This window comes from Lissotriton helveticus, chromosome 9 (assembly GCF_964261635.1).
Source record: "Lissotriton helveticus chromosome 9, aLisHel1.1, whole genome shotgun sequence".
NCBI lineage: Eukaryota > Metazoa > Chordata > Amphibia > Caudata > Salamandridae > Lissotriton > Lissotriton helveticus.
The window spans coordinates 789,496,380-789,640,558 of record NC_136070.1 but is presented as its reverse complement, the minus strand read 5'-3'; the positions used below and the strand labels follow the sequence as shown (position 1 = coordinate 789,640,558).

General features: G+C 45.5%; 1 long non-coding RNA gene across 2 annotated transcripts; it reads left to right on the top strand.

Annotated features, from left to right (window-relative positions):
• Positions 1 to 85,442: 85,442 nt before the first annotated feature.
• Positions 85,443 to 143,663, top strand: LOC144782976 (uncharacterized). Of its 2 annotated transcripts, XR_013601343.1 has the most exons (4): positions 85,443 to 85,657; positions 129,101 to 129,263; positions 142,264 to 142,643; positions 143,263 to 143,663. It is a non-coding gene; the product is annotated as an uncharacterized LOC144782976 (long non-coding RNA). The 2 variants fall into 2 exon arrangements; XR_013601342.1 differs by lacking the exon at positions 129,101 to 129,263.
• Positions 143,664 to 144,179: the final 516 nt, after the last annotated feature.

The window sequence follows — 144,179 nt, the reverse complement described above, 5'->3', positions numbered from 1 at the left end:
TGGAGTAATAGCTGCTTTAATCGTCCCCAATGAAGAACGTTTATTTTGGATTAGGGGAGACAAAGATAGTCTACTGAGCTGGGACTGTGACTCCAAGGGAATGTTGTCTCTAGTGGGGTAGCTAATGTGCGTGTTTGTGGTGTGGTGTGTGCCTGGAAGGGAGACAAAAGATGGAGCGAGAAATGAATCCTGTGAATTGATAGTGGTCGCAGATGTATTAAATGACGACAATGGGGGACGGGACCCAGCAGGAAGTGAAAGGCGTTTCTCTGTATGCTCAATGGCATTTACCACCACCCCACCACTCACTCCTGTGGCGCTTTTGGCGAGAGTCACTGTGGCTTAATGTGGTCTGGGACGCTTACTCTCAAGGTTAAGTGTTCCATTCTAAATAACTCGCTGTGCTTATACAGCTGTCATGCCGGGGTTGTGGGTTTGTGCCTCATCTGGGGCAGCTGTGTGGTTTTTTCATATTCTGTTCCGTTGCACGTAAAGTTCGGACTCGGTGAGGAGCTGTCCCTTGCATTTCTTTGCTATGCAGGTACGCGGCCTGCTTTAGTGGCCACTTCTCTGCTGACGGTTCCGTCTCGCCCTGCTTCGGCGGGCTCATGTCCTCTGTTGTTCCCCTGGGGCGCGGAGCATCCTGTTGGGTTTCCTGCCTCCCTTGGGGGGTTTTTGGGCGTCCGGGCTTATTTTGTGCTTATGCCTTTTTCCTGGTTGCAAGGGGCCTACGGCCAAACCAGCCTGTAAGCACCTGATTTTGTATGATTTCAGACATTAAGCAGGGTTAGGCCTGGTTGGTAGCTGGAAGGGAGACCTCCTGGAAATACCAGGTGATGTGGGCTCTTTCTTAGTGCTTATGGCTCTGCCGCTCCTAGTTTGATTGAGCCTCTTTATGTTGGGGGTTGCTGCTGCTTTCTGGGCTCGGGAGGCGGCTGGCCCTCCTGCCTGAGTGCCTCGTGGGTCTCTTTTTCTGCATGTCCCTTTGGCTGTCGCTGTGGGGGTTGTCTGCATGGTATCTTTGTTTGGGGTGCTGAGCTCTCTGCCTTGCTTGACCATGTCCGTGATGATTTGGATTTCGCTCCTCCAGTGCCGGATGTCCTGGTGGATGCCTCTTTTGCTCGCTGTCCCCAGCCGGCTCCTAGGTCCTTCCAATGGCATGGCGCTGTGCGCACGGTGCTTCCTCATGCATGGTAGGGTGTAGATTTATCCATCTTCCCTCTGTTTTTTTGTCCACTGTGCAGTCGCTCAATGGCAAGTCTTGTGCCTTTGGGGGCAATGGCTCTCACAGGATTGAGGTTCATGTGATGCCCTTCCTTCTGCCACTGTTATTCGGCAGATGGTGGGGGCGGTGGGGTTTTCCTACGCCTCTTCCATACATTGGTGCCAGTGTGACGTCCTTCTCCTGCTGCTTGGTCCTGTCTGTGCTGCTGTATTTCAAGGCCCTGGCTCTTCTTTTACAGGGCAGGGAGGGTGCCTCCTTTCTCTTGGCCCTCTTGGGGCTGCAGGTGCGCCTTTTGTTGGACGTTTCTTTTGGAACTTTGTGTGTCACTGTGGATGCTTCTTGCCTGGTCCCAGGCCCGGGCCAGTGGTTCTGCCTCCGCTCCTTCTCCGGTGCGATGACTGTGTGTCTTTTCCAGTTGGGGGTCGCCTTCGCTTTTTTGTGCATCAATGGTTGCCTCTTCAGGATACCTGGGTGATGCTGACTGTGTCAGCCGGTTCTCGGTTCGGGTTTTTCTCTCTGATCCTCCTCTGCCTTGTCACCCTCTGCAGCAGCTGGCTTTGCCGACGGTAGCGCGCCTTCTGTTGGGATGTACAGCTGTCGTAGAAGTCCCTCCTCTGGTGCGGTCCGGGGTTGTTTTTCCTTCTCTTCCTGGTCTACAGGGTGGCTTCGGTGGTCCTGCTCCCTGTTTTGGTTTGGCAGGGGGTCTCTCTCTTTGTTCCCAGATGTGCTTTCAGACTGGTGACTTTGCTTTCTATCCTGCATCTGGTGTTGCCTGGGTTTTTCCTTACTTTACCGGACCTGCTTGGTGCCTCTCTGCACGTGCTGCAGATCAGCGGTGTCTCAGTTTTTGTGTCGACTCACGGATCTTTCGGTTCTGGGTGCCTCCTTTAGGCCTCTCTTCAGAGGTTTTTACTTCCTTCTCCGGCAGTCCTCCCTGCTGCCCTCCCGGACTCTGAAGTTCCTGGAGGCTCTCTTCAGTATAGCTTTGGGGATGATGTTTCTCTCCCTGGTGGGACTGTTGGATTTGTTTTGAGCCCTTTTGTGGCTTCTGTCCCAGTCCCAGGTTTCTGCCCGGCTCTGATTGAGGTGTCCGGGGGAGATGGCTTCCACTCTGCATCTCCTCCCTTTTGCCCGTCTGTATTTGTGTTCCCCCCTGCGTTGCATCCTGACCCGCTAGGCTCCTGCCTCTCGGGGTCCCGGCACTCTTCTTCCTGTCCTCTGAGTCTTCGGGTTGGGGTGCAGTCTTGGGTGAATCCACAGCTCAGGGTCGGTGGTCCCGATTCGTGTCTCTCCACTCCTTGGTCTGGAGGGGGCTTCGGACTAGTTGGTTGGCTCTGCTGTGGTTTGCTCCTTTCCTTCTGGTCTGTGCTGTCTCTGTTCTGCATGGCGTCCAGGTTGTTTGAGCTTATGTGACTCATTTGGGGTGCATGTGATGATCTCAGTTTCTCCTTTCCGGGGTATTCGGTCTTTGGGCCGAACGGACTCTCATCCCTCTGACGGCTGTCTGTCTTCCGGGGTCGGTGAATGAGCCTGCGGGCTCTCTGGGCCGGATGTTCCCATCCTCTGTGACTGTGTGTCCGTCCCCTCTTATGTTCGGTCAGGTTGTCCTCCGGTTCCGCCTTCCCTGGCTGGTTCTGTTTGCCTCGAAGGAGTCGGCCCTGCTTCCTCAGTTTTGCGGCCTCGTCCCCTCTCCGCTGGCCTGGGCGATTGACGCTTTCTCCATTCAGTGGTCTCTGGGCCTCCTGTTTGCCTTCCCGCCATTTGCTTTGATCACCCGGGTCTTCCGAGAGATTCGGTTGGTCCGGGCGGCGGTTCTTCTGGTGGTTCCAGATGGCCCCATCAGCCTTGGTTTCCCCTTCTTCTGTCTTTGACTGTGTGCCCCCATTGGCAGTTTCTCCGGTGTCCCTCCCCTCTGCGGGCTCCTCTTCTCCGCGTGTCCTCCCTGGGGGTCTGGCACTTGGTAAGGTTGAGTTTGTTGGGTCAGGGTTGTTCTGTTGCCCACTGCATCCGGTTGTCTAGGCGCCCTTCTGCTTTGGAGTCCTGCGGCCGTCTTTGGATGACCTTCTCCTCCTGGTGCCTTGGGAAAGGTATGTCTTCCTCCTCCTGTGGGGCTGTGCTAGTGCTGGACGTCTTGCGGATGGTTTTGTCCTGGGGCTCACTGTTTCCACGCTCTGGGCACAATGGGCTGCCATTCTGGCTTTTCGGGGTTCCTCTGTGTCTTCTGGCTCCCCTTTGCTGGTTCGCATCTTGTGGAGTTTTTTTGATTTGGCGGCCTGTCTCTCACTCTCCTGGGTCCTTCTTCTTGTTCTCTAAGCCTTGTCGGGCCCCCTTTTTTGAGCATCTGCTCTTGGTGGTCCTTCAGTTCAAATCAAATCAAATCAAATTAAGCTTTATTCGGTTGTACGTAGAACATCCATATAAGCACAGTGTATATTACATCTAAAAAGTACAGTTAAAAACAATTAAGTTAAAAAGTGGTACAGTATCAACAATGTGACAGTTTCCCAAGGTTCCATTCATCCCATAAATAAACACTTTTTACTCTTCATATGGAAGCTACGACCATAAGAGTATAAGCTGCTAATGGTTAAACATGGAAAGAACCGATACAATCGAGGTAAAAAGCTTATAAATTAAGAAAAGTGACAAACAGTGTGTCATAAATCGATGTATAAATACAATAGGATCTAAAAAAAAAAAAAAACTGGTCTATTTTACAGATACACAAGATACAAGTCACTGCTGCTCTAAATTCTGCCTATGCTTAATAGTCAATTTCAAGAAGTTTACTACTGATTTAGCATAGGGTTCAGCTTCTAGAAATTGAAGGGCAAGGAATGCCGGACGACACCTGCGTAAGCCCCTGATTTTTAAAATTGGAGTGAGCCACTGTTTCCTCAGATCCTGGAAAAACTTACAGAAAAGTAACGTGTGCATCGTAGTTTGGGGGGAGCAATCATCGCAGGGGCATAGTTGAGGGTCTTTTTCCCAGTTATTAATCTTAGGGAAGGTGACTAAATGGTGAAAAATATTAAGTCTTAACCTTGTTAGCAAAAGTCTTTCATATCCTGAAAACTCAAACGTAAGGTAAGGCTGGACCGTCATTGTTGTCTGAATCTGCAGTGAGTGTTTTACAGTGGATTTAGAGACCTCACTGGATAAACGTAACGATTCTAGATGAGTCAAACACGCCTTTTTAAACAGTTTTCTTGGTATTACTGCAATTGTAGCGGGCGAATTGAAATATTGTTGCATACCAAGATCGCCGAGGAATTTCCTGACATATTCTAACCAGGTAATATGGTGGCTTTTGTCTAGGGAAATACAGTCCTCGATAAGCTCCCTACAAAAAGAGGTTTCACTAGTGGCCCATATGCGGTGCCACAGAAGAAGGGGTTGGATCCTTATCAGATCTGTTATAAAAGTCAAACCCAACTCCATGTGGCAAGCATAGTTGGAAGTTCCCTTTGGGACAGCCAAGATACATTTTAAAAATTTATTTTCCAGCCTTTGGACCTCATCAAGCTTGGTAAAGCCCCAGATCCCAGCACCATATATTGCGCTCGAAATACATTTGGCCTTGTAAATTTCAAGAAGTTCAACCGGGGGGCGCCTGCCTAATTTATTAGCAAATTTAACCAAGGCTGCTGTTGTCCTTTTAAAAGTGAGCTTCCTTTATTCGATGGGGGGCTTCCAGGTGCATTTGTTATCAAATACTACTCCCAAATAGGGGTAGGTGACTGTAAAGTCCAGTTTTTGGTTTTCAATGTAAATGGGCTTGATGTTCTTCGACCTTGGGCTTGCGGACATAACAAACGTCTTTTTGATGTTTATCTTTAGGTCCAGGTTAGCCATAAAGTCATGGTACTTTACAAGGGCACGCTGGAACTCCAGGGGGGTACGCGCTAATATGACAGCGTCGTCCGCATAGAGTAGGATCGGTATGGGGCGCTTATTTATGGTGGGGAGGTCCTTAGAACCCGCAACCATGGCTTTTTCCAGGCCGTTGGTATAAAGATTAAATAAAAACGGGGCTAGGACACAGCCCTGCCTTACACCACGCTCTACTCTAAATGACTTTGTTAATTCACCCCCGACTCCAAACCTAACTCTAGCTGTGGCGTTCGAATACAGCTCTCGCAGAAATGTTAGGAGGGACTTATCCACTCCCATGTCAGCTAGGATAGTCCACAGCTTATTGTGAATGACGCAGTCAAAAACTGCCGAGAGATCCACGTATGCCATATAAAAGGCCCCCCCCCTTCGCCTTGACGTATTTGTCAATTAATAGAGATAAGTTAAGGGCTTGCTCTATTGTGCCCAGTCCCTCGCGGAACCCGAACTGGAGATCGGACAAAACCTTGTTATCTAAGGCCCACTGCTGTAAACGTTCTAGAATAATGCGACCAGTCACTTTCTCCAGTGAGTCCAGCAGCGAAATAGGCCGGTAGCAAGATGGTGATTGGCGATCCCCCTTCTTGAATATGGGCACAAGAATAGATTGGGACCATGAATCTATAAGGCCCACCTCACAGGTTGCCTGAAGGACCCTGGTTAAAATGGGCGACCAGAGTTCCATATTAGACTTAAAAAGATCAATGGGGACGCCCTCAGGGCCTGGAGCTTTGCCATTTTTGCTAGCCATCAGGTCTGTCTCCACCTCCTCGTAAGTTATGTTAATGGGCAACGGGAAGGAAGTTAAACTTAGCCCAAAAGGAAAAAATCGAGTTGCAGAAGGGGGTGAGCTGAATATCCGCTCAAAATAGTCAACCCACACCTGCTCCTCGATTGCAACATCAAGGCTGGGGTTCACCGTTGTAGTCGCTAGGAAGGGAGACTTCAAGATCTTCCAAAACACAGCACTATCTTTTATGGCACAGGAGGAATGTAGTTGGGTCCAAAGCTCTTTTTTCAGCATGTTCTTCCTGTTTCTAAGGGCCTGTTTATAACTTTTCCGGTAAACGACTATTTCCTTAGAGGATCTATCCTTTTTATGTAGCGCTGTTTTTAAGTCCTGGTAGGCTTTTGTACAAACACTGTCAAACCAGCCCTTATTGGTCGATTTCCCTGTGTTCTTTTTAACGAAAAGGGTTTCTCTAATTGTTGTTGTTAATGTTAAAAAGCTGGCCAAGATCTCCTCGCTGGTAGTGGCTAGAATAAACAATTTCTCAAGAACTGATCTTAGCTTAGAGACCAGTTTGGTGGTAATAGCCTGGGGATCTACCATATCCCACTTAAGGGAATATCCTTTGAGTCTATCTAGGGAGAGGTTATTTTGGGTAAGGGTCGACTTGATATTAAACCTTTCCATTTTCTTAGACAATTTCAGTGTAATACTATTTGAGAAATGGTCACTGAGAATTATATAGTGGGTTTTACAGTTAATCAGGTCCTTTGATGCGTTTGCTGAGATAAAGATAAAATCAATTGTACTTAAGCAGCCTCTACCGTTGAACGTAGGTAAAACGGGGGCAGGAGGATTCACTAGATCATTAACCAGGTTCAATTCTAAGCCACATAGAATTTCATTCAGACACTGGCCAACCGCAGTGTGTGGAAAATGAGTTACAGGATTCCCGCTTTCGTCCTCAATCCCGCATACTATACTCGTGCTTTGTTTACAAAGGGTCTGATTGAAATCCCCGCCCCAAATTATAGTCAGTTCTTTTCGAGCTTTAGCTAGTAGTTCATAGAGGTATACATTTATGTCCTTTAAAGTTTTTATTAAGTCGGCTGTGTGAAGGTTATTGTAGAAATTCACAATAACAAGGGCTTTGGAGTAGCTAAGGTGTAAGACAACAATTTGAAAGTTTGACTCCAGTTTTAGTGGGACAATGCTTTTAAGGTGGAGGAGGTTTGAAACAAAGATAATCAATCCACCCTTAGCTCTGCCAGAAGGAGAGGGTAATGCTGGGGAAAAGTATGTTCTGTATCCCTCCAGGTGTATCTCTGAGGGAGCCCAGGTTTCCTGAAAACACAAGATACTAAATCGAATAGTGAAGTCTAACCAAACATCGTTGCTAATCTTTGCACGGAGCCCTGCGACGTTACAAAATAGGATCCCCATATTCGGAACGTCTTTGTATTTATCCGGTTCCGTGACTATTCCCGTTTATTCCCCATGATGGGAGGGATTATTAATATTTAAAACTGGTTCAAAGATTGTATCATCGCTATACTCCGTAAAACCTTCGTTGTTCCCATTGATAGGTATGTTGGCCTTGTTATTTGAGGTAGGAACTACAGGGTCAGATGTTAGCTGGAAATAACCTCTATTTCCACCTGATTGCGCCTTTTCTTTTTGTGGAGAGGTAGATCCACCCTCGTTTGTTTTGAGATTAATTTTGTCTGCTAAATATAGTCCCTTGCTCTTTCCATTTTGACCTACTTTTAGACTGCCCATGCCCAGATTTTGTAGTAGGATATCAGTGTTTTCCATAGTTAACGGTTCTTTAAATATACGATGGTTACAGGCTGGAGGGTCCCCCAAAACCCGGCTACGGAGTCAGTCGACGCCTTCCAACCCCGCAAGCATGGAATAGCGGTTAAATGTTGGGATATTAAAGCCGGGATAATTGGTGTTATGACCACGTATGGGAAGTGGACGGAGTGGTCTCTCCAATAGGGACTGAGGATAAAAATAGGTTAAGCCCCGAGTTGTAATTCCTTCCCCACATCTGCCGTCGAACCATTCCCCAATGTGTTTGGTTACTCTGTGATCCTTGAAGTTTACGATGATCACGTCCCCCGTTAGATCCTTGGGTCTATGGCCCAGCCATCGTACTCTTCTAACGTGCAGTGTTTCCCCGTTTATGTTTGGAGGTAGCGGCCTGTTGTTTACCAACCAGTGGACCACCTTGTTTTTCAGGGTTCGAAAGTCTTCAGTTCTTCCTTCCTCTAATTCTGGTACCCCCGTCAGAATCACTACGTAGGGCGCAGCTTGTCGAGGAAGATCTACGTTCCTCCTGTGTACCCTGGGGGGATTAGGGTGGAGATGAGTCTTCCTTTCTTCCATCCGAGTTTTACTAATTTGGCCGTTTCCTGGTTTTTGGACCTGTCCTTCCCCTATTTTATCTTTGGGGTTTATTTGTCCCTTGGGTGTTTTACTATTATTCTTGCTATCCTTCACTGATGAATGCTGCACTTCCTTGATATGTTTTTTATCTGATGAAAGAGATGATGAGGATGGCTTACAAGTAGGGTTTTTATAGGTATTTGTTATTAGCTCCCTAGTCTGATCTGCATTCTTCTGTATCGTGGTTTCTAATTCCCCCATTTTTTCGGATATGATTTTTATCCTATGTAGTAGGGGGAGTATCAGTGACCTAACTAAATGTTCCATGTTCCCCATTAATTCCTTTGTGGAGGGAGAATGCGGGGGCTGATAGTCCGACCCGCTTTTCCTAACTAGAGGGCAGGGTTTCGTTTGTACTCCTTCCATCCTCGGAGGATTATGTACTGTTTATAAAGGCTTAGCACTTCTGCCTTGGTGTTTACCCCCCCTACGTTTTCTCTTTTTTTGCTGGCTGATCTGGGCCTGTTTCACATTTAGTCGGTTAGATGTTGGTGAGTCAGCAGAGGATTTCTCCTCAGATGAGATTGCCAGTGGTGTTTCTACATACAATACATCTTTATTAGATTTGAAGGATTTATCCTGGTCCCTTAGCTGGAGTGGGATGCTAATGTCGCCCTCTTGATTGCCCCCCCTACTCTGATTTGGTGGAGTAATAGCTGCTTTAATCGTCCCCAATGAAGAACGTTTATTTTGGATTAGGGGAGACAAAGATAGTCTACTGAGCTGGGACTGTGACTCCAAGGGAATGTTGTCTCTAGTGGGGTAGCTAATGTGCGTGTTTGTGGTGTGGTGTGTGCCTGGAAGGGAGACAAAAGATGGAGCGAGAAATGAATCCTGTGAATTGATAGTGGTCGCAGATGTATTAAATGACGACAATGGGGGACGGGACCCAGCAGGAAGTGAAAGGCGTTTCTCCGTATGCTCAATGGCATTTACCACCACCCCACCACTCACTCCTGTGGCGCTTTTGGCGAGAGTCACTGTGGCTTAATGTGGTCTGGGACGCTTACTCTCAAGGTTAAGTGTTCCATTCTGAATAACTCGCTGTGCTTATACAGCTGTCATGCCGGGGTTGTGGGTTTGTGCCTCATTTGGGGCAGCTGTGTGGTTTTTTCATATTCTGTTCCGTTGCACGTAAAGTTCGGACTCGGCGAGGAGCTGTCCCTTGCATTTCTTTGCTATGCAGGTACGCGGCCTGCTTTAGTGGCCACTTCTCTGCTGACGGTTCCGTCTCGCCCTGCTTCGGCGGGCTCATGTCCTCTGTTGTTCCCCTGGGGCGCGGAGCATCCTGTTGGGTTTCCTGCCTCCCTTGGGGGGTTTTTGGGCGTCCGGGCTTATTTTGTGCTTATGCCTTTTTCCTGGTTGCAAGGGGCCTACGGCCAAACCAGCCTGTAAGCACCTGATTTTGTATGATTTCAGACATTAAGCAGGGTTAGGCCTGGTTGGTAGCTGGAAGGGAGACCTCCTGGAAATACCAGGTGATTTGGGCTCTTTCTTAGTGCTTATGGCTCTGCCGCTCCTAGTTTGATTGAGCCTCTTTATGTTGGGGGTTGCTGCTGCTTTCTGGGCTCGGGAGGCGGCTGGCCCTCCTGCCTGAGTGCCTCGTGGGTCTCTTTTTCTGCATGTCCCTTTGGCTGTCGCTGTGGGGGTTGTCTGCATGGTATCTTTGTTTGGGGTGCTGAGCTCTCTGCCTTGCTTGACCATGTCCGTGATGATTTGGATTTCGCTCCTCCAGTGCCGGATGTCCTGGTGGATGCCTCTTTTGCTCGCTGTCCCCAGCCGGCTCCTAGGTCCTTCCAATGGCATGGCGCTGTGCGCACGGTGCTTCCTCATGCATGGTAGGGTGTAGATTTATCCATCTTCCCTCTGTTTTTTTGTCCACTGTGCAGTCGCTCAATGGCAAGTCTTGTGCCTTTGGGGGCAATGGCTCTCACAGGATTGAGGTTCATGTGATGCCCTTCCTTCTGCCACTGTTATTCGGCAGATGGTGGGGGCGGTGGGGTTTTCCTACGCCTCTTCCATACATTGGTGCCAGTGTGACGTCCTTCTCCTGCTGCTTGGTCCTGTCTGTGCTGCTGTATTTCAAGGCCCTGGCTCTTCTTTTACAGGGCAGGGAGGGTGCCTCCTTTCTCTTGGCCCTCTTGGGGCTGCAGGTGCGCCTTTTGTTGGACGTTTCTTTTGGAACTTTGTGTGTCACTGTGGATGCTTCTTGCCTGGTCCCAGGCCCGGGCCAGTGGTTCTGCCTCCGCTCCTTCTCCGGTGCGATGACTGTGTGTCTTTTCCAGTTGGGGGTCGCCTTCGCTTTTTTGTGCATCAATGGTTGCCTCTTCCGGATACCTGGGTGATGCTGACTGTGTCAGCCGGTTCTCGGTTCGGGTTTTTCTCTCTGATCCTCCTCTGCCTTGTCACCCTCTGCGGCAGCTGGCTTTGCCGACGGTAGCGCGCCTTCTGTTGGGATGTACAGCTGTCGTAGAAGTCCCTCCTCTGGTGCGGTCCGGGGTTGTTTTTCCTTCTCTTCCTGGTCTACAGGGTGGCTTCGGTGGTCCTGCTCCCTGTTTTGGTTTGGCAGGGGGTCTCTCTCTTTGTTCCCAGATGTGCTTTCAGACTGGTGACTTTGCTTTCTATCCTGCATCTGGTGTTGCCTGGGTTTTTCCTTACTTTACCGGACCTGCTTGGTGCCTCTCTGCACGTGCTGCAGATCAGCGGTGTCTCAGTTTTTGTGTCGACTCACGGATCTTTCGGTTCTGGGTGCCTCCTTTAGGCCTCTCTTCAGAGGTTTTTACTTCCTTCTCCGGCAGTCCTCCCTGCTGCCCTCCCGGACTCTGAAGTTCCTGGAGGCTCTCTTCAGTATAGCTTTGGGGATGATGTTTCTCTCCCTGGTGGGACTGTTGGATTTGTTTTGAGCCCTTTTGTGGCTTCTGTCCCAGTCCCAGGTTTCTGCCCGGCTCTGATTGAGGTGTCCGGGGGAGATGGCTTCCACTCTGCATCTCCTCCCTTTTGCCCGTCTGTATTTGTGTTCCCCCCTGCGTTGCATCCTGACCCGCTAGGCTCCTGCCTCTCGGGGTCCCGGCACTCTTCTTCCTGTCCTCTGAGTCTTCGGGTTGGGGTGCAGTCTTGGGTGAATCCACAGCTCAGGGTCGGTGGTCCCGATTCGTGTCTCTCCACTCCTTGGTCTGGAGGGGGCTTCGGACTAGTTGGTTGGCTCTGCTGTGGTTTGCTCCTTTCCTTCTGGTCTGTGCTGTCTCTGTTCTGCATGGCGTCCAGGTTGTTTGAGCTTATGTGACTCATTTGGGGTGCATGTGATGATCTCAGTTTCTCCTTTCCGGGGTATTCGGTCTTTGGGCCGAACGGACTCTCATCCCTCTGACGGCTGTCTGTCTTCCGGGGTCGGTGAATGAGCCTGCGGGCTCTCTGGGCCGGATGTTCCCATCCTCTGTGACTGTGTGTCCGTCCCCTCTTGTTCGGTCAGGTTGTCCTCCGGTTCCGCCTTCCCTGGCTGGTTCTGTTTGCCTCGAAGGAGTCGGCCCTGCTTCCTCAGTTTTGCGGCCTCGTCCCCTCTCCGCTGGCCTGGGCGATTGACGCTTTCTCCATTCAGTGGTCTCTGGGCCTCCTGTTTGCCTTCCCGCCATTTGCTTTGATCACCCGGGTCTTCCGAGAGATTCGGTTGGTCCGGGCGGCGGTTCTTCTGGTGGTTCCAGATGGCCCCATCAGCCTTGGTTTCCCCTTCTTCTGTCTTTGACTGTGTGCCCCCATTGGCAGTTTCTCCGGTGTCCCTCCCCTCTGCGGGCTCCTCTTCTCCGCGTGTCCTCCCTGGGGGTCTGGCACTTGGTAAGGTTGAGTTTGTTGGGTCAGGGTTGTTCTGTTGCCCACTGCATCCGGTTGTCTAGGCGCCCTTCTGCTTTGGAGTCCTGCGGCCGTCTTTGGATGACCTTCTCCTCCTGGTGCCTTGGGAAAGGTATGTCTTCCTCCTCCTGTGGGGCTGTGCTAGTGCTGGACGTCTTGCGGATGGTTTTGTCCTGGGGCTCACTGTTTCCACGCTCTGGGCACAATGGGCTGCCATTCTGGCTTTTCGGGGTTCCTCTGTGTCTTCTGGCTCCCCTTTGCTGGTTCGCATCTTGTGGAGTTTTTTTGATTTGGCGGCCTGTCTCTCACTCTCCTGGGTCCTTCTTCTTGTTCTCTAAGCCTTGTCGGGCCCCCTTTTTTGAGCATCTGCTCTTGGTGGTCCTTCAGTTCAAATCAAATCAAATCAAATTAAGCTTTATTCGGTTGTACGTAGAACATCCATATAAGCACAGTGTATATTACATCTAAAAAGTACAGTTAAAAACAATTAAGTTAAAAAGTGGTACAGTATCAACAATGTGACAGTTTCCCAAGGTTCCATTCATCCCATAAATAAACACTTTTTACTCTTCCTATGGAAGCTACGACCATAAGAGTATAAGCTGCTAATGCGTAAACATGGAAAGAACCGATACAATCGAGGTAAAAAGCTTATAAATTAAGAAAAGTGACAAACAGTGTGTCATAAATCGATGTATAAATACAATAGGATCTAAAAAAAAAAAAACTGGTCTATTTTACAGATACACAAGATACAAGTCACTGCTGCTCTAAATTCTGCCTATGCTTAATAGTCAATTTCAAGAAGTTTACTACTGATTTAGCATAGGGTTCAGCTTCTAGAAATTGAAGGGCAAGGAATGCCGGACGACACCTGCGTAAGCCCCTGATTTTTAAAATTGGAGTGAGCCACTGTTTCCTCAGATCCTGGTAAAACTTACAGAAAAGTAACGTGTGCATCGTAGTTTGGGGGGAGCAATCATCGCAGGGGCATAGTTGAGGGTCTTTTTCCCAGTTATTAATCTTAGGGAAGGTGACTAAATGGTGAAAAATATTAAGTCTTAACCTTGTTAGCAAAAGTCTTTCATATCCTGAAAACTCAAACGTAAGGTAAGGCTGGACCGTCATTGTTGTCTGAATCTGCAGTGAGTGTTTTACAGTGGATTTAGAGACCTCACTGGATAAACGTAACGATTCTAGATGAGTCAAACACGCCTTTTTAAACAGTTTTCTTGGTATTACTGCAATTGTAGCGGGCGAATTGAAATATTGTTGCATACCAAGATCGCAGAGGAATTTCCTGACATATTCTAACCAGGTAATATGGTGGCTTTTGTCTAGGGAAATACAGTCCTCGATAAGCTCCCTACAAAAAGAGGTTTCACTAGTGGACCATATGCGGTGCCACAGAAGAAGGGGTTGGATCCTTATCAGATCTGTTATAAAAGTCAAACCCAACTCCATGTGGCAAGCATAGTTGGAAGTTCCCTTTGGGACAGCCAAGATACATTTTAAAAATTTATTTTCCAGCCTTTGGACCTCATCAAGCTTGGTAAAGCCCCAGATCCCAGCACCATATATTGCGCTCGAAATACATTTGGCCTTGTAAATTTCAAGAAGTTCAACCGGGGGGCGCCTGCCTAATTTATTAGCAAATTTAACCAAGGCTGCTGTTGTCCTTTTAAAAGTGAGCTTCCTTTATTCGATGGGGGGCTTCCAGGTGCATTTGTTATCAAATACTACTCCCAAATAGGGGTAGGTGACTGTAAAGTCCAGTTTTTGGTTTTCAATGTAAATGGGCTTGATGTTCTTCGACCTTGGGCTTGCGGACATAACAAACGTCTTTTTGATGTTTATCTTTAGGTCCAGGTTAGCCATAAAGTCATGGTACTTTACAAGGGCACGCTGGAGCTCCAGGGGGGTACGCGCTAATATGACAGCGTCGTCCGCATAGAGTAGGATCGGTATGGGGCGCTTATTTATGGTGGGGAGGTCCTTAGAACCCGCAACCATGGCTTTTTCCAGGCCGTTGGTATAAAGATTAAATAAAAACGGGGCTAGGACACAGCCCTGCCTTACACCACGCTCTACTCTAAATGACTTTGTTAATTCACCCCCGACTCCAAACCTAACTCTAGCTGTGGCGTTCGAATACAGCTCTCGCAGAAATGTTAGGAGGGACTTATCCACTCCCATGTCAGCTAGGATAGTCCACAGCTTATTGTGAATGACGCAGTCAAAAACTGCCGAGAGATCCACGTATGCCATATAAAAGGCCCCCCCCCTTCGCCTTGACGTATTTGTCAATTAATAGAGATAAGTTAAGGGCTTGCTCTATTGTGCCCAGTCCCTCGCGGAACCCGAACTGGAGATCGGACAAAACCTTGTTATCTAAGGCCCACTGCTGTAAACGTTCTAGAATAATGCGACCAGTCACTTTCTCCAGTGAGTCCAGCAGCGAAATAGGCCGGTAGCAAGATGGTGATTGGCGATCCCCCTTCTTGAATATGGGCACAAGAATAGATTGGGACCATGAATCTATAAGGCCCACCTCACAGGTTGCCTGAAGGACCCTGGTTAAAATGGGCGACCAGAGTTCCATATTAGACTTAAAAAGATCAATGGGGACGCCCTCAGGGCCTGGAGCTTTGCCATTTTTGCTAGCCATCAGGTCTGTCTCCACCTCCTCGTAAGTTATGTTAATGGGCAACGGGAAGGAAGTTAAACTTAGCCCAAAAGGAAAAAATCGAGTTGCAGAAGGGGGTGAGCTGAATATCCGCTCAAAATAGTCAACCCACACCTGCTCCTCGATTGCAACATCAAGGCTGGGGTTCACCGTTGTAGTCGCTAGGAAGGGAGACTTCAAGATCTTCCAAAACACAGCACTATCTTTTATGGCACAGGAGGAATGTAGTTGGGTCCAAAGCTCTTTTTTCAGCATGTTCTTCCTGTTTCTAAGGGCCTGTTTATAACTTTTCCGGTAAACGACTATTTCCTTAGAGGATCTATCCTTTTTATGTAGCGCTGTTTTTAAGTCCTGGTAGGCTTTTGTACAAACACTGTCAAACCAGCCCTTATTGGTCGATTTCCCTGTGTTCTTTTTAACGAAAAGGGTTTCTCTAATTGTTGTTGTTAATGTTAAAAAGCTGGCCAAGATCTCCTCGCTGGTAGTGGCTAGAATAAACAATTTCTCAAGAACTGATCTTAGCTTAGAAACCAGTTTGGTGGTAATAGCCTGGGGATCTACCATATCCCACTTAAGGGAATATCCTTTGAGTTTATCTAGGGAGAGGTTATTTTGGGTAAGGGTCGACTTGATATTAAACCTTTCCATTTTCTTAGACAATTTCAGTGTAATACTATTTGAGAAATGGTCACTGAGAATTATATAGTGGGTTTTACAGTTAATCAGGTCCTTTGATGCGTTTGCTGAGATAAAGATAAAATCAATTGTACTTAAGCAGCCTCTACCGTTGAACGTAGGTAAAACGGGGGCAGGAGGATTCACTAGATCATTAACCAGGTTCAATTCTAAGCCACATAGAATTTCATTCAGACACTGGCCAACCGCAGTGTGTGGAAAATGAGTTACAGGATTCCCGCTTTCGTCCTCAATCCCGCATACTATACTCGTGCTTTGTTTACAAAGGGTCTGATTGAAATCCCCGCCCCAAATTATAGTCAGTTCTTTTCGAGCTTTAGCTAGTAGTTCATAGAGGTATACATTTATGTCCTTTAAAGTTTTTATTAAGTCGGCTGTGTGAAGGTTATTGTAGAAATTCACAATAACAAGGGCTTTGGAGTAGCTAAGGTGTAAGACAACAATTTGAAAGTTTGACTCCAGTTTTAGTGGGACAATGCTTTTAAGGTGGAGGAGGTTTGAAACAAAGATAATCAATCCACCCTTAGCTCTGCCAGAAGGAGAGGGTAATGCTGGGGAAAAGTATGTTCTGTATCCCTCCAGGTGTATCTCTGAGGGAGCCCAGGTTTCCTGAAAACACAAGATACTAAATCGAATAGTGAAGTCTAACCAAACATCGTTGCTAATCTTTGCACGGAGCCCTGCGACGTTACAAAATAGGATCCCCATATTCGGAACGTCTTTGTATTTATCCGGTTCCGTGACTATTCCCGTTTATTCCCCATGATGGGAGGGATTATTAATATTTAAAACTGGTTCAAAGATTGTATCATCGCTATACTCCGTAAAACCTTCGTTGTTCCCATTGATAGGTATGTTGGCCTTGTTATTTGAGGTAGGAACTACAGGGTCAGATGTTAGCTGGAAATAACCTCTATTTCCACCTGATTGCGCCTTTTCTTTTTGTGGAGAGGTAGATCCACCCTCGTTTGTTTTGAGATTAATTTTGTCTGCTAAATATAGTCCCTTGCTCTTTCCATTTTGACCTACTTTTAGACTGCCCATGCCCAGATTTTGTAGTAGGATATCAGTGTTTTCCATAGTTAACGGTTCTTTAAATATACGATGGTTACAGGCTGGAGGGTCCCCCAAAACCCGGCTACGGAGTCAGTCGACGCCTTCCAACCCCGCAAGCATGGAATAGCGGTTAAATGTTGGGATATTAAAGCCGGGATCATTGGTGTTATGACCACGTATGGGAAGTGGACGGAGTGGTCTCTCCAATAGGGACTGAGGATAAAAATAGGTTAAGCCCCGAGTTGTAATTCCTTCCCCACATCTGCCGTCGAACCATTCCCCAATGTGTTTGGTTACTCTGTGATCCTTGAAGTTTACGATGATCACGTCCCCCGTTAGATCCTTGGGTCTATGGCCCAGCCATCGTACTCTTCTAACGTGCAGTGTTTCCCCGTTTATGTTTGGAGGTAGCGGCCTGTTGTTTACCAACCAGTGGACCACCTTGTTTTTCAGGGTTCGAAAGTCTTCAGTTCTTCCTTCCTCTAATTCTGGTACCCCCGTCAGAATCACTACGTAGGGCGCAGCTTGTCGAGGAAGATCTACGTTCCTCCTGTGTACCCTGGGGGGATTAGGGTGGAGATGAGTCTTCCTTTCTTCCATCCGAGTTTTACTAATTTGGCCGTTTCCTGGTTTTTGGACCTGTCCTTCCCCTATTTTATCTTTGGGGTTTATTTGTCCCTTGGGTGTTTTACTATTATTCTTGCTATCCTTCACTGATGAATGCTGCACTTCCTTGATATGTTTTTTATCTGATGAAAGAGATGATGAGGATGGCTTACAAGTAGGGTTTTTATAGGTATTTGTTATTAGCTCCCTAGTCTGATCTGCATTCTTCTGTATCGTGGTTTCTAATTCCCCCATTTTTTCGGATATGATTTTTATCCTATGTAGTAGGGGGAGTATCAGTGACCTAACTAAATGTTCCATGTTCCCCATTAATTCCTTTGTGGAGGGAGAATGCGGGGGCTGATAGTCCGACCCGCTTTTCCTAACTAGAGGGCATGGTTTCGTTTGTACTCCTTCCATCCTCGGAGGATTATGTACTGTTTATAAAGGCTTAGCACTTCTGCCTTGGTGTTTACCCCCCCTACGTTTTCTCTTTTTTTGCTGGCTGATCTGGGCCTGTTTCACATTTAGTCAGTTAGATGTTGGTGAGTCAGCAGAGGATTTCTCCTCAGATGAGATTGCCAGTGGTGTTTCTACATACAATACATCTTTATTAGATTTGAAGGATTTATCCTGGTCCCTTAGCTGGAGTGGGATGCTAATGTCGCCCTCTTGATTGCCCCCCCTACTCTGATTTGGTGGAGTAATAGCTGCTTTAATCGTCCCCAATGAAGAACGTTTATTTTGGATTAGGGGAGACAAAGATAGTCTACTGAGCTGGGACTGTGACTCCAAGGGAATGTTGTCTCTAGTGGGGTAGCTAATGTGCGTGTTTGTGGTGTGGTGTGTGCCTGGAAGGGAGACAAAAGATGGAGCGAGAAATGAATCCTGTGAATTGATAGTGGTCGCAGATGTATTAAATGACGACAATGGGGGACGGGACCCAGCAGGAAGTGAAAGGCGTTTCTCTGTATGCTCAATGGCATTTACCACCACCCCACCACTCACTCCTGTGGCGCTTTTGGCGAGAGTCACTGTGGCTTAATGTGGTCTGGGACGCTTACTCTCAAGGTTAAGTGTTCCATTCTGAATAACTCGCTGTGCTTATACAGCTGTCATGCCGGGGTTGTGGGTTTGTGCCTCATCTGGGGCAGCTGTGTGGTTTTTTCATATTCTGTTCCGTTGCACGTAAAGTTCGGACTCGGTGAGGAGCTGTCCCTTGCATTTCTTTGCTATGCAGGTACGCGGCCTGCTTTAGTGGCCACTTCTCTGCTGACGGTTCCGTATCGCCCTGCTTCGGCGGGCTCATGTCCTCTGTTGTTCCCCTGGGGCGCGGAGCATCCTGTTGGGTTTCCTGCCTCCCTTGGGGGGTTTTTGGGCGTCCGGGCTTATTTTGTGCTTATGCCTTTTTCCTGGTTGCAAGGGGCCTACGGCCAAACCAGCCTGTAAGCACCTGATTTTGTATGATTTCAGACATTAAGCAGGGTTAGGCCTGGTTGGTAGCTGGAAGGGAGACCTCCTGGAAATACCAGGTGATGTGGGCTCTTTCTTAGTGCTTATGGCTCTGCCGCTCCTAGTTTGATTGAGCCTCTTTATGTTGGGGGTTGCTGCTGCTTTCTGGGCTCGGGAGGCGGCTGGCCCTCCTGCCTGAGTGCCTCGTGGGTCTCTTTTTCTGCATGTCCCTTTGGCTGTCGCTGTGGGGGTTGTCTGCATGGTATCTTTGTTTGGGGTGCTGAGCTCTCTGCCTTGCTTGACCATGTCCGTGATGATTTGGATTTCGCTCCTCCAGTGCCGGATGTCCTGGTGGATGCCTCTTTTGCTCGCTGTCCCCAGCCGGCTCCTAGGTCCTTCCAATGGCATGGCGCTGTGCGCACGGTGCTTCCTCATGCATGGTAGGGTGTAGATTTATCCATCTTCCCTCTGTTTTTTTGTCCACTGTGCAGTCGCTCAATGGCAAGTCTTGTGCCTTTGGGGGCAATGGCTCTCACAGGATTGAGGTTCATGTGATGCCCTTCCTTCTGCCACTGTTATTCGGCAGATGGTGGGGGCGGTGGGGTTTTCCTACGCCTCTTCCATACATTGGTGCCAGTGTGACGTCCTTCTCCTGCTGCTTGGTCCTGTCTGTGCTGCTGTATTTCAAGGCCCTGGCTCTTCTTTTACAGGGCAGGGAGGGTGCCTCCTTTCTCTTGGCCCTCTTGGGGCTGCAGGTGCGCCTTTTGTTGGACGTTTCTTTTGGAACTTTGTGTGTCACTGTGGATGCTTCTTGCCTGGTCCCAGGCCCGGGCCAGTGGTTCTGCCTCCGCTCCTTCTCCGGTGCGATGACTGTGTGTCTTTTCCAGTTGGGGGCGCCTTCGCTTTTTTGTGCATCAATGGTTGCCTCTTCCGGATACCTGGGTGATGCTGACTGTGTCAGCCGGTTCTCGGTTCGGGTTTTTCTCTCTGATCCTCCTCTGCCTTGTCACCCTCTGCGGCAGCTGGCTTTGCCGACGGTAGCGCGCCTTCTGTTGGGATGTACAGCTGTCGTAGAAGTCCCTCCTCTGGTGCGGTCCGGGGTTGTTTTTCCTTCTCTTCCTGGTCTACAGGGTGGCTTCGGTGGTCCTGCTCCCTGTTTTGGTTTGGCAGGGGGTCTCTCTCTTTGTTCCCAGATGTGCTTTCAGACTGGTGACTTTGCTTTCTATCCTGCATCTGGTGTTGCCTGGGTTTTTCCTTACTTTACCGGACCTGCTTGGTGCCTCTCTGCACGTGCTGCAGATCAGCGGTGTCTCAGTTTTTGTGTCGACTCACGGATCTTTCGGTTCTGGATGCCTCCTTTAGGCCTCTCTTCAGAGGTTTTTACTTCCTTCTCCGGCAGTCCTCCCTGCTGCCCTCCCGGACTCTGAAGTTCCTGGAGGCTCTCTTCAGTATAGCTTTGGGGATGATGTTTCTCTCCCTGGTGGGACTGTTGGATTTGTTTTGAGCCCTTTTGTGGCTTCTGTCCCAGTCCCAGGTTTCTGCCCGGCTCTGATTGAGGTGTCCGGGGGAGATGGCTTCCACTCTGCATCTCCTCCCTTTTGCCCGTCTGTATTTGTGTTCCCCCCTGCGTTGCATCCTGACCCGCTAGGCTCCTGCCTCTCGGGGTCCCGGCACTCTTCTTCCTGTCCTCTGAGTCTTCGGGTTGGGGTGCAGTCTTGGGTGAATCCACAGCTCAGGGTCGGTGGTCCCGATTCGTGTCTCTCCACTCCTTGGTCTGGAGGGGGCTTCGGACTAGTTGGTTGGCTCTGCTGTGGTTTGCTCCTTTCCTTCTGGTCTGTGCTGTCTCTGTTCTGCATGGCGTCCAGGTTGTTTGAGCTTATGTGACTCATTTGGGGTGCATGTGATGATCTCAGTTTCTCCTTTCCGGGGTATTCGGTCTTTGGGCCGAACGGACTCTCATCCCTCTGACGGCTGTCTGTCTTCCGGGGTCGGTGAATGAGCCTGCGGGCTCTCTGGGCCGGATGTTCCCATCCTCTGTGACTGTGTGTCCGTCCCCTCTTATGTTCGGTCAGGTTGTCCTCCGGTTCCGCCTTCCCTGGCTGGTTCTGTTTGCCTCGAAGGAGTCGGCCCTGCTTCCTCAGTTTTGCGGCCTCGTCCCCTCTCCGCTGGCCTGGGCGATTGACGCTTTCTCCATTCAGTGGTCTCTGGGCCTCCTGTTTGCCTTCCCGCCATTTGCTTTGATCACCCGGGTCTTCCGAGAGATTCGGTTGGTCCGGGCGGCGGTTCTTCTGGTGGTTCCAGATGGCCCCATCAGCCTTGGTTTCCCCTTCTTCTGTCTTTGACTGTGTGCCCCCATTGGCAGTTTCTCCGGTGTCCCTCCCCTCTGCGGGCTCCTCTTCTCCGCGTGTCCTCCCTGGGGGTCTGGCACTTGGTAAGGTTGAGTTTGTTGGGTCAGGGTTGTTCTGTTGCCCACTGCATCCGGTTGTCTAGGCGCCCTTCTGCTTTGGAGTCCTGCGGCCGTCTTTGGATGACCTTCTCCTCCTGGTGCCTTGGGAAAGGTATGTCTTCCTCCTCCTGTGGGGCTGTGCTAGTGCTGGACGTCTTGCGGATGGTTTTGTCCTGGGGCTCACTGTTTCCACGCTCTGGGCACAATGGGCTGCCATTCTGGCTTTTCGGGGTTCCTCTGTGTCTTCTGGCTCCCCTTTGCTGGTTCGCATCTTGTGGAGTTTTTTTGATTTGGCGGCCTGTCTCTCACTCTCCTGGGTCCTTCTTCTTGTTCTCTAAGCCTTGTCGGGCCCCCTTTTTTGAGCATCTGCTCTTGGTGGTCCTTCAGTTCAAATCAAATCAAATCAAATTAAGCTTTATTCGGTTGTACGTAGAACATCCATATAAGCACAGTGTATATTACATCTAAAAAGTACAGTTAAAAACAATTAAGTTAAAAAGTGGTACAGTATCAACAATGTGACAGTTTCCCAAGGTTCCATTCATCCCATAAATAAACACTTTTTACTCTTCATATGGAAGCTACGACCATAAGAGTATAAGCTGCTAATGCGTAAACATGGAAAGAACCGATACAATCGGGTAAAAAGCTTATAAATTAAGAAAAGTGACAAACAGTGTGTCATAAATCGATGTATAAATACAATAGGATCTAAAAAAAAAAAAAACTGGTCTATTTTACAGATACACAAGATACAAGTCACTGCTGCTCTAAATTCTGCCTATGCTTAATAGTCAATTTCAAGAAGTTTACTACTGATTTAGCATAGGGTTCAGCTTCTAGAAATTGAAGGGCAAGGAATGCCGGACGACACCTGCGTAAGCCCCTGATTTTTAAAATTGGAGTTAGCCACTGTTTCCTCAGATCCTGGTAAAACTTACAGAAAAGTAACGTGTGCATCGTAGTTTGGGGGGAGCAATCATCGCAGGGGCATAGTTGAGGGTCTTTTTCCCAGTTATTAATCTTAGGGAAGGTGACTAAATGGTGAAAAATATTAAGTCTTAACCTTGTTAGCAAAAGTCTTTCATATCCTGAAAACTCAAACGTAAGGTAAGGCTGGACCGTCATTGTTGTCTGAATCTGCAGTGAGTGTTTTACAGTGGATTTAGAGACCTCACTTGATAAACGTAACGATTCTAGATGAGTCAAACACGCCTTTTTAAACAGTTTTCTTGGTATTACTGCAATTGTAGCGGGCGAATTGAAATATTGTTGCATACCAAGATCGCCGAGGAATTTCCTGACATATTCTAACCAGGTAATATGGTGGCTTTTGTCTAGGGAAATACAGTCCTCGATAAGCTCCCTACAAAAAGAGGTTTCACTAGTGGACCATATGCGGTGCCACAGAAGAAGGGGTTGGATCCTTATCAGATCTGTTATAAAAGTCAAACCCAACTCCATGTGGCAAGCATAGTTGGAAGTTCCCTTTGGGACAGCCAAGATACATTTTAAAAATTTATTTTCCAGCCTTTGGACCTCATCAAGCTTGGTAAAGCCCCAGATCCCAGCACCATATATTGCGCTCGAAATACATTTGGCCTTGTAAATTTCAAGAAGTTCAACCGGGGGGCGCCTGCCTAATTTATTAGCAAATTTAACCAAGGCTGCTGTTGTCCTTTTAAAAGTGAGCTTCCTTTATTCGATGGGGGGCTTCCAGGTGCATTTGTTATCAAATACTACTCCCAAATAGGGGTAGGTGACTGTAAAGTCCAGTTTTTGGTTTTCAATGTAAATGGGCTTGATGTTCTTCGACCTTGGGCTTGCGGACATAACAAACGTCTTTTTGATGTTTATCTTTAGGTCCAGGTTAGCCATAAAGTCATGGTACTTTACAAGGGCACGCTGGAGCTCCAGGGGGGTACGCGCTAATATGACAGCGTCGTCCGCATAGAGTAGGATCGGTATGGGCCGCTTATTTATGGTGGGGAGGTCCTTAGAACCCGCAACCATGGCTTTTTCCAGGCCGTTGGTATAAAGATTAAATAAAAACGGGGCTAGGACACAGCCCTGCCTTACACCACGCTCTACTCTAAATGACTTTGTTAATTCACCCCCGACTCCAAACCTAACTCTAGCTGTGGCGTTCGAATACAGCTCTCGCAGAAATGTTAGGAGGGACTTATCCACTCCCATGTCAGCTAGGATAGTCCACAGCTTATTGTGAATGACGCAGTCAAAAACTGCCGAGAGATCCACGTATGCCATATAAAAGGCCCCCCCCCCTTCGCCTTGACGTATTTGTCAATTAATAGAGATAAGTTAAGGGCTTGCTCTATTGTGCCCAGTCCCTCGCGGAACCCGAACTGGAGATCGGACAAAACCTTGTTATCTAAGGCCCACTGCTGTAAACGTTCTAGAATAATGCGACCAGTCACTTTCTCCAGTGAGTCCAGCAGCGAAATAGGCCGGTAGCAAGATGGTGATTGGCGATCCCCCTTCTTGAATATGGGCACAAGAATAGATTGGGACCATGAATCTATAAGGCCCACCTCACAGGTTGCCTGAAGGACCCTGGTTAAAATGGGCGACCAGAGTTCCATATTAGACTTAAAAAGATCAATGGGGACGCCCTCAGGGCCTGGAGCTTTGCCATTTTTGCTAGCCATCAGGTCTGTCTCCACCTCCTCGTAAGTTATGTTAATGGGCAACGGGAAGGAAGTTAAACTTAGCCCAAAAGGAAAAAATCGAGTTGCAGAAGGGGGTGAGCTGAATATCCGCTCAAAATAGTCAACCCACACCTGCTCCTCGATTGCAACATCAAGGCTGGGGTTCACCGTTGTAGTCGCTAGGAAGGGAGACTTCAAGATCTTCCAAAACACAGCACTATCTTTTATGGCACAGGAGGAATGTAGTTGGGTCCAAAGCTCTTTTTTCAGCATGTTCTTCCTGTTTCTAAGGGCCTGTTTATAACTTTTCCGGTAAACGACTATTTCCTTAGAGGATCTATCCTTTTTATGTAGCGCTGTTTTTAAGTCCTGGTAGGCTTTTGTACAAACACTGTCAAACCAGCCCTTATTGGTCGATTTCCCTGTGTTCTTTTTAACGAAAAGGGTTTCTCTAATTGTTGTTGTTAATGTTAAAAAGCTGGCCAAGATCTCCTCGCTGGTAGTGGCTAGAATAAACAATTTCTCAAGAACTGATCTTAGCTTAGAGACCAGTTTGGTGGTAATAGCCTGGGGATCTACCATATCCCACTTAAGGGAATATCCTTTGAGTTTATCTAGGGAGAGGTTATTTTGGGTAAGGGTCGACTTGATATTAAACCTTTCCATTTTCTTAGACAATTTCAGTGTAATACTATTTGAGAAATGGTCACTGAGAATTATATAGTGGGTTTTACAGTTAATCAGGTCCTTTGATGCGTTTGCTGAGATAAAGATAAAATCAATTGTACTTAAGCAGCCTCTACCGTTGAACGTAGGTAAAACGGGGGCAGGAGGATTCACTAGATCATTAACCAGGTTCAATTCTAAGCCACATAGAATTTCATTCAGACACTGGCCAACCGCAGTGTGTGGAAAATGAGTTACAGGATTCCCGCTTTCGTCCTCAATCCCGCATACTATACTCATGCTTTGTTTACAAAGGGTCTGCTTGAAATCCCCGCCCCAAATTATAGTCAGTTCTTTTCGAGCTTTAGCTAGTAGTTCATAGAGGTATACATTTATGTCCTTTAAAGTTTTTATTAAGTCGGCTGTGTGAAGGTTATTGTAGAAATTCACAATAACAAGGGCTTTGGAGTAGCTAAGGTGTAAGACAACAATTTGAAAGTTTGACTCCAGTTTTAGTGGGACAATGCTTTTAAGGTGGAGGAGGTTTGAAACAAAGATAATCAATCCACCCTTAGCTCTGCCAGAAGGAGAGGGTAATGCTGGGGAAAAGTATGTTCTGTATCCCTCCAGGTGTATCTCTGAGGGAGCCCAGGTTTCCTGAAAACACAAGATACTAAATCGAATAGTGAAGTCTAACCAAACATCGTTGCTAATCTTTGCACGGAGCCCTGCGACGTTACAAAATAGGATCCCCATATTCGGAACGTCTTTGTATTTATCCGGTTCCGTGACTATTCCCGTTTATTCCCCATGATGGGAGGGATTATTAATATTTAAAACTGGTTCAAAGATTGTATCATCGCTATACTCCGTAAAACCTTCGTTGTTCCCATTGATAGGTATGTTGGCCTTGTTATTTGAGGTAGGAACTACAGGGTCAGATGTTAGCTGGAAATAACCTCTATTTCCACCTGATTGCGCCTTTTCTTTTTGTGGAGAGGTAGATCCACCCTCGTTTGTTTTGAGATTAATTTTGTCTGCTAAATATAGTCCCTTGCTCTTTCCATTTTGACCTACTTTTAGACTGCCCATGCCCAGATTTTGTAGTAGGATATCAGTGTTTTCCATAGTTAACGGTTCTTTAAATATACGATGGTTACAGGCTGGAGGGTCCCCCAAAACCCGGCTACGGAGTCAGTCGACGCCTTCCAACCCCGCAAGCATGGAATAGCGGTTAAATGTTGGGATATTAAAGCCGGGATAATTGGTGTTATGACCACGTATGGGAAGTGGACGGAGTGGTCTCTCCAATAGGGACTGAGGATAAAAATAGGTTAAGCCCCGAGTTGTAATTCCTTCCCCACATCTGCCGTCGAACCATTCCCCAATGTGTTTGGTTACTCTGTGATCCTTGAAGTTTACGATGATCACGTCCCCCGTTAGATCCTTGGGTCTATGGCCCAGCCATCGTACTCTTCTAACGTGCAGTGTTTCCCCGTTTATGTTTGGAGGTAGCGGCCTGTTGTTTACCAACCAGTGGACCACCTTGTTTTTCAGGGTTCGAAAGTCTTCAGTTCTTCCTTCCTCTAATTCTGGTACCCCCGTCAGAATCACTACGTAGGGCGCAGCTTGTCGAGGAAGATCTACGTTCCTCCTGTGTACCCTGGGGGGATTAGGGTGGAGATGAGTCTTCCTTTCTTCCATCCGAGTTTTACTAATTTGGCCGTTTCCTGGTTTTTGGACCTGTCCTTCCCCTATTTTATCTTTGGGGTTTATTTGTCCCTTGGGTGTTTTACTATTATTCTTGCTATCCTTCACTGATGAATGCTGCACTTCCTTGATATGTTTTTTATCTGATGAAAGAGATGATGAGGATGGCTTACAAGTAGGGTTTTTATAGGTATTTGTTATTAGCTCCCTAGTCTGATCTGCATTCTTCTGTATCGTGGTTTCTAATTCCCCCATTTTTTCGGATATGATTTTTATCCTATGTAGTAGGGGGAGTATCAGTGACCTAACTAAATGTTCCATGTTCCCCATTAATTCCTTTGTGGAGGGAGAATGCGGGGGCTGATAGTCCGACCCGCTTTTCCTAACTAGAGGGCAGGGTTTCGTTTGTACTCCTTCCATCCTCGGAGGATTATGTACTGTTTATAAAGGCTTAGCACTTCTGCCTTGGTGTTTACCCCCCCTACGTTTTCTCTTTTTTTGCTGGCTGATCTGGGCCTGTTTCACATTTAGTCGGTTAGATGTTGGTGAGTCAGCAGAGGATTTCTCCTCAGATGAGATTGCCAGTGGTGTTTCTACATACAATACATCTTTATTAGATTTGAAGGATTTATCCTGGTCCCTTAGCTGGAGTGGGATGCTAATGTCGCCCTCTTGATTGCCCCCCCTACTCTGATTTGGTGGAGTAATAGCTGCTTTAATCGTCCCCAATCAAGAACGTTTATTTTGGATTAGGGGAGACAAAGATAGTCTACTGAGCTGGGACTGTGACTCCAAGGGAATGTTGTCTCTAGTGGGGTAGCTAATGTGCGTGTTTGTGGTGTGGTGTGTGCCTGGAAGGGAGACAAAAGATGGAGCGAGAAATGAATCCTGTGAATTGATAGTGGTCGCAGATGTATTAAATGACGACAATGGGGGACGGGACCCAGCAGGAAGTGAAAGGCGTTTCTCCGTATGCTCAATGGCATTTACCACCACCCCACCACTCACTCCTGTGGCGCTTTTGGCGAGAGTCACTGTGGCTTAATGTGGTCTGGGACGCTTACTCTCAAGGTTAAGTGTTCCATTCTGAATAACTCACTGTGCTTATACAGCTGTCATGCCGGGGTTGTGGGTTTGTGCCTCATCTGGGGCAGCTGTGTGGTTTTTTCATATTCTGTTCCGTTGCACGTAAAGTTCGGACTCGGCGAGGAGCTGTCCCTTGCATTTCTTTGCTATGCAGGTACGCGGCCTGCTTTAGTGGCCACTTCTCTGCTGACGGTTCCGTCTCGCCCTGCTTCGGCGGGCTCATGTCCTCTGTTGTTCCCCTGGGGCGCGGAGCATCCTGTTGGGTTTCCTGCCTCCCTTGGGGGGTTTTTGGGCGTCCGGGCTTATTTTGTGCTTATGCCTTTTTCCTGGTTGCAAGGGGCCTACGGCCAAACCAGCCTGTAAGCACCTGATTTTGTATGATTTCAGACATTAAGCAGGGTTAGGCCTGGTTGGTAGCTGGAAGGGAGACCTCCTGGAAATACCAGGTGATGTGGGCTCTTTCTTAGTGCTTATGGCTCTGCCGCTCCTAGTTTGATTGAGCCTCTTTATGTTGGGGGTTGCTGCTGCTTTCTGGGCTCGGGAGGCGGCTGGCCCTCCTGCCTGAGTGCCTCGTGGGTCTCTTTTTCTGCATGTCCCTTTGGCTGTCGCTGTGGGGGTTGTCTGCATGGTATCTTTGTTTGGGGTGCTGAGCTCTCTGCCTTGCTTGACCATGTCCGTGATGATTTGGATTTCGCTCCTCCAGTGCCGGATGTCCTGGTGGATGCCTCTTTTGCTCGCTGTCCCCAGCCGGCTCCTAGGTCCTTCCAATGGCATGGCGCTGTGCGCACGGTGCTTCCTCATGCATGGTAGGGTGTAGATTTATCCATCTTCCCTCTGTTTTTTTGTCCACTGTGCAGTCACTCAATGGCAAGTCTTGTGCCTTTGGGGGCAATGGCTCTCACAGGATTGAGGTTCATGTGATGCCCTTCCTTCTGCCACTGTTATTCGGCAGATGGTGGGGGCGGTGGGGTTTTCCTACGCCTCTTCCATACATTGGTGCCAGTGTGACGTCCTTCTCCTGCTGCTTGGTCCTGTCTGTGCTGCTGTATTTCAAGGCCCTGGCTCTTCTTTTACAGGGCAGGGAGGGTGCCTCCTTTCTCTTGGCCCTCTTGGGGCTGCAGGTGCGCCTTTTGTTGGACGTTTCTTTTGGAACTTTGTGTGTCACTGTGGATGCTTCTTGCCTGGTCCCAGGCCCGGGCCAGTGGTTCTGCCTCCGCTCCTTCTCCGGTGCGATGACTGTGTGTCTTTTCCAGTTGGGGGTCGCCTTCGCTTTTTTGTGCATCAATGGTTGCCTCTTCCGGATACCTGGGTGATGCTGACTGTGTCAGCCGGTTCTCGGTTCGGGTTTTTCTCTCTGATCCTCCTCTGCCTTGTCACCCTCTGCGGCAGCTGGCTTTGCCGACGGTAGCGCGCCTTCTGTTGGGATGTACAGCTGTCGTAGAAGTCCCTCCTCTGGTGCGGTCCGGGGTTGTTTTTCCTTCTCTTCCTGGTCTACAGGGTGGCTTCGGTGGTCCTGCTCCCTGTTTTGGTTTGGCAGGGGGTCTCTCTCTTTGTTCCCAGATGTGCTTTCAGACTGGTGACTTTGCTTTCTATCCTGCATCTGGTGTTGCCTCGGTTTTTCCTTACTTTACCGGACCTGCTTGGTGCCTCTCTGCACGTGCTGCAGATCAGCGGTGTCTCAGTTTTTGTGTCGACTCACGGATCTTTCGGTTCTGGGTGCCTCCTTTAGGCCTCTCTTCAGAGGTTTTTACTTCCTTCTCCGGCAGTCCTCCCTGCTGCCCTCCCGGACTCTGAAGTTCCTGGAGGCTCTCTTCAGTATAGCTTTGGGGATGATGTTTCTCTCCCTGGTGGGACTGTTGGATTTGTTTTGAGCCCTTTTGTGGCTTCTGTCCCAGTCCCAGGTTTCTGCCCAGCTCTGATTGAGGTGTCCGGGGGAGATGGCTTCCACTCTGCATCTCCTCCCTTTTGCCCGTCTGTATTTGTGTTCCCCCCTGCGTTGCATCCTGACCCGCTAGGCTCCTGCCTCTCGGGGTCCCGGCACTCTTCTTCCTGTCCTCTGAGTCTTCGGGTTGGGGTGCAGTCTTGGGTGCATCCACAGCTCAGGGTCGGTGGTCCCGATTCGTGTCTCTCCACTCCTTGGTCTGGAGGGGGCTTCGGACTAGTTGGTTGGCTCTGCTGTGGTTTGCTCCTTTCCTTCTGGTCTGTGCTGTCTCTGTTCTGCATGGCGTCCAGGTTGTTTGAGCTTATGTGACTCATTTGGGGTGCATGTGATGATCTCAGTTTCTCCTTTCCGGGGTATTCGGTCTTTGGGCCGAACGGACTCTCATCCCTCTGACGGCTGTCTGTCTTCCGGGGTCGGTGAATGAGCCTGCGGGCTCTCTGGGCCGGATGTTCCCATCCTCTGTGACTGTGTGTCCGTCCCCTCTTATGTTCGGTCAGGTTGTCCTCCGGTTCCGCCTTCCCTGGCTGGTTCTGTTTGCCTCGAAGGAGTCGGCCCTGCTTCCTCAGTTTTGCGGCCTCGTCTCCTCTCCGCTGGCCTGGGCGATTGACGCTTTCTCCATTCAGTGGTCTCTGGGCCTCCTGTTTGCCTTCCCGCCATTTGCTTTGATCACCCCGGTCTTCCGAGAGATTCGGTTGGTCCGGGCGGCGGTTCTTCTGGTGGTTCCAGATGGCCCCATCAGCCTTGGTTTCCCCTTCTTCTGTCTTTGACTGTGTGCCCCCATTGGCAGTTTCTCCGGTGTCCCTCCCCTCTGCGGGCTCCTCTTCTCCGCGTGTCCTCCCTGGGGGTCTGGCACTTGGTAAGGTTGAGTTTGTTGGGTCAGGGTTGTTCTGTTGCCCACTGCATCCGGTTGTCTAGGCGCCCTTCTGCTTTGGAGTCCTGCGGCCGTCTTTGGATGACCTTCTCCTCCTGGTGCCTTGGGAAAGGTATGTCTTCCTCCTCCTGTGGGGCTGTGCTAGTGCTGGACGTCTTGCGGATGGTTTTGTCCTGGGGCTCACTGTTTCCACGCTCTGGGCACAATGGGCTGCCATTCTGGCTTTTCGGGGTTCCTCTGTGTCTTCTGGCTCCCCTTTGCTGGTTCGCATCTTGTGGAGTTTTTTTGATTTGGCGGCCTGTCTCTCACTCTCCTGGGTCCTTCTTCTTGTTCTCTAAGCCTTGTCGGGCCCCCTTTTTTGAGCATCTGCTCTTGGTGGTCCTTCAGTTCAAATCAAATCAAATCAAATGAAGCTTTATTCGGTTGTACGTAGAACATCCATATAAGCACCGTGTATATTACATCTAAAAAGTACAGTTAAAAACAATTAAGTTAAAAAGTGGTACAGTATCAACAATGTGACAGTTTCCCAAGGTTCCATTCATCCCATAAATAAACACTTTTTACTCTTCATATGGAAGCTACGACCATAAGAGTATAAGCTGCTAATGCGTAAACATGGAAAGAACCGATACAATCGAGGTAAAAAGCTTATAAATTAAGAAAAGTGACAAACAGTGTGTCATAAATCGATGTATAAATACAATAGGATCTAAAAAAAAAAAAAAAACTGGTCTATTTTACAGATACACAAGATACAAGTCACTGCTGCTCTAAATTCTGCCTATGCTTAATAGTCAATTTCAAGAAGTTTACTACTGATTTAGCATAGGGTTCAGCTTCTAGAAATTGAAGGGCAAGGAATGCCGGACGACACCTGCGTAAGCCCCTGATTAGGTTTCGCTGGAGGGCGGAGCTTTTAGCTCCGCCTCCAGAGAAATCTCTAGTCTTCAGTAAGGGACTCTTGGAATACGCCCTCTGTTGCCCTCTGTTCCATTGGCTAGCTCCATAAATGGAGGCTAGCCATTGGAACAGAGATCTGTCCGTCAAGGCCGGACCAGATTCGTGGGCGTTCCTGCATTTTTTTCCCTCTCCACCCTTTTTGCATCGTCATTGGGTGGTGGGCGGAGTCTCGTTTTTTTTTGTGTGTGTTTTCCTCATTTAATGCCGACCACGGCCGTCGGAGGAAGTCCAGGTGAGTGCGTGCCTCTACCCCCCTCCTCCGCTGTCCGTGTCTTTGCCACCCCCCCCCGCTGTCCGTGTGCTTCCCCCCCCCTGCTGTCCGTGTGCTTCCCCCCCCCCTGCTGTCCGTGTGCTTCCCCCCCCCTGCTGTCCGTGTGCTTTCCCCCCCCTGCTGTCCGTGTCCTCGTAGGTGCTTGTTATCAGTTCCCTCCCCACGAGTCGGGGCTGTCCAGATCTGCAGATTTGTTAATTTCCCCACGGAGTTTGGCGACGTTTTCTCCACGCCTGAATTTCCAGGCGGAAAGAAATGCCGAAGCATGGTTGAGACAGAGGGGTGACTGGGCTGAAGGGGGAGGGATCGAGTGGAAGCTGTCCAGGTAGGCGGGAGCGCTTCCGGCGATGACGCAGTTCGAGTCGGCTGAGTGGCAGGCTGTGCTGAGCAACCGGCGGTGGCAAGGTAAGGCTTTTCACAAAAGCGAGCCGCGGCCCTGCGTCTGACTAGTGCCCGCTGACCCAGTCCTGTCACTGACAGGTGCCCCCTACAAACCGGAAGAGGGCAGCTGGGACCTTGAAAGGGCGCAGAGGCCCCTGTGGCGGGGCACATGGAGTCTAGTTTACTTGCCTCGTGTGATGTTAGACAAACCTTGAATTTGGGTGAAAAAGGTGCTTGAGGAAAGTTTGCCTGCGAAACTCGGCGATTCACATTTACCTTTCTTTCTAAACAATGGATTTTGAAAACAAACACTAGTGCATTTTGTAGTTCTCTTAAATATTTAGGCATTAAGTTAAGAACCAATACGATTGTTTTGTTTTACTTTTCATTACTACAGAATTCTATTTTCTCTACATATATTTTTCCTTGTGGATGTTTTGCTCAGATTGCAGTAAGTTGTGTTTCCTAGTGTTGCATTATTTAATTCACTGTCTTGTAGTCTAGTCTTTTTACTTGGTTTCAAAAGTCGTGATGGGAATCCTTGCATCTTTGCTTTGAATGCCTCCAGGCTTCGGTAACTTGTGTGTTTACACCTCTCGATGAAAGAGAGAAGTGTTACGGGATAGGACCAACTATGTTTCCTAAACTACATGTCCTGGCACATGGCGATATTCCTATAAAAGTTACGGATTTACAATGAATAAATGTCAGTTTTTGTACTCTTGTATGCGCAAGGACGAGACTCGTTGGCTACTAGTTTAGACCGTTTCCTCAAGGGTTCACTAGTCTCTGCCTCTCCCCCCCCCTCCCCACAGTTATATAGTGCTTTACGTATAGCCAAACCATGGGCAGCTTGCCATCGAGTTTGTTTTAAGTTCCTTTGCACCTGTCGTTCGCACCCCTATAGTGGCAGACACCGGAAGTTTGTCCACTCGCTAACCGACCCAGTTTATTTCTAGTCGAGGAGATTGTGGTCTGTTTTTAAATTGCATTTTTCTTTCCAGACTACATTACCAGTCAGGGGGCACACATGGGAGACAAGCGCCAGATGTGTATTTTTGTTTTGCCGTCTTGCACAAGTTTAGATGCCTTCGAAGGATCAACCGCTCTAGGATAAATCCTGCATGTCTAGCTGACCTTTGGCCTCTCACTAGGCTAACCCATTTAGCAATGATTTTTTATTTCCTCGCCTTTGTGTTCAACAAATATGGTTTGCCTCATTAGCCCTGTCTCTGGCCCGGAGAACAAGCTGTTCACTTGATTGCTCACCCACCAGGGATGGCTCTGCTAATAAAGTAAATCCCTCTTTGTCTTATGAAGAATGTGTTTTAGTAATTTTTGTCTTAGTTTTTAAACAGAAACAGCCTTGAAAAGCACATTGCAATAAGCTCCCCAACACGTGGCAGGTGTTTCCCTCCATTAGTTGCAGTGAAGACATTAAGTGGTAATATCTAACCGCCTAATACTGTCGTCTAGATCTTCCTGCATTTACTAGTGGTGATGCTCTCTGATAGCGCCTTACTCTTGTTTAAGCGTTTACTAAGCTCTTGACGTTGTTTTTATCCACTCTTCTTTGGCCGGGCTGTGCAAAAAAAAAACATATTTCACCTTCATGCCCTTGCAAGGGTGTTTTAACCAAAAATATAATTTTGCAGAAATAGCGTACTTGTGTACATCCTAAAATTGGAGTGGTTTCTTAGACCGGTAAAACGGGGGAGTGGTGGTACTAACTAACTTGTAGAGATGTCTGTTTATGTGTACGTTTTGATATTTGGATGGTCCACTGTGGATCGAGGGATGCTAAGTATGTGGTCACTGAGTTCAGCAGCATGGGCCAAAAGAAAGCTAAAACAAATAGGGAACACCAAACGCTTAAAATAACTACAATTAAAAAATATAGTAATCCTGGAAAAAATACTTTAGATGATTATTTAAAGAGCCACAATAGACTGGTTTCATAAAGAGTTTGAGATAAAAGTCGTACATTTCCTGCCTTAGAAATACTTCTCTATTTTGATCACATTTCCAATTTACGTAGGATTCACCAAACAATTCAGAAATACTTGTGTGTGCCACATTTATGTATGCAGAAGTGCTCTTTTGTATGTGTAATTGTCACACAAACATCCATTTGTATATTTACTTATTTCTTCACTCTCCAGTGAAGCAGCCGTTTCTACTGTCCCCTCAAAATTGAGGCAGAGAGGAAGTTCTCTTGCAATTCCCACCCTGGAAACCCACTTACCTCCTGCCTTTGACAAGAGCGAAATTGCCTGCAAGGGGTATGTGATTACCCACAAATGTACATTTCCTGGGTGCACTGGCTTACCTCTTCAAAGAACACTCACGTTTTTATCATATTTAAAATCCACCTTATTTGATGATTTTCAGTGCCTCTTGTTCCTTGAACACAATCCTGTTAATTGTGTGTACCCACTTAGATATGCCTCAGTCAGCTTGAAGCAGCATCTCAGAAAAACCTGATGAACTATACTTTGCCCCACTCGCGTTGTTCTCATGTCCTTGCCCCATCATTTGTGGAACTCCCCAACTCTACCCCAAAGGGGTATCTCCGCGCTTGATGGTCAGTACATGCTGAAAAGCCATTCCAAGCTGCTGCTCAGTTGTTGGCTCTGGGTATGGTGTGTTTTTGGAAAACCTAAAAACCCTACACATACTTGTGACCTCAAGGGCCTGACAGACATAGCTGTCTGTATATTGCTTTGTAAATCGGCCATTGTGGCAAAAAAATACAGGTAGAAACATTGTCCCGTCGCTATTTTTTTCCCATTTTTCTTTTTCAAAAGATCAGTGTGTTTGGGAAAAAGTTCAGGCATCAACACAAATAGCACCTTGCTGAATTCAGATTTTTGTCTGCTTTTCAGAAATGTATAGATCCGGGTTCACCAATGGGTGTTGCACTTGTTTCCACCACGAACAGCAAATAGATTGAAAACACAAACATTTGGAAAAATTGACTTCTTCTCAGAACAAGCATTTACAATGCAACGGTTTCGCCTTTGGAAAAGTTAGAGCTATTGGCAATGTAAATGACAATGCCATTTATTTATCTGTTTTCAGAACCAACACATAAATAAAATGTTGTCATTTACAATGCCAATAGCTCAAACTTTTCCAAAGGCGAAACCGTTGCATTGTAAATGCTTGTTTTTAAAATTGGAGTGAGCCACTGTTTCCTCAGATCCTGGTAAAACTTACAGAAAAGTAACGTGTGCATCGTAGTTTGGGGGGAGCAATCATCGCAGGGGCATAGTTGAGGGTCTTTTCCCCAGTTATTAATCTTAGGGAAGGTGACTAAATGGTGAAAAATATTAAGTCTTAACCTTGTTAGCAAAAGTCTTTCATATCCTGAAAACTCAAACGTAAGGTAAGGCTGGACCGTCATTGTTGTCTGAATCTGCAGTGAGTGTTTTACAGTGGATTTAGAGACCTCACTGGATAAACGTAACGATTCTAGATGAGTCAAACACGCCTTTTTAAACAGTTTTCTTGGTATTACTGCAATTGTAGCGGGCGAATTGAAATATTGTTGCATACCAAGATCGCCGAAGAATTTCCTGACATATTCTAACCAGGTAATATGGTGGCTTTTGTCTAGGGAAATACAGTCCTCGATAAGCTCCCTACAAAAAGAGGTTTCACTAGTGGACCATATGCGGTGCCACAGAAGAAGGGGTTGGATCCTTATCAGATCTGTTATAAAAGTCAAATCCAACTCCATGTGGCAAGCATAGTTGGAAGTTCCCTTTGGGACAGCCAAGATACATTTTAAAAATTTATTTTCCAGCCTTTGGACCTCATCAAGCTTGGTAAAGCCCCAGATCCCAGCACCATATATTGCGCTCGAAATACATTTGGCCTTGTAAATTTCAAGAAGTTCAACCGGGGGGCGCCTGCCTAATTTATTAGCAAATTTAACCAAGGCTGCTGTTGTCCTTTTAAAAGTGAGCTTCCTTTATTCGATGGGGGGCTTCCAGGTGCATTTGTTATCAAATACTACTCCCAAATAGGGGTAGGTGACTGTAAAGTCCAGTTTTTGGTTTTCAATGTAAATGGGCTTGATGTTCTTCGACCTTGGGCTTGCGGACATAACAAACGTCTTTTTGATGTTTATCTTTAGGTCCAGGTTAGCCATAAAGTCATGGTACTTTACAAGGGCACGCTGGAGCTCCAGGGGGGTACGTGCTAATATGACAGCGTCGTCCGCATAGAGTAGGATCGGTATGGGGCGCTTATTTATGGTGGGGAGGTCCTTAGAACCCGCAACCATGGCTTTTTCCAGGCCGTTGGTATAAAGATTAAATAAAAACGGGGCTAGGACACAGCCCTGCCTTACACCACGCTCTACTCTAAATGACTTTGTTAATTCACCCCCGACTCCAAACCTAACTCTAGCTGTGGCGTTCGAATACAGCTCTCGCAGAAATGTTAGGAGGGACTTATCCACTCCCATGTCAGCTAGGATAGTCCACAGCTTATTGTGAATGACGCAGTCAAAAACTGCCGAGAGATCCACGTATGCCATATAAAAGGCCCCCCCCCTTCGCCTTGACGTATTTGTCAATTAATAGAGATAAGTTAAGGGCTTGCTCTATTGTGCCCAGTCCCTCGCGGAACCCGAACTGGAGATCGGACAAAACCTTGTTATCTAAGGCCCACTGCTGTAAACGTTCTAGAATAATGCGACCAGTCACTTTCTTCAGTGAGTCCAGCAGCGAAATAGGCCGGTAGCAAGATGGTGATTGGCGATCCCCCTTCTTGAATATGGGTACAAGAATAGATTGGGACCATGAATCTATAAGGCCCACCTCACAGGTTGCCTGAAGGACCCTGGTTAAAATGGGCAACCAGAGTTCCATATTAGACTTAAAAAGATCAATGGGGACGCCCTCAGGGCCTGGAGCTTTGCCATTTTTGCTAGCCATCAGGTCTGTCTCCACCTCCTCGTAAGTTATGTTAATGGGCAACGGGAAGGAAGTTAAACTTAGCCCAAAAGGAAAAAATCGAGTTGCAGAAGGGGGTGAGCTGAATATCCGCTCAAAATAGTCAACCCACACCTGCTCCTCGATTGCAACATCAAGGCTGGGGTTCACCGTTGTAGTCGCTAGGAAGGGAGACTTCAAGATCTTCCAAAACACAGCACTATCTTTTATGGCACAGGAGGAATGTAGTTGGGTCCAAAGCTCTTTTTTCAGCATGTTCTTCCTGTTTCTAAGGGCCTGTTTATAACTTTTCCGGTAAACGACTATTTCCTTAGAGGATCTATCCTTTTTATGTAGCGCTGTTTTTAAGTCCTGGTAGGCTTTTGTACAAACACTGTCAAACCAGCCCTTATTGGTCGATTTCCCTGTGTTCTTTTTAACGAAAAGGGTTTCTCTAATTGTTGTTGTTAATGTTAAAAAGCTGGCCAAGATCTCCTCGCTGGTAGTGGCTAGAATAAACAATTTCTCAAGAACTGATCTTAGCTTAGAGACCAGTTTGGTGGTAATAGCCTGGGGATCTACCATATCCCACTTAAGGGAATATCCTTTGAGTCTATCTAGGGAGAGGTTATTTTGGGTAAGGGTCGACTTGATATTAAACCTTTCCATTTTCTTAGACAATTTCAGTGTAATACTATTTGAGAAATGGTCACTGAGAATTATATAGTGGGTTTTACAGTTAATCAGGTCCTTTGATGCGTTTGCTGAGATAAAGATAAAATCAATTGTACTTAAGCAGCCTCTACCGTTGAACGTAGGTAAAACGGGGGCAGGAGGATTCACTAGATCATTAACCAGGTTCAATTCTAAGCCACATAGAATTTCATTCAGACACTGGCCAACCGCAGTGTGTGGAAAATGAGTTACAGGATTCCCGCTTTCGTCCTCAATCCCGCATACTATACTCGTGCTTTGTTTACAAAGGGTCTGATTGAAATCCCCGCCCCAAATTATAGTCAGTTCTTTTCGAGCTTTAGCTAGTAGTTCATAGAGGTATACATTTATGTCCTTTAAAGTTTTTATTAAGTCGGCTGTGTGAAGGTTATTGTAGAAATTCACAATAACAAGGGCTTTGGAGTAGCTAAGGTGTAAGACAACAATTTGAAAGTTTGACTCCAGTTTTAGTGGGACAATGCTTTTAAGGTGGAGGAGGTTTGAAACAAAGATAATCAATCCACCCTTAGCTCTGCCAGAAGGAGAGGGTAATGCTGGGGAAAAAGTATGTTCTGTATCCCTCCAGGTGTATCTCTGAGGGAGCCCAGGTTTCCTGAAAACACAAGATACTAAATCGAATAGTGAAGTCTAACCAAACATCGTTGCTAATCTTTGCACGGAGCCCTGCGACGTTACAAAATAGGATCCCCATATTCGGAACGTCTTTGTATTTATCCGGTTCCGTGACTATTCCCGTTTATTCCCCATGATGGGAGGGATTATTAATATTTAAAACTGGTTCAAAGATTGTATCATCGCTATACTCCGTAAAACCTTCGTTGTTCCCATTGATAGGTATGTTGGCCTTGTTATTTGAGGTAGGAACTACAGGGTCAGATGTTAGCTGGAAATAACCTCTATTTCCACCTGATTGCGCCTTTTCTTTTTGTGGAGAGGTAGATCCACCCTCGTTTGTTTTGAGATTAATTTTGTCTGCTAAATATAGTCCCTTGCTCTTTCCATTTTGACCTACTTTTAGACTGCCCATGCCCAGATTTTGTAGTAGGATATCAGTGTTTTCCATAGTTAACGGTTCTTTAAATATACGATGGTTACAGGCTGGAGGGTCCCCCAAAACCCGGCTACGGAGTCAGTCGACGCCTTCCAACCCCGCAAGCATGGAATAGCGGTTAAATGTTGGGATATTAAAGCCGGGATAATTGGTGTTATGACCACGTATGGGAAGTGGACGGAGTGGTCTCTCCAATAGGGACTGAGGATAAAAATAGGTTAAGCCCCGAGTTGTAATTCCTTCCCCACATCTGCCGTCGAACCATTCCCCAATGTGTTTGGTTACTCTGTGATCCTTGAAGTTTACGATGATCACGTCCCCCGTTAGATCCTTGGGTCTATGGCCCAGCCATCGTACTCTTCTAACGTGCAGTGTTTCCCCGTTTATGTTTGGAGGTAGCGGCCTGTTGTTTACCAACCAGTGGACCACCTTGTTTTTCAGGGTTCGAAAGTCTTCAGTTCTTCCTTCCTCTAATTCTGGTACCCCCGTCAGAATCACTACGTAGGGCGCAGCTTGTCGAGGAAGATCTACGTTCCTCCTGTGTACCCTGGGGGGATTAGGGTGGAGATGAGTCTTCCTTTCTTCCATCCGAGTTTTACTAATTTGGCCGTTTCCTGGTTTTTGGACCTGTCCTTCCCCTATTTTATCTTTGGGGTTTATTTGTCCCTTGGGTGTTTTACTATTATTCTTGCTATCCTTCACTGATGAATGCTGCACTTCCTTGATATGTTTTTTATCTGATGAAAGAGATGATGAGGATGGCTTACAAGTAGGGTTTTTATAGGTATTTGTTATTAGCTCCCTAGTCTGATCTGCATTCTTCTGTATCGTGGTTTCTAATTCCCCCATTTTTTCGGATATGATTTTTATCCTATGTAGTAGGGGGAGTATCAGTGACCTAACTAAATGTTCCATGTTCCCCATTAATTCCTTTGTGGAGGGAGAATGCGGGGGCTGATAGTCCGACCCGCTTTTCCTAACTAGAGGGCAGGGTTTCGTTTGTACTCCTTCCATCCTCGGAGGATTATGTACTGTTTATAAAGGCTTAGCACTTCTGCCTTGGTGTTTACCCCCCCTACGTTTTCTCTTTTTTTGCTGGCTGATCTGGGCCTGTTTCACATTTAGTCGGTTAGATGTTGGTGAGTCAGCAGAGGATTTCTCCTCAGATGAGATTGCCAGTGGTGTTTCTACATACAATACATCTTTATTAGATTTGAAGGATTTATCCTGGTCCCTTAGCTGGAGTGGGATGCTAATGTCGCCCTCTTGATTGCCCCCCCTACTCTGATTTGGTGGAGTAATAGCTGCTTTAATCGTCCCCAATGAAGAACGTTTATTTTGGATTAGGGGAGACAAAGATAGTCTACTGAGCTGGGACTGTGACTCCAAGGGAATGTTGTCTCTAGTGGGGTAGCTAATGTGCGTGTTTGTGGTGTGGTGTGTGCCTGGAAGGGAGACAAAAGATGGAGCGAGAAATGAATCCTGTGAATTGATAGTGGTCGCAGATGTATTAAATGACGACAATGGGGGACGGGACCCAGCAGGAAGTGAAAGGCGTTTCTCCGTATGCTCAATGGCATTTACCACCACCCCGATGGTCTTCTGAAGCATGCGGTCTATCGCCGTCAAGGTAGGTAAGGTAGAGTTTGACTACTTCTTGTAACTGGGGCAGGCATTTTCAGTAAGCTGATTGTAAAGCAAATTATTCCCCTGACAAAAAAAACTAAGAAGGAGTCAGTACGAAATAGCTGGATGCAATAATCGCAGGTAAAGTAATTATAACAGTAAGTGTTAAACTATTACAAGGTACTCGTGTGCAAAATGTACCTTAAAATTACGTAGCAATATGTCCCAGGGATGTCCTTTTGCGGAGCCAAAATGGAGGGCCCAGCCCAGCTTCCTTCGGCCCCCGAACGGCCACAAAACGGCCCCGCCCTTGTCCCGGGCTTCTCCCGTGCTACTCCCGCGCGCTCCGGCGGGGCGGGGAAGGTATTAGAGTTATATAGGCGGAGTCGTGTGGGCGCAGCTTACTCAGGGCCCAGGTGGTATAGCAGAGAGGTTCCTGGGACTTGGAGTCCGCCTTGGTGTTCCTGCGGATCTCTACAAGCCCAGGAGCGCGACTCTGTGACCCCGACCAGTCCGCTAATGTTCTCTGCTTACAAGGGACGAAACCAGCAAGAAATGTCCGTGGAAAAGATTCAAGGTCTGCCCAGTGACCTCTACGCTGCGGCGAGGTCTTTTGAAGTTCCTCCTCGGGTGAGGGCGCGGCTTACTCAGGGCCCAGGTGGTATGGCAGAGAGCTTCCTGGGACTTGGAGAACGCCTTGGTGTTCTGGCGGATCTCTACAAGCCCAGGAGCGAGACTCTGTGACCCCGACCAGTCCGCCAATGTTCTCTGCTTACAAGGGACGAAACCAGTAAGAAATGTCCGTTGAAAAGATTCAAGGTCTGCCCAGTGACTTCTACGCTGCGGCACCCTTCAGTTCCTTTCTGCTAAGGTTCTTTTTCTAGTGGCCTTTGCTTCTGGGGGGCGGGTTGGTGAGCTTGGTGCTTTCATGGCTCCCCCATCCGTTTTTTGCGTTTCTGCTCTGGCACTGTCATTCTCCGTCCTGGTCAGTTTTTTTCTGACCAAGGTTTTGTCTTCTTTTCACTGTTAGGAGGATGTTGTCCACCCCGTCGTTTTTCTGGACCCTTCCTCCCCGGAGTAGGTGGTTCTCCATTCTTTGGGTGTGCTGAGGGCTCTCCGCATCCCTTTGGATGGGACCTGTGGTTTTCGGACAGTTGTTTCCTTGTTTGTCGCCTAAGGCCTCTCTGGGAAGGGTCTTCATCCTTCCTTTATTTTTTTTAAAACTTTGTTTATTGATTTTCTTCACATAAGGTACAAACCATTTAACACATGGACAATCATACATTGCAGTAAGGGTATACAGAATAGCAGTCGCTATCAAGTGCAGTAGGTGGAGGCCAACACAGGTACGCACCCATACCACATCATATTAGAAAGTCACCCGCGAGTGCCTTTCCACAACACATTTCCCTATGGCAGGTTACTGATATATATCTCAGTGTCAATATCACAATGAGCTGTTACAGCATATAACATCAATTTAGGAGGGCTATACAGTAAATGAACCAGAAGAAATGCTGGAGCAGCTAGTGAGGACATAGCTCGCAACTGGCGCGCAAGTCATAATAATAATAATAATCCACATTTGTAAAGCGCACAATCACCCGTAAGGGTCTCTAGGCGCTGGGGGCCGTCGGGAAGATTAAGCAAGCTATTGCCCAGAGTCACATAGTGCTGGGCTAACCTGCCGCCGGAGCCGGGGATCGAACCGTGGTCCCCAGATTCCAGCGTCAGTCGCCCTGGCCGCGGCGCCACATGTCTGGTGGGTATCAGTATGTTTATCAATGTATGCTCTGTGGCCAGATATACCTGTGCCATTCCCCTTGTCTAGCCTCCTAATTCAAGCAGGACTACCTACGGTGATCCCTGAGTAATCAAATAGCAAGAGTCTACGGAGTGCCTGCGTCAGTGCGTGTAATCAAATAGCACGTATGGGGTGCCCAGATATCTGTCGGTCTCGCGGCGGGTGGCGGCAGCACGGCATAAGTCACCAATTGTTTCTGACAATAGACAAGGTCATTTAACCAGTCCTTAAATTTGGGTGCTCTCCCTCTGCCCCATCGACACGCTACACGCCGTTTGGCCAGGAGCAATGCAATCGCTGTATATTTACGGTGCACCCCCTGGATGGGTTCCACGTATTCCAGGAGTGCTAGTATCGGTGAGTGGGCAATCTCTTCATTAATCATATCTGATAGCGCCGCAAAGACGTGCACCCAGTAGGTTTGTACCTCCTCACAGACCCATGCTAAATGTAGAAAATCAGCTCCTGGAGCATGACACAGATCGCAAGTGTCCGAGTCTCTTAGGCGATGCTTATGCATGCGTGCAGGAGTGAAGTACAGCCGGTGAAGGAACTTATAGTGGATAATTCTAAGCCTGCTGCTCGCTGAAATGCGCTCTGTTTGTTGTGTGCAAAGGTTCCATTGTCTGTCCGACAGTTCGATTCCCAGTTCTTGGTTCCAGCTGGCCCTGGCCCTTGGGGGTTCGAATTCCTGTACCCCTTGGACTGTTTTATAAATAATCGACACCAACTTCTTGGCTGTCCCACCCAGTAGAATCCTGTGTAGTGGCATAAAAATCGGAGGTTCATTGGGGAAGTCTGCCGTAAGGGCTCGGAGCCCTTGCCGTAATCGAATATATAAAAAGTAATCTAGCGGAGTATGTGGTGTACCCATGAACATTTGCTCACGGGATTTAAACACTCCGTCATGGTATAGGTCCCCCCAGGTCTTAATCTTGGTGTGCTCTAACAACCTGTGAAAGATCACCTCTTGCAGCAGAGGGATGGCAGGATGGTAGACCATTGGTAGGAGTGGCGAATATAAGGAGGTTGCCTCTAGCATGTCCCTCATATGTGACCAAGCGTTAGTTGTACTCATTACAGTGGACAATGTCTTATCTTTGGCCGGAAGTGGCATAAACAATGCACCCTCTATGGGGATTGGGTGCGCTAGCCAATGTTCTGCCGCTATTTGAGGCATATATCGGGTGGATATATCCAATAGAATGCGTAGTGGGCTTGCACGCTATAATAATAGAGCTCGAAGTCAGGGATTCCAAACCCTCCCTGCGCATATGGCCGCGCTAGTACCTCCCATTTCAGTCTCGGGTTTTTGCCACCCCACACTAGCCGAATCAATTCCAACTTTAAGCATTGAAAGAAGTACCTTCCAGGGAAGAAAGGAATGTTAAGAAATAGATATAGTAGCTTGTTAGCGGTACCATTTTTATTAATGCGGCCCTGCCCGCCATAGAAAGAGGCAAAGCGATCCAGCGCGTCACCGAGTCAGAGATGTGGACCATGGTCGTCCCATAATTTGCTCGCATTCATTCCTCCCTATCTTTGGTTATGCGGATCCCCAAGTATTTAAACTCGTCCGCTCTCCAGAGAATGGGGTAGTCCATGGGGAATTTAGCCGTTGCTGTTGTTAGGGGGAAGCAGCACAATTTGCTCCAATTTATTTGAACTCCAGATAGTCTGTCGAATGTTATGAATTCCCTAAGAATGGGATTCATATTTTGTTGGGGGTATCGAATATATAATGTAATATCGTCGGCATACATAGAGACTAGGATTTGTCGTAGATTGCACTGCAGTGCTTTGTCATTATGGCGCTGCCTTAGTTTTGCCGCCAGTGGCTCCACTGGTCTTCATCCTTCCTTGTCCGCCTTGGTGCATTGGTATGAGGGTGCTGTTGTTTCGGCCTATGGGTCCATGCACTGTCTTTTCCCTTCTTCGGTTCCGGCCGGTACGCCTGGGGTGTCTCCTCCTCCTGGGCCCTGTTCGGGTGTACCTCCTTGCGTGGCTTTCTGGTGCTGCCATGTGGGCTTCTCCCCATTCCTTTGTTTCCCGTTGTCGCCTTCAGTTGGGGATGGCGGCCTCGGCTGCCTTTGGTGCTCATGTTTTGACTGCGGTACGTGGTTTATGTTTGTACTGCTTTCATTTGTTGGAATGGCTTGTTTGACGCTTTGTCTGGTCTTTTTTCTTACACAATCACCGTATGCTTGGGTTTGGGCTCAGTGTTATGGAATGGGATGGGAAGACAGGACGAGGAGGTAATGCCTGGTTACTCACCTGTAATATTCATTACTCTGAGTCCTGGTCTTCCTGTCCCATTCCTGTGCCATTCCCTCCCTCCCTGGGGTTTTGTTTGCAGTGATTGTTTTTTGGTTTCTGGGTTTCTTTGGTATTCTCAAGATGTGATGTTGTGCACTTCCCCCTTTATCCTCACTGGATTGGTGGTGCCACATTGGGGGAAGTGCTGAAAAGCTCTGCTAGGTTTTAGGTTTCTGGGGAGCAGACTAGCTGCTCACTGTTAAGCAATGGGACGGGAAGACCAGGACTCGGAGTAATGAATATTACCGGTGAGTAACCGGGCATTGGACTGACACACAGCAGTGGTGTATCAAGCTTCTCATCTGTGGTGATAAAAATCGATTAGCAAGCTTAGGATCAAAGATCTCCGTGAGAACATTTTTATACAGTTGCTGTGACTGGGAAAGAAGTCTTGCAGGGAGTTTAAAAAATATGCGACAATTCCACTGAGAAGTGCCTGTGCCCAGCCACTGAGGAAAGCAGATCGCCAAGTTTCTAGGTTAATGCTTGACCTTTTGCTCCACATCAGTTTTTTTCCCTATGCATTCTAGGACTTGCGCACACAGTCTCTCACACATGCAAACCCATAAGCAATAGACACAAACAGGCAAAGACACAAAAAAACACACACACACGGAAACCTATAAGCATCAGACACAAACACGCACACATGGAAACCAATAAGCATCAGACACAAACACCCACACACAAATAAACACTATACAGAAATGCAACTAATTAAAAAAGTGTGATTAATTAACAACATGTGAACTAACAAAGTGCAGGTGGATTTATGCCATGGCGGAGGGGGGGAGACCTCTGGGAGTGGAGGGAAGAGGTCGGGCAGAGCAGTAAATGCTGCGGAGGTGGAGTGAGTATTGCAGAGGCGTTGCCACCTCATTAAGGGAAAGGCTGTATTTGTGCCAAATGGGAGTGGGGGAGGAGGCTCTTAATGCAAAGCAGGAGGGGGAAGAAAAGAGAACTTTAACAAGTGATTCAAAGTGAAAATGCCGTGGTGCGTGCCCATGCTGTGTTGGAGGTGGGTGGGTTGTGCTTAATGATGAAAGCGGGTGCCGTGGCGCCCATGCATATTAAACATATGCGCATAGCAGCCCATGAAGCGGGCAACATGGTGATAAAAAAAAGCAAAAGTAGTCCCTAAATGAAAATGACAAAACCCTACAGCGCCTGTAAAGCAGTAGTTCGTCGGTGCTGCTTCCGATAAATACGAAGTGATGAAACGGGCCAGCAAGGAAAAGAGGGCGCCCAGTGGGCAGGAGAAGTATATGTACCTCGCCCTCCCCCGCCCATTCCTGCCTGGAAGTGATGCGCACGGGGACCGTAGGGGGTTGCAAACACTGGGAGGCTATCTCGTGTGCCCTCATGTGGCACTAAGGGGGGCCGCCCCCTTATGAGGGTCCCCTTCATGGACCCGGGGCACCCCTCATTCTGCTCTCCAAGAGTGTTGTGCCAGCCGGTGTACCATCCTGTGCATCAGCCCCTGTTAGTCCTGCCTTTTAAACAACAGCACTTTCCAACCCGTGTCGTCTAGGCGCCCACTTGTAGGAAAATAAAAAACTACGCGCCTTCAGAATGCAAAGCGATGATGGCTAAAAAGTCGGTACAGTCACACATGACTTGGAGCTGCTGGGCAGTTTTGTAAGGGCCAGAATCTCAGTGACACTTAACAATTGGTTCTCAAGTTATCCTGCAATCTGCATAAGTAACTTTGGTTACTATGCATAACAGTTGAGGCATTGAATCGTTTTCCTGGTTCCTCATACGAGCTATTAGCAGTACTTACAGTACCTCCTCGTCCTGTCTTCCCATCCCATTCCTTAACAGTGAGCAGCTAGTCTGCTCCCCAGGAACCTAAAACCTAACAGAGCTTTTCAGCACTTCCCCCAATATGGCGCCACCAATCCAGTGAGGATAAAGGGGGAAATGCACAACATCACATCCTGTTCCTTTTTTTCTGACTTTGTCAGTTTCTTTTTGCCTAGCGGAGCTGTTGGTCAGGTGAGTACTGTTTCTCTGTGTTTTGTGCTTTTCGTTAGTGGCCTGCTGAAGCCGGCCACTTTTCTTTTTAATTTGCATGCTCATGGCGTTGTGTGCTCAGTTACAAGAGAAGGAAATGTACCTTTCTCTCCGCTGCTGGTTTGCTTAGCCTGCTCTAGCGGGCGCTTGTGCCGGTTCCTTTTGCTTCGGCGGAGTTTCGGTTTCCCTGTTAGGGATGCTGTGTGCTGTAATGGGTCACTCTGGGCTACTGGTTTAGGTCTTTGACTCTTACGCTGCAATTGGGGTGTTCATTCCCTGGTCTTCTCCTGTGGCGCTTTTGGCGAGAGTCACTGTGGCTTAATGTGGTCTGAGATGCTTACTCTCAAGGTTAAGTGTTCCATTCTGAATAACTAGCTGTGCTTATACAGCTGTCATGCCGGGGTTGAGGGTTTGTGCCTCACCTGGCGCAGCTGTGTGGTTTTTTCATACTCTGTTTCGTTGCACGTGAAGTTCAGACTCGGCGAGGAGCTGTCCCTTGCATTTCTTTGTTATGCATGTACGCGGCCTGCTTTAGCGGCCGCTTCTCTGCTAACGGACCTGTCTCGCCCTGCTTCAGCGGGCTCATGTCCTCTGTTGTTCCCCTGGGGCGCGGAGCATCCTGTTGGGTTTCCTGCATCCCTAAGTTGGGTTTTTGGGCATCCGGGTGTATTTTGTGCTTATGCGTTTTTCCTGGTTGCAAGGGGCCTACGGACAAACCAGCGGTAAGCACCTGATTTTGTATGATTTCAGACATTAAGCAGGGTTAGGCCTGGTTGGTAGCTGGAAGGGAAACCTCCTGGAAATTCCGGGTGATGTGGGCTCTTTCTTAGTGCTTATGGCTCTGCCGCTCCTAGTTTGATTGCGCCTCTTTATGTTGGGGGTTACTGCTGCTTTCTGGGCTTGGAAGGCGGCTGGCCCTCCTGCCTGAGTGCCTCGTGGGTCTCTTGTACTGCATGTCCCTTTGGCTGTCGCTGTGGGGGTTGTCTTCATGGTCACTTTGTTTGGGGTGCTGAGCTCTCTGCCTTGCTTTTTAAATTTTTTTTATTTTTATTTTTTTCTATTTTTTTTTTAAAACCTTTATTCAGCTTATGGACAGTACACAGCGTCTGCCTACAACCACTACGGGCCGGCCGCGATGACATACAGAAACAGTACAGGTCATCGCAAAAAGCGGAAAGCGAGAAACAATAGCGCCACAACATATCAACAGCAGACAGAAAAGGAATCATGCAGGTTTCATTTTATGAGATTAAAGAGAAATCGTACACTCAGCACAGGCCACCGACAAGGTGGGCCATAGTACAGAATATCCACCCAAGGCACCACAACAATGGGAGTCGCGCGCAAAGCATTGCAAACAGTATGCACAGACAACACACTACATTCCGCGCAAGACTGCGCCCATACCCATCCACAAAGCACTTCAGGATGTATGTGCAAACGTAGCCACTATCCAACAGGACTCGAAAGGGCAATTTCTACAGCAGGAAGAGAGGATACGGCGTCATACAATGAAGCGAAATGTATCGGGAACAAGCCACGAATAAGGAGAAACACCCATTGAAAACATGGTCGGGAGGAGAAACAGGATATACGAGCATTCAATGGGTACATACTGGTTATCAGCGCCACGCACACAAAATCCCAGAAACAGCGTAAACCCCATAGGCACAGAGCGCAGAACCCACCCAGAGAGGAACACCACCCGATCCCCGGCCCGATCTAAATATACGAGAAGAAACAAAAATACAATAAGGAAATAACAAAGGAAAAGGGGAATAACAACCAAAATCACGAAGAATAAAGAAGGCCATAGAAACATAAAACAATACAAAACATCAACCCCCCCACCCTGCACCACTGCATGTGACTACGGCCCCCCCCCTAGCAGCGTGCCTGTCACCCAGTAGGAACACGAAATATAGACAAGAGAGACCAGAAAAAAGGGGAAGAGAACACAGAAGAAAAATGCAAGAAAAGACAAAAAGAAGAAAGAAAGCAAAAAGAAACTAACAGCAGGGGAGGAGGAGAAACATACATGCCCTCGGCCCCACAACCCCCCAACCACAACCAACAGCCCCGGGCATCGAACCCACTGGTATGCAAACAAATCAAAGGACAATAGCACCCGGAGAGGACGCTGGACCCCGACCCACCACCCGACAGTCAAAAAGACGGATATCTAGCTCACCACACGGTCCAGGTGTCCCACATAGTCAACAAACTCACCCCTGACCCCTACGAACTAGCACATAAATGTCTGTAGCCTGCATCAGTACCCCCACAGGACAATAGAAAGTCCCATTACATCCATGAACCCACACAGCGAGTCCGGTCCGAACCGCCGGGTCTCCACAGCCAAGAGCCGCCATAGCACTCGCCTCCACCATAGAAAGGTTCAGAACCAACAAAGTCCCCAACGAGACAGTAGGCAGATAATCCAAGGATATCGAGCAAGACCGTTGGGTCCTCAAAGCAACAGTTCCAGACGAGGACAGGATTGCGAGCTCAACCAACAACAGCAAAGATGGCGGGCGGTGTTTCGAAACAATAGGGTCGGCTTCCCCAAGCGGTCGGAGTGACGGTGGCAAGGCTACCACATAAAAGGGACCCGGGTCACTTAGGTGCGGGCGTAGCGTAGAATAAGCCGCAATTCCGGGGGGATCAGACAAACCAGGGCCCTCACAGAATCGGCCCGTGGCGACGGTCTCCACGATCTGAGTGCAGAACAAAGAAGCCATGTAGGAGTGTAGTTCTCTAATGGCGGCCATCACGGCTCCCAAAGACAAACTATCCCCATCCCGCACCGCCTCCATAGGGGCAGCTCCAAGCATCTGCGTGTCCACCGCGGGGCCGGTCGCACCCGGGGATGCAAGCCAAGGCAGGGCGGGCGGGAACGGAGGTGAAGCGAAGAGCAACGTTGGGCCTCTCAGGCGGGGGGCCCGACCCGGCGGGGACGGGCAGTCGCCGGGAGGGGGACCCCCCACCTCGCAGCCGCTGCCAGGAGTAATGCACCTCCGCACACGTAGAGAGCCTCAGACGAACTGCCAATTCCGGGACCGGATCTCTTCCACAGCCACGGTCCAGACCGCGTCCGGATCCCCAAACCGCTGTCGCTACGCCACAACCCGAGAAGACCAGCACTCGCGGACCCGGCTCGTCACAGGCGTCAGGCCAGGGACATCAGCACGGCACAGCTTCGCCAATTTGAGTCGGAAAGTGACCGGGGACACACCGCCGCGATCAGCATCCAGTAAGACACCCGGGGATGGGGCAGGAGAACAGGATCATCGGCAGGATAGTTAGCAACGTGAGGGGGTCAGCGGAGCCGAGAGCCTACGCGGCCATCTTCGTTCGTCGCTAGGCTCCTCCTCTCTGCCTTGCTTGACTATGTCCGTGACGATTTGGATTTCGCTCCTCCAGTGCCGGATGTCCTGGTGAATGCCTCTTTTGCTCGCTGTCCCCAGCCGGCTCCTAGGTCCTTCCAATGGCATGGCGCTGTGCGCACGGTGCTTTCTCATGCATGGTAGGGTGTGGATTTATCCATCTTCCCTCTGTTTTTATGTCCACTGTGCTGTCGCTCAATGGCAAGTCTTGTGCCTTTGGTGGCAATGGCTCTCACAGGATTGGGGTTCATGTGATGCCCTTCCTTCTGCTGCTGTTGTTTGGGTGATGGTAGGGGCGGTGGGGTGTTCCTAGGCCTCTTCCATACATTGCTGCCAGGGTGACGTCCTTCTCCTGCTGCTTGGTCCTGTCCATGCTGCTGTATTTCCAGGCCCTGGCTCTTCTTTTACAGGGCAGGGAGGGTGCCTCCTCTCTCTTGGCCCTCTTGGGGCTGCAGGTGCGCCTTTTGTTGGACGTTTCTTTTGGAACTTTGTGTGTCACTGTGGCTGCTTCTTGCCTGGTCCCAGGTCCGGGCCAGTGGTTCTGCCTCCGCTCCTTCTCCGGTGCGATGACTATCTGTCTTTTCCAGTTGGGGGTCACCTTCGCTTTTTTTGTGCATCAATGGTTGCCTCTTCCAGATACCTGGGTGATGCTGACCGTGTCAGCCGGTTCTCTGGTCGGGTTTTTCTCTCTCTGATCCTCCGGGAGACTCCTCTGCCTTGTCACCCTCTGCGGCGGCTGGCTTTGCCGACGGTAGCGCACCTTCTGTTGGGATGTAAGGCTGTCGTAGAAGTCCCTCCTCTGGTGCGGGCCGGGGTTGTTTTTCCGTCTCTTCCTGGTCTAAGGGATGGCTTTAGTGGTCCTGCTCCCTGTTTTGGTTTGGCAGGGGGTCTCTCTCTTTGTTCCCAGATGTGCTTTCAGTCTGGTGACTTTGCTTTCAATCCTACATCTGGTGTTGACTGGGTTTTTCCTTACTTTACCGGCCCTGCTGGGTGCCTCTCTGCACGTCCTGCAGATCAGCGGTGTCTCAGTTTTTCTGTCGACTCACGGATCTTTCGGTTCTGGGTGCCTCCTTTAGGCCTCTCTTCAGGGGTTTTCACTTCCTTCTCCGGCAGTCCTCTCTGCTGCCCTCCCGGACTCTGGAGTTCCTGGAGGCTCTCTTCCGTATGGCTTTGGGGATGATGTTCCTCTCCTTGGTGGGACTGTTGGCTTTGTTTTGAGCCCTTTCGTGGCTTCTGTCCCAGTCCCAGGTTCCCGATTCGTGTCTCTCCACTCCTTGGTCTGGAGGGGGTTTGGGCTGGTTAGGTGGCTCTGCTGTGGTTTGCTCCTTTCCTTCTGGTCTGTGCTGTCTCTGTTCTGCACGGCGTCTAGGTTGTTTAGTCTTATGTGACTCATTTGGGGTGCATGTGATGATCTCAGTTTCTCCTTTCCGGGGTGTTCGGTCTTTGGGCCGAACGGACTCTCTTCCCTCTGACGGCTGTCTGTCTTCCGGGGTCGGTGACTGAGCCCGCGGGATCTCTGGGCCGGATGTTCCCATCCTCTGTGACTGTGTGTCCGTCCCTTCTTATGTTCAGTCAGGTTGTCCTCCGGTTCCGCCTTCCCTGGCTGGTTCTGTTTGCCTCGAAGGAGTCGGCTCTGCTTCCTCAGTTTTGCGGCCTCGTCCCCTCTCTGCTGGCCTTGGTGATTGACACTTTCTCCATTCAGTGGTCTCTGGGCCTCCTGTTTGCCTTCCCGCCATTTGCTTTGATCACCCGGGTCCTCCGGGAGATTCGGTTGGTCCGGGCGGCGGTTATTCTGGTGGTTCCGGTTGGCCCCATCAGCCTTGGTTTCCCTTTCTTCTGTCTTTGACTGTGTGCCCCCATTGGCAGTATCCCCGGTGTCCCTCCCCTCTTCGGGCTCCTCTCCTCCGCATGTCCTCCCTGGGGGTCTGGCACTTGGTAAGGTTGAGTTTGTTGGGTCAGGGTTGTTCTGTTGCCCACTGCATCCGGTTGTCTATGCGCCCTTCTGCTTTGGAGACCTGCAACCGTCTTTGGATGACCTTCTCCTCCTGGTGCCTTGGGAAAGGTCTGTCTACCTCCTCCTGTGGGGCTGTGCTGGACGTCTTGCAGGATGGTTTTGTCCTGGGGCTCACTGTTTCCATGCTCTGGGCACAATGGGCTGCCATTCTGGCTTTTCAGGGTTCCTCTGTGTCTTCTGGCTCCCCTTTGGTGGCTCGCATCTTGCAGAGTTTTTTTGATTCGGCGGCCTGTCTCTCACTCTCCTGGGTTCTTCCTCTGGTTCTCCAAGCCTTGTCGGGCCCCCTTTTTTGAGCATCTGCTCTTGGTGGTCCTTCAGTTCCTTTCTGCTAAGGTTCTTTTTCTAGTGGCCTTTGCTTCTGGGCGGCCGGTTGGTGAGCTTAGTGCTTTCATGGCTCCCCCATCCGTTTTTTGCGTTTCTGCTCTGGCACTGTCATTCTCCGTCCTGGTCAGTTTTTTTCTGACCAAGGTTTTGTCTTCTTTCCACTGTTAGGAGGATGTTGTCCACACCGTCGTTTTTCTGGACCCTTCCTCCCCGGAGTAGGTGGTTCTCCATTCTTTGGGTGTGTTGAGGGCTCTCAGCATCCCTTTGGATGGGACCTGTGGTTTTCGGACAGTTGTTTCCTTGTTTGTCGCCTAAGGCCTCTCTGGGAGTGGTCTTCATCCTTCCTTGTCCGCCTTGGTGCATTGGGTTGAGGGTGCTGTTGTTTCGGCCTACGGGTCCGCGCACTGTCCTTTCCCTTCTTCGGTCCGGGCTGGTACGCCTTAGGTGTCTCCTCCTCCTGGGCCCTGTTCGGGGGTACCTCCCTGCATGGCTTTCTGGTACTGCCATGTGGGCTTCTCCCCATTCCTTTGTTTACCGTTGTCGGCTTCAGTTGGGGATGGCGGCCTCGGCTGCGTTTGGCGCTCATGTTTTGACTGTGGTACGTGGTTTATGTTTGTACTGCTTTCATTTGTTGGATTGGCCTGTTTGACGCTTTGTCTGGTCTTTTTTCTTACACAATCACCGTATGGTTGGGTTTGGGTTGACTGTTATGGAATGGGATGGGAAGGCAGGACGAGGAGGTAATGCCCGGTTACTCACCTGTAATATTCATTACTCTGAGTCCTGGTCTTCCTGTCCCAATCCTGTGCCATTCCCTCCCTCCCTGGGGTTTTGTTTGCAGTGATTGTTTTTTGGTTTCTGGGTTTCTTTGGTATTCTCAGGATGTGATGTTGTGCACTTCCCCCTTCATCCTCACTGGATTGGTGGCGTCACATTGGGTGAAGTGCTGAAAAGCTCTGCTAGGTTTTAGGTTTTAGTTTTCTGGGGAGTAGACTAGCTGCTCACTGTTAAAGAATGGGACGGGAAGACCAGGACTCGGAGTAATGAATATTACCGGGGAGTAACCGGGCATTGGACTGACACTACAGCAGCGGTGTATCAAGCTTCTCACCTGTGGTAATCAAAATCGATTAGCAAGCTTAGGATCAAAGATCTTCGTGAGAATATTTTTATACAGTTGCTGTGACTGGCAAAGAAGTCTTGCAGGGAGTTTAAAAAATGTGCGACAATTTCACTGAGAAGTGCCTGTGCCCAGCCACTGAGGAAAGCAGATCGCCAAGTTTCTAGGTTAATGCTTGACCTGTTGCTCCACATCAGTTTTTTTCCCTATGCATTCTAGGACTTGTAGTCTTGTTTGCCACATTTAAACAAGAAACAAGAGTGAGGCTCACCCCAAACACAGACACATGCGTGCGCACACAGTCTCTCACACATGCAAACCAATAAGCAATAGACACAAACACGCAAAGACACAAAAAAAACCACACACACGGAAACCTATAGCATCAGACACAAACACGCACACATGGAAACCAATAAGCATCAGACACAAACACCCACACACAAAGACACACTATACAGAAATGCAAAAAAAAGTGTGATTAACTAACAACATGTGAACTAACAAAGTGCAGGCGGATTTATGCCATGGCGGAGCGGGGAGACCTCTGGGTGCGGAGGGAAGAGGTCAGGCAGAGCAGTAAATGCTGCGGAGAAGCAATGAGTATTGCAGAGGCGTTGCCACCTCATAAAGGGAAAGGTTGTGTTCGTGCCAAGTGGGAGTGGGGGGGAGGCTCTTAATGCGAAGCAGGAGGGGGAAAGCAAACAGAACTTTAACAAGTGATTCAAAGTGAAAACGCCGCTGTGCGTGCCCATGCTTTGTTGGAGGGTTGTGCTTAATGATGAAAGCGCTCCCCGTGGCGCCCATGCATATTAAACATATGCGCATAGCGGCCCATGAAGCGGGCAACTGGCGATAAAAAAAAAAGAAAAAATAGTCCCTAAACGAAAATGACAAAGCCCTACAGCGATATAAAGCAGTAGTTGGTTGGTGCTGCTTTCGATAAATACGGAAGTGATGAAACAGGTCAGTAACCAGTAGGGAGGCCGCAAATAACAGTAACGCTTGAATAAGCCAATTACAAGCAACAGGCGAGCAGCAGGGGCCTACGCAAGACCTAAAAACAATGTGATGGAAGGTATTAATAAGGTTGGAAACATGAAAGATGTTTGAAGGCAAGTGACATTTTTATGGTGTTCACATTCTGTATAAATGTTTATTGAGTATTGTTTGTATTATGTATTATGAGTTTTTGATCTGTATGTATTGTTGGTGATAAATGTGTGACATCTGTGACGCTTTCAAGGACATGATGGAAAGTTATGACACAAAATAATGTTTGAAAATTATAGATGATGCTAAATAAATTGTGCCCACTTAGGATTTGTTGGCTAGGTGGTGCTAAAGAATGGTTGAATGACCTATCAGGTCACTTTTCTTCATAATATGTGAGAAGGGCAGGGGTCCGAGGGGGAGCCAGTTTGACTTCGTCTAACATATCCTGCACTTGCTCTTGGAAGATGCCTGCAAACGTCTCCAGCAGTGCAGGGGAATTTAAAAGTGGGGAATTATAGTCAGGCGAATCAGCAGGTTCCACTAATGAGATGCATAAATTCTGATATATTTGAATGATTTTTTACTCAAAATGGTCAGCAAGTGAGTCACACAATTCTTGTGAAGCGGGAATAGCTTATATGCAGGCTAAAGGCTTGATAAATTCATTGACTACCTGTAATAGTGCTTTGGCATAGTTGTCAGCCTGTTTAAACCTGTTAATAGAAGGAAATCTGTGTGCTTCTCTGATCTTCCTATGATAAAAAGCAAGTGCTAATTTGTATGCCTTTTTATCAGAGGGGGATTTTGTCATACAGCATCTCCTTTCCGGTCGTCTACTGGTCGTTTTCTCGTTTCTCAACTCCTCTGACTAAATCTATGTCTAGTTGCTGAGAGTTGGTAAACACTAGATCCAGAATGTGGCCAGCTATATGTGTGGGGCAAATGACTTTCTACTGCAACCCTAGCATTCTAAGAACAGTAAACAGTTATATTACATCGGCTACTGGCCCTCATCGTTTACTTGTGCCAAAACCGCCCCAAAGCCATATTCAGAATCATCTGTTTGAACAATGATTTCCTTGTTACAATCAGGTACTTTTAGGACAGGTGCTAAGCAAAAAGCCTCTTTCAGTGTTAAAGGCCTTTTGACACTGTTCTGTCAAAATAACGTTTTTGGGCTGTTTCTGATATTGAGTTCTTTCAATCTGTTTCTGAAATGTAATTCTGTCAGTGATGCCACAATGGTATTATACCCCTTGTCAAATCTTCTATAGTGCCAAGAAAGGCTCTGACATGGTTCTGGATCTTGGGTTAGAGAGATTGTACATGGCCCACACCTTTTTGGTGGCCCAAGTACACCACAGAGCCTTGCCCTATATGGCACTTACTTGCCTTAATAGCCAGTCCTGTATGTTGCAAGGCCTGAAGCCCTTACTTAAGGTGAACCAGGTGCTCCTCCCCGGTGGAACTAAATACATCCATATCATCCAGAATGGCCTCACTGTAAGCTTCCAAACCTGAAAGGACTCTATTCACCAACCTTTGGAAGCTGGCAGGTACATTTTTCAAACCAAATTGCATCACTTTGAATTGAAAGTGGCCTTCTGGGGTTGACAATGCAGACTTCTTGTTGTGTGGGGGCCATCGGCCAGTAGCCTGAAGTTAAGTCAAAGGTGCTTGACAGCTCCCAGCTTGTCTATTAGCTCAGCATCACAGAGTATGGGGTGAGCATCAGTCTTAGAGAATGCATTTAGGCCTCTGTAGTCCACACAGAACCTCGTCTCAGGTATCCCACCTTTTGGGTCAAGTTTGGGCACTAGTACTACAGGGCTGGCAAAAGGATTGATAAGGGCTGAGTCCCCCAAATCTCTAGCATTTGGCAACCTCAGCCTTAATGCTAGCTTTAACCTTGTCTGACAGTCTGCACATTTTAATCCTGACTGGCAAGTTGTCACCTGTTTCTGCATCTTGGACACATCAATTTGTCAGACCTAGGGTCAAGGCAAACAGACCAGCAAACTGCCTCAACAAGTTATAGCAGTGATTCTGTATGCTAAACTGTCAAAGTGGAGAAGAGCACTACTCCATCCAATGAGCCATCTTTGGCATTATTTGACAATAGGTCAGGAAGTTGTTCTCTATTTCCTATCCCCCATTTGTCACCATGAGCATAATCATGTCACCACTGTCATGGTGTGGGATAATCTGTTGATATGTATCACCCCTAGAGGGTGTGGTGGGGAGCCCAGGACAACCAAATAGGTCACTTCCCCCTTCTCTAAGATTGGATCGGGCCCAGTCCTGTGGACAGTCTGGATAGGCTTCACTTTATTGATTCAGCTCTGCAAATGTAAGCCATCCTCAACAAACTAAACATATTACGATTTCAACCCTGCTGTTGGCTTGCTTTAGCAATTTACATTTTATATCAGCTAGCCAACAGCACCAACCAGTTAATTGAACTAGCACAAAAGTAACATAACAAACATTTAACAATCGAAGCAACTTGCATCTCTTTCCCGTGCAAATGTGAAGTTCTTCTGCCAATAGGTAAGACCAAAGTTGTGACGGAATTCAGTATTTACCCTCGACTAAAATTATGCAATTATGCTCCAGACTGAATGAACTGATGTAAAGTGCTCATGCTATAAAAAGCCTGTTGTGCAAATAAACTGATATAGCGGGTTTTTGTCAGACATTAAAAATACATTACTAATATTGTCCTCAAAAACTGGGTGCAATTTGGTTTCAGAAGCTGGTCCTACTCGCTCATTTTGCCTGTACTATTTGGAGAATCTGAGATGTGCAAAATATGCGAATATAAAGGGCTTCTATTGAACACTATGCAAAACAACCGTTAGAGGCCACTTGGGTTTAATTTCTCTTATCTCAACTTTTATTATAGAGGCATGAATGTGCAAATAAGCTAATATTAAGTGCATTTTGTCAAATACTAAAACACATAAATATTGACCCTTCTCAACTAGGTACAATAAGATATTCAATGCCTAGTCTATTCCTTCGATTCCCCCTGCAAGAGCTAGAGGATGACACGAGGGTGCAATATGAGGCTCCTGCGTATCATAATCAGAATTAATCAGCATGTTATATCACTCAATTACACCATACCTGAAGTATGACAGGAAGAGGTTGAGGGTGATTGGTCAGGCTAAAGTCATGGTACTAGTGTGTTAGCTGACTTATTTCTAGGCGACCACCTGAGTTTGAGGATGAACTCTAATTCCATGACTACTAGGTCTGAGCCACCATCCATAGAACTTTCTATCGGCAAACCGCTCTACTGGCAACAATTAAAATGAAAAATATAGCCAGGGGAAAATTATTGTATGTTGTTTTTAAATTGTCTGACTGACTAATGCAGTCCAACCGTTTTAGACACATTTTTTTGCCATATTAAAGTTGGACCAGTGTGCAGTGAAGAAGCCTCCCTCCATTCCCCTCAAGTACTTTGGAGAGACACAATTGTGCCTGCAGCCATCCCATGCTCATCTATCCTTTGTTTATTCCCCTAGCCAGACTGCCCCACATTATTTGATTTACAAGATTGACCAATGTGTGTTTCATTGAACAATGGATCGACAAAGTACCACTGTTCCCGAGTTTGAATTACAACAGGTAAATGGCACACAAACAACAAAGGTTGATGTATATTATGAGTGATTGTTGTTTGTGAGTGTGTTGAGATTATTTATGTTGTTGCAGGCAGTAAGACTGGGTGTTAATTGTTTAACTATAACTATTAAGCTTGATTGTGTTTATGACGAATTACAATGTTGGTGGCCTAACAATGTGTGATCATCTTTTTCCGTAAGATGATTTTTACCTTACCCTTTGAAACTTAGGAGGTGATTATAATGGCAGGCGGATCGCCACCGCCGGGCCTCCAGACGCCGCTTTTTCACCGGTCGTCAATCGTTACGATTTCAGGCCAGGCGGAGCTGGGACATAATATGGTGGCGGTGCCTGGAAGGCACCGCCATCCATATTATGATGCCTGGTTTCTGATGTGCATTGGGGGGGTGATGGGGTGCACTTGGGGGGGTACCCATGATACCCCCTGCATTCCCATTCACAAGGTGACAGGCACCGCAAGGTGCCTGCCACGTTGTGCATGGGAATGCATAACTTGTGAATTTGGCATTGCAGCAGGTGCTGCTGTAAGCAGCACCTGCCGCAATGTCAAATATGCGGACTGCGACTGCCAGGGTGGGGGTCGCATCCTAATCGGCCGTGCAGGACCGCTGCACATATGGCAGGCAGTCCCAGCACCGTGAGGATGGAGCGTGGACTGAAGTCCACCCGTCATCCTAATGGGCCCCTTTAGTGAGATATTTGTTTGCCCGGTCCACACTGCTTTGCTTTCTGCTTCACACTCCTCAAAGACCAGACCAGTCCCTATAGCTAACAAGCACAAATCTAGTCTACACAAAAAATGTCTCAATGTCTCTCTTGTTGTTCATCAACAACATTCCACTATAGGTCGATCTATCACATTTGAGTCAGGAGTACGGAGTTGGACATATTACTCGGAGTCAGGAGGATGATGGAAGGACTCAAGGCGTGATTACTTCAACAACTGCCAGGAGAAGGAAATTATCAACTTCACAGACGCCAACATGGTGAGGACTCTAAAAGGCCTACTCAACTCTGTGGACTGGTGATGAGAGATGGTTGATTTTACTTGATTTGGGAAATGCAATGTTGCTAAGTGTGTGTGCTAGTCGGCTCAAATTTGAAACTGTATGGTGGTTGGGTGGGTGGGCTGTTGTAGGTAACTAGAGACAGACATGTGGTGATCATCACATTATGCACACACTAGGCTACATATTATGATGATGATCATGACAGTTGTGAGTATGATTAGCACGATACATGCACCCACTTGTCGTGATTGTTAGCTGTTGTAATTGCTCTCTCCTAATTGATCGCACATCAGTCATAAAGTGAATGATTGCAAAAAGGACTGTTCTTCTCTGTTGCGCTGCCTCTGAGTCTTCTTGGTGCACTCCTTATGAAGCTTACCGTCTGTCCTTCTCCTTGATCCTACAATATAATTTTTGTTTTACAATCTGCAGGCCTTCTATTCTCCTGCACAAAAAAGCAAATGCCCCATAGCACTCACACTTACCTTATCAGACTGCATCAGCCAGGCACTCAAGATTGACGGACAATCCAAGAAGAATGCAGATTCTCCTCCCAAATTGCAATAGAAATACAGTATATTTTTTCTTATAATAATAATGTTTTAGAAGTGTGTGTGTTGTTTGCTTCCCTCCTACATAATTTGTATTGACTATTTTTCAAACCTAGGTGATAGAACATTTAGTTATGTAATAATGTAACTTGGGTCTCTCTAGGGCTGATGGACTGTTTGGTTTGCATTGCATTTAAGTTAACTGTGCATTGTCATTTCTTCATTTCCTTTTCCTCCCACAACAGATTCATGATGGTTGGCTGTTCATTGCCCAGATGAAAATTGTCTTCGTGTAGTGTTTGTCTTTGTCACACCTTTCCCCTAATCCCCTTTCCTATCCATTCATCAAACACCTATCCCTCTTCCCCAGGGCTGTGTGATTTCTTATGGTGTGACTTAATAATGTTCACTATTAATTGATCACACACTTGGAGGGGCGGATGTGGTGAAATTAACACCAACTCAGTGCAGATCTTCAGTTCTACTCCTATTACTGAAACAATAGTCCAAACTGGCCCCAATTACCCACCCACTCATAAAAGTGATCAATATTTTAGCTATAGAAGAACATTGTTCGTCAGCATCATCATTCAGGCTTTGTGTGTTGCTTTACGTAAACACTTAACCAAGCCCCCGACCAAGTCCCCATTGACATCTTAAAATCTGTACTGGACTTTTGGGGCCCATTAGAAACTAATGTTTTTAAAGCAGTTGTGAAGAGGGCCACAATTATCACATGGAGGGAATCCACTTTAATGCCTATATTTAAGAAAGGGAACAGGAATTGCCCTACCTGCTATTGCCCAATGTCTTTGTTAGATGCCACAGTAAAAACAATAGGGGTGGGCCATCTTAGTTGGAAGTTTGGGCAGAAAATAATTCTTTCTTCTCAAAGACTCAACATGGTTTCCGCCCAGGCCTCGGGGCCATCGAGCAGGTACTAAACTTATCCCTTATTTCAGGAAAGTGTGTCAATGCCAGGAGAGGTTCATTACACATGGCTTTTATGGACCTCTCTTGTGCTTCTCATTTGGTGAATAGGGGAAAGTTGAGATCTCTGATGGAGGCCGCCGGGATGGGCCCACCATTGCTGAGCCTTATAAGGCGGTTACACTGGGATACTACTACTAAGGTCTACTACACTCAACAAGGAGATTGTACACCCTGTTAGGCAGGGCTGTATAATGGCACTTTTTCTGTTTTTATTCTCTATTAATTCTATAGACAAAGCCCTGAGTTTATGTAGTGGTGATACCCGTAGAAATGCCTCTCGACCGGTCCCAGGCTTCTTATATGCGGATGACGCCATTTTAATCTCACAAATACTATTTGGCCTCCAGAAACGTTTAAATGGTTTTATAAGTTTTATGACAAACCTGGGTTTAAAAGTAAATCACAGGAAATAATTTACTTTAACCTGTGGTCCAAAAAACACCAAAACAAAATCTGTTTTTATTGGCGTGGCATTTATCGCTAAGGTTCCATATCTTAATTATCTAGGTATCCTGTTTGAAGCAAATTCGTAATGGGGTGGCATGACCGTCCAGGGAATACAGAAAATGGAGTAGTGTGCAAATCTATTTTTAGATTTGCAAGAAAACTGGGGCACAATACAATTAAAGAGAAGGTCCAGCTATATACATATGAATGCGTGGATGTGGAAAAACATATGGAGCAGGCGTGTGGGTCATGAAACACCACCTAGAATGCAGGCCATCGAAAATAAGTTCCTTTGCCAACTACTAGCAATTCCTAAGTTGGCCCCAAGTTTTATCTCCCACAGTGAACTGGGCATAGGCTATTTGAAAGACAAAGTTAAAATGCCCCCCCCCCCCTTTTTACTCTGGGTTAAAATCTGGTGTAGCCCACAAGCAGGTGTCTCGAGACATTTTGAGCAACTGCCTGAACTTGTACAATAGATGCTCTATCCCGTGGCTGGCATATATCAGGAAAAGCTTTAATGATATGGGCCTCACTAACTTTTTTGATTTTCCAGATACCATTGAGCCCTAAACTAAGCCACTTATTTAAGGAAAACATTATTATGATGCATGAAGAGATTAGAATTGCAAAGTCAAGTGATGTAACTACAGTCCTTATCTGTTTTCCAATTTCTACAATGCCTGAGATAGAGCAGTATTTATGCTGGGTGGGAAAACCAAAACATAGATTTTATTTCACGATGCTCAGGTTACATTCAATCCATTATTTGGTTGCTTTTGCTAACTGTGGTTTCTGGTTTGAATCTCTTCCAGGTTGCCCATGTGAAAAATCCTCACCTCAAACAACAGTGCATTTTATACTTTTTTGCTCTTTATATAAAAGGTTGAGTAAACACTCCTTACAGCCACTTTTAACGCACAAGCACTTTACATGGCAGCAAGAGGGGCTGATCTTTTTAAAATGTCTGAATTCTCCTACAATTTGTGTCTCTGTCCTTAATTATATCTTGTCTGCAATAAAATTAAGAAGGTATGCTTCATAAGAATATTTATTTTTACCCCTGCTGAGATTGTCAATAGTTTTAATGAATGCCAATCACCACGTGTGCTCATGCAGTAATTTTAAATATATTTTTTAATGCACACATAAATTATATTCATTGATGCTTTAAAGTCATTTTAATCGTTGTGTGAAGTTTTCTCAATAATCTTTGAATTCGAAAAATTATATGATATAAATGTACTCTTAAATCTGTGTTTTTATGGTCATTGTTATAATAATAAACTTTATTCGGATTTTACAAATCCATAAAAGCAGTACAGGTAAAAAATCTTCAGTGAAATATAATTACAGATTACTTAAAAACAACAAAAAAGGAGTTTTGGAAATGTATACAGTACTATTATAGTTAAAGGTTTTTCCTGTGTCCATATATACATTTCAGAAAGTTAAGGACATGGTAACATGTGACTTCGGTATCCAAAAGCTGCAAGCTCAACATGGCTACTCGGCATTGTCTGAGACCCCAAGATTTTAAAAGAGTTAGTAACCAGAGTTTGCGATGTTCCTGATAAAATTTGCAGAACAGAACAGTATGAAGGGTGGTGATAGGTTTCATTTCTCCATGCCCCGCCCACTGCATACATTATGCTTATGAGTTAGCAGAATGTGTCTAACTACTGATATATTCATTTATGCGTGTGACATTATTTCAGTCTTCTTAGCTTGGCCTGTGTGCCACCATTTTTGAAGCATTTCTCTTTCTGTGCGAGTTGCACTTGCTCATCCCCCTCCCGTAGGAATAGGAATATTCCACATGTCAGCAGTTTTGTCTCTCAGCGCACTGTGACTGAAACTACTAGCGAAACCCCTTATCACTCTGTTCTCATGTGCTGGAGATGCTAAGGCCTGGCTCCGTGTCCTTGGAGTCAGAAGAGAGAATGTTGCAATTCCAGGTGCAGATGCCTCTTGTATGAGGCCATTGTTTATCCTCTCCGGGGTCCAGTACTTTTCCAGTATGGGCGTGTTTTACTCTGCCTTTTTGTATTATAATGTGTTACTGTGATGATATGAGTCAGTCCTCTCACCACACTCTTAGAGAGTGAGGTCAGACAGGGCCCTCTCATATGGGAGTTTGTGGCCTAATAAAATGACTTGTTTATTCTTCTCCACTGCCTGGCTGGCTTATTATATGAGAATGCTAGATGAGTGAGGTAAGTCGCTCAGGTGGATTTGAGCCACGATTATCAGATGGCAGCCCGAATAGGGACTCCGCGATTAGGACCTTTCTCACCCGTAAGTGGGTAGCAGAAGGCCGGAGACCCCCTGGTCGGCACGGTGGGTCTGGGTACCCACTTTGATGCCGAGCTTGGTTCTCGCAGCGCTGCCCCACCCTGCTGATCGAGAGGTCCCGGTCCATGATCCTACGCCGGAGTCCAGAAGGCGGAACCTTGGAGCTGACCGTGTTGGTCCCAGCAGCCGGCAGTGGAGAACGGTGGAGGTCGGTTCTGCGAGCAGAAGGTGAGTGGTCCGACTGTTGATTGAGGGAGCTGGGATGCTCCATGAGACCGGTGTGTCTCTGAGACCGGTGTGTCTCTGGTGATTGGAGGAGCCGGTGTGCTCCTGGGGCTAGTGTGCTCCGGGGAACTCAGAGTGCTAGTGGCGCTCTGACAGACTGTTGGTGATGAGGGTTTTGGGTGGATGTCTGTTTTAGAGCATCCGACCGGGTAGTACTGAGACTGGAGTGAGGCTCACCACGGTTAAATACTGGGAAAGGACCCAAACCCCTAGTGTGAGTGGTTTGATGGAAGAGTCCCAGATCTTCCGGGGTAAAGTGCGCAATGGTCTGCAGTGCCACCCGGGTGGCGGATGTGTCCTCCAGCTTCAGAACAGTTAGTGTACTGTTCGGTCTGCGGTAGGGTCCAGGTTCCCCAGGACTTGGTCGACGGGCCTTGTCCCATTATGGTAACACGTGTTTGGCAGGGACTCAATGCATAGGAAGTACGTGTGCGTGTGTGGTTGTGTGTGGAGATAGTTGTTTGGTTCTTTTGTGCCAGGATCTGTGTGGGTTCTTTGGCGGTATCTGATTGAGTGAGTTTGGTGGTGTTTGATTGAGTGTGCAAGATACCGTGTTTCACTAGGTTGCAATGTTTTAGGTGTTGCTGCAGTTCAACTGATGTCAGATTGGCCAAGAGCCAACCCGCTCCTCTAGAAGACTCTTGATTTTGTTTAATATTTCTGATGCAGTTAAGATAGATCACTTGCAAGAGAGATTGTTTGCTAGGCACTGCTTGCTGTCAGATCATGTTTGATTCCTAAGGTTGTGGCAGAAAGAGGAAATTTTAGTTTTAAAAGAAGACAAAATGTGTACACTTAAAGTTGCTTTTAGTGGCTCAGTGAGCCAATGTGAGCAGTGATTAAGAGGATGGGGTATGTATTTCATGTAACATGTTTTATTTTGTTATAATTGGTTTGGGTTGAGAGCAGTCTGTGAGCCGGCTTTTGTTTGTGTAAATGTTTGTTTGCATGAAGTGAGTGCGTCTTGTTGCATAAGTTAGATTGTCTGGTCCTTGTGAGCTATCTGAGATGGGTGTGCCTGACTATCAGTGTGTTTTTCGTGTAGTTTAAAAGTGCATGCAGGGCTGTGCTCTATGGGAAAAGAATTTGGTTTCTTCCATTCCCTCAATTTGTGAACAGTAGAAGATGGAGTAAAAGGGATTTGATTACCAGTAATTATAATGTATATTAATAGCATGTGGGAAGAGTGTAAAGTGAAAAACAAAAAAAACAAAAAATAGAATGAGAAATGTATTTGCCAAAATAGTGTTAAATATTGAATGTTACAAAGAGTTAGGAAGGACTTATTGGCTTTGTCAGCGCCAGACCCGAGCGCGAGGCAGATTTGACCTTGGTGGTGAATGCCAGGGGAGGCGGAAGGCTGGCTAGCAGCCCAGAATTCTTAGCAGACGGTGAAAGTGAAATGCAGTTATTTAGTTAGTTTTAAACATGACTTGTCGAATGAATGTGTTTCAGCCCACACTTTAGAATAACAGTGTGTGCATTTTTATTCAGTTTTGGAAGATTATGGAGGATGGAAACATAGATGCTTGCCACCGTAGAGCAGGACAGGTGTGACCTTGGTGTTATCAGCACCATTCCAATGGGTTGGCAGAGCACCGAGGGCGAGAGCGAGAGAAGAGTGCAGGCAGAAGATTATGGGGGGGGGCTAGGAGACTCTGCTCCTGGCACAGAAAGCAGAGATACACAGCTGGAGCCAGCAACAGCGAGTCTGCATAATTATGAGGGTTTAGACTGAAGTATAATGCAGTTGTTCAGAACACATGTGATTTAGAATGAGGAACAAAATTATGAATAACTTTCAACAGGTCATTTCGTTTGGACATAGAACATTGCACTTTAACATGGCCCAGCCTGAGAAAATAAAGATTGTTTTGAGAAAAATTAATTTACTCAATATGTTAGTGAGTGTTACTGCTATTGTTTGGATGGTATTCAGTAAGTGATTAATTTGTGTGCAGTTTAATGGCAAACAGTAAAAAGAGATTTATTGGTTGTCTGTTGTGTCAATTTTTGGTGTTGATTTTTGTTTCAATGTTGGACAATGTCCTAGTATAACATTTTTTCTATTTCAATAATAATTGAGTTAGGGGGTCCCTGATTGGCATACTGATTAGTGTCTTTGCTAGTGGATACCAGTGGAGAGTACTGATGATGCGAGGGCAAGTAAAAATATTGATTGTGTTGCTCATAGGAGCGGCCTGGTGGGAAGGTATATATGTGTGTAATGTCTATATGTGTGTAACAGTATTTGTATGCAGTTTGCCCATGGGGCACCATTGCAGTGGGTCCAGTGCCCCACCCGCTGAGTGTGCAAATGTCTGCTAGTGTGCACTGGAGTATTTAGTATGTTCTGGAGGTGAGAATATGGCGCCCTTTTGTTTAAAGTTAAGAAATGGCATTGGTTATAAGAGGGCTCATTTACACAGCGAAAGATAACTGTGCAGAAATATTTGGTATTTTAATAACAAGAATGTAAAAAATTTTACGCAAATATGGAAATTCCTGGCTTATGACAAGTGAATGATGTGAATGTAAATTTATATATATTTTTCCCTTTTGATGCTGCATTAAATGCCATTACCAGATTGTCATGTGATTTTCAATGCTGCTAAATGTTTTATATTCATGGCTGATGGTTGAAGAGGTTAGAACAGGTTCTTATCTAAGACAGCAGACAGGGTTTTCAGAATGGAAAGTGAACAGTGAACTGGTGTGAATGTGCTCCAAGCATAGGTTTTACGGTAAGTATTTGTGAAAGGTATTTTTACTAAGTGGTTGCTTTTTGTCCAATATTCTCTGTGTTGTTGTTTCTTTTGTGTGTGTTTTGATTTGTTTCGTTTCAGCGCAATGGGAAATATTTTTTATCTGTGTGTTACGGTGAGTATTGATGCAGCTTTGTGCTAGACAGATTACGTGTGCACTGACACCGCATGATGCATGATATGCATGAGAAAAAAAATATAGTCCTTTCAGTAACTAATATTGTGTTTTCCTTTTGTGGCCTTTGTGCCATTGTGTGTTTTATGGTTTCTTTGGCTTATTGTGCATTGCTTGCTCTGTTCTGCGTGGATGGTATGCTGATCGATCTTAAGCTTGATAAATTAAGTAGGCCATCACGCTGGGTTTTGGGCCAGAGGCTCACTGTACATGAAATGCATGGCATCGTGTTGTGTGTCACAGCTCATTTGCATGCGTTACAGTGAATTTTCTATGCTATCTGTGCTTAACACAGCAAGTATACCTGCTGCCTTGGTATGCTTGTTTTTCTTTTTTTTGTATGTCTCTGTATTGTATTTTTTGATAATTCTATTATTGATACTAGAACAAGCTCCTCTATGGGGAATTTGTTCTGGTCCCTAAATTTCACAGACAACACTTCAGCAGTGTTTGTCTATTTGGTTAAAAGGGGTATGGAGGGAAAAATACGAGAGTTCTACGGTGTACTCATGGTGTTGTGTCACAAGCCTGACCATTACCTCAGTAATCTTTGTTCATTTATAGATTTTCCATTTGCCGCCATTTCCCTAATGAATGTCGCATAGTGCCTAGTTATGGGGGACTTCAGCTGTGCCCCAGTTCCAGTTCCATTTCCTTACTACTCTTCCTCAGATACGTTGATATTAATAGGCACACATATCATTTTATGGCAATGACATTTCTACATGTGCTAAAAGATGTTCTAGCCCTCTCAAAAGTGCTACGTATCCCCTAGAATTTTGTTTATGCTCAGGGCTACACCCAGTGGTTGATGGTATTGACCGAAGTGAAATATGTTTCAGATTTCCTTCTGTCAAAATGGGGTAGGAAGCTAGCTCCCCGCTAGCTCTCATATAAATTAGAACTAGGTAACATGTGTATTGCTCCCTCCTGTCCTGCTTTGATCTAAAAAAAAAAAAGAGGGAATTAGACGTGGGTAGTTTTGTTCTACAAGTGTTGGGTAAACTGAGAGTTTTAGAATTAGCGCGCTACTCACCCGGGAGGGTCCCAAGGCGCTTGGGGGGAAGGGGTCCGCTACTGCTCGAACAGCCAGGTCTTGAGTTGCCTCCTGACTAGTGTTTCCTTATTTGACCTTTGAAGGGAACAATAGGTCGGTACCTTTGTGTCTCATTCCTAGGTAACAACACCATTATTGTGCAGCACTAAGTAAAGGTGTACAAGTCTCTTATCAGTTAGCCGGTAAAGTTCAGCTGATATTCCCTATTAGAGCTGGTGAACAGGTTTTCCCCTAAATAAAATGTTACATGGTCTAAATAGTGAAAAAAGTGAAAAGATGATGTGTGATCCTCAGCACAAATATTTTTAGAAATGAAAGATTTGTAGAAATTAGTAATATGTGAGCATGGTCATGAGCAAAAATATAGTTGTTTTGAGTAAAGAAAAAGAATATTAGAAGTGTTTGAAGTTTTGCACAACAGTGAAGGTTCATGAAGTAGACGCTGTGTACTCGCTATAGGAAGAGCGGTTTGAACTTCCCTTTTTGCTGTTTCTCAAGTGCAAATGGGGGAATACAACATGTCTGTTTTGTTTTATTTTTTCTCTCTTCTCTTAGAATTCAATAAATGCAAACGTCCATCTACAGGTAATACAGCGAAAAGTCAGATATGTAATGTATTACCTAATGTCAGTGCACAAATGTATTGATAGGTACAATGTGTTCACCTTCAAATTGACATGGGTAAAGAAATATGAAAGCACAGAATAGACCTCATTTGGTTTCTTTGAATTTGAATTTTATTCATATGCCTTGTCTAAAGACCTTTGTTCTGTCCATCAATAGAAATGAGTCACACAGCCCGAGCCAGAGGGGACCCAAGCATCGGATTCAACTTCAAGTGCAAGTCAAGTCCCGTCGTCAGAAGATACCAATGGAAGTTTAGCTTGGAGCCAAGGTACCACTGAAGCTGCTGTAGGTGTGTGATTCCTGGGTAAGAAAAGGGCAGGCCTGACCGAGATGGAGGACTCACTCTTCGCTTTTGCGCCAGTTCCCCAGTGGTTCGTTTCTCAGAAATACTTGAGAGGGGCAGTTCTGTCTGTGCAAAAGGCTGCCGCCAGTTCTCCAGTGGTTATGCTTCAGGTTTCCCTGTTCCCCATCTGTTTTGGAATCTACAGTTTTGTCTGCTAAGGTACCTGCTCACACTTTATACAATGTATGGCCTCGACAGAAGAGCGGTGCACCAGGAGAAGAAAAGTAGGAGATAGGGAGAGACTTTAGTCTTAGGGTACAGATACAGTGCTCTTAGTATCTGTTAGATTCATATCTGGTGTACTGAGCGAGACACTGGACAGAATTTGTAGAGGGCACTACCTGGATTGGTGGTTGCTAAAATTCTGCAAGAAAGACTTTGCACCATTGGCCAAGATTGTTTTCCATTTGAGTTGCTAGCAAGTGCAGCTCCAACGCAGATGATTTTTGAATTTTTGATGGATAACACGAGCTTACCTGTGAGGCTCAGATGGACACAGGGAGAAGACCCCCCTCTGGCTGGCTGTGTTGCAGATTGTTTCCTTTAGTTTAATTTGGACATTTTAGCTAGGAAAATTTGTGTTTTGAATGTTCCTATTCCCATGGAGGAGCAGCCCCTGCGGCTCCTTGTCCAGATGTCCCTGATCATTTTGGTTCTTATGGTCTACAAATTTAATATTGAGTTTGTTTGTATCCTTACTGTTGCTTTCATATTTCTCTTTAGAGAATTAGTTTCTTGTTGCTTGACACATACCTTCATGAGTATTTCAACGCCACCTGATGATATCATTGGTACTCTAGATCCTCACGAAGAGGAGCACTGGGAAGTTCATTAATATGATGTAGTATTCAAATGTTGCACCTGACACATGTTATTCATAGAACAGCAAAACAATTATTGGGTGTGTGGGTCATTGCCTTCATACACACACACAGGGGTGGAAAATTGTTGCTTGTATTCTTGCCCTATGGAAGTAGCTGTGAGGGTTAGTATACTTTGAGTGGTTTAGTAAAACACATTTCTCAGCCTGATAAAATATTTACTCCAAGGATGTTAGATATAGGTCCTAGCTGATAATGCAAGTGAGCCCTCAGTATTGGATTCAATAGGGTGGTTTCCTTGGTGATGACAGTTTGATCTTATTTGCATTAATTCCTGCTCATGACTTAAAGTGTGATGTATTTAGATTAGTCAAAAAGGAGGGTGCCTCACACCCAGAGAATAATTATTGTCCTAGTAGGTATTGCAGGGGTTGTTCTTTTACTTGTTGCCTCTGCATTTCCTGCCCTATAGTATGCTGCACTACTTCTGTGACCATGACCATGCTGTGTAAGGTGACAGATTGCTGGGTTTGTGGGTTACTCCTTTCCGCTGCATATAAGAAGGACAGGTTACTGGCACTTCCCTTGACACCTGTGAATAGCTGCGTGGGCTGGTACACTTTGATTGGTAGGGTGAAATTCTTTCAACAGCCTGATTTCCTGACTCCCCGACTGGGTTGTAGGAAATATAGGTGTATTACTGACTTGCTGCCTCTGTGTTTATTGCCTTCCCCCTTGTTGCTCCATGTGTGCCAGCAATATACGAGTTTCCAGAAGGCCAACAAGACTACATCCTGTTTCCAATGCTGTTGAACTTCATGAAATTCACTGGCTAATGCTTATTGATGATGATATTTTTGATCAGTATAGTGTCCTGGCCCTTAGAATTTGATGTAAAGGCTCTCCTTTTAGTTAATAAAGTTAGCCACAGTCTGCTAAAAGGAGGGTCTGATAGGTTTCATTTCTCCATGCCCCGCCCACTGCATACATTATGCTTATGAGTTAGCAGAATGTGTCTAACTACTGATATATTCATTTATGCGTGTGACATTATTTCAGTCTTCTTAGCTTGGCCTGTGTGCCACCATTTTTGAAGCATTTCTCTTTCTGTGCGAGTTGCACTTGCTCATCCCCCTCCCGTAGGAATAGGAATATTCCACATGTCAGCAGTTTTGTCTCTCAGCTCACTGTGACTGAAACTACTAGCGAAACCCCTTATCACTCTGTTCTCATGTGCTGGAGATGCTAAGGCCTGGCTCCGTGTCCTTGGAGTCAGAAGAGAGAATGTTGCAATTCCAGGTGCAGATGCCTCTTGTATGAGGCCATTGTTTATCCTCTCCGGGGTCCAGTACTTTTCCAGTATGGGCGTGTTTTACTCTGCCTTTTTGTATTATAATGTGTTACTGTGATGATATGAGTCAGTCCTCTCACCACACTCTTAGAGAGTGAGGTCAGACAGGGCCCTCTCATATGGGAGTTTGTGGCCTAATAAAATGACTTGTTTATTCTTCTCCACTGCCTGGCTGGCTTATTATATGAGAATGATAGATGAGTGAGGTAAGTCGCTCAGGTGGATTTGAGCCACGCTTATCAGTGGTTTGGCCTGATATCCCATCGCATGGACATGGAAGTGGATTTGGGTCCCAAACGTTTGGCGTTGGGAAAGCTACCAGTTTATGAAATATGTTCAGTCTGAATCTTATCAGGAGAAATCGTTCGAAGGTACCAATGTCAAGGTTTAAATAGGGCTGCATTAAAAGGGTAGATTGAACCATTATTGCGTGCTGCACCGACTGTTTCCCAGCTTCTATTTGTAGTCTCAGATTGCCCAGATGGTCCAAGGCTCGTTTTTTTAAGTTATTTTTTGAGAGTTCTCCAATTTTTTCGGGGTTTAAATAATATTTTTCTATTCCAAGGTCAAAGAGAAAGGTCCGAATATAAGCCAGCCATTTAATTTTTAAGACATAGTCAAGAGACATTGCATCCGCCAGTATTGTTTTTGTGATGTCGTTTTTATCTGACGCCCAGATACGTCGCCAAAGGAGGAGTGGTTGAATTTTGGCAAGATCTTCGATGTATGGTGCCCCCAATTCTAAATGGCAGGCGTAAGTCGAGGAACTTTTGGGGGCGGATAAAAGGAATCTGAAAAACTTGTTTTCTGCAATTTGCAGAGAGGTGACATCCGTATGGCCCCATAGTCCTGCTCCATATAAAGCTGTAGATTGACACTTGGCTTTATATATGGTTATCAATTCCCTGGGCGGACGTTTTCCTAGTTTTTGTGTAAACGACACCAATGCGGCTAATGCTCTTTTAAAACAATGTTTTCTGGCTTCTACTGCTGGTTTCCAGGAGAGTTTATTATCTATCATGACTCCCAGATAGCAGTATTCATTTGTAGAATCTATTCTTTGGCTGTCAAGGTAGATGGAGTTTTGCTGTTTCCTCCCAACCCCAGCCTTCATTACGAAAGTCTTTTTTACGTTTATGTGAAGGTCAAGGGTTCTCATAAACTGCGAGTATCTATTAAGGGACCTTTGGAGTTCATGGGGGGTTTGTGCAAGGAGGACGGTGTCGTCCGCGTAGAGTAGGGCGGGGATCGGGCGATGTTTGGCCAGTGGAAGGTCACGGGCACCCTTCAGGAGCTCGACCTCCAAGTTGTTGGTGTAGAGGGAGAAAAGGAAGGGTGCCAGGACACATCCTTGTCTGACCCCACGCTCCACTCTAAAAGACGCCGTCAGTTCCCCCTTTGTCCCGTAGCGGACTCTTGCAGATGGATTGGAATAGAGTTCCCTTAAAAAGTTCAGGAGTGATGGATCTACCCCCATCTGTGCTAAAAGGGACCACAATTTTGTATGGGAGACGCAGTCAAAGGCCGCGGACAAATCTACGTAGGTCATATAAAGTTTTGCTTTCTTTGCATGCACATATTTTCCAAAGATTATTGATAAATTTAGGGCTTGTTCCACAGTACCTAGTCCTTTTCTAAATCCAAATTGAAGATCGGATAGGATGCCTCTCTCTTCCGCCCAGTCCTGAAGTCTTTCTAAAATCACTCTTCCTGCTATTTTTCCCAGTGAGTCCAGCAAAGAAATTGGGCGATAGCAGGCAGGGTCCATACGGTTACCTTTTTTAAATATCGGCACCATAATGGACCTTGTCCATGACTCCAGAATTCCTAATTTTGCCGTGGCAGTGCAGACCCTTGTTAAAATCGGTGCCCAAAGTTCTGTTTGATGTTTAAAAAAGTCTGCCGGGACTCCGTCCGGCCCTGGAGCTTTTCCTTTTTTGGTTGAGTTCAATGCCACAAGAATCTCGGGAATTTCAAAATTTATATCTATAGGGTATGGTAGGAATATTTTTTCCTCTTCTTCCGTCTCTTGGTCAGAGGTTGGTTTTTGGAAGATGCTGGTAAAGTGTGATACCCAAGTTGCAGCGTCTATAGCAGCTTCGATTTTTGGGCAAGTGTCGTCTGCCAAGAAAGGAGTTCTTATAATTCTCCAGAAGGCTTGAGAGTTTTTTTCTTGGGCACTGGTGTGGAGTTCATGCCACAGCGCTTGCTTCAGTTCCTCTTTCCTCTTTTTCCTTATTTTATGGTATTCACTTCTGAGGGTGGCTATTGTACGGGAATCCCTTTCGTTTTTGTTTAAGGCTAGCTTCAATTTTGTATGAGCCTTCGTACACTCTTGGTTAAACCAGCCTTTGGCCCGGGATGGACCGAATTTTTGTTTTTTTGTGAGTAAAACCTTTAGTTTGTCCATAATTTGGGCAAAGTTATTTAGAAGCTCCGCGTCATTAGTTGCTATGTTCAAACAAATTTTAATTTGGGAATAGACTGATCTTATTAACTCTTTGGTAAGTTCCTCTGGGTTTATCCCTCCCCATTTTATTGAGTACCCGTTTACTTTATCCATATTGATATTTTCCTGGGTCAATGCATTGGCTATTATTACTGGAGAACATTGTTGATAGTTTAATGAGACTTCCAAGGTTAATATTGCATGGTCACTTTGAGGATTTGGTTTGACTTCAAAGTTTTTTATTCTTAGTTGTAAGGATGTTGATATAATTATGAAGTCTACCGTGGTTTTGTAGCCTCTTCCTATGTAAGTGGGTGCAAGTGAATTATCCCCATAGTCCCAGGTGTTTACTATCTGGAGATCCAGGTCGGATAGGAGATCATTCATTTGTCTACCCATTTTATTATGCAAAAAATGGGTGAGTGAGAGGCCATCTTCTGTCACCATGCCAGGACATTTTCTTTTTGGTTGGGTACAGGCGTGAAGATTGAAGTCGCCTGCCCATATTATTGCGGCCGGGCCTCTTTCTCCTTGTTTCATTCTGAGAGTAAATAATTTTTCGTGAAGATGGGCCAGGACTCCCTCAAAGTCCTGTTCATCCAGGTTGTTATAAAAATTAATGATAACTATTGACTCTTTTTTCTGAAGGAAAAGACCAAGGATCTGCAAATTAGGTGCCAGTTCTATAACCTTTATTTTAGCGTTTTGGATAGTGTTGGCTACGTATATGCACAGACCTCCCTTTGGTCTGCCTATGTGTCCCGACTGCGCGAGAGAGGAGTACGTTTTGTACCCCTGCAGGTGATGTTCTTGTAATGACCATGTCTCCTGTATGCATATTACTTGGTGATTATGCATGTGGTGCATGATTGTCCCATCCTCTATTTTTGTCCTTAAACCGGCGATGTTCCACGAGATCAGACTCAGGATTGTTGGACTGTCCCTTGAGCTTTTTACTCTTTTTGATTCATTAAGGATCTCTGGGGCTGGAGGAGTCTCTAGGTCTGGAGGGACTAATAGGGAGACCGTGGGTTCCAGTAGGTCTGTGTGGATTTGGGAGTGTTCTTGTGGTTGTGGTAGTCAATCGACGCACTCCAAAGCGCTATACCTATTTGCTAATTGAAGGCCATTCCAGCTATCCCAGCGTGTGGGGTCACTGTACTTTCTCCAGTGTTCCTGTCCACTCCATTCGTCCCTGTCTCTGCCTTGGTAGTTAAGGCCTAGTGGGTTGGGCGGGGGAAACCGTCCTTGCCGCGGCTGCTGCCATGGGTGAATGTTGTATTGCATGGAATGCTGGGGTTGCCACCACTGTTGGGTGGTATGATATGGGTATTGAGGAAGATGCGCTGGTGGGTGGGTCGCAGGGTGTATGGATTGAGGAAGTTGGATGGGGGGTTGCCACTGGAAAACTGATTGTTGTGAATTTTGTGGGAATCGTGGCATGTGTGGGTGCTGCTGGTGTTGATACATATTGTATTCAGTGGAGTTTATAGGCCCAGTGTTTAATGGGAGTACGGGAAAGGGGAAATTTTGCCTTGAGGATGGGGGTAGGAAATAGGACAAGGGTAGGGGATTTATTTGGGTGGCTGGTCCTCTGTTGGGTGAGTTGCAAATATAATTTGATGCCCCTATCTCCCTGAATTTGATGCTGATGACATCCCCCGCTATTGCCTTCGTGCTTCTACCAACCCAGTCTCCTCTGCGTGCAGAGAAGATGTCACCCCTGATGTGAGCGGGTAGGGGTTTATGGAGTTGGAGCCACTGTGCGCATTTGTTCCTCAGCTCTGCGAAGGTTTCTCTTACGCCCTCCTTCAGTGGGGGAACAGCTGTTAGCACCACCACGAAGGGAGAAGCTTCCGGGGGTAAGTTGATTATTTTGGGCTGAGACTGCTTGGTCTTCAGTTCCGGAGGTTTTTCTTGGGAGGGGGTTTCTGCTGGAATGGTGGTATTTCCTTTTTTTTGTCGGTTGTTTGTTTTAGTTTGGCCTGCTGGACCTATTTGTGTGGCAGAGGGGAGATCTACCGCCACCGGAATAATTTGGGAGGCATCTAGATTAGTCCCTTTTTTAGCTAGGGGTTGTGTTACTGCCGCTTTTCTGGTTGGTGAAGTGTGAGGCTTGTTTGTTATACCTGTTATTTGTTTGGGACTAGATGGTTTTTTTGGGAGTATTTCCTTTGCCCCCTGCGTTGGGGCGGGACCATTCCCGCTTGCCTTACAACTGCATTTGGTATTGATTAGTGACGTAAGTCTGTCCAACTTTGATATTAGGGGTTTGATCTGTGCTGTAATTTTGGCTTCGAGGTCTGATTTTAGGTCCATAACCATGTTTTCCACCCAACAGGGGATACCTGCCGAGGAGTTTGGGGTGGGCGTGATCAGGTTATGATTCTTTGTTTTTGTTTTAGGTTTTTCCTTGATAATTGGCGTAGCCTTAGGGAGGGTGGAGGTGTTTTTCCTTGATTTTGTTGGTTCTAGGGTCGTTACTGGATCAGGTAATAAGGGATTACTGATGGCACTCTGATCTAATTTTTCAGTCGGTGATTGGCAGGCTTCTAAGTCTGGGGTTGCTTCAAAGTCGACATATGATTGATCAGAGTCAGTTTGGGTTACGGATAAATCTACAGAATTTGGAACAGTCATTGTAGGAACGATGGTTAGTGGCAGTGGTAAAGAGCAATTGTTAGCAACCTGGTGAGCAGGGGAAATTGCGGTAGCAAGTGAGCCGAGCGAGGATCGTTTGGCCTGCATGAGGTCCAAGGAGACTCTTTTCTCCAGTAGGATGATACTCTTATCAATGGTGTCGTTTACCCTGGATATGAAAAGGTCTATAGGACCGGTCACTTGTGTCACCAGTGTAGCTTTCTTGGACGTGCTTCTGGTTTTGGGACGCATCGTGATTCTCAGTGATGTGCTTCAGAAGTCGTGGGGGCCTGTGGAAACGAAGTAAAGTACAGGGTGACAGGGCCGGGGCCGTCCTCTGCCGTCCTCGAACGGCCTCAAACGGCCCTGTCTTTGCCCAGTCTTCGCCCGTGCTGCGTCCCGCGCTGCGGGAGTGAGATGTTATTAAGTAGGGAGCGTAAAGGGCAGGGGGCGGGCCAGCAGGGAGAGCGGACCGGAAGCTCTTCCTTGGTCTTGCAGGGACTTCTGGGAAATGAAGTCCCCGCACGCTCGCAGCCCCGCTGGTTCCTCGCGCCCCTTACCGCCTTGCTGCCGGCGTCCTCGCGTTGGTCCTTGGAGATGCTGCCTCTACCAGCACCCACCGGCAAAGCGGCACCCGCGAAGCGGCACCCGCGAAGCGGGTGCGGCGAGAGGTGGGCTGGGAGGCCGGTGCGCTGCTGGGCTGATAGGTTACAGCATGAGTGATACCTTCCGATTCAAAAATAAGTAAGTAGGTGTCCCACAGGGTAGAGGAAGAGGAGCGCTTTTAACTGGCTTTGATGGGCGGGGGGCGGGCCAGCAGGGAGAGTGGACCGGAAGCTCTTCCTTGGTCTTGCAGGGACTTCTGGGAAATGAAGTCCCCGCACGCTCGCAGCCCCGCTGGTTCCTCGCGCCCCTTACCGCCTTGCTGCCGGCGTCCTCGCGTTGGTCCTTGGAGATGCTGCCTCTACCAGCACCCACCGGCGAAGCGGCACCCGCGAAGCGGGTGCGGCGAGAGGTGGGCTGGGAGGCCGGTGCGCTGCTAGGCTGATAGGTTACAGCGTGAGTGATACCTTCCGATTCAAAAATAAGTAAGTAGGTGTCCCACAGGGTAGAGGAAGAGGAGCGCTTTTAACTGGCTTTGATGGGCGGGGGGCGGGCCAGCAGGGAGAGCGGACCGGAAGCTCTTCCTTGGTCTTGCAGGGACTTCTGGGAAATGAAGTCCCCGCACGCTCGCAGCCCCGCTGGTTCCTCGCGCCCCTTACCGCCTTGCTGCCGGCGTCCTCGCGTTGGTCCTTGGAGATGCTGCCTCTACCAGCACCCACCGGCGAAGCGGCACCCGCGAAGCGGGTGCAGCGAGAGGTGGGCTGGGAGGCCGGTGCGCTGCTGGGCTGATAGGTTACAGCGTGAGTGATACCTTCCGATTCAAAAATAAGTAAGTAGGTGTCCCACAGGGTAGAGGAAGAGGAGCGCTTTTAACTGGCTTTGATGGGCGGGGGGCGGGCCAGCAGGGAGAGCGGACCGGAAGCTCTTCCTTGGTCTTGCAGGGACTTCTGGGAAATGAAGTCCCCGCACGCTCGCAGCCCCGCTGGTTCCTCGCGCCCCTTACCGCCTTGCTGCCGGCGTCCTCGCGTTGGTCCTTGGAGATGCTGCCTCTACCAGCACCCACCGGCAAAGCGGCACCCGCGAAGCGGGTGCGGCGAGAGGTGGGCTGGGAGGCCGGTGCGCTGCTGGGCTGATAGGTTACAGCGTGAGCTGATAGGTTACAGCGTGAGTGATACCTTCCGATTCAAAAATAAGTAAGTAGGTGTCCCCATTATTCTGTCATTGTTATGACAGAATAAAGACTATTGAACTGAACTGAACAGCTTAACCAATAACTATGTCCATTCCAGACTTTAAGTTCTCCTAACGAATCACGATTCGAGTGTCACTTTTATTTTAATTGAAGTACTAGCTCACCATTGCCCTGAATACTTTAGTATAATTTGTTATTCACTATCAGGTTTTATTTGAAGTTTAGTAGTCAGGTATCAAGTGTTTGTACAGCTATGATATAATAATATATAACCCACTGACTCAGTTATTTCAATTTAGTTGCTTGCGATCAATAATCCTTCTGAATAAAATCCTACAGTTGGAGTTCAGCTAGGTGGGAGGGGGACCTCACTACTGATTCCTTCACTGTTGTTTGTGCTCTAACCTGCTACTACTACCACCAGCATGGTACCTTGGGAAACCCTGCAGTCCTTACTTCTTCACTACTATGGTTCATTGTTCTACAAAGTTATTGTATGCAAGGCAACGGCAACCTTTCCCCCACTTTAGTGGTCAATATAGTTGCAGACTGCAGTGACTAGGAGAGTAGTATGACAAGGTTATCTCATAGGCCAGTTGTTATACACTATCAGCAAATCTTAAAAATAGTTGCACTAAAAGGAAGCAGTGACAAGTAAAACATCCCCAAAAGCCTAAATATTTAAAAAAAAAAAAAAATGATATAAATATGATAAAAATGCAAATATATTTAATATATATATACAAAAATAATGTTAAATACATATAACAAATACCTAAAAATATTATATTGCATAGTTACTACACACCACTGGGAATCGCTTGGGGTTGAGAACACACAAGCTCACTAATACTAATAACTACCACTATCTTACTGACAGGAGGAGTCACTGCATTTCTTCTTAAATAAACAACCCAAGCGAGCGCCAACGACTCCGAGTAGGGTTAGGTAGCACTGGTGAGCACCTGTCTACTAGATGATGATGATCACATAATATTTGTAACATAAACATAACTTACCTGAATGTGAGCTGCATGCTTGCTATTTGGGAAAAAAGTATCAGCATGGATAGAACAAGACAAATACATAATTATTACTCACCGAGCCCTGCAAACTCCAAACCCAGCAGGTCGAGCAGGCTCTGGTCTCTATCCAGAATGTCAGCCCACCGGTGCGCAATCTGTTGTTGGGTGCCCCAGACCGCAGAGCAGCTGCACTCAACCCAGCGCACCCTCTCCCTCTGCAGCCTATGTACCTGTAGGGCGTCACAACTACCAGGTCCACTGCTAGGGTGGAGGGGAGGTGGCGCTGCACATAAAATACAAGAATAGCCACCTACACCTCTGAGAAAATTTCATGGAGCTGCACCCCTTCACGGCACAGCTGACCGCAAGGTAGGTGGCTGCAGCTGGTGGTACTGGTTAGGGGGGGCCTGACGCTGGCGCTCCCCTGCTCTGCCATGGCACTGGATGGGGGGGAAAGGGGAGGAAGTAAGGAAGGAAGGAAGGAAGGAAGGAAGGAAGGAAGGAAGGAAGGAAGGAAGGAAGGAAGGAAGGAAGGAAGGAAGGAAGGAAGGAAGGAAGGAAGGTCCTTGTGTCCTTGTGTAAGCAACTGGTGCTCGGGAAAAGCATTCTGATACCCAATACCTTTGGGTCAAGTTTGCGCTGTATAAAACTTTGAAAGGAAGGAAATGAAATGAGAAAGTAGGGCGAAAAAGTACAAAAGTCACACTTTTAAAAACACTTAAAATGCACAAAAAAAGACATACAGAAAGATAACAAATAGAAATGAGGGGTAGATAAATTAGAAAGGGGTAGAATTTAACAGATTAAGGACAGATTCAAAAGTAGGCCCCAGCACCATAACAGAGCAAAAAACAAGATGGCCGTGCCGATGCGAACCTTGTGGTGTTGTTCGTGCATGATTTACGGTGCGAGAACGCACTTCGCATTGCATATATCGCGTGAATGGCCACAGCGACCAACTCCACCCGCTTGTGGAATTCCTTGTAGAGCTGCAGAGTAATTTTGCCACTTCGCGGAGTTCCGTGTAGCATGACTAAGCAAACCCTGCCCGGGCCTAGTCGGCAACCAGATGCCAGGACTCTGGGTTAATATATATATATACTCGATAAGGATCTCTAGATTGCCCAATATAAAAGGTGCGCAGGGGGATCTGAGGGTGTGCGACCATTAACAAAATAAAGGTTGTTGGTTATCTAGAAGGCACTGAGTTTTCCAACTCCCTAGTAAGTTGCTGTGGAATTTGGGTAAGCCTCTCCCAACCTCTTCCCTACTCATGCCCAGGTCTATCATCAAAAGCTGGGTTAAGTATTGAAATCTCCACAAACAAGTAAGACATGAGGGCCTTCCCTTTTCAATGTGTGTGATGGGTGGTCTGAGATTTCATTTCAAGCATTATTAATACATTTCTATAATACACTTAAAAAAATTCATTAAAATTCCCAGGTGATATATAGATGATGAATAGGTTTAGGTCCCATGGATCATGACTAATTCTTGTTTGTTGACTATAGTTATTTTTGATTATTAAGTATTCCTGCACAGATATGTGGATTCTCCAATAAATTAATGTGTTTAGACTTCCTTTCAGTCTAACTTTGCAGTGTATTTCATCTAATTCGATTTCATTAGGCATCCAGGTCTTTGTCCTCAATTTTCAATCTCTAGCCAGTGATATTCCAATGTATTATTTGTCCATGCTCACTATGTGAGTGAGGTTTGTTCCTTTGGGAAGTGATTAGGAGCTATTAGAGGAATCTTTGTAGTACTGCTGGTAGACACAGCCAATTATATGTGCCATCTGAGGGCTGAGAGTGATTATGATTCAGGTTTATAAGGACCATCTCATTCAGCAGCTGGCAGTGGCATCTTAGATTTTGTTGATTATTTCCAATATAAATGCTAGGAGGGCTGCAAGCTGATCTAAGCAGGGCTGTGGGGTGATGCTGCCTCGGTTCTTTGGGTGTTTGAGGGTCAGTGGGTGTTTCAAAAATACCTGGATATGGTCCAGCCTTTCCTTCTGATATAAGTATTCTCCAGTCTTCCAGCAGGCCAATTGAGCCAGAATTGCTCCAGTAATATTCGTGTTGGACCACCAGCTTACAGTAGTACCACTGCTATCATTAAGGGGAAGCTTAAACCCACTTGAATCAGGTCAGAGGGAAGCTCTTTATCTAATCCAGGCAAGTAATGTTATTATCTTTAGGAAGTTTAGGATATCATGGTGACCTCTGGAGTTATATGTCTTCTTTGTGGGTTTAAGGACCCAGGTGTATCAGTGAACCCCTTAAAAGGTTTTTATTTCTTCAAATGGCGCCCGAACGTGAACCTCATCGGAGGAGTGGCTCTCCAAGGGAGTGGTCTTGACGGGAGACAGGAATCTACTGAGGAGGACAGGACAGGAATCTAATGAGGAGGTACCCTGCACACAGAGATTCATTGTCTTTGCAGCCCAGTATATTTCTTGTCTTCATGATCTGATTCTCCAAGTGTTTGCCATTCCCAACTGAGAACTTCTTTGGCGTGAGTATTTTAAAATGACCTTTAGGTTACTCAGAACTTGGCAGTGGAAGGCTGGAGATTTGTGCTTGGTAAGGTCGTCGACATTTGCTTGTTTGTTTGGCCAAAATCTTGGACGTGTTTTTGGATATATGTAAATTGCAATTTATGTAGGCAGGTAATGAGGAGATGTTTCTCTAAATTTTGAAAATTCGTAACAGCACATATTGTGTTAAGTGCCACTGCTGTATTATATGGTATATGCTATAATATTCTTAGCATGCCTGTTTCACGCACACATCGAAGAATGTGCTGCTTTCTTGGAGGTACCAATGTGAATCTCGAACAAACTCAGCCTGTTCCCATAGAGAGGATACCTAAATAGGTTTAGGTATAAAAAGGTATTTCTTCCATGGTGACTAAGTGCCCCAGGGAACTAAATATGTACATAAAAAGGATCCTGGTCTGTGCACTTAGTAACATTCATAAGTGGTGATATGCAGAGCGCTTTTTGAGTGTTCTGCCAGCCAAAACTGGCAAATTTGGTGTATTTTAGCTTCTTGAACATGGAACAGTCTTTGGGGCTGTGTTTGTGCAGTCTTTTGGACTACTTTTGAGAGCGTTTCTTGTAAATATGACTTACAATTAGTATTTACAAATGGTTTGGTTTCAGTACAGTCTGTGGGCTGTCTCTTGGTGTTGTCCTAAGTGTTGATTTGTGGGTTGAGTGTGTGTTTGAATATCTATGTGATTTGTTGTTTGACATCAGTGGTACTTATGTGAGTAAGTACTGATTGCGCTCTTTGTGTAAGAATGGCTAGCCTTAAGTGCGCTGTATTGTGTGTTATGCGTGTATGACCCCCTTCTCAAAAATTTCTGGAATGAGCTCAATTGTTTTTGTCATCATTCTTTTATGCAAAATGTCATTGAATGAATTACATTTTCAAATAAATCCAGAAATGATTTATGTAACATATGCTAAATTGCTGCACGCTACCATTAAATTGACAAAGTAAGAAACTATAGATATGTGCAAATTGCCACACTGGTAAATATAAATTAGAATTCACATTCAATAGGAATAAAATAGGCCTCATAGAAAGGAAGAAAAACGAAATTGTGTGCTTTGCAATAACTAGGACTAAAATACAAAATGTTACAGCATTCTCCTTAGATACATTTTATTAGATATTAAATGGCATTCACATCATCTGAGTGAATTGGTTGTTGCTGAAATAAACACCACATTACAGAATGATAGATTTGTGCTGGCTTGAAAGGTGTGAGATGTTGGCGCCTGCTGGTTTGAGCAAAGTTGAGTCAATAACACATGGCTATTCTTGGTCCCAAGCCACAAGGAAACTGTTGGGTCAACTAGATATTAAGTTAGTGCAAACACGGTATAAAGGTGTGCATTAAAGACTGCTGATTTTAAAAGTAAGAAAAGACAGTTTCATTATTTTGGATAACAGAGGAAAAGATTAAAAGAAGGGATTTTCTTTCTTATTGCCTTTTTAATAAGCACATCCGTGGTTCTGATGTTAAATAATTACTGTCCTTTAAAAGTTATGCAGACTTTCATGTTTCAGTCAGGCTTTTGTGCTTAGTGTTATAAATGAATGCATTTAAAGGTGATAGGAAAAGAATAATGCTTGCTTGCTTTTCATATGTGGAACCATCAAAAGGGTTGGTGATCATTATTAGGAAAAGAAAACATAATTGACTATTTGAGGACATTTTGGGGTTAAAAATAATTGCACTAAAAATCGGTTTTGATCCTCATAATATCTAATAATCCTACTGTGAATAATATATGACTCCTAGCATCGAAGTTGGAATTTTAGTAGTATTTTAACCACAAGGTGAGGAATAAAATGTGAAATTACACTTTACCCAGGCTCACAAACTCATTTTTTACATTTGTTAAGGGTGTACCTTATACATTACTGATCCCCCATCTCTGGGATATCTAGAGGACACTCTGGGGGTCCCCAATATGCCAGAACATTGTAGGTTATCCATTTTTAAGTGCCCCTACCACCAAAGTCGAATTTGGGCAAAATGTACTTTTTAAAAGTAGTTCTGCCACTCAGAGCAGTTTTCAAACTGATCTCAGGCCTCAGTAATGCACACATATAAGTATAGAACAAACAGCTGACCTCTATACTGCTACAAAAACACACATACTGCACACAAATGAAAATAAGTATAAAAAAACAGCAGAAGTTATTATCTTACCTTTAAATTATTGGCAAACAGGAACAGAACAGGACTGCATTTCAGCTGTCAGTCTCCAGAGTTACTTTGAATTGGAAAAACCGCATGGAACATCCTTCCACAAAATAGGACAGCTGGTAAGGGATAGAGGTCGAGTTCTGCATTTAGCAGCCTAGGCTAAGAGCAAGGTTTGCTTTGACACTTCGACCTCTGAAAAATTCTGAAAGATGAGATGACAGCGCAGGGAGAAAAAGAGAAGCTTTGCTTATTATTTTTGGCAAAAGCACGTTTTTGCGCAGTCATATGAACAGAAGGAAAGATAGTGGTATATGTGCGCCCTGAGTAGATCATAGCTCTGCCATGTATAAAAAAATAATGGTTTTAGCTTAAATATTACTGTGTAAGGGCTACAATAAGGAGGCAATGGGATTCAGTTTGTATTCATGTGCCCTCATGTTACACTAGTACAATTGCTAAAGGAATTGGTAGTTGGGTATTAATGTTTTCTAGCTACCTCAATGTGCTATTTACCTCCTGCAAGTTTGTTTGTGCCCAGTTGCCACAAATAGGGGTAGATAGTGTTTACAGAAGGTACATCTGTTTCAGGTTTCCTACTGTCGAAATGGGGGAGGAGGTTAGCTATTCTGCAAATTAGAGGTAGGCAAATTGATGTTTTCTCTCTTTTTCTCACTCTCTTTTGAGCCTGTCTAAGCTGTCTAGGAAATAGCCATGAGACATTTAATTGGCTATTCAGTAATACTGTTTTAAAATTGTTAGCATTAATAAAATGAATAAATAAATAAGCTATGTTACTACCCATCCTGTCTTATGAAATTATGAAAGGATGAGTAGTCTAGGTTGCTGTTCCCTTATTTGACCTTTACGGGGAACTAGATGTGGGTAGTTTTTGTTCTAAAATTCTCAGGTGATAATACCATTATTGTTTATGTTATTCTCATGCTACATACAGTTTTGCAATGGCATTGATAGTCTTTTATTAGCTAGTCTGTGTAAATAAACTGACAACCCTTATTAGAGCTGATGTTGCATAGTTTGGATCGTGAAAAGTAAAATGCAGGAAAGACGCCCTTGTGATCCTCAGCAAACATTTTTTATAATAAAATATTATTTTATAGGAGTTTGTTTGTCACAACATGTTCTGCTGGAGAAATTTAAGTACCCACTATGTTGAAGTTTTTTTTAGTTCTTTATGTAATAAGAATCCCAGTTAAATTAGCAGTTTTAGACTTTTTCCGCTGCACCTATACCATGAGAGCATGGTCCTAAGCGTACAATGTAGGTGTCTTTATGACACAAAAATCTTTTCAGAAGTGTCTGCATTCCGGTACAAGTAGTAAAAGGTTATGACTTATGAAACACAAGCTTGTTTAGACAAGAAGCACAAAAGAATGTTTGTTCTAAGAATTTACTTTCTTGAGGTTCTTCAGATGAATAATATAGGAATACACAAATGTAAGGATTTAGAGTATGCCTGTATTGTTTCTCTCTTTTCCTCAGAATTTAGTAAATGAACCCAGACTTCCTTAGCTGCTTCAAATAGTGTAATAGGTCCAGGTTTTTTTAACTCTCAGATAGATGAAGTGGTTCTTGGGTGCCTTGCTAATATATGGGGTGCCCCAGGATTAAGGAAGTATTCTGAGACTATCCTCTCTGTTGATAGATTATTTGTATGCCTTGTCTAAAGATCTTTTGTTCTGTCTACCAATAGTTATTTGCTGCCTTACAACCATTGCCAGAGGGGCCCGGATATCAGATCTAGCCTGGGGAGTCAGCACCAGTCCAGCTTGAAGCCAAGGTGAAGGTAACCATCACAGGCGTTGCTGGCAACTAGGACCTCAGTGAAGGTAGAAGGCCGGAAGCACTGGGACGTGAAGTGTGTATCCCTGACACTGTCTTGGGTGAAAGATGGGGTCACAAATCAGAAAGGAGAAGTCGTGGATCCAGTTTTTGATGCCCAGCTGAGAGAGTCACAGACCGACAAGGACGGCAAGGAGGCTTTTGTTGAGGTGACCCCCTTTAAAACAAGGGTTGCTTCAGGCCTCTGAGTCCTGGTCCCAAAGTGAATGACAGTCTGCGCCTTTGTTGATCAAGGGATACCCGGGCACACTGGGTACAATCTGTGGCCCCAACAAGTTATGCATTCCCAACACGTTGTGCATGGGAATGCATAACTTGTGAATTTGGCATTGCAGCAGGTGCTGCTGTAAGCAGCACCTGCCGCAATGTCAAATATGCGGACTGCGACTGCCAGGGTGGGGGTCGCATCCTAATCGGCCCTGCAGGACCGCTGCACATATGGCAGGCAGTCCCAGCACCGTGAGGATGGAGCGTGGACTGAAGTCCACCCGCCATCCTAATGGGCCCCTTTAGTGAGATATTTGTTTGCCCGGTCCACACTGCTTTGCTTTCTGCTTCACACTCCTCAAAGACCCGACCAGTCCCTATAGCTAACAAGCACAAATCTAGTCTACACAAAAAATGTCTCAATGTCTCTCTTGTTGTTCATCAACAACATTGCACTATAGGTCGATCTATCACATTTGAGTCAGGAGTACGGAGTTGGACATGTTACTTGGAGTCAGGAGGATGATGGAAGGACTCAAGGCGTGATTACTTCAACAACTGCCAGGAGAAGGAAATTATCAACTTCACAGACGCCAACATGGTGATGACTCTAAAAGGCCTACTCAACTCTGTGGACTGGTGATGAGAGATGGTTGATTTTACTTGATTTGGGAAATGCAATGTTGCTAAGTGTGTGTGCTAGTCGGCTCAAATTTGAAACTGTATGGTGGTTGGGTGGGTGGGCTGTTGTAGGTAACTAGAGACAGACATGTGGTGATCATCACATTATGCACACACTAGGCTACATATTATGATGATGATCATGACAGTTGTGAGTATGATTAGCACGATACATGCACCCACTTGTCGTGATTGTTAGCTGTTGTAATTGCTCTCTCCTAAATGATCTCACATCAGTCATAAAGTGAATGATTGCAAAAAGGACTGTTCTTCTCTGTTGCGCTGCCTCTGAGTCTTCTTGGTGCACTCCTTATGAAGCTTACCGTCTGTCCTTCTCCTTGATCCTACAATATAATTTTTGTTTTACAATCTGCAGGCCTTCTATTCTCCTGCACAAAAAAGCAAATGCCCCGTAGCACTCACACTTACCTTATCAGACTGCATCAGCCAGGCACTCAAGATTGACGGACAATCCAAGAAGAATGCAGATTCACCTCCCAAATTGCAATAGAAATACAGTATATTTTTTCTTATAATAATAATGTTTTAGAAGTGTGTGTGTTGTTTGCTTCCCTCCTACATAATTTGTATTGACTATTTTTCAAACCTAGGTGATAGAACATTTAGTTATGTAATAATGTAACTTGGGTCTCTCTGGGGCTGATGGACTGTTTGGTTTGCATTGCATTTAAGTTAACTGTGCATTGTCATTTCTTCATTTCCTTTTCCTCCCACAACAGATTCATGATGGTTGGCTGTTCATTGCCCAGATGAAAATTGTCTTCGTGTAGTGTTTGTCTTTGTCACACCTTTCCCCTAATCCCCTTTCCTATCCATTCATCAAACACCTATCCCTTTTCCCCAGGGCTGTGTGATTTCTTATGGTGTGACTTAATAATGTTCACTATGGAGAAGTGTGGCTCACTGGTTAGAGCAGGCAGACCCTGAAGCAGAGGTCAGACCCGGGACCAGGGTTCAATTCCCGACGCGGCAGGGTCTCGAGCTCAAATATTCACGGACTCGATAATTCTCGCTTCGGTGCCTGACCTAATCATGGGTTCACACTCTGCAACTCTGGGCATTAAGCTTGCTTAATCTCCACAACGGCCCCCGCGGCGGGATGCCTGGCTTTCACCTTGGGGATGCCCTGTAGGGGCTATCTCACAGGGAAAAGCCAGGACGGGTTCCCAAGGCAAAGCGCTTAGAGACCCCTGGGTTATAAGTGCTATATAAATCCATATACATAAACATACATACTATTAATTGATCACACACTTGGAGGGGCGGATGTGGTGAAATTAACACCAACTCAGTGCAGATCTTCAGTTCTACTCCTATTACTGAAACAATAGTCCAAACTGGCCCCAATTACCCACCCACTCATAAAAGTGATTAATATTTTAGCTATAGAAGAACATTGTTCGTCAGCATCATCATTCAGGCTTTGTGTGTTGCTTTACGTAAACACTTAACCAAGCCCCCGACCAAGTCCCCATTGACATCTTAAAATCTGTACTGGACTTTTGGGACACATTAGAAACTAATGTTTTTAAAGCAGTTGTGAAGAGGGCCACAATTATCACATGGAGGGAATCCACTTTAATGCCTATATTTAGGAAAGGGAACAGGAATTGCCCTACCTGCTATTGCCCAATGTCTTTGTTAGATGCCACAGTAAAAACAATAGGGGTGGGCCATCTTAGTTGGAAGTTTGGGCAGAAAATAATTCTTTCTTCTCAAAGACTCAACATGGTTTCCGCCCAGGCCTCGGGGACATCGAGCAGGTACTAAACTTATCCCTTATTTCAGGAAAGTGTGTCAATGCCAGGAGAGGTTCATTACACATGGATTTTATGGACCTCTCTTGTGCTTTTCATTTGGTGAATAGGGGAAAGTTGAGATCTCTGATGGAGGCCGCCGGGATGGGCCCACCATTGCTGAGCCTTATAAGGCGGTTACACTGGGATACTACTACTAAGGTCTACTACACTCAACAAGGAGATTGTACACCCTGTTAGGCAGGGCTGTATAATGGCACTTTTTCTGTTTTTATTCTCTATTAATTCTTTAGACAAAGCCCTGAGTTTATGTAGTGGTGATACCCGTAGAAATGCCTCTCGACCGGTCCCAGGCTTCTTATATGGGGATGACGCCATTTTAATTTCACAAATACTATTTGGCCTCCAGAAACTTTTAAATGGTTTTATAAGTTTTATGACAAACCTGGGTTTAAAAGTAAATCACAGGAAATAATTTACTTTAACCTGTGGTCCAAAAAACACCAAAACAAAATCTGTTTTTATTGGCGTGGCATTTATCGCTAAGGTTCCATATTTTAATTATCTAGGTATCCTGTTTGAAGCAAATTCGTAATGGGGTGGCATGACCGTCCAGGGAATACAGAAAATGGAGTAGTGTGCAAATCTATTTTTAGAGTTGCAAGAAAACTGGGGCACAATACAATTAAAGAGAAGGTCCAGCTATATACATATGAATGTGTGGGTGTGGAAAAACATATGGAGCAGGCGTGTGGGTCATGAAACACCACCTAGAATGCAGGCCATCGAAAATAAGTTCCTTTGCCAACTACTAGCAATTCCTAAGTTGGCCCCAAGTTTTATCTCCCACAGTGAACTGGGCATGGGCTATTTGAAAGACAAAGTTAAAATGACCCCCCCCCCCCTTTTTACTCTGGGTTAAAATCTGGTGTAGCCCACAAGCAGGTGTCTCGAGAGACATTTTGAGCAACTGCCTGAACTTGTACAATAGATGCTCTATCCCGTGGCTGGCATATATCAGGAAAAGCTTTAATGATATGGGCCTCACTAACTTTTTTGATTTTCCAGATACCATTGAGCCCCAAACTAAGCCACTTATTTAAGGAAAACATTATTATGATGCATGAAGAGATTAGAATTTCAAAGGCAAGTGATGTAACTACAGTCCTTATCTGTTTTCCAATTTCTACAATGCCTGAGATAGAGCAGTATTTATGCTGGGTGGGAAAACCAAAACATAGATTTTATCTCACGATGCTCAGGTTACATTCAATCCATTATTTGGTTGCTTTTGCTAACTGTGGTTTCTGGTTTGAATCTCTTCCAGGTTGCCCATGTGAAAAATCCTCACCTCAAACAACAGTGCATTTTATACTTTTTTGCTCTTTATATAAACGGTTGAGTAAACACTCCTTACAACCACTTTTAACGCACAAGCACTTTACATGGGAGCAAGAGGGGCTGATCTTTTTAAAATGTCTGAATTCTCCTACAATTTGTTTCTCTGTCCTTAATTATATCTTGTCTGCAATAAAATTAAGAAGGTATGCTTCATAAGAATATTTATTTTTACCCCTGCTGAGATTGTCAATAGTTTTAATGAATGCCAATCACCACGTGTGCTCATGCAGTAATTTTAAATATATTTTTTAATGCACACATAAATTATATTCATTGATGCTTTAACCACTTGGCTGCTAAGGGGTGTGCATGTAGGTCCATTGACTTTCCATTGAAATCAATGGGCCCTACATGACGAGTTACCCTTGTCATTAGCACTGAAGGGGTTAAAGTCATTTTAATCGTTGTGTGAAGTTTTCTCAATAATCTTTGAATTCGAAAAATTATATGATATAAATGTACTCTTAAATCTGTGTTTTTATGGTCATTGTTATGACAGAATAAAGACTATTGAACTGAACTGAACAGCTTAACCAATAACTATGTCCATTCCAGACTTTAAGTTCTCCTAACGAATCACGATTCGAGTGTCACTTTTATTTTAATTGAAGTACTAGCTCACCATTGCCCTGAATACTTTAGTATTATTTGTTATTCACTATCAGGTTTTATTTGAAGTTTAGTAGTCAGGTATCAAGTGTTTGTGCAGCTATGATATAATAATATATAACCCACTGACTCAGTTATTTCAATTTAGTTGCTTGCGATCAATAATCCTTCTGAATAAAATCCTACAGTTGGAGTTCAGCTAGCTGGGAGGGGGACCTAACTTCTGATTCCTTCACTGTTGTTTGTGCTCTAACCTGCTACTACTACCACCAGCATGGTACCTTGGGAAACCCTGCAGTCCTTACTTCTTCACTACTATGGTTCATTGTTCTACAAAGTTATTGTATGCAAGGCAACGGCAACCTTTCCCCCACTTTAGTGGTCAATATAGTTGCAGACTGCAGTGACTAGGAGAGTAGTATGACAAGGTTATCTCATAGGCCAGTTGTTATACACTATGAGCAAATCTTAAAAATAGTTGCACTAAAAGGAAGCAGTGACAAGTAAAACATCCCCAAAAGCCTAAATATTTAAAAAACAAAATCAATTAAAAAAATATATAAATATGATAAAAATGCAAATATATTTAATATATATATAAAAAATAATGTTAAATACATATAACAAATACCTAAAAATATTATATTGCATAGTTACTACACACCACTGGGAATCTCTTGGGGTTGAGAACGCACAAGCTCACTAATACTAATAACTACCACTATCTTACTGACAGGAGGAGTCACTGCATTTCTTCTTAAATAAACAACCCAAGCGAGTGCCAACGACTCCAATTAGGATTAGGTAGCACTGGTGAGCACCTGTCTACTAGATGATGATGATCACATAATATTTGTAACATAAACATAACTTACCTGAATGTGAGCTGCATGCTTGCTATTTGGGAAAAAGTATCAGCATGGATAGAACAAGACAAATACATAATTATTACTCACCGAGCCCTGCAAACTCCAAACCCAGCAGGTCGAGCAGGCTCTGGTCTCTATCCAGGATGTCAGCCCACCGGTGCGCAATCTGTTGTTGGGTGCCCCAGACCGCAGAGCAGCTTCACTCAGCCCAGCGCACCCTCTCCCTCTGCTGCCTATGTACCTGTAGAAAAGGGGGTGGTGATGAACAGAGTGTCTGAATTAAGCAGACCACTCTTACCCAGTCCAAAGATCAGGGCTTGATCCATCACCGTTATTTATCTCACTGCCCCATCCCAGCTCAGAACCTGGCTATATGCAAATTAGTCTGTCCCTGGCCCAGTGCATCATGGGAACAGGGCAGACCAAACTACCAAGCCAATTCTTCACCAGAAAGGAGACAAGCTACCGGGGACCGGTTTCTGGCATTTCAGCCTCTTCGGCCCGGCTTGCTTGAATCCTGATGGAGCAGTGAGAAAGGGACTCATGTCTGAGTATACCCTGCCACACCTATAGTGGCCAAAAACGATTCAGAAAAGGGGGTGGTGATGAACAGAGTGTCTGAATTAAGCAGACCACTCTTACCCAGTCCAAAGATCAGGGCTTGATCCATCACCGTTATTTATCTCACTGCCCCATCCCAGCTCAGAACCTGGCTATATGCAAATTAGTCTGTCCCTGGCCCAGTGCATAATGGGAACAGGGCAGACCAAACTACCAAGCCAATTCTTCACCAGAAAGGAGACAAGCTACCGGGGACCGGTTTCTGGCATTTCAGCCTCTTCGGCCCGGCTTGCTTGAATCCTGATGGAGCAGTGAGAAAGGGACTCATGTCTGAGTATACCCTGCCACACCTATAGTGGCCAAAAACGATTCAGAAAAGGGGGTGGTGATGAACAGAGTGTCTGAATTAAGCAGACCACTCTTACCCAGTCCAAAGATCAGGGCTTGATCCATCACCGTTATTTATCTCACTGCCCCATCCCAGCTCAGAACCTGGCTATATGCAAATTAGTCTGTCCCTGGCCCAGTGCATCATGGGAACAGGGCAGACCAAACTACCAAGCCAATTCTTCACCAGAAAGGAGACAAGCTACCGGGGACCGGTTTCTGGCATTTCAGCCTCTTCGGCCCGACTTGCTTGAATCCTGATGGAGCAGTGAGAAAGGGACTCATGTCTGAGTATACCCTGCCACACCTATAGTGGCCAAAAACGATTCAGAAAAGGGGGTGGTGATGAACAGAGTGTCTGAATTAAGCAGACCACTCTTACCCAGTCCAAAGATCAGGGCTTGATCCATCACCGTTATTTATCTCACTGCCCCATCCCAGCTCAGAACCTGGCTATATGCAAATTAGTCTGTCCCTGGCCCAGTGCATCATGGGAACAGGGCAGACCAAACTACCAAGCCAATTCTTCACCAGAAAGGAGACAAGCTACCGGGGACCGGTTTCTGGCATTTCAGCCTCTTCGGCCCGGCTTGCTTGAATCCTGATGGAGCAGTGAGAAAGGGACTCATGTCTGAGTATACCCTGCCACACCTATAGTGGCCAAAAACGATTCAGAAAAGGGGGTGGTGATGAACAGAGTGTCTGAATTAAGCAGACCACTCTTACCCAGTCCAAAGATCAGGGCTTGATCCATCACCGTTATTTATCTCACTGCCCCATCCCAGCTCAGAACCTGGCTATATGCAAATTAGTCTGTCCCTGGCCCAGTGCATCATGGGAACAGGGCAGACCAAACTACCAAGCCAATTCTTCACCAGAAAGGAGACAAGCTACCGGGGACCGGTTTCTGGCATTTCAGCCTCTTCGGCCCGGCTTGCTTGAATCCTGATGGAGCAGTGAGAAAGGGACTCATGTCTGAGTATACCCTGCCACACCTATAGTGGCCAAAAACGATTCAGAAAAGGGGGTGGTGATGAACAGAGTGTCTGAATTAAGCAGACCACTCTTACCCAGTCCAAAGATCAGGGCTTGATCCATCACCGTTATTTATCTCACTGCCCCATCCCAGCTCAGAACCTGGCTATATGCAAATTAGTCTGTCCCTGGCCCAGTGCATCATGGGAACAGGGCAGACCAAACTACCAAGCCAATTCTTCACCAGAAAGGAGACAAGCTACCGGGGACCGGTTTCTGGCATTTCAGCCTCTTCGGCCCGGCTTGCTTGAATCCTGATGGAGCAGTGAGAAAGGGACTCATGTCTGAGTATACCCTGCCACACCTATAGTGGCCAAAAACGATTCAGAAAAGGGGGTGGTGATGAACAGAGTGTCTGAATTAAGCAGACCACTCTTACCCAGTCCAAAGATCAGGGCTTGATCCATCACCGTTATTTATCTCACTGCCCCATCCCAGCTCAGAACCTGGCTATATGCAAATTAGTCTGTCCCTGGCCCAGTGCATCATGGGAACAGGGCAGACCAAACTACCAAGCCAATTCTTCACCAGAAAGGAGACAAGCTACCGGGGACCGGTTTCTGGCATTTCAGCCTCTTCGGCCCGGCTTGCTTGAATCCTGATGGAGCAGTGAGAAAGGGACTCATGTCTGAGTATACCCTGCCACACCTATAGTGGCCAAAAACGATTCAGAAAAGGGGGTGGTGATGAACAGAGTGTCTGAATTAAGCAGACCACTCTTACCCAGTCCAAAGATCAGGGCTTGATCCATCACCGTTATTTATCTCACTGCCCCATCCCAGCTCAGAACCTGGCTATATGCAAATTAGTCTGTCCCTGGCCCAGTGCATCATGGGAACAGGGCAGACCAAACTACCAAGCCAATTCTTCACCAGAAAGGAGACAAGCTACCGGGGACCGGTTTCTGGCATTTCAGCCTCTTCGGCCCGGCTTGCTTGAATCCTGATGGAGCAGTGAGAAAGGGACTCATGTCTGAGTATACCCTGCCACACCTATAGTGGCCAAAAACGATTCAGAAAAGGGGGTGGTGATGAACAGAGTGTCTGAATTAAGCAGACCACTCTTACCCAGTCCAAAGATCAGGGCTTGATCCATCACCGTTATTTATCTCACTGCCCCATCCCAGCTCAGAACCTGGCTATATGCAAATTAGTCTGTCCCTGGCCCAGTGCATCATGGGAACAGGGCAGACCAAACTACCAAGCCAATTCTTCACCAGAAAGGAGACAAGCTACCGGGGACCGGTTTCTGGCATTTCAGCCTCTTCGGCCCGGCTTGCTTGAATCCTGATGGAGCAGTGAGAAAGGGACTCATGTCTGAGTATACCCTGCCACACCTATAGTGGCCAAAAACGATTCAGAAAAGGGGGTGGTGATGAACAGAGTGTCTGAATTAAGCAGACCACTCTTACCCAGTCCAAAGATCAGGGCTTGATCCATCACCGTTATTTATCTCACTGCCCCATCCCAGCTCAGAACCTGGCTATATGCAAATTAGTCTGTCCCTGGCCCAGTGCATCATGGGAACAGGGCAGACCAAACTACCAAGCCAATTCTTCACCAGAAAGGAGACAAGCTACCGGGGACCGGTTTCTGGCATTTCAGCCTCTTCGGCCCGGCTTGCTTGAATCCTGATGGAGCAGTGAGAAAGGGACTCATGTCTGAGTATACCCTGCCACACCTATAGTGGCCAAAAACGATTCAGAAAAGGGGGTGGTGATGAACAGAGTGTCTGAATTAAGCAGACCACTCTTACCCAGTCCAAAGATCAGGGCTTGATCCATCACCGTTATTTATCTCACTGCCCCATCCCAGCTCAGAACCTGGCTATATGCAAATTAGTCTGTCCCTGGCCCAGTGCATCATGGGAACAGGGCAGACCAAACTACCAAGCCAATTCTTCACCAGAAAGGAGACAAGCTACCGGGGACCGGTTTTCTTGCTCATTGCACCATCAGGATTCAAGCAAGCCGGGCCGAAGACGGCCGTAATGCCAGAAACCGGTCCCCGGAAGCTTGTTTCCTTCCCAGAATAAGAATTGGCTTTTGTAGTCTGGTCTGCCCTGTTCCCATGATGCACTGGGCCAGGGACAGACTAATTTGCATACAGCCAGGTTCTGAAACTGGGATGGTGCAATGAGCTAAAAAACGGTGTTGGATCTAGCCCTGATCTCTTGACTGGGTGAGAGTACTCTGCTTAATTCAGAGACTCTGTCCATCACCACCCCTTGTTGTAAATCATTTTGTCCACCCTAAGCGTGGAAGGGTATACTCAGATGTGAGTCCCTTGCTCATTGCACCATCAGGATTCAAGCAAGCCGGGCCGAAGACGGCTGTAATGCCAGAAACCGGTCCCTGGAAGCTTGTTTCCTTCCCAGAATAAGAATTGGCTTTTGTAGTCTGGTCTGCCCTGTTCCCATGATGCACTGGGCCAGGGACAGACTAATTTGCATACAGCCAGGTTCTGAAACTGGGATGGTGCAATGAGCTAAAAAACGGTGTTGGATCTAGCCCTGATCTCTTGACTGGGTGAGAGTACTCTGCTTAATTCAGAGACTCTGTCCATCACCACCCCTTGTTGTAAATATGTACCTGTAGGGCGTCACAACTACCAGGCCCACTGCTAGGGTGGAGGGGAGGTGGCGCTGCACATAAAATACAAGAATAGCCACCTACACCTCTGAGAAAATGTCATGGAGCTGCACCCCTTCACGGCACAGCTGACCGCAAGGTAGGTGTCTGCAGCTGGTGGTACTGGTTAGGGGGGGCCTGACGCTAGCGCTCCCCTGCTCTGCCATGGCACTGGATGGGGGGAAAGGGAAGGAAGTAAGGAAGTAAGGAAGGAAGGAAGGAAGGAAGGAAGGAAGGAAGGAAGGAAGGTCCTTGTGTCCTTGTGTAAGCAACTGGTGCTCGGGAAAAGCATTCTGATACCCAATACCTTTGGGTCAAGTTTGCGCTGTATAAAACTTTGAAAGGAAGGAAATGAAATGAGAAAGTAGGGCGAAAAAGTACAAAAGTCACACTTTTAAAAAACACTTAAAATGCACACAAAAAAGACATACAGAAAGATAACAAATAGAAATGAGGGGTAGATAAATTAGAAAGGGGTAGAATTTAACAGATTAAGGACAGATTCAAAAGTAGGCCCCAGCACCATAAAAGAGCAAAAAACAAGATGGCCGTGCCGATGCGAACCTTGTGGTGTTGGTTGTGCATGATTTACGGTGCGAGAACGCACTTCGCATTGCATATATCGCGTGAATGGGCACAGCGACCAACTCCAACCGCTTGTGGAATTCCTTGTAGAGCTGCAGAGTAATTTTGCCACCGCGTAGCATGACTAAGCAAACCCTGCCCGGGCCTAGTTGGCAACCAGATGCCAGGACTCTGGGTTAATATATATATATACTCGATAAGGATCTCTAGATTGCCCAATATAAAAGGTGCGCAGGGGGATCTGAGGGTGTGCGACCATTAACAAAATAAAGGTTGTTGGTTATCTAGAAGGCACTGAGTTTTCCAACTCCCTAGTAAGTTGCTGTGGAATTTGGGTAAGCCTCTCCCAACCTCTTCCCTACTCATGCCCAGGTCTATCATCAAAAGCTGGGTTAAGTATTGAAATCTCCACAAACAAGTAAGATATGAGGGCCTTCCCTTTTCAATGTGTGTGATGGGTGGTCTGAGATTTCATTTCAAGCATTATTAATACATTTCTATAATACCCTTAGAAAAATTCATTAAAATTCCCAGGTGATATATAGATGATGAATAGGTTTAGGTCCCATGGATCATGACAAATTCTTGTTTGTTGACTATAGTTATTTTTGATTATTAAGTATTCATGCACAGATATGTGGATTCTCCAATAAATTAATGTGTTTAGACTTCCTTTCAGTCTAAGTTTGCGATTTCATTAGGCATCCAGGTCTTTGTCCTCAATTTTCAATCTCTAGCCAGTGATATTCCAATGTATTATTTGTCCATGCTCACTATGTGAGTGAGGTTTGTTCCTTTGGGAAGTGATTAGGAGCTATTTGAGGAATCTTTGTAGTACAGCTGGTAGACACAGCCAATTATATGTGCCATCTGAGGGCTGAGAGTGATTATGATTCAGGTTTATAAGGACCATCTCATTCAGCAGCTGGCAGTGGCATCTTAGATTTTGTTGATTATTTCCAATATAAATGCTAGGAGGGCTGCAAGCTGATCTAAGCAGGGCTGTGGGGTGATGCTGCCTCGGTTCTTTGGGTGTTTGAGGGTCAGTGGGTGTTTCAAAAATACTTGGATATGGTCCAGCCTTTCCTTCTGATATAAGTATTCTCCAGTCTTCCAGCAATGCCAATTGAGCCAGAATTGCTCCAGTAATATTCGTGTTGGACCACCAGCTTACAGTAGTACCACTGCTATCATTAAGGGGAAGCTTAAACCCACTTGAATCAGGTCAGAGGGAAGCTCTTTATCTAATCCAGGCAAGTAATGTTATTATCTTTAAGACGTTTAGGATATCATGGTGACCTCTGGAGTTATATGTCTTCTTTGTGGGTTTAAGGACCAGGTGTATCAGTGAACCCCTTAAAAGGTTTTTATTTCTTCAAATGGCGCCCAAACGTGAACCTCATCGGAGGAGTGGCTCTCCAAGGGAGTGGTCTTGACGGGAGACAGGAATCTACTGAGGAGGACAGGACAGGAATCTAATGAGGAGGTACCCTGCACACAGAGATTCATTGTCTTTGCAGCCCAGTATATTTCTTGTCTTCATGATCTGATTCTCCAAGTGTTTGCCATTCCCAACTGAGAACTTCTTTGGCGTGAGTATTTTAAAATGACCTTTAGGTTACTCAGAACTTGGCAGTGGAAGGCTGGAGATTTGTGCTTGGTAAGGTCGTCGACATTTGCTTGTTTGTTTGGCCAAAATCTTGGACGTGTTTTTGGATATATGTAAATTGCAATTTATGTAGGCAGGTAATGAGGAGATGTTTCTCTAAATTGTGAAAATTCTTAACAGCACATATTGTGTTAAGTGCCACTGCTGTATTATATTGTATATGCTACAATATTCTTGGCATGCCTGTTTCACGCACACATCGAAGAATGTGCTGCTTTCTTGGAGGTACCAATGTGAATCTCGAACAAACTCAGCCTGTTCCCATAGAGAGGATACCTAAATAGGTTTAGGTAAAAAAAGGTATTTCTTCCATGGTGACTAAGTGCCCCAGGGAACTAAATATGTACATAAAAAGGATCCTGGTCTGTGCACTTAGTAACATTCATAAGTGGTGATATGCAGAGCGCTTTTTGAGTGTTCTGCCAGCCAAAACTGGCAAATTTGGTGTATTTTAGCTTCTTGAACATGGAACAGTCTTTGGGCTGTTTTTGTGCAATCTTTTGGACTACGTTTGAGTGGAACAGTCTTTGGGGCTGTGTTTGTGCAGTCTTTTGGACTACTTTTGAGAGCGTTTCTTGTAAATATGACTTACAATTAGTATTTACAAATGGTTTGGTTTCAGTACAGTCTGTGGGCTGTCTCTTGGTGTTGTCCTAAGTGTTGATTTGTGGGTTGAGTGTGTGTTTGAATATCTATGTGATTTGTTGTTTGACATCAGTGGTACTTATGTGAGTAAGTACTGATTGCGCTCTTTGTGTAAGAATGGCTAGCCTTAAGTGCGCTGTATTGTGTGTTATGAGTGTATGACCCCCTTCTAAAAAATTTCTGGAATGAGCTCAATTGTTTTTGTCATCATTCTTTTATGCAAAATGTCATTGAATGAATTACATTTTCAAAAAAATCCAGAAATGAATTATGTAACATATGCTAAATTGCTGCACGCTACCATTAAATTGACAAGGTAAGAAACTATAGATATGTGCAAATTGCCACACTGGTAAATATAAATTAGAATTCACATTCAATAGGAATAAAATAGGCCTCATAGAAAGGAAGAAAAACGAAATTGTGTGCTTTGCAATAACTAGGACTAAAATACAAAATGTTACAGCATTCTCCTTAGATACATTTTATTAGATATTAAATGGCATTCAAATTATCTGAGTGAATTGGTTGTTGCTGAAATAAACACCACATTACAGAATGATAGATTTGTGCTGGCTTGAAAGGTGTGAGATGTTGGCGCCTGCTGGTTTGAGCAAAGTTGAGTCAATAACACATGGCTATTCTTGGTCCCAAGCCACAAGGAAACTGTTGGGTCAACTAGATATTAAGTTAGTGCAAACACGGTATAAAGGTGTGCATTAAAGACTGCTGATTTTAAAAGTAAGAAAAGACAGTTTCATTATTTTGGATAACAGAGGAAAAGATTAAAAGAAGGGATTTTCTTTCTTATTGCCTTTTTAATAAGCACATCCGTGGTTCTGATGTTAAATAATTACTGTCCTTTAAAAGTTATGCAGACTTTCATGTTTCAGTCAGGCTTTTGTGCTTAGTGTTATAAATGAATGCATTTAAAGGTGATAGGAAAAGAATGATGCTTGCTTTTCATATGTGGAACCATCAAAAGGGTTGGTGATCATTATTAGGAAAAGAAAACATAATTGACTATTTGAGGACATTTTGGGGTTAAAAATAATTGCACTAAAAATCGGTTTTAATCCTCATAATATCTAATAATCCTACTGTGAATAATATATCACTCCTAGCATCGAAGTTGGAATTTTAGTAGTATTTAACCACAAGGTGAGGAATAAAATGTGAAATTACACTTTACCCAGGCTCGCAAAACTCATTTTTTAAGGGTGTACCTTATACATTACTGATCCCCCATCTCTGGGATATCTAGAGGACACTCTGGGGGTCCCCAATATGCCAGAACATTGTAGGTTATCCATTTTTAAGTGCCCCTACCACCAAAGTCGAATTTGGGCAAAATGTACTTTTTAAAAGTAGTTCTGCCACTCAGAGCAGTTTTCAAACTGATCTCAGGCCTCAGTAATGCACACATATAAGTATAGAACAAACAGCTGACCTCCATACTACTACAAAAACACACACACTGCACACAAATGAAAATAAGTATAAAAAAACAGCAGAAGTTATTATCTTACCTTTAAATTATTGGCAAACAGGAACAGAACAGGACTGCATTTCAGCTGTCAGTCTCCAGAGTTACTTTGAATTGGAAAAACCGCATGGAACATCCTTCCACAAAATAGGACAGCTGGTAAGGGATAGAGGTCGAGTTCTGCATTTAGCAGCCTAGGCTAAGAGCAAGGTTTGCTTTGACACTTCGACCTCTGAAAAATTCTGAAAGATGAGATGACAGCGCAGGGAGAAAAAGAGAAGCTTTGCTTATTATTTTTGGCAAAAGCACGTTTTTGCGCAGTCATATGAACAGAACGAAAGATAGTGGTATATGTGGGCCCTGAGTAGATCATAGCTCTGCCATGTATAAAAAATAATGGTTTTAGCTTAAATATTACTGTGTAAGGGCTACAATAAGGAGGCAATGGGATTCAGTTTGTATTCATGTGCCCTCATGTTACACTAGTACAATTGCTAAAGGAATTGGTAGTTAGTTATTAATGTTTTCTAGCTACCTCAATGTGCTATTTACCTCCTACAAGTTTGTTTGTGCCCAGTTGCCACAAATAGGGGTAGATAGTGTTTACAGAAGGTACATCTGTTTCAGGTTTCCTACTGTCGAAATGGGGGAAGGAGGTTAGCTCCTCTGCAAATTAAGGGTAGGCAAATTGATGTTTTCTCTCTCTTTTTCTCACTCTCTTTTGAGCCTGTCTAAGCTGTCTAGGAAACAGCCATGGGACATTTATTTGGCTATTCAGTAATACTGTTTTAAAATTGTTAGCATTAATAAAATGAATAAATAAATAAGCTATGTTACTACCCATCCTGTCTGATGAAATTATGAAAGGATGAGTAGTCTAGGTTGCTGTTCCCTTATTTGACCTTTACGGGGAACTGGATGTGGGTAGTTTTTGTTCTAAAATTCTCAGGTGATAATACCATTATTGTTTATGTTATTCTCATGCTACATACAGTTTTGCAAGGGCATTGTTAGTCTTTTATTAGCTAGTCTGTGTAAATAAGCTGACAACCCTTATTAGAGCTGATGTTGCATAGTTTGGATCGTGAAAAGTAAAATGCAGGAAAGACGCCCATGTGATCCTCAGAAAACATTTTTTATAATAAAATATTGTTTTATAGGAGTTTGTTTGTCACAACATGTTCTGCTGGAGAAATTTAAGTACCCACTATGTTGAAGTTTTTTTTAGTTCTTTATGTAATAAGAATCCATGTTAAATTAGCAGTTTTAGACTTTTTCCGCTGCACCTATACCATGAGAGCATGGTCCTAAGCGTACAATGTAGGTGTCTTTATGACACAAAAATCTTTTCAGAAGTGTCTGCAGTCCGGTACAAGTAGTAAAAGGTTATGACTTATGAAACACAAGCTTGTTTAGACAAGAAGCACAAAAGAATGTTTGTTCTAAGAATTTACTTTCTTGAGGTTCTTCAGATGAATAATATAGGAATACACAAATGTAAGGATTTAGAGTATGCCTGTATTGTTTCTCTCTTTTCCTCAGAATTTAGTAAATGAACCCAGACTTCCTTAGCTGCTTCAAATAGTGTAATAGGTCCAGGTTTTTTTTACTCTCAGATAGATGAAGTGGTTCTTGGGTGCCTTGCTAATATATGGGGTGCCCCAGGATTAAGGAAGTATTCTGAGACTATCCTCTCTGTTGATAGATTATTTGTATGCCTTGTCTAAAGATCTTTTGTTCTGTCTACCAATAGTTATTTGCTGCCTTACAACCATTGCCAGAGGGGCCCGGATATCAGATCCAGCCTGGGCAGTCAGCACCAGTCCAGCTTGAAGCCAAGGTGAAGGTAACCACCACAGGCGTTGCTGGCAACTAGGACCTCAGTGAAGGTAGAAGGCCGGAAGCACTGGGACGTGAAGTGTGTATCCCTGACACTGTCTTGGGTGAAAGATGGGGTCACAAATCAGAAAGGAGAAGTCGTGGATCCAGTTTTTGATGCCCAGCTGAGAGAGTCACAGACCGACAAGGATGGCAAGGAGGCTTTTGTTGAGGTGACCCCCTTTAAAACAAGGGTTGCTTCAGGCCTCTGAGTCCTGGTCCCAAAGTGAATGAAAGTCTGCGCTTTTGTTAATCAAGGGATACCTGGGCACACTGGGTACAATCTGTGGCCCCAACAAAAGAGCAGTGCGCCAGCGGAGCAATACAGGAGTTAGGGAAGGACATGAGTTTAGGGTACAGATGCTGTGCCCTTGATACCTGTTAGATTAAAGTGGAGAAAACTGGTGCACTGCCCGAGACACTGGACAGGATCATTGAGGGTACTTACCCCGGAAGGTGATTGCCCTATCCTGAAAGAAATACTTTTTCTTCTCAAACTGAGCTGTGATTGTTTCCTTGAGTTGCGAGTTGTGCAGCTATACCGTGGGAACAACAAGAGCCTGCCTGTGAGGCTCAAACGGACAAAGGGAGAGCCTCCCCTCTGGCTGGTTGTACAGCGGCTTCAATTTCCCAAGGACTTCTTTTTGTTAGTAATGTACCCTTTTGGTCGTCCCATTTTTGAGGAGGAGCAGCCCTTTGCGGCTCCTCGTCCTAATTCTCGTGGTCCTCCTGGTCCCCTGGAGCCAGGATTGTTTTTGTAATAATATGTCTGACTGCTTTAATATTTGCATTAGGAATAATATTTATTCTGCAAGAGAAAAGTTATTCTGAGCAGTTGACAAATGTTACTTTGCCCTTTCCATGAGTATATCGATTGATACTCTGGCCTTCATAAAAGAAACACTGGAAAAGACTATTGAAAATGTTTTTTTTACATAGATTTGGACTAGATGGTTTAGGATTTGCTTTTTGCTTAGGGTTGGAAAAATATTGATAGTTCTGTTTGTGATAATAGTCATTACTCTCTCCTGCTATCTGTATGACCCAATGCTCTGTTCCCTATGTACTCCTGCTTATATCTTGTATATTCCATGCTTAATGAAATGTTTAGAATGAAAAATGCCCATCTAGCAATGGATTAAGTTATTGATGAATTAATGAGAATAAATGTGCAAAATATTTTCTATGTTCCTTCTACATCATAGGAATGTCTTTAGCTCATGCTAAAAGGCAATCTGTTAAAAATTGCAGGAATCGCTGTTAGCATTAGCTAAAAGCCATTTTGTTCTTGGCAGCCATTTTAGTTAACAACAAGAAAAAGGGACGTGTTTGCGCCCCTAACCAAATGCACTGCGAAATGTGCTACCTTTGGCGCTGCTTACTTTCTTTTTTAATCCGTTTTAACTTTTTTGTCCATGTTCTCATCTGTTTACTGCGATTCTTTTTCAATTCTCATCCCCTTTAAGACGTCGTCTGCCTTTTCCCAGGTTTCTACTGTTCTGTCTGTGCCACTCGGGCCTCTTGAAAGAACATGACTAGTGCAGGGTTTTTCGTAAAAAATCAGTGTTTATTAAATTCCCAATGCATTCCGGGCTAATATGGCCCTTCTTTGGGGGATCACTGTAGACAAATAAGAAAATATACAATATCATGATATTCCATCGATATACATTGTTCTGCATTTTTTCAAAATTAAACCAACACTAACGTTTTCTTTAATAAACATTTTTATCTATTCTTCCACCGTTCCCTCCTTTCCTTTTCCCATTGTCAGATGAATGCTCAGCCTTGAAATAGTAACTTGCCCTCCCCTCCTGTTGCAACAAACAGACATCAACCCCAACGATGAAGCACAATGTTGTTCTTTAGTTAATCACTGATACCTGGGCTTACCCCGTGCTTCACGCATTAACAAACGAGCTATTTTTCAGTTATGTCTAGTTCTAAATTCACTCTCATAAATCTGCACGTACCTGCCGAGTGTCATTTAAAAGCCACACGATCTCCTTTTCACAAACAAAATTCTCCCTCCCACAATCCCTTGCGCTTTTAAACTACTCCCATCTGTCCAACTGTTTTGCGTTACCATCATCAAGGTAAACTACGGGAATGCTTGTTAATATTTGGCTTCATACTACCACTACCATAATGCAGTGTAATCTTCAATCAACTCAATGTAATTGTCACGATGTACTAAAATAGTGCTGATGATTTTTAATATGTCCACAGTGCCGAGCTTCCGAGTTCATTTCCTCTGATGTTGCACACTGATTTTCCAACGAACCTGATGTTCCGAATGTCTTATGAGGGACAAAATCTCATTTTAGTTGATGAATCTTTATTTCAGCGTGTGCACTCCCACGGTTTGGGCATTGTATTAATGAAAACTGTATGGGGGTTGTGTGGAATGCACACCTGTTCATTCATGTTAATAAACTTTGAATTAACATGAATGAACAGGTGTGCATTCCACACAACCCCCATACAGCCATTTTAGTTAGCCATGAGCTCGCCATGTGCTTTCTCCCTCTTCCACAGCCTTGCACATGCTCAGAAAGGCCTAGCTGCCAGAATGCATCTGCTCTTATGTTATAACTGCCAGGCTATTCTTACTGATGTAAGGAGAAATGTCTCTCCTCCCACTTTGTTGAGCAAGCACATTTTGTATACACATATTAGTCAGTAAGTATGCTTGTATGTGCTAGGACCTCTCCTTCGATTTATGCTGACTATGTAACAAATGCATATATAATGTCCCTGTTCTCTGTACTTCTTAGACTGTCTCATACAGTGGCCTGAGGGTACTGTGTGACGCAGTCTCCCTCATGTGAGGTGATTAAATATGTTTTTTTGATTTGCAGCTTTCGTGCCAATCTCTTCTTTGTTGGCTTAAGGACCAGGTGTATCAGTGAACTCCTTAAAAGGTTTTTATTTCTTCAGTATATGTCTGGAATGATGGTTAGAGCTGGTTGAGTGTGTTCTACATATGCTGCCAGCAGAGATGATAAGGCCACACCCTAGACAGGCTCACAGCTTTTATTTTTTGATTTTCTTTTTTTAAACCTTTGTATGTATGTTTCGGAGCTCCATTTTTCTTTATAACCCTTGGGCTCCGGCACTTCTTGCATGTTTAACTTGTTGTCAAACATGGGGCGGACCATCATTGATTCACTTTGAGGTGCCAATCGAGCTGTCCTTTTTACTCCCCAAGCCTGGTTTAGTAGGTCCCTGGTTGTTTAGGCTCTTCTTGCAGTCAACTATAATCTATTTAATTACTTCAGCAGCTTCCTCTAAGTTTCCTTAAATTGCTGAGAAGTTGAATGGATCTCTTGGTACAATTTTATTCTTTAGTGACTCCATTACTGCTCCCTCCATCACGCATATTCTCCTGTCCATTAGGGCGATGTTAGTAGATATTTTATGCATGATCACAATTTGGTCATCTAGTTTTGATATTTGCGAAGTTAGGACTCCAGCTACAATATCTGGTGTTTGGCACATAGTCCTCTTAATATCGAACATTGGTTGTGCTGGGGGAGACTCTGATGCATCTTGAATTCACTCGCTTATATCCTGAATTGGCAAAGAGTGCTTCATACAAGGAATGTTCTAGAAGGTGCTGTTTAGGTGAACCCTTGGGTTAGGAACTGCTTTGGGCCATAAAATATAAATATCCATTAGCCCAAGTATTTTTTCATTCAGTTCAAATGAGTGATATTCATCCCCCTTTTTGGATTAACATCAAGAACGTGAAGAGAATGATTTGTGAGTAGATGGGGGAGGCTACTTTCCCTATCGCACATGTGCTGGACAGTAAGGCAGAGGGCTGAATTTTATCCTGAAGTCCTTGCTCCTTATGGATTATGGCTGTTGTGACAATGTTATTGCATTTATTGGCTGTTGTGAATGACTTTAAGGCTATTAATCCTATGTGTTGGAAGCTGTTGTTACACGCTGGTTTATAATGAGCCTCTATTCCAGAAGGATGTAAGGCTTGATATCACCCTCATGGCTAGTTGTGCCTCCTAGTCCTGTAGCCTGGAGGGGGAATTATCTGCCTGCATTGGTTGCGATCAGGGATTGGTTTCTCCTATTCAAACATTTTAGGTATGGTGCATATTTTAGCAGGAATTCTGAGTTTCCGCTTTTTAACAAAATAATTTATGACTTTGTTGATGTTGATGGCACTGACTTATTCTACAGCAACAAGATGGTCACTTAGATTCGTGTGGCCACTGAGGGCATGACAAGTCATCATTCGTGACTGCAGTTTAAGCATGGGTAGGCTTAGTGGCTGCTTCTTGAGGGGGGCCTTTTGGCTTTCAAAACCTCCTTTCCATGAGATAAGGGATTTAGGGCCACATATATGACGCTTCATTTTGCAAGTTCTATCAACTCTGGCATGTCTCTCAAGGAGACAGCCTCTTCTGCCGACATTGGGCTCTTTCCCTCAGCGTTATACTCCTTCTGGGGGTCTGAGGACTTTTGGGTGCTGGCAGACCCTATTTTCTGCCCTCTCTCTTGCTGTTAGTGACCTGGCCCATTCTTCTAGAATCTAGATTCCCTTGACTACACTGTAGTGGTGTTTGTGCTCTTGCTGCTACAGCCCCCCTCCCCACTAAGGGAGGCCCAGCATTGCTACATGAGTCCTCCTTTCCACAACTGCCCAACCAGAAGTTTCAAGGCCATTTCCTAGCAGACACTCCACAGCTGCCCTCTTCAGGCCAGTAAACCTTCCTCACTCAACATTGCCATGAGATGGAACCTGGGCTCATTGTCAGCATTTATGATCTGGTGCAACTCATCAGGGATGGCATGGAATACGGAAACCCGCCTGGCCAGAACCATGGTTGTATTGCACCTGGAACCCTCAAATCCTTGACCTCAGTCCCATTGATCTTTTACCACTGCCTGTACTTCTATATGCTTGGAGGCAAAGTGGCCAGTGTGTAAATTTCTACCCCACACACTGATACTATGGTGACCTCAGTATACCCCTCAGAATCCCCAGGGACAACTTCTACCCACACCTCAACAAGGGCAATGCACTTGAGATGCCCACCACTGAGGGCTTCTTGAGGCACACATAATCTCCTTGTTTGTGTCCTGGCTACTGTCAGTCAAAACACACTCCAGTCTTCAATGGGTCAAAATTCTTCCATTGATACCCCGTCCACTTAGATTGGGATGGGTCTCAGGCCTCCCTCTTTTTTTTATTATTTTTATATCTATATTGCAGTTTTTAAGGTTCACTTCACATGTTGGTACAGTAATATGTTACAGACAACTCTGAACAGTAAGCCTTACAGCATCAGGTAATCCAATTTGGGTTGTCTTTGAAGTGTATACCGAACCAGCAATTAGTATAAAAATTGTCATTAGCAATCGTATGAACTTTTAACTGAACACCCCCGCCCTCCCAACTTCACCCCCGTTACCCGTTACCGGGCCCACCCCCCCAGAGGTCCCTCCAAAAACATCTCAATCAGGTGTATTCTCCCGTCCCTCCCTTTGTCTGGGGGATGCAGTCCTCACGTGGCTAACACCAGTCAACACCGTCAGTGTAGAATTCGGGGAGCTCCTCCCTATCTACTGGACCATTAGCCCCCATGCTTGCAATACTTCCGGGAGTTTGGCATCCCTCCTAGTACTGTGTATGTGCCCCTACTCCGCTAGTGCCCATTCCTTCAGGTCCGCTTTCTAATTCGCTACCAGCGGCCCACTCTGTGTCAGCCAGTGAATTGCTATTCGTCGCCTAGCTGTTACAAGTCCCAACACCAGGAACTTCCTGCTGGTTTTACGTTTAGGGTCCCGGGGAATCAGTCCAAGGAGACTCAGGCCTCCCTCTTTGGGCATTCTTTTAGGGCACTTTTGAGAACTCCTCTGTTTACCTTTGGTGCCCACATCTTTCCTCAGAAGAGGGGTCTAACCCCCCTTCCCAGGGTAATCTCCATGGGACTTAGAACAGGAGGCAAAACCGTTGTCCATCTGGCCTCAAAAGTTTGGGACTCCTTGCCCAAGGACCTGCGTAAATGCTCCAGTTTTCTCCGCTTCAGGAAACTCCTGAAAACGTCATTATTTAGAGCTGAGATCTGTCTGCCTTGTTCGTCTGACTTTCCCACTATGATAGCGCGGAGATACCTCTACAGGGGTGATTCCTGCACTCTACAAATCCCATACATACATACTTATTGGGTCACCTACTGTGTACCCACTCATCTGCTATCTTACTCAGCTTTCTGGGGCAAGATAGCTTTGAGTGTACCAGATTCTGCTATAACCTCTGTAGGACAATTATTAAAAATGTACTCTCTCACCACCAAATTATAGATCCCTTCATTAGTGTCTACCTTGTTACCATGTATCCAGCCATCCAGTGCCTTTACTGAAGCATTCACAACATCTATACATGTCTCTAGTGCCCCCTTATGTGTGTTCCTAAATTTCTGACAGTACTTGTCTGGGGTGAGACCAAACCACTCGACAAGTGCTGCCTTCATATGTGGGTAAGGCTCTGCCACCTCATCCTCCAGGATCAAAAACATAGGTCCTTCACTACTGGTACTAGCTCCCACAAAAAGTACCCCTAGTGCTCTGTGCCCGCTTTCCTTATCCTAAGAGCCCTCTCATAGGACGCCAGCCACTCATCAATTTCATCTACCTCAAACACATTAGGCACAATGCCCTTGGGCAACCTTGGGTCATAAGCACTCCCTGAAGATACCTTAGCAACTTTTTGGTTGCCTCATTGTTGCCGGAATGTAAGCCAAGCTTGACTCTCTTCTCCTCAAGGGCCAGTTTATTCTCCTCTAGGGCAGGTCTCCTTCTCTCCAAAGCATGGAGGGTCATCTGGGCCTTGAGGTCTCCATGCCTCCCTTTTTTCACTTTCATATATTGAAGGGAAACTGGCATGAGTGTAGGGGCCAGGCCATTATCGCCTGCCCCATCCTCCGCATGAATGACTCCTCTATCATCACCCTCTTCCCCACTGTCTGGGGTAATTTTGTCTAGCAAAAGAGCCTGGACTTTCAAGCCTTTTGGGACTTTCTCGAGATCCACCTTTTTGGCTGAGGAACCTAAGTTGGTCTTCCTGTCCTTGCGCAAAGCTCTCAATTCATTCATTTTGAGTGATGACAGGGTGGCCAATTTAATCTCCATCTTTCCTGAACTTTTTTGCAACTTTTCAAAACTTCTAGAAACTTTTTAAAAGTTTGTTAACTCTCGAAAACACTGCCTTTGATACTTCAAAACGTGATTAAATGAAACAAATCTGATTGATAATCACAATTACGTCTTTCTAGGTGTTGATCTGGTGGATTTCTAAGTTTTCTAATTTATTAATTGCATGGTACTGTGATACACAAATTCTGGATCCCACCCCTTGACTCCAATGTGAGGAAATGGATTATTATATGGTGTGGTGGTGCAACCTTAACATGTGATACAGGCACACTTACCTATCAGATCCAGTCAGGTTCATTTGTAAAACCTTAGCTCAGTCCTGGGTAGATTTGGTTCAGAGCAGTTAGACTGTAGCTATCAAAAAGCACCAGCACAGTTGAATAAGAAGAAAATGCACCACCTCAAATGACAAAAACTCCACTAGAGGGTTCCAGAGACATGAATTTAAAAAACAATAAATCACAATTTTTCACTCAGTGCAACAAATCATTGTAATCGACTTGCAGTTTAGGGTTAGCCACCCCAAGCGACTTGAAAATGGCTATAAGTGCACTCTGGTGGGGACTAAAGTCAAGAGGGAGTCAGCCACAGTGACCAGTCAGGCCCAGTTGAACAACTACTTCTTGGTTCAAGCAGACCCCGTTCCAGCTCCAGGTCTTATTGGCAAACGAGTAGCACAAGAAGGGTACAAAGTTCCCCGATAAGAGTGTGTGAGACAAGAGTGCGTGCAGCATAGAGGAAAGGAAAAGGGAAAGGGCATTTCCCTTTTTGGAACTAAAACCCTCACAAACCTAGCAAGCTAGATGTCATGCTTCACATATGGGTTCTGCTCCTCGTCAGACTTGTGCTGCAATGTCTGACGGGCACCTGTAAAGGGGCTCTTTATCAGAGATCTTTTGTTCCGGCCATATGGTGCGTGTGGGTGAGAGGGCAAGTAAAGGTGTAGTCGTGAAGTGGTGGTGAGAATAAAAATAAAAAAGGTGGGTCAGTCCACAAGTAATTTTATTAGCGTGGCTGACACCCTCGGTTAAAAAGGTGGGAGGGGAGATATGTGCCAAGAGGTGTACTCAGCAAAATACCTACAACCCTCTGGTCAGGTCAACATGTTTCTTGCTCCAGTGGCAATTTGTCAGGACCTCAGTGCTCAGTACTACACAGTGAATAAAAATTAATATTAAAAACTCAATGTACAACCTTATTCCAGGAGGTCAAAAGGAAGGCAGGCCGGCAGGTCCTGCTATTGAGTGGCGTCCTACGGAAAATATATGAAAATATGGAGAAGGAATCAATGCATCGTTCCATATATAGGTCGCAACCATATTATGCTGGAAAAGCACTCTTGTGGAAAGATACTCAATGGTTAAACAATTAAAATGAAAATGAAGAGAGGGCTGGAAGGTAGGTGAGAAAGTAAGGAGCTTACCCTAAGAAAATCCCTAAGACGCCTCGCAGTCTGCTCTCGTGGGACCTGCGCCAGTGGTCAGGTACCTGCAGGTAAGAAGAAATAAGCAGCGAGGCCGCAGTCTTAGGGACGACTCACAGGGGGATGAGTGTGTAGTCGCGGGTAGACAATGAAAGGATGCTCAGGGGTGGTGGTGGCCGTGTGAGAAGTAGCTATTGGCCACACCATGAGTGGCGAGAATCACTGCCGAGTTGAAAAGATACGGGTACTAGGGGCTGCACAATATATATCCCGGATCGCCGCATACATTAAGCTAACCCGTTAAGCCTTTGCCCACTCCAACCGGAAAACTGGCGGAGGTGGAGTCAGGCCAAAACCATGCCCCGTGTATGCATGGCAACCGGTATCGTGCAGCTACCCAGACCCAAACCCTCCACTCTGGGAATCAGTCATCGCCAACACTCAGCGAGCAAGAGCTCTAAAACCCGGAACAACCTGCGCCCCCAGCCCGGTAAATGTAAATGTAAATGTACAGGAATTTATATAGCGCAAATCACCGAGCGGTTTCTAAGCGCTTGCTTTGGGAACCCGTCCTGGTATTCCCCTGTGAGATAACCCCAGCAGGGTATCCGCAAGGTGAAAGCCAGGCATCCCGCCGCGAGGGGCCGTTGTGGAGATTAAGCAAGCTATTGCCCAGAGTTGCAGAGTGTGAACCCGTGAATCGAGTAGGCACCGGAGCGAGAATTGTCGAGTCCATGGACATTTTAGGACTCAAGACCCTGCCGAGCCGGGAATTGAACCCTGGTCCCGGTCTGACCTCTGCTTCCAGGTCTGCCTCCTCTAACCAGTGAGCCACACTTCTCCACAGTACATTATCCACGGTACATTATCAGGCGGAGGATGGACTCGAATTCAACTCGTAAGGCACTTACCGGAAAGATGCGCGGTCACAGCCATCACAACCGACCCCCACGAGCCTGGTCAGGGCATCAGAGCGACTGGTGACCTCCATTACGCGAACCCGCCGTATTTGTAATGATCCCGCTTCCGCCTCGCCAAGCTCGTGGTGGGCGGGGCCGCAAGCATGCGCGACTGCGCATGCGTCATACACTTACACTGAGAAGCGAGCTCGCCCGACCTGGTTTCAGTAACCTGCGGCGGATAGTGGCGGCCATGTTGGTGGTGGTGCCCGGGCGAGTAGACCACATAAATTAAGGTGATTGGTGTTAGTAATATATAGTGGTGGTCGGAAATCAAGACCACAACGGGACAAAAAAAGGAAATTAGAACATTAGACCTGGCTCAATCAAAAGGAATCTTAGCAGATAGGCAGTCATTGGCCGACAGATAGTATCGAGCTGTGAAGAACTCAACCATGGGAACATCCTCAGTATTGTGTGCCAGGTCTATGCAGTGGGGGGGTTTAAGCGGGGATGCAGAGTGTAGAGGGGACCTGGTACCAATGAATGCTCTAATTCACACACGGCCCAAGAAACAACACACTAGCAGCCAGAACACATTATGGGACCTCCCCCCTGTTAGGGGGCATTTCCCCTGCGGTGGATGCGCTGTTTGCCCACAAACTCACCCATGCAAAGAGATTAGTCTCACTGAGACATTCACGTGGCATCTCAAGAGCACACTAATTGCAACAGTACAAAATGCATATATATTCTGATTTGCCCCTGCAATAAGTACTATATCGGAATGACTATGAGACAAGTGAAACTAAGAATAATGGAGCATAAAAGCAATATAAGATGCTCTAAGACACACACCAGACTCTATGATCACTACACACAACAAGGCCACCACGCGGACAGCGTCCGCTGGATTGTGTTGGAATCCCGCCCTGCAATCTCACAACAGGCCTTGTTCCAAATCGAACAAAGATGGGTCCACCGACTTAAACTGGACACCCTTGGTCTTAATGATTCAGTGCCATGGGTGTCGCTGGCACGCTAACTATGATTCTTATCTTATCTGATTTGGTGCACACCTCACCTGTCTGAACACGGCCTATTGAGTCCATCCAACATAGGACCCCCATTCCTGCATGATAGGTTGGCAGAGCTAATCAACTTATATCATCTGGCACCTGGCAATATACTATCAGACTTGGCATTTACTCTTATGGCCCAATGAGCCCCCTACTTATGCCACAGCCTTTACCAGCTGGGGAACTTGACATTCACTCTATACCTACATGGGATATACACTATCCAGACGGGTCTACTCAGCCCTCGCAGACCACTAGGATGCTATCTCTACACTCTGCATCCCCTTTTAAACCCCCCCACTGCATAGACCTGGCACACAATACTGAGGATGTTCCCATGGTTGAGCTTCTTCACAGCTCGATACTATCTGTCGGCCAGTGACTGCCTATCTGCTAAGATTCCCTTTGATTGAGCCAGGTCTAATTTTCTCATTTTCTTTTTTTTGTCCCGTTGTGGTCTTGATTTCCGACCACCACTATATATTACTAACACCAATCACCTTAATTTATGTGGTCTACTCGCCCGGGCACCACCACCAACATGGCCGCCACTATCCGCCGCAGGTTACTGAAACCAGGTCGGGCAAGCTCGCTTCTCAGTGTAAGTGTATGACGCATGCGCAGTCGCGCATGCTTGCGGCCCCGCCCACCACGAGCTTGGCGAGGCGGAAGCGGGATCATTACAAATACGGCGGTTTCGCGGAATGGAGGCCACCAGTCGCTCTGATGCCCTGACCAGGCTCGTGGGGGTAGGTTGTGACGGCTGTGACCGCGCATCTTTCCGGTAAGTGCCTTATGAGTTGAATTCGAGTCCATCCTCCGCCTGATAATGTACCGGGCTGGGGGCGCAGGTTGTTCCGGGTTTTAGAGCTCTTGCTCGCTGAGTGTTGGCGATGACTGATTCCCAGAGTGGAGGGTTTGGGTCTGGGTAGCTGCACGATACCGGTTGCCATGCATACACGGGGCACGGTTTTGGCCTGACTCCACCTCCGCCAGTTTTCCGGTTGGAGTGGGCAAAGGCTTAACGGGTTAGCTTAATGTATGCGGCGATCCGGGATATATATTGTGCAGCCCCTAGTACCCGTATCTTTTCAACTCGGCAGTGATTCTCCCCACTCATGGTGTGGCCAATAGCTACTTCTCACACGGCCACCACCACCCCTGAGCATCCTTTCATTGTCTACCCGCGACTATACACTCATCCCCCTGTGAGTCGTCCCTAAGACTGCGGCCTAACTGCTTATTTCTTCTTACCTGCAGGTACCTGACCACTGGCGCAGGTCCCACGAGAGCAGACTGCGAGGCGTCTTAGGGATTTTCTTAGGGTAAGCTCCTTACTTTCTCGCCTACCTTCCAGCCCTCTCTTCATTTTCATTTTAATTGTTTAACCATTGAGTGTCTTTCCACAAGAGTGCTTTTCCAGCATAATATGGTTGCGACCTATATATGGAACGATGCATTGATTCCTTCTCCATATTTTCATATATTCTCCGTAGGTCGCCACTCAATAGCAGGACCTGCCGGCCTGCCTTCCTTTTGACCTCCTGGAATAAGGTTGTACATTGAGTTTTTAACATTAATTTGTATTCACTGTGTAGTACTGAGCACTGAGGTCCTGACGAATTGCCACTGGAGCAAGAAACATGTTGACCTTACCAGAGGGTCGTAGGTATTTTGCTGAGTACACTTCTTGGCACATATCTCCCCTCCCACCTTTTTAACCAAGGGTGTCAGCCACGCTAATAAAATTCCTTGTGGACTGACCCACCTTTTTTATTTTTATTCTCACCACCACTTCACGACTACACCTTTACTTGCCCTCTCACCCACACGCACCATATGGCCGGAACAAAAGATCTCCGATAAAGAGCCCCTTTACGGGTGCCCGTCAGACATTGCAGCGCCAGTCTGACGAGGAGCAGAACCCATATGATGAAGCATGACATCTAGCTTGCTAGATGTGTGAGGGTTTTAGTTCCAAAAAGGGAAATGCCCTTTCCCTTTTCCTTTCCTCTATGCTGCACGCACTCTTGTCTCACATACTCTTATCGGGGAACTTTGTACCCTTCTTGTGCTACGAGTCGTCCGGACATGTACACTGGACCCCGTTAAATATTGCCCGTATACGGTTCCCCCTGTTGTTGACTTATTGGCAAACTACCATAGAAGTCAATGGAGTGGTCCTGATGCAAGGGATACAGGATGATGAAGATGCTTAAGGATGCTGAGTCGGTGTTGCAGGTCTTCCCGTGGCCATGACTCTGGCCTCAGGGGTGAATATCCCACGAAGACCGGGTGAAGTCCTGCACAAAACCAATTGCCACTGGTCTATTGGTATTGGGTTACAGCAAACAGAGGTTCTTTTTCACTTTCAGTAACTTTCACGCGGGGCGACCAAACTGCACCCCGATGACTCTCCCAGGTCTAGCAGATTCTGGTGCAACTTTTGAGGTTTGAGACTAGGTCTCCCAGGCTGTACCTCAGCATCCAGCCGTGGTCACACTTTTTGGTGCTGGGCTCTCAAAGGTGCAGACTTCTCATCTTTTATGGCCCTGTGGCTGTAACAGGAAATCAGCCAACTGACTCTTGGAGTCACCTTCTCTGTTTGAGACTCAGGCACAAATTTCCCATAAGTGGGCTCCACTGGCATAGTTCTTTCTTTGCTATCTCACAATACGGCTGGTACGGCCCAGCCTTGAATACAGATTCTCTTAGCTGGGTCCAGGAAACAGCAGGGAAGTCTTTCTTTAGTCCTCTCTCCAGTACAGACGTGATACGTGATTTGGGTCCCAAGGGTGCCACTTTTATTCCAAATATAAGACTAGGGGGATGTGGCGACTAACTGGCCATTGGTACCAGGTCCCCTCCTGCCTGATGAAGACTTCCCACGAAGTGTGGTTTCTAGCTAGCCCAGAATGCACTATTCAGCCCTCTTCCAACATGGCAGAACCCAGAAGTGTGGCTTTCTGGGGCTACACCTCCTTTGAACAACCGGTTTGGCAATGGCTTCCCCCTCTCTGCTCTAGATGCCAGCTTGTCTGCTAGAACAAAAGGGAAGCCCCTTCTGTGTGTAACTACCATTTGGCCTTCAAAAGTGGCTTCCCCTTTCAGGAGAGGGCAAGATGGCTGCCGACAGGTTGTGGTGAGCAGTCGCTGCAAGACCTCTCTCTACTATACCCCCCCTGATGGCTCTTACCTGAAAAGATGTGTGCTCTCCCCGATGGCGTTTGAGCTCCTGACACAGAGAAGCCTTTGCTGCTACGAGAGCCTGAAAAGGGGCATCACTAAAAGACTCGGTTACGGGGCCCTATATCTGAGGGTGGCAAGTGCTCTCGGAATACTTGGAGCAATTCGGGAGGTGAAGTACTGCAAGAGGATGCCTCCGCGACCGCAGCGGTTGGAGAAGGAGAAGGAGAGGGAGAAGGGGAAATCTCTTCCGGACTCCGCGGTAGTAAAACATCCGCCTGATATTGTAAGGAAGGACGCCGTACCTGCCACCCTGAAATCGGGTGCGATCCGGAAGATTGCTGCGCTGGCACCAGCATCTAAGGGGAAAAAGGCAGAAGTGCGAGGTAAAGCACCAACAAGGGGGGAGCAACCCGAGGACGGGACTCCCACAGCAGTAGCACCATCGGACGCGGAGAAGCAGAAGATAGGGGGGCTGCCAAGAGGCAAGGATGTTGCGCTTCGGCAGCCCACCCTGATGGAAGTCTTTACCCCAAAAATCGGGCAGCAGTTCGAGGAAGGTTTACCCCGGGATAAAAGCGTCCTCGAGGACGCTGCAGAGGACGCCGCTTCTGACGCGGCTTTGGTCGTTGCTAGGCAACGCTCGAACACAGACTCGGCTTCAGGCTCGGGCGGAGGCGGTGGTGGCGGTGAGCTCGCTGGAAGCCCGGCGAGTGCAAGCAGGACAATGGAGTCTCCAGCGGCCCAAGTGGCAGACAGGAACCTGGGTAAGACTACCCATACCGGAGGGGCAAATGCCTTAGCGAGTAGCGTGGTGAATGAGGGGCTAGGGACTGGCACAGCAGGGAGTGCAGACATGCTTGAGGCCCTAATGCAGGTCGAGGTCGCACTGAAAGCAGGGAGCTCATGGGGTAGCAAGGCCAGCCTGGCTAATAAGAAGAGTTCGTTATCGAACAATGTGGAGGGGCCTGAGGGGACTGAAGGAGGCTCAGTAGAGGGAGACTGCTTCTATTCTGTGAATGAGGATACGGATGTTTCAATTACAAGTGAGACTGGGACAGAGGAGGAGGAGGAGGATGGGTCACTCTCGGCCTCCAGCATGTCAGGGAAAGAAAGTACACAGAAAAAGAGATGGACTAAAGGAAGAAAGCAGGCTTCAGGATCAGGGTCACCAAACAGGGGTGGGAAGAAGCTTCTCTGGGACTACTCGGCCACTTCACAGACCTATGAGGAGAATAATTTGGCACAGCTTCAGGCCCCTTTTGATATGATCACCAACACGCTGAAGCAGATTCAAGTGGAGGCCAGGGCCGAAAGTCGAAGGGCGAGACATGCGACGAAAAAAATACATAACACTTTGAAGAAGGTTAACAAATTGTATGATGGCATGGCAAATAGGGTCACTGAGGTTGAAGAGAGAACAGGAAGATTGGAGGACGACGTGGGTGCTTGGCAGGAGTTTAAGATTAACCAGGAAAAGGTGACTGACGATATGCTCTGGAAGATGGAGGAGTTTGAAATCCGCCAGCGGCGGAATAACATTCGCCTCTTGGGTGTGGAAGAAGGGACAGAGCGGCAGAATATTCTGCAATTTGTTGTAAATCTGCTTCAAGGGGCTTTCCCGGAATCGGACTGGCAATGGGAGAGGGAGGTACAACGGGCCCACAGGTTCCCCTTTACAATCAAGAAAGGGTGGGGTGGAGGGGGCCAGGCAGGTAAACCACCTCTCCCTTGAGCAATTTTGATAAATGTTGGGAATTATCTTCTTAAAGAAGAGCTTATGGAGAAGGCAAGGTCAGATAGTAGACGGTCATTTGAGGGTACCTCCTTTTTCACCAGGCCAGACTTCTGCCATGTCACCGTAGAGAGGAGGTGGAGGCTGAGGCAACTCATTAAGCCGTTTCAGTTAATGGGTTCTGAGGCTTATCTGTTATTTCCAGCATGGCTAAAGGTGGTTACAAAAGGAAGAGTATCAATGTGTTGGTCGGAAATTAAAGCCCAGCAGTTTTTGGAACAGTTAAAGTCGCAGAAGGGAGGCTAAAAAAAAAAAAACTAAAAAAAAAGATGCGCTTGGGCTAAAGTGTCTAGGGATATGGTAAAGGATGGCAATGTTCTTGCATTTTAATGGGGGAGCACGGGGGGATTACAAGGAATTTGGGGGGTAGAGAGGGAGGTTAGCGACTTCCACATACTGTAGCAACCACACATAGGTCTCTCTGACCTATTTGCCTGTAGAGGGGGGAGGGGGTTGGGACAGGAAGGGGGGGTAGGGAGGGACAGGGGGCTTTAGGGGGTCAAGGGGGGAAGAAATGGCAAAGAAGAATTGGTTTGCACAGGTCGGTACAGCACAGAGGAGGACAGAGTAGCACACAAGCAAAACAGCTAATATAGTACGTGGTCATGAAAACACAGCACATGCAATCAAGTGACAGACTCAACTTGAGAAATAGTATGTGGGGTTGTTTACTATTATGTACGGAAGGGTTCTTAGTCCATGGGGAAATGTTTGAAATTACTAAATGAGTTGTAGGATTGCCACCATAAATGTCTGTTGGTTAAATGATGTAAATAAAAGACTCAAGGTGGCGGCACTGTTGAGAATGTTGCGACTGGATTTAGTATGCTTTCAAGAAACGCATATAGAGGCATCAAAAAGCTATCTTTTGGGACAGCTGGGATTTGTTGTTCTTGCAAATTCTAAGCAAGGATCTAGGAATAGGGGAGTGGCAATCTTGGGTAGAACTGGGGACGTGGCTGTGATTAGGAAAAAGGAGGATCAGTGGGGTCGGTGGGTGATTCTGGAATTAACCTTTAAAGGGGAGAAATTCACCCTCGCTACGGTCTATGGATCAACGGAGGATGATCCCGAGATATTTCAATATTTGGACATGGAGTGGGCGCATTGGCCAGAGCCAATAGTAACCTGCGGGGACTTTAATATACATGATCCTAAAAGCACATTCTCACAGGCGGGAGGTTGTTATCTAGGTAGGAAAAGGAGAACGCATAGAGCACTATCTGATCTGGTCATTCACAACTCTCTGATCGATCCTTTGATCAAGATTTATCCAAGCAGAGACAGTAGTACATTTTATTCTGCCCCCCATAGAGTGATGGTTAGGTTAGATTATTTTTTGATTACTAGGTCCTTGCTGATGGGGGCACAGATGGAAAAACATCCCCGTGGGGTATCAGATCACAGCCCCTTAGTATTAATTATTGAAATAGGTCAGGACCAGAGGAAGGAAAGGCAATGGACTTTTGAGAGAGCTTTGCTCAAGGATGAGGGATATAGGGAGTACATGGAAGGTTGGATTAGGAGCTTTTGGGATATTAATAGAGGAACAGCTGCTCCAGGGGTGGTTTGGGATGCATTTAAGGCCGGAGCGCGTGGGGAAACTTTGAGTTATGTACTTTCAGCGCAGAAAAGGGAAAAAAGCAGAATAGAGGAAATAAACAAAAAGCTGATGGAAGCTGAAGAGGAATTGGTGGTAGCCATCCGGCAGCGGCTGTCGCTAGAAACACACTTACTTAGAATCGTCTCTCTTAAAGCGGCAGCCACAGAGCATATATCTAAGAAGGCAGCGGTGAATTATTTAATTAGGAAGGAAGGGGCATACGAGTTTAGTGAGAAGGTGGGCCATCTGTTGGCGGTCCGAACTAGGCAGAGGCTGGCAGCATCAGACATTTCGGAGATCATAGATGGACAAGGAGAGAGTATTGTAGGGATAGAAGGAGTGAGGGAAGTTTTTAGGCAGTTTTATGCATCACTATACCAGGAGGGCAGTGGGGGAGAGCTTCGAGAGATCGAGGGGTACTTGAGAGGTGTCACACCGTCACTTATTGCCGCGGAAAGTAAGGAGGAGCTGGAAGCACCCTTTCAGGTGGAGGAATTTTTAAGGGCATTAAGTACTCTACCCTCGGGTAAAGCTGCTGGTCCTGACCAACTGCCGGTGGAATTTTATAAAACATTTCAAGGAGTATTAGGCACATATATGTTTAACATCATGAGGCAAGCACAGCTTGGAGAAGCAATTCCTGATTCATGGGGTGGAGCGGATATAGTTGTGATCCTTAAGAAAGGGAAACCACCAAATCAGCCAGGCTCTTACAGACCGATTACCCTTATTAATGCTGATGTCAAAGTCTACTCGAAAATACTGTCCAAGAGACTTGCAGGGATTATTGAGAGCTTAGTGATCTGCTCACAGCATGGGTTCATACCGGGCAAAGGGACTACGTAACACACCAGGCAGGTGATCACAATGTTTGATGCGGCAGGTATCCTGAGAGACCCTATGGCGGCACTCTTTCTCGACACCGAAAAGGCATTCGATAGAGTCTCCTGGGAATATTTATGGTGTACCCTAAGGTGGAGTGGTATAGGGGAACGGTTTATTAAAGCAATGCAGACTTTATATAAGAACCCATCAGCTAGAATTAGGGTCAATAGGGGGTATTCAGCAGCAGTCAAAATAGAAAGAGGAACTAGACAAGGTTGCCCATCATCCCATCTTCTATTTGCATTATATTTAGATCCCTTTTTGCGTAGGTTGGAAGGTAATCAAGGGATTCCCAGAATGAGCCTGAATGGTTGCGAAGCAAAAACACTGGCTTATGCAGATGACGTAGCCATTTTAACATCTAGCCCGGAGAGCGCCATTAGGGAGGTGGAGATAGAGGCTCAGAACTTCGGCCAGGTCTCTGGTTACAGTCTGAATAAATCTAAGACCCAGATAATCTGTAATCACCATGTACAAGGGGGCATAGACCCAAGAGTAGTAGAATCTGCAGTTTACTTGGGGGTGGCAATATCGGCTGATGTTGAAATTGTCGTGCAGAACAACAGGGCTCCCTTGATGGGTAGTGTAAAATCGGATTTGGAACGGTTGAATAACCTCCATCTTTCTTTAATGGGGTGCACGAACATAATTAAGATGCTTATATTGCCTAAATTTCTGTATCACTTTAGGGCAATCCCTCTTTTCTTCGAAGCAAAATGGTTCAATACACTGGAAGGTATTCTTAATAGATTTATTTGGGCGCAGGGCAAAACTCGTAGGGCATATAGGTTCATGACACTACTGAGAGAAAGAGGTGGATGGGGGGCACCGGATTTTAGATTATATTATTGGGCTGCTGCAATTCAGTATCTGCAAGGGCTGATAGGAGGGGGGGGGGGTTTAGATCAAAGAATAACAGATTGTTCCTCTAGAATGTATGCCGCCGTCCTGGGAGAGGATATGGAAAACTGTTTTTTAACATGCGTAGAGTATGGGTACTATAAAAGGACCAGATTTAAGACAGTTGAGGCGGGTATCAAGGTATGGAGTGCTTTTATGAAAAAGTTGGGCATAGGGAGATTTAACCGGTATACAAGGTTGTTTAAAAATAGATCTTTTCCAACTGAGGTATTTGGGATATGACAATGGAAAGGTGGCGGCAAAGGGGATTGTTCAGATAGGAGATGTTAGAAATTCGGAGGGTTTTGTATTATTTTCGGATTTGAGGGATAGGTTCGGATTGGACAGGCAGGATTTTTTTAAGTACCTGCAGATAAGGAGTTTTCTAGGGTGTAAGCACGGGGGGCAGGTGGGGTTTAATAGAATTGAGATCATAGAGAAAATAAGGTTAGGGGGGGATTGCTCGATACGAAGTTTCTATGCCAGTTTCTTAGATGCAAAGCAGGATGATATGGATAAGTATAGTGATAAATGGGCAGGGAAACTGGAGGGCGAGATAGGATGGTTTCAGGACTCACTGGATCTAGGACGGACAGTTCTCTGCTCTGCGTCGTTGCAGTCGCAACATTATAAAACCCTTTATTCACTCTACTATACCCCGGCCAGGATAGCGAAATGGGGTGGGACTACAGGCATTACCTGCCCGCGCTGCAACTCAGTAGAAGCAGATATAATACATATGTTTGCACTATGTCCACAGCTGCACACACTCTTAAGGGATATAGAGAACTTCATTGAGGTCTCCTTAAGCATTAAGATAAGTCTTAGACCTGTACACATATTGTTAGGAGTAGTCCCTGAAGATGGTATCCCGCAGCGGGATTTCATCTTTGTTGCCATGGCTGTGTATAGGTTATGCATAGCCAGGGCCTGGTTGGATAAGAACCCCCCAGGTTTGCAAACATGGTTGTCTAATTTGTTGGCAGCATATAATTTAGAAGAACCCATCTATGCAAGGAAAGGTAAGAAAGGAAGACAGTTGGGGTTACAAATTTGGGAACCTATTAGTAAATGGCGAGCGGGGTTGTGGTAGTCATGAGGATTTCGGTAGTTTCTGGGTAATGTTTAGGAAATGTCTGTAAGTAGGATTATGCATGAGGCATTGGGACTTTATGTATGTTTGTAAATTCATTTTTCGGAATCAGAGGCGAAGTACTGTTATGTTTATGTTTATGATTATCAATTTATGGTTTTGAAATTGTGGCGCTCTGTCTAAATTATGTGCTGAATGGAAAATAATAAATATATTTAAAAAAAAAAAAGTGGCTTCCCCTTTGAAGCTCGCCTTTTGGGCTCACACCCATTTTGGCCATCCTGCTAGGACTAGGTCACATCTCTTTCCTCAGTAGGTTTGCTCCTCTTCCTGAGAGTTCATTCTTACCTCTAAACAGGAGGGTAGAAGACTGCCTTAAAGATTGCAGCTTGTGTGCAACTGTAAACAACTACTGTCAACTCTGGGCAACAAAGTGGCAACCGTCTAAGGTTATGACGATGCTGGTAGCAGGAATCTGCTGACCAGTCCCAAGGTGCACTGTCTCAAGTCAGCTCGAAGGCTAAATCCATTTAAAATAAATTAATCTTGCTGATTGCCAAATTCTGAAAGTATCTTCTTTAATACTTGATAGATGAATTTGCTTTGTACAATGTAATTACTTCTGCCAAAACATCAATCATTAAAGAGCATGTGTTATTCAATACATCCACAACTCAAATGCATTCCATTGTTCGAACATCCCAATGCATTTCAGGTCGGCATTACCCTTCATCAGGGAATACTCAAATCTTCATGCTCGTGAACTCAATGGAACTCATGTGCGTGCAAATACACTGTACAAAGCATATGCAGCTCTCAAGTATTAAAGTACCAATGTTCAGAATTTTGAAATCAGTAAGCTTAATTTGGTTTAAATGGATTTCTCCCACAAGCTGACTTGAAACAGTGTATTTTGGGACTGGTTAGCAGATTCCTTCTACCAGCCTCATCATAGTATAACCAATGCTTACATGAACAGAAAACACACCAAGACAGCATGTTATATTTTGTCTAAATCGAAGTGATATTTTAGTGATACCATTGAGTGCATCTATTGGTCTTCAGCTTTCATTTAAATTTTCTAAAGTTGCCATTTGTACAAAAGTTACATTAAATTCAACTTGAGCAACAAGTGGGGCTTACTGTAACAATTTGTTTGATACCTTGAAGTACCATTTTAAATAAGCTCATTTGTAAGTTAGCACTGCTGGTTTGCCAGTGCGTAACCCCATAATCGCAAGAGGGAATACTAGCTTGCTAAAGTAAAAACAGCAATGCAGGGCTTTTACTGTCAGGACATGCAAAATGAATAACACACATGTCCTTCTTTTGAATATGACGCACTCTACCTTTAGGGTTCAGTGGGCCTGCGTTAGGGGTGAATTTTTAATATTAAAATTGAAAGTCTGGGTTTTACCATTGGTTTAAATGGAAAAGTTGAGTTAGCGGTTTAAAAACCGCTCTGGCCAGCGTGTAATGGCAGGATGGGAGTTATGCCTTGCTTTGCTTTGTCACACTTGTGGTAGCACAATAAGCTCTGCAGTCCACGAGGAACACTTAACTTTCATGCCCTGGTTATCCCTAATACCATATTCGAGGGACTGGCAAGTTAATTAGCAAGCTAACTTATGCCAATTGTGGGTGAGCTAATTACACATATACTGTTTGAAGGGTGAGACCATCGGTCTGTTAGGACTCAGTGCAATTTTAGAGTCGAAAAACCAGCAGCATCAGCCCAAAAAGTTTGGGGTGATCATGCAAAAAAGAGGCATTTATTTACATCTGCCATATTTCAATCATGCTGCATTTCTCATCTGGGTTTCAAGGCTCCCTGTATAGCTTAGGATACTTTTGGAGGACCCCTTTATCCTCCAGTTGTTTCTGAGAAAAACTCGGGACCAACTCCTTAGAGTTCTCAGCCATTTGGGCATTTCTGGAGTCAAATCAGCAGCAGGATAGAGGGTAATTGTTTGGTAGTCCTTGCAAGGCTTGGGAATGGCCTAGGTTCATGTCCATCTATGTCATATGCTGTTTGGCAGTGTAAATGGGACACTCTACCCATCTAGAGAGTTTTCAGTCTCTGCTGTGGAGTTCTCTGACTGCATAGCAAAGGCAGACACATTTTCTACTTAGAGAAATTAAATAGGTATAATAGAAAATAAAATGGGAAACAACTCTTTAGTTTTGAAAGTATCCCTAGTGTTATATGAAATAATTAATAAAATATTGTATTTGTTACATGCATGCAATTATAGAGATGTGTGAATGTTATCCTATCTGTGTTATATGTTTTTTTTCTATACACTACATGTTGGGTGACTTTGGATGTGTTAGTGTGTGAGAATAATTAAACTAATCATAAGATGTAATCTGTGAATGGATGACTGATAAGTGATGTGTTAAAGGATACATATTACATTACAGACTTGCTAGTGTAGATGTGACATCATGGTATTTCAACAGTGATGTCTTAGTAGTAGCTCAGGTGAAAAATGAGGCCACTCATTGCTCACTCTCTTGCAGACCCAGACCTCTGTTCAGTGTCCCACTCTGGGAACCTAGATAGGGCTATAGTTTAGGGTCGAGTAGGTCAAGGGTATGTTCTACATATAATATATATTAACCAGTGTTTGTTTAATGGGTGCCTATTGTGATGGGGTGATATTATGATTGACTACATTTGTGATAATGCAATAATAGGGACTCTTTTCAGGCCATGGGGAGGGAGGACCTATGGGCTAGCCCTGAGAAAGCATGCGCAGCTACACCCAAAAAACAATTAGCTAAAGCTGTGAAAGACTATAAACTGAGCAACCTAATTCAGGCAGTAACAACTACCAGCCTTACAAATGGGTTCCTTGATTTTAAATCACAATACCAATTTGAACAGGTATTAGATCTAATTCAGCCGCCTCTTGCAAGGAAGCTGTACCTTCAATTCAGATATGGGTCACTCCCGCTCTATTTTGTAACTAATAAGTGGGCGGGGGTCACTAAGTCTTTATGCCCGGGATGCATGGTGGAGGAGGAAACAGTGACCCATGTAATGCTATTCTGCCCTGCATATAAACTGTCAACGACAAAATGGATCATTCAACTGTCTAGAAACCTGGGCATTAGAAATTATCGAGACTTTTTCAGGATCCTACAATCTGATACAGCAGCTGTATACGTAGTGGCGTGTGCAAAATTCCTTTTCGCCATGTGGCTTAAAAGAACACATTTGTTAAAGAATGTAACTTAGCTATTGGTGGCTGTATTTGACTAAAATTCAATGCCTTACTGAAAACGGATCCTAGTTTTATGGTGTTTTTAAAGGATGGTTTTAAATTGTCTTAATCTTAAATTATATTTTTAAATATTAGGTTTTAATTGGACAAAGTGATTCCCATTTCTTAATTCTCTGATGCCTGTGTAACCTGTGTATGCTAATAATCTGTACTTCCTAGTGCTGCTATTGATTATATTTTAGTGTATTGTAAAATTTTACAGGTGCTTTTATGGCCGAAATAGCCGCAATAAAGTTTTTTTGATGATGATAACCCAATAACTACATGCTATGTCAGTGTGAATCGGAGAAAACAACCTAGTAGGTACGTCACCAAAATCTCAAGCAACTTAATGATGTGTATAAGGAGACTGCTGGCAAATGTAGCTGTCATTTGTGCACCCTGGAAAAGCAACATATACATCAATGAAGTAGCCCAAGGCCTCACAAACAGCTTCTTAGAGGATCAAATGACCTGTGTCTTTTGCAGAAGTGGTGTTCTCTGTGTCAGAATTGCTGGAGTGCCAAATATGTGCAATCAATGGCACCTAATACCCAAAAGAAGTGGACAATGCCATACACTTTCCTTGCTGCCTGATGCTTTACTGCCAGTGAGGGTGGCATGGTGATTCATCTGAGTACCTGACACAAAAAGCATTACTGGATTGACTGACATGCCCACAGTGTCCTCACTGATCCACTGGAAAGGTACAATGGGCAGGAAATTGAGTGCAGCCAGTATTTTGTACGACACATTCCTTGGAGTGAGATATAGGTGTTGTCTGCTGCTTCTTCCAGTCTGTAACCATAGCAAGGATCACTTCTAGAGTGAAGCTGTGTCTAGCAAAGAATACTTCTTTGGACACCCCAAAGATGCTGATTATCTGTCTGTAAATACTCTCTCTCCTCATCAAACAATTGTTCCTTAAAATGTGGGTCAAGGCAACAAAGAAATTCACTGATATGGTGAAAATAAATGGGTTGGTGTAGGGCTTTATTTCTTTTGTGAGTAGGCTATGTATGATTGGGTAGTGGTGTAATGACTTTCACCTGTAGATTGGTGTGGTGGAGTCTTGACTGTTCCCTCCCCCTCATTCCCTTGCAATTGCTGGTGTGTTGAAAATGAAGCAATGCTTGTTGCTATATTGGACCTCTATACCTTTTAGGTACATTTATTGTTGTGTTGAAAAAAAAACTGTACTCCCACAAAAGTACATCAACCCTGACACAAAATCATAGTAAATCTGGGCATGTATATGTAGCAAAGTAATGACAGAAGCTGGATTTTGCATGAGCGGACAGCGGAGCGGCTGCTGATTGGCGGTCACCTGAATGCCCTGTCAAAAATTTAAAGAAACAAAGTGCTGCCCTTTCTCCAGGGTAAATCCAACACAGCCAAGGATACCATGCATGAGGGAAAGGTTCGGAGGCAGGCTTCGTGGAATAGCAGCAGCTCTCTCCAGCAGTTAAAAATATGCTTGCAGGACATGAGCTAAGGCCCCGGTTAGCTGAGCTGAAGATGGTCGACCAGCATGCTGTGTGGTGGTCCTTGACATCATGGAGTGGGGTGATAACCAGGAGAAGAGATCTCCCATTGATTATAAGGGTAAAGGAAATCCCGAGACCTGCACTGTACTTTGGTCACTTCCCTCTGTGTACTGAACCCTCTTTTGTTACAAGTGATACTGTAGTCCAATCAGGTCCATGCAGTCTCATGAAAACAGACTGTGACATGGTAGGATGATGCACAGCTAGACCTCCCTGTGAGACTAGGGGAGAACAACAGAACCACTGAGTGAGTTATGACTCTGTCTATGGCATGCGGGTGGAGTTAGGACATAGAGCACTAGGCTTGTAGGTGCCTCACAAGGGACGTGTTTGCGTCTTTTGGGGAGAAGGTTGGCACAGAAGCATCCTGCAAAGAGGTGAATAAACATTTTTGGGTATTTTAGGAAAACTGATGGACAACAAATTATTAACCACACTGGTTGCCAAGGAAGCCCAAGAACATGCGGGGAATCTTGCCTTTGGCAAAAAGTGCAGTTTCTGTAGAGCACATCCTCTGTCATTATTACCACGGTAGATGTGCCCTGAACTGAGTTACTATAGAGTTATTGGTAGGAAATTCTAGACCATCAGGGGTATACTAACTGCATTACCTAAACAAATTCAGAGCACAGCACACTGTGGTACACTGAGGGGAGCATCTCTGGCAACCTCATTGGAACAGCAGCTTCATCCTATCACCTAAAAAACACGGACACCTTTGTCATGCAATCATATACCTATGTCCTATTGCATTCAATCATATATCAAACAGGAACTGTTGATACAGTGTGGGTGTGGGGCCAGAATAGAGTAGATGTGGTACGTGAGTTAGAATAGAGCTCGGAGTACCAGGATCAAGTTTATTCCGGGGTCCCCTGCTCTACTTAAAAACGCGGTACTCATTGGAAAATAATCTTTCCTATTCCGAGTCTAGGTTTAGTGTATACTCTGATCGGTCAACATGCTTCTCGCCTATGTATAGTGACTGGCGATTCTTCAGGACCTACAATAAAGATATTTGCTTAGAGGAGCAACTGTCTACGTCAGTATGATCTACCTGAGTATCTAGTGCTTATAATTATGAACACATGTAAAGAAAAATGTATTCCGTATGTTATACCTGTGTTGTGCGTCTTCTACCTAATGGTTAGAGAATCTAGGCAACAGCAGTACCCGGCGGGCTGTACATCGGGTAAAGACTTTCAGTATCTTGGATTTAGTCGCCTGTGTCGTTGGCCGTATCACCTACCCCACGCCACCGGGTCTAATGTTCTCTGCTATGCAAAGATTCCTCACTTTCATCTGATGTTCATCTGGGGGAGAAAACCAAAAGCGGAGGAAGAAACATTTCCACAGGTGAGAACCCTGAAAATGCAATTAAAGTCAGAGGAAATATTGAAGATTTAACCAATATTGGACAGCCACAAGAAGAGAGTGGACACATTCACAAAGCAGAAAAATCAGATGTAACCACCAGATGTTGTTTCCCTCTTGGGAAAGAAGTGGTGAGTCATGGAATGTGGACATAACTTCTGATATTAACATGAAACTGATAGTAATGTTGATGAAGGGAAACAGCTGTTTAATATGCTCACTTGTACTAAAATGCCCAGTCTGTAGCTTAATTAAATCTTGGTCAAAATTTGGTACAGGATTTCCTTGACTCTATTAATATAGACAGACTTATTTTACCCCATAAAGACACCACTATAACTCCGACCTGCTTAAGTAATATAACAAAAATGTGTTATTTCAAAGGAGCAGCAGCCTTGAGAAAGCCTTACATGTGTGCCCCTTGATAGGGCAAAACATGTGTTGGCTGACAAATTAACAACTTGCAACTGATGACTATTAATAATTGTAATTGGATGTTATTTACAAACCCATGTGGAATCTCTTTGTTTTTTCTCTAATGCTCACTAAATCAAGTCTTATATGTCACAGCAACTAATTTTTTATTATTTTTGGTATCTGCACCCCTCTATTATAAATAATGAAAGTGACAGAATTGACATAAACTTTCTTTCCACTGAAACTTATGAGCAAAAGATCAAGCTTTCACTAGAATTATGTGATAAACTATTGGGTTTCTTTCACGAAAAAATAATAAGTTCTATGATAGTTTTGGGAAATTGTCAAATATTGATTCATTGACTTGCTGGTAGCTAATCTGCAAAGCTTCAAACTGAGCTTTACTAAAAGACTACTTTGCTTCAGGTGGAAGATGAGAAAAATCATGTTCTAGTAGAAAAACCCAGCTTTCCACTTGATCTTTGTCCCTACCAATTTTTTACACTAGCAGCAGAGATATCTACACCGCTCACTTGCCTACTAGTTTAGTGATAGTTCCTAAAATCTGGAAACAAGTGAGTGTTTAGGCAACTCTTGAAAAAATTCAACAGCTGCCCTGAGTCACTCTCTAACTGCCGGACTATTTATTTCTATTTGGTCCTTAGGTTTCGTCTGCGCTTGTCAAATCTATTGTATTAAATATATCTTAAAAGGGGCTTACATCCCGCCCCCTTGCTTACCTTGCTTTTCATTGGTTCCATTGCTTGCCAATTATGTTTCCGCCTTTTCTATTGGCTGTAGCATACTGTTTCCTGTTGTTCCAGTGTTGTTCCCTGCGTGCTTCTCTCATCTGTTTCCCGTCTCCGAAGTACTATTTCCATCCGCTTTTGTGGACCTATTTTTTTTAAAGGTTTTGCATGCACAGCATTGCTCTATTTTGCTATCTGTTCCAATTTTTTTTTAATACAACACTTCATGTCTTTATCCCTGTGCTTCTCATCTGCCGCCCTGTTGCAACGCCTTGCAGCACTTGTGCCCCTCAGTGTTTACTTAAGCGTGTGTTGTTGACTCAGAAATGACTGGCAGCCCATCTCACCCACAAGAACATTGACATTCCTTTATAATGCCGTTACTCCTTTATTGCAAATGTATTTAAGATGTTCATTTTCTATTCCTTAGCACATTTTTAATGTGTGCATTGCATCTTGCTGTGTGCATTGCATGTTGCCAGGTGACGCTTCATTCCCATAAATCCTGGATGCACCCAAAAATGAATGCTGGTATTGAAGTGTGTTTAGTCTGAGCAGCACCATGAGGATCTGAGCTGCATTGTTCTAGTAAGGTGAGTCTTCTCAACACAGTCTTGTCTCATTATTATTATTGTGTTGTCAGCAGCAAAGAGTTTTGGACATTCACTCTTTCTCCACGCTCTGTCCCGTAGTTCGGAGGCCTCGTTCTGCAAGTTTCAAGAGCAATTATCTGTAATTGCGTTTAGTTAGAATCCACAAACAGCATTTTAAGAATTGTGAGCACAATCTTTTTGATTTAAAAGAACTGCGTTACAAACAGAATGTTACAACTTGTTTCTCTTTCACAGTGGTATCGGGCAGAATGCTTGGAGGCACACCAGCCTTTAAGGGTTCATATATTATTGCTAACACATTGCTTTAGGATTACCGTGCCCTTTACCTCAATACAACACAAGCCTTCTTTTCAATTATACCCTTCAATGAAAAGCTTGTTTCTTTTTCTGTTTTATGGGGATTCTCAATATAGAAACTAAGCAGGAGTCTAGGCACACTTAACTAGAAGATGGACTTTCATGTTACAGACCACCGGTTTGATCCTGCTTAGCTCTATACTTTTTAACATGCATGATTTTGGGTTTTTTGTACTGGTTATTTTGACCATTTATTAGGTAGGATACTCTCTTTATTTTTCCAGTTATAGGAAACAAGGGAACCCGAAGGTAGTACACTAGGGACCTTGGCCGTTTAGCTTATTACAAAAAACAGTGGACCCTAGTAGTTTGGGTGATCAGGGTAAGGATAGACACAGACTGGAATAGTATTTATGTCCTTTGTCCAGCGGACAGGAATTTATTTGGCGATGCACACAATCAGAAAGTAATGTCAAGGGGGCCCAGCCCATGACCCACAGTGAACAAGACAAAACAGCAAGTATAGGCGAGAACGAGCAAATCGGTCTGTATACTTATAATCAGTGAACAGACTTGATTGTAGTTTGAGTGACCATTGTACATAGTATTCACAAGCATATTCAATACATATGATCCTATTGTGTCGACGACGTTTCGATGCCGAAAAACAAGATAAATGGCATCATCTTCAGGACAAATATATAAGGGCCATATGTATCAAGCAAATTCGCATTCGTGAGGTACTGGGTTTTTAAGAACCGGCACAGAACCGGTAACCCAGCGGTGCCAGGGAATCAACACCCAGAGACCTCGGGTTCTTCCTGATCCAGACCTACAGAAACTCGGAGTCTTCTAGGTGAAGTCAAAGATTAGTTTATTGGCTGCAACCAAGGTAACAAGTGTCCTAGAAGTACGATACGGGTATATTCTCAGGAGACTGCACACTTTTACAAAGTCAGGCTTCTCTTCTTATACACAATTTTGGGCCTCGGGCAAAACATTCTTGGTTGTAAAGTAAATTGTTAACATATTTTTAAGACAAAGAGAAAGCAGAGTCATGATGACATGTCCATATTTCACTTTGTGCTGCCTACAACAAATCATTTGGCAAGGCCCACCATTTCATCAGATATCACTGGACCCCTAATAAAACGGGCACCTCCCCATCATAAAGTAAGTGAAGCAAAAGAGTGGAGATAGATGTGAGCGAGATATGGCAGGTGTGCGCGCCGAAATGGTTTTATGGTTTGTTGAGCCTAGATGCTATCTTGCTCGGCCACTGGGAGGGAACTGACCTAACGAGTTCGGCCTGGGGCAATGGTTCCAACTTGTACTGAGGTCAGGGAAAAGTCGATTAAGGAGTATGTGTCCTTGTGGAATCAAATTCAACTGGATTAAGGCCTATGTAAAGGGCAACATATAAATGGGAGCCAAGGGTTCATAAGGTAAATGACGATTTCGAGGTGAAATCGTCGCTCGAATATGCTAAAAATATATGCACATGATGTACTCGTCATTCTCGGTCTTTTGATACCAAATTCGTCATGTTTCGACGAAGTTTTAATTCTCGAGTCCAGTATAATTATACGAGTCCAGATTTTCAGAACCTCAATCCCTCCTTTTGCCCTTACATAGGCAATTAATCTATCCTCGTGTTAGTCTGAGTCCAGATCGATATTCGTGAAGTCATTGAGATGTTGCTGTAACATCATTCTAGTACTTAGTTCATCTCTTGACACAGGCTTCCTTACACATGATGTAACACAGAGGCCACATATTGCAGGAGCGCACTGTATGCATAGACAGAACAGGAAAAGAATGGCTAGGAGCATCCCAATGACCATCAGAATTTTCCATCCCCAGGCAGATATCAGTTCCCAGAACCATCCCATTAACGACCAATCTCCTTTATCCACATGGATAGATTCAGAAATCTTATGTAGTTTGGAGATGGCCCTGTACACGGTTGGAGCATTATCTGGGATGAAAATGCAACAACTAGATTTTTTTTTTTTTTTTAAACCTTTATTGTGCATCGATGTTATACAGCTACGGGCCCACAACCAATCTGGCCGGCCTCGAAATCAAGTCATGGCACGGCAACAACTAGATTGGATCAATTTGCATACCCCACCTCGGTCTGCAAGTATAACATCCAAAGCGACCCGGTTCTGAAGGGTCATAAGTCGATCCGACTGGAGCTCAGCAGTCAAGTTACTAAGGGCACCAGCAGTTTCAGTCACGGTGGACTCAACTACCCTTGTTAATTGCCTTATGTTTCTACTGTTAGCCATGGATCCCCAGAACGGCAGAAAACCCTTTGCAAAGTCCCCAAATTCTTGACCTGCAGTGTCTTCTTTACTCAAAACACCTCTAACTACCCTTGTCCGGTGGTAATCCGCCGCTGCTGTGTAGGTGGGAGGTAGCAGGAATGAAACAAAACATGAGCCCGAGAAGTCAGGGGGCAACCATGTATAGGCTCTATCATGGCAGATGAAATAAGTACCCTTAGTGGCTAAAAACGCAGGGGAAGTCTGAGATCCAAAAACATACGTTTCTGTACAGATACTCTTCCCTAGCTGAGCTCTGGGATTCTTGCCAATACCTTGCAGACACAGGTGACCTTGATGGGGTACGATCCAGATAGGGGACGATCTTTTGGCTTGCTGTTTCTCACTTAATGTAGTGCCATATCCGGTCACGTTCCAACCTACATATGCAAGTATCTCATCATCCGGAGTATCTTCATAAGAAGTTACTTCCTTGATCATGTCAACTATACCTTTGACTAGGGCGCTAGTCTTGAGGTTGTCTTTTACAGAACGTAGGGGTTGGATTTCTCGTGCATATATGAACATTGTCCTATATGCCCATACCGAACCATTGTGACTAAATGGCAGGACCAAATAGGGGATACCTTTATCCGTTGTGTGAGGCATGAGACCGCACACCCAACAGTTAGTTGTGTTCATTACAAGTTGGTGTTGGTGTAATAACTGGACAAAGGAGTTATTAATGAACTCTAATCGCCTATTCGATTCGTGGTCAGGCAGAGGGTGGAAAGAATGAGAGGAAACAGTAGGAAGAGGTATGGGTGATGCAGTGGGCGCAAATGTTACATTGAAAGAGAATAAAACATAACTTATCAAAAAGATCATTACGCTGGATAGCATAAAAATACACAATATTATAAAACTTTTCTTTGTCATCGTGTTACACAGTCTCTGCTTAAAGTTCATTGGTTTGGCAGGTCTCTCCACATCAGGAAACTCCATCCTCTCTAAGTTGCTGCCCGCGGTGGTAGGTTGCCTCTGCTAAAGGATGCTTCCGTCAGTCTAGGGCAACTCCCTTGGACCAACCAGAACTACCGACGTAACGTCGTCAGCTGCACCCAAAAGACTTTAATCAACCGCGGCCCTAGCAGCGGAACCCGGATGGCGGTTCGAAAAACAAAAATAAGCAAGTTACCTAGATGGGAGATCTGCACTTTCAAAAATAGTACTTGGGGGGAAAAAGGATAATTCCAGTTGTCCATAGGTCTTGGTCTTAAATTATAAGAAGGAATCACTTTTATTAGTCTGTTTTTCTCGGTCGCAAATTATAGCGTCTTTTTCCTGGTACTGTCTGGTCCTGAAACAGGAGTTCAGGCTCCAAAGAGTTCAATTGTTCTGGTGGTGGCACAGTCTCTTGAAAAATTTTCTCGCTTTCACAATCAGGGTTAGTTTCTTTTACACGGTCATCGCTGATAGGTATGACACGTGGCACTGTTGTAAGCTCTGAGTTAGTGACACCTTTCTGGACCCACTGGTCATGTGGTGGAGGTGAAGGGATTCTCTTGCAATGGACCCCGTGGATCCAGTTGGCCTTCCCCTCCACTCGAACTGCTGACCTCGTGGAAAGAAGGACGAGGTGCGGCCCGGTCCACCTGGGCTGGTCGTTCTTTGTCCTCTGAAAGTTCTTTACGAGAATCCAGGATCCGGGGACAATGGAGTGACCTGGAGTCTCAGAGACCGGAGGCAGGGTGTTGTGGACCTGTTGATGCAAAACACGCAATTTAGCCGTCAATTCATACAAGTAATCAAGCAAAATAGGGTGTTGCAGCTCGCTGAACTTCGTGGGCCTAGGCACTCCCCATATATTGGCTGGCTGGCCAAAGACAATTTCGTAAGGGCTGAGTTTCACTCGCGAATGCACAGTCATTCTGGTGGATAGGAGTGCTAAGGGTAGAGCGTCAGGCCATTTAAGACCTGTGCTCGCTTGGATCTTGGCCAATTTAAGTTTTAGCGTGCCATTGTAACATTCCACTAATCCAGCTGATTGGGGGTGATTTGCAGCATGGAACTTCTGCCTAATGCCTAGCCCTTCACACACTCTTTTCACCACACGACCCACAAATTCACTTCCGTTGTCAGACCAGACCATTCTAGGCATTCCAAACCTAGGGAAGTACTCTTTCACAAGGGCTTTCGCTGTGGACAAGGCAGTATTGTCTTTTAGGGGATAGGCTTCTACCCATCTTGAGAAGGCACAAACAACAACGAGCACGTATTTTAAGTTGTTGCACCTCTCCATGTGTATGATATCTAGCTGCAAAACCTCGAACGGATACATAGGAGGTGCAAAATGACCAGCTGGAGTTGGGGTTCCCCTACCAGGATTGTGCTTCAGACATACCATGCAATTTTTGACAACATTCTCTGCACACTTGGGAATCCCTGAATTCTTCCATACTGGGGCCAACAACTCGCAAATCCCTTTCACGCTGATATGAGCCATTCCATGAGCCATTGTAACCACTGCAAGCACATATGCATCGGGTAACAACCATCTCGGATGCTCTGTCAAATCAACCCAACAACCATTTGCATCCATTCTCCCTGTACTTTCTCTCCACGTGCTCAACTCTTTCTCTGTGGCCTCAGCTTGAATGGACTTTACACTCTCTATCGTGTCCTCACATATTCCAACATCGCCAGTCCATCTTTCAGGGCCTGCAACATACATTCGGCTCATCACATTCTTTGCCGTTTCTTTAGCGATCTCATCAGCAAACGCGTTTCCACAACCAACATCATCAGTCACCTTCTTGTGAGCACTACATTTCACAACCGCCATCTGCAGGGGCAAGGTCAGTAATTCAAGAAGCTCATTCACCAACTGACCATGCTGAATCTTAGCTCCATGCGAGGTCAGGAACCCACGTTCTCTCCACAATCGTCCAAAACTGTGAGCCACTCCAAACGCATACTGACTATCAGTGTAGACAGTCACTCTCATTCCTTTAGACAACACACATGCTCTCGTAAGTGCGACTAATTCTGCGGCTTGAGCTGAACCATGTGGTATTCGTGCAGGTCCAACGACTGTGTGCAAAGTTGTGACAGCATATGCTGCAGTCACATTCCCATTTGGGAGCTTAAAGCATGAACCATCTACCCATAATGTACCATCACATTCAGCAAGAGGAGTGTCAAATAAATCCACTCTCCCTTTTGTCTCTTCCTCTGTTGTGAGGAAACAATCGTGCTGTTCTAAAGCATCTGATTCCTCTGCAATTGGTAACAACGTGGCTAGATTCAAAGTACTGCACCTTTTTATGTGCACATGGCTCGCTAGCAGCGTTAATTCGTAACTGGACAGTCGAGCACTAGTTAAGTGCTGTGTCTTGGTCCTATTTAACAATGTGTCCACTGCATGCGGGACCATCACGATTAGTGTATTATTCATTACTAGACCAGCAGACTGTCGAATAGAAACAGCTGCTGCTGCTGTGGCCCTTAAACAACTTGGCAATGCTTGTGCTACCGGATCCAAAGTTGAAGAAAAGTAGGCGCATGGCCGCTGTCTATCTCCGAATAACTGAGTCAACACAGACAATGCACAGCCCTCCTTCTCGTGGACATACAATGTGAAAGGCTTACTGTAGTTGGGGGTACCTAACACAGGAGCCGAACATAATGCTGTGCGTAATTCTAGAAAACTTTTCTGACACTCTTCAGACCAAGGAATGGGATTGGGTGTATTTTTACACGTTAATGCCACCAATGGTTTGGCCAATAACGAAAAATTTGGAATCCATTGTCTACAGTACGATGTAATGCCCAAGAAAGCACGCACTTCTCTCTGTGTTCTTGGCACACTCAATTTCGCTATTGCCTGAATTCTTTCTGGGGTCAGTTTCCTTCCCTCCTTCGATAAGAGGTGACCTAAGTAGGTCACTTCTTGTCGGCAATATTGAAGCTTGGAAAGTGACACCTTGTGATGCAGATCACACAAATGACGCAATAATGTCAATGTGGCCTTTTTACAAATTTTCTCAGTATCTGCAGCAATGAGCAAATCGTCCACATACTGTACAAGAGTGGCACCTTTGGGCAAAATAATTGTGTCAAGCTGTGTTTTCAGAGCTTGACTGTATATTGAGGGCCTTTCACAGTAGCCTTGAGGAGCGCGTTTAAAGCAGAAACTTCGACCTCCTAAACTGAAGGAAAAAATGTCCCTGCTCTCCTCAGCAATTGGGATGCTGAAGAAAGCATTCTTTAGGTCAATCACTGAAAACCATGAAGCAGAAGCTGGAATCATAGTCAATAATGTGGTAATGTCGGGGACAACTGGAAATTGTGGCACAACTATCTTATTTACTTCTCGAAGATCAATCACAAATCTGTACACAGTTGGCTGAGAAGGGTCAGTTCGTTTTAAAACAGGCAGAACAGGACTATTGCAAATATTGCCTCGTGTTTCCTCAATCACATCCTTTTCAATCAATTCGTAAACAATCACTAGTAAAGCTTTTTCACCCTCATTAGATATTCTGTATTGGGGAATTCGTGGCATTTTGACATTGGACTTCAATGTTACAACATATGGTGGAATTTCTAGAAGACCTACATCGTTAGGACCAGTGGCCCAAAGAATATCTGGGAGAAGTGACAATTCTGCTGGAAGTGCATCTCTCGACAAATACATGGGAGAAACCACTTTCTTACCTAAAGTAAGTTGCACTCCTGAAGGAGAACAGTACAAAGTTGCATACAATCTTTTTAGCAAATCTAATCCTAGTAAATTTTCACCACAACCTGTTGTCAGAATAAGGGGTGCTTCGAATTCACAAGGACCAACAGAAAGAGATAAAGGGTCAGAAATCGGATTTCTAACTGGGGCGCCAGAAAAACCTACAGAAACGTTCATTTCGCCAGACAAAGGTGCGCCAGGCAGTTTGGAGTGCATAATAGAACTCTTTGTAGCACCAGTATCCAACAGAAAAGGTTCTGACACACCTGATGTAATCACCTCAACGTAAGGTCCACTCTGATCTACTGGAACTGAAACAACTCCCTCTCTTTGTCTATGGCTGTCCTAGCAATCATTATCCTCCCACTGCTCGTTTTCTGTGTAATAATCATCAACATAGGGTTGTATGATGTAACAATGCGTGTTATTACAACGCGTGCTGTTACATCGCAGTTGTTACAACGACTGCATTTTACCACGCTATGCCTTGACAACGCAAGTCTTTACATCGACTTGCGCTAGGTGGCGTGCTAATATTAAGAAAGTGTAATTTACTATTCCAACTCCGGTCCACTTATTAGTAGGGAAGGTGTTGGGATAGTAAACTACACCATTTTTAATGTTAGCACGCGTGTAAAGACTTGCGTTGTAATGGCATAGCGTTGTTACACGCGGTCGTTGTAACAACCGCGATGTAACAGCATTGCGGTGTATTGTCCGCGTTGTTAAGGATGTTTCCCTCAACATAGTATTGAGCCGTCCTGTCAGATACGTTATTTTGCTGATCAAACCTGTTCATAGAGTTCTGTGGTGGAAGGGGACGTGTGTCCTGAGGGGCGTTTCCACGCCCTCTACCTCTAGGCGCTTGCTGACTACCACGACCTCTAACACCAGAAACTCCATTTGCACGTTGTAATAGAACAGGACAATTATACTTGTAATGACCCTCTTGTTTGCAATATAAACACTGGTTGGGGCCTACAAGTACACGGGGTTGAGTATACTCGAATCTTTGCGAGTTTCTCTGATACTGTGGAGGCTGCTGAAAAGTATTTTGGTAATGATTTTGACCATTATTATTTTGATTACCACCACCACGTGGCGGATAGGCTTGTTGTAGCAAAACCTTTGTTTTTAGTTCTCTAGTTTTCTTTTCTACTTTATCTTTCTCATCCTTGTCTCTATTTTCGTAATATTGCGCAGTAGCCAATATCTGGGCCGAAGATGAGACTGCCCAAGAACTTTCTGAATCTTTTAATTTTTTACACAATTCTGGAAGCAGATTGTGCACGAATTTATCGACAAACAATCTCTGACCACCTTCTGTGGTCATATCTTGACCGCTGTGGTCAATGAATGTTTCTTCAAATCTGGTGAAGAAATCTGAAACAGTTTCTTCTTTCTTTTGCTTGCATGCAGACAACTTATCCCAATTTACGCGTATTGCAGGCATTATCGTTTTCATGTAATCAACTATTTTACCAGGGAGTTCTGCTATCAGAGGCTCAGGCTTGGCACCACCAACTTGTCGGGCATCTGCAGCAGTAATATTAGCCCATGTGTCACCTAATTCCTGGTCATGATCTATATGACGAATTTTACCCCATAAAGGTTGTGGAACAACATTCCCAAATAACATATCGATATCGGCTAAATTCATTATACATGACCAAGCAGTTTGTGACAACTCTTTATAGTACCCTGCAGGTTTTTTACGCGGATCTGGTAATGTTTGTTTGAGTGCTAAAACTTCAGCTCGCTTCCATGGGACATGTACCCATACACGCTGAAAATGTGGCAGAATAGGTGGGACAGCAGTCGTGTCACCCTCTCTCCATTGTGGGGGAACTTCTCTCATAGGGTATTGTCGCGCCTTTTTCCTACTGGATGTATTAGATTCAGATGGTGACCCAGAACTGTTTCCCTTACTTCGATATGATAACAACATTTCGACTGCTTTTTCCACATCTGGACCTACAATCATACCCTCTCCAAACTTAAACCGTACACGACACATCTCTTGTGGGATGCATTCCTGATCATTGTCTTCTAAATCCTCGCCAAGAAAAACACACATCTGTTCGAAAACATATCTCTGTGTCGCTGCTTCCCATTGATGGAAGACTTCCATGACAGACTGTACATCATATTTTGCAGTGTCCATGACCCATTTCCGAGCTAAACTATTCAGTGAATCTCTCTCTTGATAATCAGGCAGTTGACTTCGCAACTGTCTTCTTCCTATGTTAGGGGTCGTAGCAGGCGACCCGAAAAGAGGTAAAAGAAGATTAGTAACAGTGCTGGCCATTTTCTGCCGAATGGAAGGTGAAACTGAAGGACAAACAGATGGAAAAACGGGGTGAGATAGGGCAGGGGTAGAGATAGCAGAAGAGGTATCAGGGAAAATAGAGGGGGCACTAGGCAAAATCGTAGAGGGAGCATTAGGAGGCGTAAAAAGGACAGTAGGCAAAATCGTAGAAAACACAGGTGAAACAGAAGTGGTCGGTGGGCCTGGAGGAGGCTGCACCGAAGAAGTAGGAGCCAGCTGAAGAACAGCTGGTGGGTGCAGTGGAGGAGCAGGAGGCGTAGTTTGCGCAACTAAAGGTTGCGGGGGTGCTGTGGCATTCTGCGCATAGGGGGGTGGTGAATTTAGCAAATGCGACATTAATGGGTCTTTTTCACGCTCTTTTGCTGCCTCTTGCTGAAGAGACGGCAAAACTGGATAACACTTATCTATTGCCATTTTACGTTGCCTGTGCAACTGCTCATTCATCTGCTCTTCTTCATTATCTTTAAACTGCACAGCAGCTTGCATTACTGAAAGTCCCCCTTCTCTCTTTTTTTTCTTAGCTAATTTAATTTCTTTTTGTTTGGCTTCTTTACGCCATAAGCGAAAAGAGTCAAACATTGCCGGCCGGGCTTTCTTTTTAAAGAGTTTAACTTCAAGGTTGTCTAAGATTTCAGAATCAAAGCTACCATATTGGGGCCATTTTAGAACACCATCTTTCCTGGTGTATTTAATCCATACTTCGTTGTAGGTGATGGGGCCTACCCCATGTTTCACGTAAAGCTCGTAAGTCGGAGTTCCTACTGGAGGAACCGGACACGAGTCCTCCAATCGGGAGTCCCTATTATTACCACCAAGACAAAACAAATTCCCAAGTCTAAGACTAGGCATCTTCGCTCTCTAGTCTAGTTCCAAACTTCAAAGGATTATCGATTACGATATTTCTCGTGAATACACGAGTCCTTCGGTTTTGGTGCTTGCAAGTACCAATACAAAACTTTGTATCCAAAGATACCCAAAAGTAAGTCCAACTAAGGACTGGGAGACGCTCCACTTATACTTAACTGAAATATCGATGACGTCACCAGAAGACTCGTCTCAGTGTTTCGCTATACCAAAAACTTCAAGGGTCCAAATCAGGGCGATAGCCAGGGCAGCAGTCCTTGTAGCCGTCGGGAAGCGGGGAACCTCGCAGCAAAAACCTTCGGACCACGTCGACATGCAGGGGTCGATGAGGTGGTTGGCCGTCCTCCGGAATTTCCACACGAAGCTCCTCACGATCTTCAGGCTGACTGGTACCACTGGAATCGCCCCAAACGTTGGGCGCCAACTGAGGTACTGGGTTTTTAAGAACCGTCACAGAACCGGTAACCCAGCGGTGCCAGGGAATCAACACCCAGAGACCTCGGGTTCTTCCTGATCCAGACCTAGAGAAACTCGGAGTCTTCTAGGTGAAGTCAAAGATTAGTTTATTGGCTGCAACCAAGGTAACAAGTGTCCTAGAAGTACGATACGGGTATATTCTCAGGAGACTGCACACTTTTACAAAGTCAGGCTTCTCTTCTTATACACAATTTTGGGCCTTGGGCAAAACATTCTTGGTTGTAAAGTAAATTGTTAACATATTTTTAAGACAAAGAGAAAGCAGAGTCATGATGACATGTCCATATTTCACTTTGTGCTGCCTACAACAAATCATTTGGCAAGGCCCAACATTTCATCAGATATCACTGGACCCCTAATAAAACGGGCACCTCCCCACCATAAAGTAAGTGAAGCAAAAGAGTGGAGATAGATGTGAGCGAGATATGGCAGGTGTGCGCGCCGAAATGGTTTTATGGTTTGTTGAGCCTAGATGCTATCTTGCTCGGCCACTGGGAGGGAACTGACCTAACGAGTTCGGCCTGGGGAAATGGTTCCAACTTGTACTGAGGTCAGGGAAAAGTCGATTAAGGAGTATGTGTCCTTGTGGAATCAAATTCAACTGGATTAAGGCCTATGTAAAGGGCAACATATAAATGGGAGCCAAGGGTTCAGAAGGTAAATGACGATTTCGAGGTGAAATCGTCGCTCGAATATGCTAAAAATATATGCACATGATGTACTCGTCATTCTCGGTCTTTTGATACCAAATTCGTCATGTTTCGACGAAGTTTTAATTCTCGAGTCCAGTATAATTATACGAGTCCAGATTTTCAGAACCTCATTCTCAAAGGCCGAAATTCGCAGAATTTCGGCCTTAGCGAATGCGAATTTGCTAAACGGCATGTATGAATGCAAAATGTATATAATTTAAGGAATCGCTAAAAATGCAATTCTCATTTAGCGAAATGTGCCAATCTGCGATTAATCTGCAATTTTGTACTTTTGCGAGTTTTCAGTTTGCGAAATTCGCAAATGGAAAATCGCAAATGTAGGAAATCGCCAAAAAATCGCAGAATTGCAAATTTCGCTAAAAAAAGAATCGCAATGATATGTATGAAAATTTCGCAAATAGTGAATTTTGCTAATTCGCAAAATACAGAATCGCAATTACCACCAAGTAGGAGCAGGTGGTAACCAGGTGCAAACTATTTAAGCAGCAATAGAATTCAAAAAACTGTTTACAACAATGGCGGGGCTTTACATCATAGCTAGGAGGATGCGTTTGAGAGCTGCTGCACAGAGGAGGCTATGCCAGGAGAGAATATTCCGTTTGCGCGTCAGCATCTCCCAGCGTCTTGAGGAGGAGCTCTACACCCATTACAGGCTGGAGGAAGACAGCATTAATGATTTAATTGCAGAACTCAGACCCTAACTTGAACACCCCACACACAGGACAAATGCCATCTCCACTGAAATACAGGTCCTGTGTTCATTACACCTGTTGGCCTCTGGAAGTTTTCAGGGGGTGATTGCTTCAGCAGGAAGGGTGTCACAAAGTGCCCTTTTGCGATTCTTCCATGCCTTCCTAGATGCCATGGTTCAGAGGATGCAACATCACAGTTACTTCCCCAGCACACCTCAGGCAATAGCACAGACAAAGCAGGACTTTTATCAAATCTCCCATTTCCCACACGTGATAGGATGCATAGATGGCACACATGTTGCTATATCACCCCCTCAAGCAATGAATACATCTTTAGGAACCGGAAATGTTACCACTCACTGAACATTCAGGTGGTGTGTGATGCCAAACACATCATTACTGACATTGTTGCAAAGTACCCTGGCAGCACATATGATGCATTCATCTTCCGACACAGTGGGATTTATCGTAGACTCTCAAGAGGGGAGTTTGGCGAGGGATACCTACTCGGTAAATACCTTCAGACATAGGGGTCATTAGTACCAACTACCATGTGCATGTCACAGACTAACATTTATTTTTCTAACCCCCAGGTGACAGTGCGTATGCAGTACGGGATTTCATCTTGACTCCCTACCTCAATCCCAACAATGCTAGTGAACGCAGGTACAATAGGGCACACATTGCAACCAGAGGCACCATCGAACGGACATTTGGTATCCTGAAAAACAGATTTTGGTGCCTCCATAAAAGTGGAGGTGCACTCCAATACAGCCCCAAAACGTGTTGTAAAATAGTGGTGGCTTGTGCCATGCTCCATAATATTGCCACACGAAAAGGGACACCAGTGGAGCTGAGTGAGTCAGGATCCTCTGACGTAGAGGGGCCTGGACCAGGACGTATGGTAGCTGGTAGAACTGTTGCATCGGCTGGGCGCCAGAGGCGTGATGAGATTACGCGCAATTATTTTTAGGTAAGGAAAAACGACACAATGCCAAGTAATGTAAGTGTGAATGTTGTTTTGAATCCTTAATAGCAGGATATGTTTTAACAGAAAACGTACAGTAGTCATACAACATATATTTTGCACATGTTTCAATCACAGTGCTCAGAAAATTAAGGAGTGACTTTAAAGTGAAATGATGCGCAGCCTAATGTTCACTTGAAGGTGTAGCCCTATTGGTCCTGCCACTACGGCGTCTCTCTAAGGTGGGTGGTGGGGTGGTGCTGCTCCGACCTCACTGCATATCTTCTTCACTCGGTGTCAGTACTCCTGGCCCTGTTGTGCGTACTTGGCGCAACTCATCCACACCAGTGGTCACTTGCAAAAGCGCATTTGCTATGTCTTGTGCAGCATGTGTGAATTGCCGCTGCATCTCAATGCTGCGCTTGGCCTGGATGCTTGATGTAGCTGACAAGCGACTGATGACCCGGGTGTACCTATCTTGGCGTTGCACAGCTCTGCGCCTGACAGCACCCTCTGTACGCAATTCCTTGCATACCGCCTGTAGGCCATCCCGCAGGTCATTCCTGAGTCCACGGAAGCCCTCCCTCACCTCCCTTTGTAATAGTTTAATGTTTTTTGCCTGCAGGCGCTGCACCTCCAAAATGTTGAGTTCCAGTCCTGCAAAAACTGAATCTTCGCCCCGCCCTTCAACATTGTTGGCCGTGCGCCGTCTGCGCCTGGCTGCACTTCGTGGGACATGCTGGTCTGTTGCAGGTCCCTCTTGCTGTGGTTGTGTGTCCTCATTGGTTAAATTTTTACCACTTGCATCTGCATCATCCTGTATTGGCGCAAGTGGTCTAACAATGTGTCTCCTCCTTTGTCTGTGAGTGGCCACGGGGCTGTCCTCCCCATCAGTGTTCACATCTTGGCCGGCATCTCCTGACTCAATACTCTCAACGACTGTCCCACTGCCTGAGGGCTGTGTTGAAGATGGTGCTGTGGACAGAACAGCACATATTAATTTACTTTACTAACTTGCACTGTATAAATACATTTTTCACACCTATTTGATTTACATTGGTCTTTTGTTTCTCTGTCATGACCTGGAGAATATATGTTTGACTATTTTAGCTGCAATTTTAACACTTTGATTTACATGTGACTACATCTCCCATGATGCATTGCTATGTCTGCCTGTGTGCCTGCTCTGGACTACCTATCTTGTTTCCTGACCCTTGGTCACTGCTGGGGGGTGTTGGGGGGTGTAAGGGGTGTGAGGGCATGATTCTTACCTTTTCCAGATGCTGGCTGGTCAGAGCTGTCGAGATCAGCCACTTCTCCCACACTCTCTGGTTGCAGGGCCCCCTCCACCACCTGTTATCCTTGACTGCTCCAGCCTGCCAGCTAGTTTTTCTTTGGAGCGCAGTCGCAGGTCATACCAGCGCTTTCTGAGGTCCTCCACACTCCGGGGTGTCACACCCACAGCATTCACCTTGTGCTGGATTTCTTCCCGGATTCTCCTTTTGCGGCTCTCTGGCACCTCCCTGGATTTTTTTCCAAAAA